This window comes from Talpa europaea, assembly GCF_964194135.1.
Source record: "Talpa europaea genome assembly, chromosome: 1".
NCBI lineage: Eukaryota > Metazoa > Chordata > Mammalia > Eulipotyphla > Talpidae > Talpa > Talpa europaea.
In genome coordinates, this window is record NC_140073.1 from 60,267,972 (window position 1) to 60,412,150 (window position 144,179).

Sequence of the window (144,179 nt, forward strand, 5' to 3'; positions counted from 1 at the left end):
GCAGAGTCCCAGAGGACACATGACCATGCCCAGCCCCTCCCCATCCTAGAGGGCCTGTCCCTGCTCCTTCAGCACAGCCCTGGTCTGGGGAGGCCCCACAGTGACAGGTGTGCAGGGAGCTGGGGTACGTGGGTCCCTATTTTCCTGCTCCCCAGGACTCGACACTGTCCTGGAACTGAATGATCTGGGCTCAGCATCTCCGTGAGGCAAGTCCTGATGCCTCCTCTGTCAGATCCATGCCCCTGTGGCCTCACTGCTGACTCCTGGTCCGTCTCCTCGTCTCTTCATCACCCTGCCCCTGACTCCCCACATCTGAGGACTCAGAGATCATGTTTTCCGCAGAGTCTCTTCTGGGTCACACCCACACGTCCCGCTTGCAGGATGGGCTCATCCACCCCCGAGTCCCTCCCTGGCCCCTCTGTCCCCCTCAGACTCATACTCATCTGTGTAGGGAGGAGGACATTCCAGAGCTGAGCCAGACTGCGCATGTGGTTGTCCCTGCTGGTCACAGGGACCCGGGTCTCCCTTGTGCAGCTTTGTTCCTCACCCCAGGCCTGTGGGTGAGTGGGTACATCTGGACACGGGGCAGCACTGCCCGCTGTCTTCCCCCTAATCTCATTCTCTCCACTCTATGTTGGGTGAAAGAGGAACAGGTCTGGTGAAGGCAGTATTTTTGGAATTTAGTAATATAAAATACTTGCAATATATTGCTGTGAATAATGCCAAATGATTTAATAAAAACAAGGAAATAAATCAGGATATGTGGTGGTCAATAATTTTGAGATCTGTTTAGTGATTTATATACAAAATTAAAATAACATAACATTTGACATATATCTCCTCCAGGCCCTGTTTAAATACTGTGACTTTTTTTTTTACAAAATCAGTGACAATCCTTGAGCCTTGGTGTTGGGGAAGAATCCCAAGTTCATGTCCATAAATAGTCACACGCCCTTCCCAGCCTCACGTTCATGTCAGAGCCATGAAACCATCAACATTCTGCTATAGGAGTTATTGATTTTCTACTTTACTCATACCTGTCATCATGTTTAGGAGAAAAGGCATAACATTCTGAATTTAACAATAAGTATTATTTTTTTTCATTTGCTCTGAAATTCATTTGATAAAATCTGTTGTCATTAATTTTGTTCTTTTGTTTAGTATCTAAAACACATGTGTGTGCTGATGCTAAAATCCCAGGTATGAAGCGAAACTTATCACATATCACATAAATCAAAATCTTCTAAGACGATCAAAATACTAAAAGTCAGTATCTTTGAGCATCTTAAATTACAAGAGAGTATGTTTTCTCTCACTGACTCATCCAGGGATATGATGACTTGGGCCCCATCAGCATTAGTTGCCATGATTTACAAAGTGAATAGTTTAACTACGTCACGTTCTCAAGTCTAAAATGAGGCTTGATCTGAAAACTGTCAAGTGTGAGTGGCTTCTGTGCAAAAGGCTGGGGGCAGATACCTGCAGTCTGGGGGGAAAGTGACCGCTGCCGTGTCCAGTCTCTCTACTGAGGTTGTCCCCATGGCAGGACAGAGGACGTCCGGGCCTCTCACTCCATGGTTGGGGTTCGTGGGGACGCCTCTGAGCACTCACAGGATGTTCCACCCCGTCCTGCGCCACCTCATGGACAGAGCAGGGCCTCAGGGATGGGCTATTTGAGCTCTGGAGCTTGTGTCTGTGTGTTGGACACTGTCCAGATTCCAGTCTCAGGGACTTTACTCCAGAGAGAATGTTTACTTGACTGTGTTAATTGGAGCGTCCTGCAGTGCGTCTCAGCGAGTAATTATTACACTCGTTGTGTAGATCTGATTTTGTGTCTGGCTCATGCCTCCATGGGAGTGAATGGAAAATCCTCATTTCCAGGTTCCATTCCCCACCTGTCGTGTCAGCTGTGGTGGGCACCATCAGCAATAACAGTGCCCTGAGTCCCTGTCTAGACAGCTGGACAGTCGCCCGTCACCCCCAGTGTGCCCTTCACGGAGAGGCCCTGGAGATGGATGTGAGGGGGATGTGAAAGGCCTGAGGCAGGATGGAAGGGACATGGAGAGAGGCAGGAGGGGAGTGGGGCAGAAAGACAATGGACGTCCAGCAGAAGTGAGAGACTACAGAGGTCACCAGCCCTTCGGGAATAGAAACTTTACTCATCTCTGAAATTGTGTATCCTGTGGTTCTTTTCCACCACAGCACCTGTCACGGCACTTACATTAGAATTGTCCTTTTGTTGGGATAATTTGCTTCTAAGATAACTTCAGGTTCTGCACATGGTGTCATATACTTAGGTTTGCTGCATGACTGTGGTGACTTCACACATCAGCAAACAGGAGTTTATCTGTTTGAGTTTACTCTTCTGTAGGGTGTGGGACAGTGACCTGCTTCATTCTGCAGCGTGTGTCTATCTGCTTTTCCCAGCACCATTTCCCCACTTTCCCTGCTCCAGTGCCTGCTCTGGCTCCTCTGTCGTAGAGTCACTGTCCTTCCTGATGAGGGTGGGTTCCTGGGCCCTCATTATATTCCAGTGGCCGGCCTGTCTATTTTTGTCCCAGTACCATGCTGCTCTAACTATTAGAGCTTCATTTTACAGTTTGAAGTCTGAAGGTGTGCTTCCTCCTTTCTTACTCATTTTCATCAAGACTGCTTTTGCTGTTTGTGGTCTTTTGTAGTTCCATATGCTTTTCTATAATATTTGCTTCATATGTGTGAAAATGCCATTGAAATTTTCATTTGGATTGCATGAATCTGTAAATTGCTTTGAGTCAGATGGATATTTTGTAATCCTGATTCGTCCTGTCCGTGAGGAGGTCATATCTTTCCATTTTTTTGTGTGTGTGTGTTTCCTATTTATTTTAAGGATGTCTTATAATTTTCTGTGTATCTTCACTTCCTGTTTTAGGGTTACTCCTAGGTAATTTTGTGATTTTATGTAAGATTGCCTTCTCAAATTCTTCTCTTCTGATTCCTTTTTTGCATATAAGAAGGCAATTGATGTTCATGTGTTGATTTTGTACTTTTGAAGTACACTGAAGTGGCTTATGTAATTTAATTTGTTTTTTCAGTGGAGTCTTTAGAGTTCACAATGTATATTGCCTTGGTGTCCACAACAATTTTCATTGTGCTTACATTTTTAAATTCATAGAACCTTAAGACATTTAATGCTTATTACTTAAATATTTTAATAATATTATACAAAGTTGGAAAAAATAGCCTCATAAATATGTATAATGGTCTTATTAAGGTTCTTAATACATATATTAAATTCTCATTATATCCCACCTGTGAACTATAACAGTATCAAGAATTGATATTAAGCAATTAATATATCGGCAAAAAAACTAAAAATACCAATCACTTAAAAGAACAGTATCAAGTTGTCATCCCAGATTTCAAATATCCAGATGTTGCCATTTTCTAACCTTTCCTGGCAGCCTCCATATTTACTTTGTGCCACATGGATCTCACCTAAGCATGGACAGCCTGAATAGCCTCTTTGCAAGGTGAACTGTTTGATAATGACTTAAATATCTGATATCCAGTTGGAACCACATTTTTATCATGAAATATTTTAGTGTGAAATTTTCAAATATTGGCCATCACAGATGGGAAAGCAAAGGTGGATGCAGTCAGCAGAGAGGAGCTGAGGCCAGACAGCAAGTGACAATAATGGGGCCACTTCACTTCCCAAATTGAAATCTCCTTCAATTCATTACATGTCTTTACAAGTATACTAAATGATAGTATCATTTCATTATTTCAACGTGTTCATAAAAAATGCAGACATTCCAGGTACGATTCCTCTTAATGACCTGCCTGGCCAGGGTATTGTCCTGCCATTCCCGTCCACTCTAGGGATGAAATAAATGGGGATAACACTCCTGTAAAGTGTGGTGTGAGGTCATGGATGGCATTCCTAACACATTTCTGGAAATATTAGATACAAGGCAGGCTACTAGCTATCATTTTATTTTGACCATTATAACTTGTTAAGTTCTCTTATTTGTATCTCAAAAATTCCTATCCATTGCATTTTTGAAAATTTGTTGTAATTATACTGCACATGAAATTAACTTTCTTATCTCTGGTGTCCACCGTGAGTGAGTATGATTATGGCAAATGAGGGCAGGCCCACACCAGAGCTTCCAGTTGGGTCTCTAACATATCATGCAGTATCCTTATCGACAAAGGTCTTGACTACTCAGATTCTAACTTCAGATCCTCAGGCATTATTTATGCTGTGAAGGCCTCACTCACTAAGTAAAGGGATCTTTGTCCTGCCCATGGCCCTGATCCCACCCGTGACCAATATATCAGTGACAATGAAGGGAAAGCCACCTTAGAGACTGGAGAGGCTGCCCCAGTGAGAGAAATTCTGCTGACCTGACATGAAACCCAACCATCACCTCTCTTGGCTGGGAACACAAAAATGGAGACCAGCAGAAAGTGTCTGGAGTTTGTGACCTCCATTGTACAGAGAATGAAAAAAGCACTAAAGTGTAAAAAAGAGGAACAATCAATGACAACAGAGTATACAAACAGCAGACTATATGAAGTCATCGCAAACGTAATTTAAAAATGAGCATATATTTTTAAATTATACAATAGAATTATATGTAATTAGAAAAATCTGAAGAGGAGTATAATTCAATAATTTAATATATGTGTCTCATTATGGAGTCATGGTCATCTTCTCTATTATATTTTGGTGAGTCTCCCCTTCTTCAGTGTCCACATAGCTGACTTCAAGGCTTGATTCCTCAGACTGTATATGATGGGATTAAAGGTGGGGGGCACCACCGTGTACAACATAGAAATGACCAGGTCAGACATGGATGGAGTATCTGAGGTTGGCTTCAGATAATCAAAGAGCCCAGTGGAGAAAAACAACACCACAACCAGCAGGTGGGGAAGGCACTTGGAGTAGATTTTGGCCTTACCTTCTGTGGATGGGATCTTCCTGACAGCAGAGAAGATGTGGACATAGGAAATGATGAAAATAAAAGCAGAGAGTCAACACCGCACTAATGAGAATGGGGACAAGTTTGTTCATTACAGTTTCTGATCAGGAAATAGCCAGTAACTGAGGGGTGTCACAGAAGAACTGGTGGACCACATTGGACCCACAGTATGACAGGAGAAGTTTCCAGCTGTGTTCATCACAGCATAGAGACCCTGCACCCAGCCAGGACACAGCTGTCAGCTGCTCACACTTGTCCCTGCTCATGATGACATCATAGTGCAGGAGGTGGCAGATGGCAGCATAGCGGTCAAGGCTCATCTCCGTGAGGAGGGTCATATCTCCACCTGCTGAGAGAATCAGCACAAAGATCTGGACGACACAGTCTGGGAAGGAGATGGAGCTGCTGTGCCTCAGAGAGTTGGCAATGGACTTGGAGACTATATTTGTGATGAGGCAGAGATCCAAGAAGGACAGACTCCTCAGGAAGAAGTACATGGGGGTGTGGAGTTGCCAGTCCAGGGTGGTGAAGAGGACGATGAGCCCATTCCCAGGTAGACCAGGGAGAAGAGCAGCAGGTGCAAGAAGCCCATGGTCCCCTGGAGAGGGAACCCCAGGAGCACAAATTCTGTCACGGTGGTGAGATTGCTCACCATTGGAGACATCATCTGTATAGAAGAGGAAAGAGAAACAAAATCTTAATTTTTCCAATATTGAAAATATTATGGGTTATCAATACAAAGTAATAACTCAGTTTATTTTCTACATAATTATTCCTTCCAGTTCTATGGACACTAATATCATCTATGTATGCTGTTTCATTCAACCCATTTGTTACCACCTCATGTGAAATGTCATTATTACATTCTCCACATAAGTCCTGAAAATTGGAGAAAACTGAAAATTTCAGCTGTCCTCTACAAAACTTGAAGAAATTAGAATCTCATACCTATCCAAAAAAAGTCAACAGACAATGCTCCCCTACAACATTTCCGCGACCCACTGCTCCCACCTCCTGCCCAGGCCCCAGCATCTGAGCCCAGCACACCTCCCAGAGGTTGTCCAGGGCACAGTCCCAGAGAACACAAGAACATGCCCAGCCCCTCCGACCCTGGGGATCCTGTCCCTGCAACTCTATCACAACCCTTGTCTGGGGAGGCCCCATAGTGACAGGTGTGCAGGGAGATGGGGTGTGCAGGTCCCTGTTTTCCTGCTCCCCAGGACCCGATGCTGTCCTGGAACTGAATGATCTGGGCTCAGTGTCCCCGTGTGGCATGTCCTGATGCCTCCTCTGTCAGATTGCTGCCCCCGTGGCCTCACTGCTGACTCCTGGTCCATCTCCTCATCTCCTCATCTCCCTGAACCTGACTCCCCACATCTGAGGACCAAGCGACCATGTTTCCTGCAATGTCTCCTGGGTCACACCCACTGGTCCCTCCTGCAGGATGGGCTCGTCCACCCCTGGCTCCCTCCCTGGCCCCAATGTCCCCCTCAGACTCATGCACATCTGTGTGGGCAGGAGATCGCTCCGGTCCTGAGCCAGACAGTCTGTGCATGTGGCTGTCCCTGCCGGCCCAGGGCCCCGGGTCCCCCGTGTGCAGGTTTGTTCCTCACCCCAGGCCCGAGCATTAGTGGGGACGTCTGGACATGGGGCAGCCCCGCCTACTCTCCTCCCCCTCCCCAATCTCATCCTCTCCCTGCTCTGTGGGGTGGTGGAGGGGCAGGCCCTGCGGTGGGCAGGATTTTTACAAGAATATAGTAATATAAAATAATTGCAACACACTGGTGGGAATAATTCCAGAAATTTAATAAAAGCAAGAAAATATATAAGGATTTGTGGAGGTAAAAAAATGTTGTACCTGGTTATTAATAATGTTGACATCTGTTGTGTGACTTTAAATACCTTTTAAAATGGATAAAATAACTTGACATATATCTCCTCCAGGCCCTGTTTAAATACTGTGACTTTGTTTCACAAAATCGCTAACAATCCCTGAGTGATGAAGTTGGGGAATAATCTCAAGTTCACGTCCAAAAATAGTCACACATCCCTGCCAGCTTCATGTTCGTGTCAGAGTCATGAAGCCGTCAACATGTTGCTGCAAAAATTATTGATTTTCAACTTGACTCATTTTTTTCATAATGTTAGGGGCAAAAAGGCATAATGTTGTGAATTTAACAACTAGTTATTTTTTTTTAATTTCTTCTGGAATTCCTTCATTTCAATCTAATCTCATTAATTGTTGTGATTTTATTCAGTACCCAAAACACACTGAGTGTGCTGATGCTAAAATCCCAGGTATGAAGTAATAATTGTCACATTTCCCATAAATCAAAACCTATGATCAATGTATTAAAAGTCAATATCTTTGAAAATCTTAAATTACAAGAGAATGTGTTTTCTCTCACTGAGTCTCACCCTAGGCTGACACGGCAGTGGAATATGAGAGACTTGGGCACCCTCAGCATTAGTTGTCATGATTTACAAATGAATAGTTTAACTGCTGGGCTTTCTCAAGTCTAAAATGATGCTTCACATCTAAAATATTTCAAGTGTGAGTGGATTCTCCCCTGCAAACGGCTGGGGGCAGATACCTGCAGTCTGGGGGGGATGTTCCCGCTGCCATGTTGAGTCTCTCTCCTGAGGTTGTTCCCATGGCGTGGACAGAGAGTTGTCCGGCCTCTCACTCCATGGTTGGGGCTCGTGGGGACTCATCTGAGCACTCACAGGATGTTCCACCACATCCTGCTGCTGCCTCATGGACAGAGCAGGGCCTCGGGGTTGGGCTATTTGAGCTCTGGAGCTGGTGTCTGCGTGTTGGACACTGTCCAGATTCCAGCCCTCAGGGACCAGCACTTTTTTTTTTTTTTCACTGTCTTAATTAGTGTCATCCTGTGGCACATCCAGTGAGTGTGTCAGTGGTACATTTGCTGGTGGTTTCCTCTCTGGGAAGGAATGTAATTCATCCTGTCCTCCTGGCCCCATCACCCCCTGACCCCGCAGGGACCGGAGTGGCCCCATGGTCAGGGCCAGGATGAGCCCGTCCACAGGGAGCAGCGGGAAAGTAATCACCACCCCGGGCTCCCTCCTGGGCCTGCTAGGTGGGGGGGTGAGGCACTGGCGGGGGCGGGAGGGGCAGGATGGGGGATAGGGCGAGCAGGACAATGGGCAGACACCCCAGTCCTGCCAAGATGGGGCAGAAGCCGGATCCCCCAAAGTGGGAGTTGTTGGCACTGAGCAACTCTCCCTGTCCTGGCGCTCCAGCCGGCCTCTCTAGTGGCCTGAGAGTCTGACTTGCTACTGACACTGCGTGGACATTGCCTCCACGTGGACAGTCCAGGCCCAGGTGCGCATGGGGTGGACAGGCCGGGCTGGGGTCCCCTGTGGAGCCGAGTGTGCAGGTGGCGGGGAGCGGGGGTCCAGGTCCACATGCGCCGCCCAGGTGTCCCCTAGGCTGCCCGAGCCTGGGCCAGCAGCTGGGGGATCTGTGGGCAGCCATGCGGAGGGGCCGACAGGGCTCTGGGACGCTGAGGAACGCGGTATGCGAGGAGCCTCCTCCAACGAGCGGCCTGTGGGAGGTCTCTCTCTGGCGTCAGGGGCAACCGGACAGTGGTCAACACGGAGCTGACCGCCCTGGGGTAGCTGCGCGGACCGTGAATCCGGTGAGCCGGCACAGGAGGGACACAAAGTTTCCTCCCCTGACATGAGTGACCCCTTCATGTGCGGTCCTGGCTGGGCCCACAGGGACGGGAGGACACACAGGACAAGTCCTGGAACCTCCCCAATGCGTGTTCACCTTTGGTTAAATGTGGATATTTGTGCCCAAATGGCTCTGAGAGATGGACTCGGCCCCGAGGACAGCATGGGCTGGGGGTCTGGGGCATCTGCTTAGAGCCCGGGGCTGGCCGAGGCTGGGGTGAGGGACATGCTCTGCCCAGCAGGGATGGTCCATGGCCACCGAGAGGAGGGCGTCTGGTGATTTTCCCAACTCTGGGGATCCCCGCAGGTGCCGTTTAGGGGGAAAGACGCTGCTGCTCTGTTCGCCTCCAATGCTCCCTCATGTCCCCCCTTTGGCCTGCTGTGGACACATGCCCACCGCAGGGGGATCCTGCCTCTGGGCCCTGTGACCCCTGATGCTCTGGACCCCGAGACCACCTGGGAGATGACACCCACTTCCTCCTGCTCTGCTTGCGTGGTAGTATCAGGCGGGGTCAGCGCTGGGCAGGGTGTCCTTTAGACCTCAGGGAGAAGGTCGTGGGGATCTGGAGGAGCTGGAGTGCTACCTGCGAGGGTTGTGGGATCCCGCATCCTCACTTAAACTCTTCTGGTTGAAACTCCTCAGCCCATGAAGAGAATGGTTAGTCCTTCCTGCTCACCCCAGCTGAGAAAAGCTTCTCAGCCCAGGAGCACATTCCCCACATTTAATCTCTCCGGACACAGACTCGAGTCTGTCCACCGTGTGGACCCCAGTGTCCAGCACAAGCTGAGGGAAGGGGACATGGTGGAAAGTGTGGGCTGAGTGTGAGGAGCTGAGGTGTTGTCATTGGCAGCTCTCAGAGATCCCAGGAAGCAGCAGGACAGAGTCAGCCCAGCTTATTAGATGTATAATGAATAATGACACAATCACGCCCTGGACTCCGCTAGTCCCGCAGGATGAGCCCATCCCCAGACATGAACAAACACATCCATGCGGGGGGTCAGGATGTGCCAGCGAAGCTCGGAGCAGGGTCTGGACCCTAAATCCACCCTGCCCGTGACTCTGTAGGCACTGGCGTGTCCTCCTTAGAGACTATCCACTTATGCCTTGTCCCATATCTGGACTGGGGTGCTGCACCCTGTTGTGGTGGGGACGCACATGTGTGGATGGACCCTCGCCCTTGTCAGGATTGTGGGGTGCACAAAAATAAACACAACAGCAACAAGTGTCTTAAAAATTATAAAACTTAATAAACGAAACATAGTTCTTCAAAAATGATTCACGTTAAAAAACCACAATCTCAAGGTGCTGTAACCAGATCAGAATGCCGTATAAATGAACATCAAGTACAGATCAGTCATAGACTCAGATTTGTTAGGAAATGTCATCTCTGGGAGATTCATGTCAAGTGTAATTTCTACTTGACCTTTGAGCAGAAACATGAATGTCTCTCAGAGGAAATTGCCCCATCAGGAATCGGGGAGGCGTGGGGCCCTCGCAGCTGTCTCCCCTCCCTCCACAGGGACAGGCGTCAGGGGAGACACACACAGGTTGTCGGAACAGAGCCCCAGGACTAGGTCCTGTGACCGTGTGCTCCTGAGGACAGACCCCTTACCACTGCTGGATTTCATGAAAATGTTGGTGATGTGTGAGTTCTAGAACATGCTTTCATATACCAGCCGTCATATTTAAAGAACAGAATTCATATCATGTATGTCACATAGATGGGAGTTTTGGTAATAATGGCTGCCTTATTTTAGGAAATAGAGATTTGAAGACTAGAACAATGTTAAAATTTGCAAAGGAAATATGTAATGAAAAGTCTTATTTTACTTTAAAATGGTGACTGGTAATAGTTGTAGGAAAATCTAAATAACTGATGGGTCTATAAATGTATATGGTGTCATTAATTAATGAGAACAGTGATACCTCACATGCTGGTGTACTGGCCTTTCATCAGTCTCCCCACCTCCGACTTCATGGCTTGGTTCCTCAGACTGTATATGATGGGACTAAAGGTGGGGCACCACCGTGTAGAACACAGAAATGACCAGGTCAGACATGGATGGAGTATCTGAGGTTGGCTTCAGATAATCAAAGAGCCCAGTGGAGAAAAACAACACCACAACCAGCAGGTGGGGAAGGCAGGTGGAGTAGACTTTGGCCTTACCTTCTGTGGATGGGATCTTCCTGACATCAGAGAAGATGTAGACATAGGAAATGACAATGAAAATAAAACAGCACATACCCAAGACCACACTAAAGAGAAAAGGGACAAGTTCGCTCATTAAATTTTCTGAGCAGGAAAAAGCCAGTAACTGGGGGACATCACAGAAGAACTGGTGGACCATGTAGGACCCACAGAAGGACAAGGATAAGGTGCCAGCAGTAAACATCACAGCATAGAGACCCCCACCCAGGCGGGACACAGCTGTCAGCTGCACACACCTGTCCCTGCTCATGATGACGATATAGTGCAGGGGGTGGCAGATGGCAGCGTAGCAGTCAAGGCTCATCACCGTGAGCAGGTGAAGCTCTGTAGGTGCTGACAGAATCACCATAAGGACGTGGAGGACACAACCCGGGAAGGAGATGGAGCTGCTATGCCTCAGAGAGTTGGCAATGAACTTGGAGACCGTGGTTGTACTGAGGCAGAGGTCCATGAAGGACAGACTCCTCAGGAAGAAGTACATGGGGGTGTGGAGGTGCCGGTCCAGTGTGGTGATGAGGACGAAGAGCCCGTTCCCCAGCCGGGCACAAAGGTTGACCAGGGAGAAGAGCAGCGGGTGCCAGAAGCCCATGGTTCCCTGGTTAGGGAACATCAGGAGGACGAATTCTGTCATGGTCGTGAGATTGGTCACCCCTGGAGACGTCATCTTTATAAAAAAAAAAAAGAGGAAGAAAACATTGTCATATCTTCTAATATTGGACACAAAATGGGTTATCAACAATACAATCACACAATCTATTCATATTTTATCTCATGTGAATGTGCTATTAATGTATTGTCCAAACATGTGCCCTTAAATTTGTGAAGAAATTAATTTTTAAATGACCATCATAAAACCCGAATATCAGGTCACTCAGTAAACTGAATTCACAGACCACCAGTGCCCAGTTATTCCCAGGCTCTCGGCTCCCCCTCCTGCCCAGGCCCCACTGTCTCCGCCCAGAACACCTCCCAGAGGTTGTCCGGGGCACAGTCCCAGAGCACACGTGACCATGCCCAGCCCCTACCCACACTGGAGAGCCTGTCCCTGGTGTGCAGGGAGCTGGGGTATATGGGTCCCTATTTTCCTGCTCCCCAGGACCCGACACTGTCCTGGAACTGAATGATCTGGGCTCAGCGTCCCCGTGTGGTATGTCTTGACACCTCGTCTGTGAGATTCCTGCCCCTGTGGCCTCACTACTGACCCCTTGTCCCATTCCCTCGTCTCCTCATCTCCCTGAACCTGACTCCCCACATCTGAGGACCCAGAGATCACGTTTCCCTCAGAGTCTCCTCCTGGGTCACACCCACACGTCCCTCCTGCATGTCGGGCTCATCCACCCCCAGGTCCCTCCTGGCTCCTCTCTCCCCCTCAGCCTCATGCGCATCTGTGCAAGGAGGAGGCTGCTCCAGGGCTGAGACAGACGGTCTGTGAGTGCGGCTGTCCCTGCCGGTCCCAGGGACCCGGGTCATCCGTGTGTGGGTTTGTTTCTCTCCCCAGGCCCGTGCCTGAGTGGGGACGTGTGGACATGGGGTAGCCCTGCCTTATCCCCTCCTCCCCAATCTCATCCTCGTCTCTCTGTGGGCGTGATGGAGGGGCAGGCCCTGGTCAAGGCAGGATTTTTAGGAGAATATAGTAATATAAAATAATTGCAAGACATTGGTGGGAATAATTCCAGAAATTTAATGAAAACAAGAAAATAAGTCAGGGTACATTGTGGTGATAAATGTTGACATCTGTTGAGTGACCTTAGATACATAATAAAATGGATAAAATAACTTGGCATATCTCCCCCAGGCCCTATTAAATACTGTGACTCATTTTCCAATTACACTGACAATACCTGAGTGTGGAGTTGGGGAAAAATCCCAAGTTCACATCCATAAATAGATGTCTGCGCCACCATCATGTTAGTGCCAGAGCCTTTAAGATGTCAACAGTGTCGCTGACAAGTCATTGAATTTCTACCTGATTCATATCTGTCATCATGTTTAGGAGAAAAGGCATAACATTCTGAATCAAACACTAAGTGTAATTTCTAATTCCCTCTGGAATGTCTTCATCATCATCCAATTTTATTAATTGTTGTGATTTTATTCAGTGCCCAGAACACACTGAGTGTGCTAATGCTACATCCCAGGTGTGCAGCAGAAATCGTCACATCTCCCACAAATCAAAACCTATGCTCAATGTATTAAAAGTCAGTGTGTTTGAGCATTGTAAATTACAAGAGAATATGTTTTCTCTCACCAAGACTCACCCAGGCTGACAGGGCTGTGGAACATGACGACTTGAGCCCCATCAGCATTAGTTGTCACAATTTACAAAATGAATAGTTTGACTACAGCGCATTCTCAAGTCTAAAATGAAGCTTGAATCTGAGAACTCTCAAGTGTGAGTGGGTTCTCCCCTGCAAATGGCTGGGGGCAGATACCTGCAGTCTGGGGGGAAAGTTCCCGCTGCCTTGTGTTGTCTCTCTCTTGAGGTTGTCCCCATGGCGACGACAGAGGGTGTCCTGGCATCTCACTCCATGGTCCGGGCTCGTGGGGACGCCTCTGAGCACTCACAGGATGTTCCAAAGCGTTGTTCCATCTCATGGACAGAGCAGGGCCTCAGGGCTGGGCTATTTGAGCTCTGGAGCTGGTGTCCATGTGTTGGACACTGTCCAAGATCCAACCATCAGGTCACTGTCTTAATTGGTGTTGTCCTTTGGCACATTTAGTGCCCTGAGTATGTCAGAGGCAATTTCCTTAGTTTTTTCACCTGTGAGGAAAGGACCTGTCCCCCTTCAACCCCATCACCCCCCTGACCACAGGAGGGACCTAGGTGGCCCCGTCATCAGAGCCAGACGAGCCCGGCCACAGGGAGTAGGAAAGTCGCTGCCAAACCTATAAGCCCTCCGGGGCCTGGCAGGTTGGGGGAGGCACTGGCAGGGGCAGGAGGGACAGAGTGGGGGACAGGGTGAGCAGACACCCAGATTGGGATGAGACAGGGCAGAAGCTGGACCCCGATATGCGAGTTGTTGGTGCTGCAGCAGCTCTCCCTGTCCTGACGCTCCTGCCGGCCCCTCTAGTGCCTGAGAGTCTGACTTGCTGCTGACTTCCCGTGGATGTTGCCTTCATGTGGACAATCCTGCCTGGGTGTGTGGGGTGCACATGGCCAGACTGGGATCCCCTGGGGTGCCAAGAGTTGAGCAGTAGGGAGCTGGTGGGGTCTGGCTCCTCCTCAGGTGCCCAAGTCCAGGTCAGCAGCCCAGGGAACTTGTGCGCAGCCCTGTGGAGGGAGGTCAGGGCTCAGGGGTGCTGAGACACGCAGGGTGTGAGGAGCCTCCTCCAGACGAGTGACCTGCGGGAATCTTTCTCTGGCATCAGCGCCAAACTGACAGTGGTCAGCACAGAGCTCACTGTACCTGGGGGAGATACGCAGACTTTGAGGTCGGTTGGGAAGGCACACAGAGTGACCAAAGTCCGTTTCCTCCCCTGACGAGAGTGACCCCTTCATGTGGGGTCTGTGCTGGGCCAGCAGGACAGGAGGACACACAGGACAAACCCCAGAACTTCTCCTATGCTTGTCCCCCTTTGACTAAAATGTGGATATTTGTGCCGAAAGGGCTCTGTGAGGTGGATGCTGCCCTGTGGGCACGGGGTGGTGGTCAGAGGGTGTCCGCTTGGAGCCTGGTGATGGCCCAGGATGGGGTCCCTGAGGTCGGCTTCAGATAAGCAAAGCATCCAGTGGAGAGAAACAGCACCACAACCAGCAGGTGGGGAAGGCAGGTGGAGTAGACTTTGGTCATACCTTCTATGGATGGGATCTTCCTGGCAGCAGAGAAGATGTGGACATAGGAAATCATGATGAAAGTAAAGCATCAGGAATCCATCACCACACTAATGAGAATGGGGACAAGTTCATTCATTAAATATCCTGAGAAGGAAATAGCCAGTAACTGGGGGACGTCACAGAAGAACTGGTGGACCATGTTGGACCCACAGTAGGACAAGCACAAGCTTCCAGCTGTGTTTATCACAGCATAGAGACCCCCCACCCAACCAGGACACAGCTGTCAGCTGCACACATCTGTCCAGCTCATGATGACATCATAGTGCAGGGGGTGGCAGATGGCAGCATAGTGGTCAAGGCTCATCACCGTGAACAGGGTCAGCACTGTACCTGCTGACATAACCATCATGTAGACCTGAACGACACAGCTCTGGAACGAGATGGAGCTGCTGTGCCTCAGAGAGTGGCAATGGACTTGGGGACCGTAGCTGAGATGAGGCAGAGGTCCGTGAAGGACAGACTCCTCTGGATGAAGTACATGGGGGTGTGGAGGGTCCGGTCCAGGGTGGTGATGAGGACGATGAGCCCGTTCCCCAGCAGGGTGCACAGGTAGACCAGGGAGAAGAGCAGTGGGTGCAAGAAGCCCATGATCCACTTGGTGGAGAACCTCAGGAAAATGAATTCTGTCACGGCCGTGAGATTGGTCACCCCTGGAGACGTCATCTGTATTGAGAAAGGTGAAGGAAAGAAAATGTCAAAATTCCAACATAGAACATATTGTTATCATAATAGAGTAATGATTTAAACTATTTTCTACATAATTACTCCTTCTAGCTCCTATTGAGTCAAAAATCATCATCTGCATAAACTTCATTATTCAGCCCATTTATTTCCACTTCATGTGAATGTGCCATTATTCCATTTTTCACAGAAGACCTGAAAATTTGTGAAAACAGATAATTTCAATTATCCCCTACAAATCTTGCATAAATTAAAATCTCATATCTGTCAGCAAACCCGACTGACACCCCTGCCTACTGCCACAGTCCAGCTGCTCCCCCCTCCTGCCCAGGCCTCAAAGTCTCAGCCCAGCACACCTCCCAGAGGTTGTACACAGCACAGTCCCAGAGGACACGTGACTGTGCCCAGCCCCTCCCCATACTAGAGGGCCTGTCCCTGCTCCTCCAGCACAGCCCTGGTCTGGGGAGGCCCCACAGTGACAGGTGTGCGGGGAGATGGGGTGTGCAGGTCCCTGTTTTCCTGCCCCAGGACCCGACACTGTCCTGGAACTGAATGATCTGGGCTCAGCGTCCCCGTGCAGCGTGTACTGATGCCTCCTCTGTCAGATTCCTGCCCCTGTGGCCTCACTGCTGACTCCTGGTTCATCTCGTCTCCTCATCTCCCTGAACCTGACTCCCCCACATATGAGCACCCAGAGACCACGTTTCCCGCAGAGTCTCCTCCTGGGTCACACCCACACGACCCTCCTGGAGGAGGGCTCGTCCACCCCGGGTCCCTCCCCAGCCCCTCTGTCCCCTCAGACTCATGCACATCTGTGCAAGGAGGAGGCCGCTCTGGGGTTGAGCCAGACGTTCTGTGCGTGTGGCTGTCCCTGCCGATCCCAGGGACCCAGGTTCCCTTTGTGCAGGTTTGTTCCTCACCCCAGGCCCATGAGTGAGTGGGGATGTCTGGACACAGGGCAGCCCTGCCCACTCCCCTCCCCCTCCCCAATGTCACCCTCTCCTCCCTCTATGGGGTGACGGAGGGGCAGGCCCTGGGGAGGCAGGATTTTTAAGGTCACATAATAATGTAAAACAATTGCAACATGTGGGTGGAAATCTTCCCAATAATATAATAAAAAATAAGGAAATAAATTAGGATATGAGGTGATCCAAGTTGTCAACATCTTTCGAGTGATGAAACATACATGTATTGATGACAGAAGCTCTGACATTTTCTCTTCCTGTGCAGTATCAGTGATGACCCCTGAGTGGTGGTTTCGGGAAAAACAAAGTCCATGTCCGTAAAGAGTGCTGAGTCCACCCAACTTCTCTTAGTGCCAGAGCTTTGAAATGATCAACGATGTTGCTGAAACATTTGCAGAATTTATATTTGACTCTTAGGTCTGTCATAATATGTAGGCAAAAGGCACAACATTCTGATTTTTAACAATCAGTATTATATCAAATTTCCGCAAGAATTTCTTTTTTAAAAAATATTTTATTTTATATAATTCTTACATCATTTTTCATTTTTGCACAAAATATGCATTTTCATTTTGGTTATATTCCCCATACAATTACACCCCCCTTATTTTGACCCCAATCCCTCCTCTACCCCCGCCACCCCTACCCCGCCGGAGCATGTCTCTGGTTTATAGTTGCTTCTGATTATGATTTTTTACTTTGTATTAATTAGTCTTTTTCCTGGTCCCTTATTTAGGTTTTCGAAATCCCTGCTATGACTGAGACTGTCCGGTATTTTTCTTTTTCTTTCTGGCTTATTTCGCTTAGCATGATCCCTTCTAGCTCCATCCATGTTGATGCAAACTGCATGTGTTTATCTTTTTTGATTGCTGAGTAATATTCCATTGTGTATATGTACCACATCTTCTTGATCCAGTCATCTATTCTTGGGCATTTGGGTTGTTTCCATAGCTTAGCTATTGTAAATAGTGCTGCTATAAACATAGGGATGCAGGTGCCCCTTTGAATTAATGATTCTGTGTCCTCTGGGTAAATACCTAGGAGTGGAATTGCTGGATCATATGGAAGCTCCATCTTTAGCAGGTTGAGGAATCTCCGCACAGCTCTCCATAGTGGTTGGAACAGTTTGCACTCCCACCAGGAGTGCAGGACAGTTCTTTTTTCTCCACATCCCTGCCAACATTCCTTGTTGCTAGTTTTTTTTTTTTTTAATATGTGCCATTCTTACTGGTGTGAGATGGTATCTCATTTTTGCTTTGATTTGCATTTCGCTGATTACAGTGATATTGAACATTTTTTCATATGCCTGTTGGCCATTTGCATTTCCTCTTCAGAGAAGTTTCTTTTTAGCTCTTCTGCCCATTTTTTGACTGGATTATTTTCTTTGTTTTTATTGATCAGTCCTTTGTCATTAGTGTCGTGTGCAAAAAGTTTCTCCCAGTCTCGGGGGGTTTCTGTTTGTTTTGGTTACTGTCTCTTTTGCTGTGCAGAAGCTCTTTAATTTGATGTAGTCCCAGCTGTTTATCTTTGCTTTCACTATCACTGCTTTGGGTGATGGGTCTGTAAAGATATCTTTGAGGTGCATGTCATGTAGTGTTTTGCCTATATTTCCTTCTATGTATTTTATGGTTTCAGGTCTTATGTCTAGTTCTTTAATCCAATTTGAGTTGGTTTTTGTGCATGGTATGAGGTAGTAGTCAAGTTTCATTCTTTTGCATGTAGCAACCCAGTTTTCCCAGCACCATTTATTAAACAAACTTTCTTTGCTCCAGTACATATTCTTTGCACCTTGGTCAAAGATGAGTTGACCATAAATCTGTGGGTTTGTTTTTGGGTTTTCTGTTCAGTTCCATTGGTCTGTGTGTCTGTTCTGGTTCCAATACCATGCAGTTTTGATTATTATGGCTTTGTGGTACAGTTTGAAATCTGGGAGAGTGATGCCTCCATTCCCTTCTTTTTTTATTTCAGGAGAGCTTTGGCTATTAGAGGTTTTTGGTAATTCCATATGAATTTCATCAATAATTGTTCTATTTCTTTGAAGAATGACATTGAAGTTTTTATTGGAATAGCATTGAATCTGTATATTGCTTTTGGTAGGATGGCCATTTTAATAATGTTTATTCTTCTAATCCATGAGCAGGGGATGTCTTTCCATTTCTTTGTGTCTTCTTCTATTTCTTTTAACAGTGTTTTATATTTTTCTTTGTATAGGTCTTTTACCTCTTTTGTTAGGTTTATTCCCAAGTATTTTATTTTTTTTTTGTTTCAATAATAATAGGGATTTTTTTTTTATTTCTTCTTTTTCAAATTTATTGTTTGTGTATAGGAAGGTTACTGTTTTTTGTGTGTTGATTTTGTATCCTGCCACTTTACTGAACTGATTGATTATTTGAATTAGTTTTTCTGTGGCGTTTTTGGGGTTCTCTATGTATATTATCATATCATCTGCAAATAGTGATAGCTTAACTTTTTCCTTCCCTATTTGGATTCCTTGTATGTCTTTCTCTTGTCTTATTGCTCTGGCTAGGACTTCCAGTATTATGTTGAAAAGCAATGGTGAGAGTGGACATCCTTGTCTTTTCCAGATCTTAATAGGAATGCTTTCAGCTTTTTGCCATTAAAAATGATGCTGACTATGGGCTTGTCATATATGGCCTTTATGATGTCGAGGTATGTTCTTTGTACCCCAAGAATTTCAAGGTCTTTTATCATAAATAGGTGTTGTACTTTGTCGAAGGATTTCTCAGAATCTATGAATATTATCATATGTTTTTTATATTTCTTTTTGTTGATATGTTGGAATACATTGATTGATTTTTGGATGTTGAACCATCCCTGGGTCCCTGGAATAAATCCTACTTGGTCATGGTGAATTATCTTGTGGATACATTGTTGGATTCTGATAGCTAAAATTTTATTAAGGATTTTTACATCCATGTTCATTAGAGAGATTGGCCTGTAGTTTTCTTTTTTTGCGTTGCCCTTGTTCGGTTTTGGTATTAGTGTAATGTTGGCTTCATACAACGTGTTTGGTATTATATCTTCCTTCTTAATTTTTTGAAAGATTTTGTGAAGGTTAGGCACTAATTCCTTTCTGAATGTTTGGTAGAATTCATTTGTAAATCCATCAGGTCCTGGGCTTTTGTTTTTGGGGAGGTTTTTGATTACCATTTCAATTTCAATGCTTGTAATTGGTCTGTTTAGGTGTTCTATTACTTCCTTATCTAGCTTTGGGTGATTGTAGAGTTGTAGGAATTTGTCCATCTCCTCTAGATTGTTGAACTTGTTTCCATATAACTCTTCATAGTAGTTTCTGAATATTCTTTTGATTCCTGCTGTGTCCGTTGTGGTTTCTCCTCTTTCATTTGTGATTCTATTTGTGCTTTCTCCCGTTTTTCCTTTGTGAGCCTGGCTAGGGATTTGTCTATTTTATTTATTTTTTCAAAAAAACAGCTTTTGGTTTCTTTCATCTTTTGGATTTTTTTTTTTTTTTTTAGTTTCAATTTCATTTATTTCTGCTTTGGTTTTTATTATTTCTTTCCTTCTGCTGTTTTTGGGGTTTTGTTGTTCCTTTTCTAGTTCTTTGAGCTTTGAGATTAAGTTGTTTCTTTGAGCTCTTTCTTGTTTTGTGACATGAGCCTCTATTGCTATATATTTCCCTCTTATTACTGCTTTTGCTGTGTCCCATATGTTTAGGAAATTGGTGTCCTTCTTGTCATTCAACTCAAAGTATTTTTTAATTTCTTTTTTGATCTCCTCATTAGTTCACTGGTTTTCCAGTTGTGTGAGTTTCAATCTCCATGAGGTAGAAGAGTTCCTTGCCTTCTTTTTATGGTTTATTTCGAGTTTGATGCCTTCATGGTCAGAGAAGATGGTTGGTATGATTTTAATCTTGGTGTATCTGTGGATGTTTGTCTTGTGTCCCAGTATGTGATTGATCCTGGAGAATGATCTGTGTGTGCTTGAGAAAATTGTGTACTCAGATATTTTATTTTAGTGTTCTGTAGATGTCTGTTAAATCCAAGCGCTCTAGATACTTATTTAGAGCTTTAGTGTTCTTACATATTTTTTGTCTCATTGATCTATCCATTGTTGATTGTGGTGCACTGAAGTCTCCTACTACATATGTGTTTTCTCTGGTGTCTGTTTTTAGAGATGATAATGGTTGTCTGATATATTTGGTGCACCTTCGTTTGGTGAGTATACATTAATGCATGTCATTTCTTCTTGAAGTATTGTCCACTTGATGATAATGTAGTGAACATCGGGGGTCTCTTTTTACCTTTTACATATTGAAATCTGTTTTATCTGATATAAGTGTAGCTGTTCCTGCCTTCTTTTTTGGTCCATTTGCTTGTAAGATTGTTTTCTATCCTTTATCTTTGAGTCTATTTTTATCTTTTGTAGTGTAGTTAAATGTGTTTCCTGAGAGAGCAAAAGGTTGGGTTTTGTTTCTTAATCTAGCCTGTGACTCTATGTCTTTTTTTTTTTTTTATAGAGGCATGTTTTTATTTATTTATTTGTTTGTTTGTTTATACATGCACTGGGTACAGTCAGAAGCGCGGGAGGGTGAGAGAATTCACCAGAGCGGGAGGCAGAGCAGGCAGAAGGACCGAAGTACACTGCTGAGGGGAGCAGCGGGCGGCAGGAGAGGTCTGCGCGCCATGTGGGACCCTCCTCCAGTGGCCGGGGAGCAGCCGGGGATCGAACCGGCGCCGCAGAGGCCGCGGGCAGCTTCGCAAACCAGCACTCAACCGCTGCGCCACTGGGGAGGCCCGACTCTATGTCTTTTTATTGAAGAGTTTAGTCCGTTTTAATTTAGAGTTAATATTGATATGTTAGCATCAGTATTTGCCACTGTGTTTGTCTTTCCTCTGATTTTATTTATTTATTCCTTTAATAACTTTTTTTTGGGCCTTCTTTCATTGTTATTTATCCCTCTGTTGGTTCTGGCTTTAGGACTCCTCATAATATTTTTTGGAATGGGTGTTTAGTCGTAATGAAATTCCAGAGTTTCTGTTTGTCTGGGAAGGTCCTTATTCTTTCTTCATAGAGGAAGGAAAGGTTCAAGGGATAGAGTATTCTTGGTTGGCACTTGTTGTCTTGGAGTCTGTTGACTATGTCCCTCCACTCTCTCCTTGCCCGTAGTGTTTCTTTGTAGAAGTCTGATGTCGGTCTGATTGCTTTTCCTTTGAATGTTATCTGTTTCTTCCCTCTTGTCAGCTTCATTATTTTTTCCTTGTCTTGGATTCTTGGGAGCTTTACTATTACGTGTCTTGCTGTATTTTTCCTTTAGTCATGGAAGTTTGGTGTTCTTCTTGCTTCTTGTATGTGTATTTTTAGGTCCTTCACATTTGGGAAGTTCTCTTCAACTATTTCCTTGAATATTTTCTCTGTTTCTACGTCTCTCTCCTCTCCTTCTCGGATTCGTATAACTTTTATATTTCCTTTCCTCATGGAGCCAGATAGTTCCCGATGTTATTCTTCAGACTTTTTCCTTCGTATTTTTCTTTCCTTTTCTGTTTTGGTTCTTTTTATTTCTGTGTCTTTGAGAGTGCTTATCCATTCTTCCATTTCTTCTTTCATGCTTTTCCCAGAGTTCTTAGTGCCTCCATTAATTCTTTGATCTCCTGCATTTGTTTTACTTCCCTAATAGGGACTCAATTTTATTCTTCTGATCATTGATTATTTTTCCCATATAATTTTTGACTTCCTTCAGTTTTTTAATCATGGCAATTTTAAATTCTCTTTCTGGAAGGGTTAAAAGTTCTTCCAAGTCACTGTCGTTGCAATCTGGTGCGTGGTTTTCTTTCTGTGTTGTGTCTTTTTTCTGAGGAGTTGCTAGGTTGCATTTAGTTTTTCTTCTCCCTGCTGCCTGTCTTCGAATTTGCTGTATGCTTTGGGACACTGTATTGCTGGTACTGGCCGGCATCTTTTTGGTGTGCTCTTTCTGGGATTTCAGAAACTGGTGTTCCAAACAAGTCAAATACTATTATGCCAGAAGTCCAGTGAGGTAGTGGTACTTTGAGTATGTTAATGGTCCCTGTCACAAAATATCTCCTCCTTCTGTGTTTGTTTGGATCCAATGGTGTTTCTTGAAGTCCCACAGACTTCCCTGGAGGTGGGGCGGCTATATTGGAGTCTGGGCTCCAAATCGCTGGATCGCCCTCTGAGATCTAACTCCATGCCAGGGGGGGACCAGGCTTGTGGGGGCCTTCAGCTCACTTCTGGAACCTCAGGGAGTCTTCTGCCAGTTTCAAGCAGTCTTTATTGAAGGATGATCCCTGTTCGAAAATGGCGAGTTGGAGACCTACTTTCCTGCGCGTGCTGTCCGCACCAACTCTGGCTTCTTGGGGAGCCTTTTGCAGGTTTCAATCAGTCTTAATTGAAGGAAGGTCCATGTTCTAAAATGGTGAGTCAGAGATGCACTTTCCTGCATGCGCAGTCCACCCCAGCTTTGGCTGCCCACTCCCCCTCTGGGCTCTAACTGGTGGAGAGAAGGGACCTGTAGAAGGGGTTCTTCCCAGCTCACCTCTGGCTCCTCGGGATCTTCTCCAGGTTTCAAGCAGTCTTTATTGATGTGAGGTCCCTGTTCTAAAATGGCAAGTTGGAGATGCACTTTCCTGTGTGCACGGTCCACACCAGCTTTGGCTGCCCGCTCCCCTCTGGGTTTTGACTGACTGCTGGCCAAAAGGAGCCTGGCATGTCCCCTGCAATTTCTTCATCACTATCTATTTCCATTAGTTGTTGTGCTTTATACAGTGCCCAAAACATCTCAGTGTTCTGAATTCTCAAATGCCAGTTATGGAGCATTAATTGTCACATACATCAAAACCTTCTAATATATAAAGGTATGACAAGTCAATCTTCTGAACACTTTAAGTTCAAGGAGAGTATATTTCCTCTTGTTGAGACTCATCCAGCATGATAAGGCAGTGGTGCACTGAGAAACTTGTGCACCTTCAAAATTTATTAGTTTTCAGGATTTATAAAATAAGCATTTTAATTACTGTGTTTTCTTACATCTAAAATGAAGCTTGAAATCTAAAAACTTTCAAGTCTGAATGATTTCCATTCTGAAAATTGCCTAAGATCCAAATCCTTGCAAATTTGGGGGGAAAGTTCCAGCTGCCATGTCCATTTGTGTCCTGATGTTGTCCCCATGGTTCAAGAGAGGGTGTCCCAGCCTCTCCCTCCATGGTCGGGGCTTGTGGAGATGCCTCTGAGCACTCACAGGATGTTCATCCCATCTTGCTGCCACCTCATGGACAGAGCAGGACCTCAGGGCTGGGCTATTTGATCTCAGGAGTTGGTGTCCGCATGCTGGACACTGTCCAGATTCCAGCCCTCAGGGACCTTCTTCCAGGAGGAAAGTGCCGTGTTTAGTTGACTGTGTTAATTGGAGCATCCTGCAGTGTGTCTCAGCAAGTAATATCACACTCGGTGTGCAGATGTGATTTTGTGTGTGGCTGACGCCTCTATGGAATTGAATAGACAAATCCTTATTTCCAGGTTCCATTCCCCAGCTGTCGTGTCGGCCGTGGTGGGCACCATCAGTCATAACAGTGCCCTGAGTCCCTGTCTAGACAGCTGGACAGTCGCCTATCACTCCCCGTGTGCCCTTCCTGGAGCAACCCTGGAGATGAGCGTGAGGGGGATGAGGAAGGCCGGAGGCGGGAGGGAAGGGAAACCATGAGAGGCAGAAGGGAGCCAAGGGAAGGGGAGTGGGGCAGAAAGACAATGGACGTCCAGCACAAGTGAGTGACCAGGGGGGTCACCAGCCCTCCGGAAAGAGATACTAAACTCATCTCTGAAATTTTGTATCCCACAGTTCTTTTCCACCACAGCACCTGTCACGGCACTTACATTAGAATTGTCCTTTTGTTGGGATAATTTGCTTTCAATCTTTAGGAAATAGTATTTTAAGGTTTCTGCTCTTGGTGTCATACACTTTGGTTTGCTGCATGACTATGCTGACCTCACACATTGGGAAACAGGCATTTATCTGTTTGAGTTTACTCTTCTGTAGGGTGTGGGGCAGGACCTGACTTCACTCTGCTGATTGTGTCTGTCTGCTTTTCCCAGCACCATTTCCCCACTTTCGCTGCTCCAGTGCCTACTCTGGCTCCTCTGTTGTAGAGTCACTGTCCATCCTGATGAGGGTGGATTCCTGGGCCCTCATTATATTCCAGTGGTCTGTGTCTGTTTTTGTCCCAGTACCATGCTGCTTTAACTATTAGAGGTTTATTATGCAGTTTGAAATCTGAAGGTGTGCTTCCTCTTTTCTTACTCATTTTCGTTAACACTGTTTTGGCTGTTTGTGGTCTTTTGTAGTTCCATATGCCTTTCTGTATTGTTTATTTCATATGTTTGAAAATGCCATTGAAAATTTTGTTTGAATTCCATGAATCTGTAAATTGCTTTGAGTCAGATGGATATTGTGTAATCCCGATTCTTCCTGTCCATGAGGAGGGCATATCTTTCCCTTTTTTTGGGTTTCCTATTTATTTTAAGAATGTCTTACAATTTTCTTTGTATTTTTACTTTCTCTTTTAGGGTTACTCCTAGGTAATTTTGTGATTATATGTAAGATTCCCTTCTCAAATTCTTCTCTTCTGATTCATTTCTTGCATATAAGAACACAATTGATATTCATGTGTCGATTTTGTACTTTTCAAGTATACTGAAGTGGCTTATTTAATTTAATTTGTTTTTCAGTGGAGTCTTTAGAGTTCTCAATGTATATTACCTTGGTGTCCACAAAAATTTTCATTGTGCTTACATTTTTAAATTCATACAACCTTGAGACATTTAATGTTTTTTTTGTTAAATATTTTAATAATATTATACAATGTTGGCAGTGAATAGTCTCAAAAATGTGTATAATGCTCTGATTGAGGTTCTTATAAATTCTCATTATATCTCACAAGTGAACTATAACATTATCAAGAATTGATAATAAGAAATTAATTCATTGGCAGAAAAATTAAAAATACCAATCACTTAAAAGAACAGTATCAAGTTGTCATCCCAGATTTCAAATGTCCAGATGTTGCCATTTTCTAACCTTTCCTGGCAGCCGCCATATTTACTTTGTTCCACATGGATCTCACCTGAGCAAGGACAGCCTGAAGAGCCTCCTTACAGGCAAACTGTTTGATAAAGACTTAAATGTCTGATATCCAGTTGCAACTATTTTTTATCATGAAATATTTTGGTGTGAAATTTTCAAATATTGGCCATCACAGATGGGAAATCAAAGGTGGATGCAGTTAGCAGAGAGGAGCTGAGGCCAGACAGCAAGTGACAATCATGGGGGCATTTCACTTCCCAAATTGAAATCTCCTTCAATTCCTTACATGTCTTTACAAGTATACTAAATGATAGTATCATTTTATTGTACATAAATCTGATGAGTTTTTTCATTTCAACATACTTATAAAAAATGCAGACATTCTAGGTATGATCCCTCTTGGTAAACTTCCTGGCCAGGGCATTGTCCTGCCATTCCCACCCACTCTAGGTGATGAAATAAATGGGATAACACTCCTGTAAAGTGTGGTGTGAGTTCATGGATGGCATCCCTAACACATTTCTGGAAATAGTAGATACAAGGCGGGCTACTAGCTATCATTTTGTTTTGACCATCATAACTTGTTAAGTTCTCTTATTGTATCTCAAAAATTCCTATTCTGTGCATTTTGGAAATTTTTTTTTTGTAATTATACTGCACATGAACCAAACTTTTTTATTTCTGTTATCCACCGTTGGTGAGTGTGATTATGGCAAATGAGGGCAGCACCACACCAGTGTTTCCAGGAGGGTTTCCACCATGTCACATGTGGGTCCTTATTGACCAAGGTCTTGACTACTCAGATTCTAACTTTGGATCCTCAGGCCTTATTTATGCTGTGAAGGCCTCATTCAATAAGTAAAGGGATCTCTGTCCTGCCTTTGGCCCCTGATACCAACCGTGACCAAGAAAACATTAAAGGTGAAGCTGCCTTAGAGATTGGAGATGCTGCCCCCATGAGAGAACTTCTGCTCACGACTGAGATGAAATCCAACCATCGCCCCCTCTCGGCCGGGAGCACAGAAAAGGAGACCAGCAAAGGTGTCTGGAAGTTTAGTGACCTACATTGTACAGAGAATATAAAAAAGCACCTAAGTGTAACAAAGAGAACAATCAATGCCAATAGAGGTACGAGCAGCAGATTATATGAAGTCATTGTAAACATAGTTTAAGAATGAGTATATATTTTTAATTTGTTCAATTGAATTATATGTAATTAGACAAATATGAAAGGAGTATAATTCAATACTTTAAAATAAATGTCTTATAATAGAGTCATGAAGTCATCTCCCCTATTACATTTAGGTGCATCTCCCCTTCATCAGTCTCCCCACAACCGACTTCATGGCTTGGTTCCTCAGACTGTATATGACGGGATTAAAGGTGGGGGGCACCACCGTGTAGAACATAGAAATGACCAGGTCAGACATGGACGGAGTCCCAGAGGTCGGCTTCAGATAAGCAAAGAATCCAGTGAAGAGAAACAGCACCACAACCAGCAGGTGGGGAAGGCAGGTGGAATAGGACTTGGCCTTACATTCTGTGAATGGGATCTTCCTGACAGCAGAGAAGATGTGCACATAGGAAATGACGATGAAAATGAAAAAGCAGAAATCCAACATCACACTGATGGCAATAGGGACAGTTCATTCATAAAGTTTTCTGAGCAGGAAATAGTCAATAACTGGGGGATGTCACAGAAGAACTGTGGACCAAATATATAAATATTGCGTGTCCTTCTGCCCAGTCCAATGGACTGGTCCAATGGACCACATTGGACCCACAGTAGGACAAGGAGATGGTTCCAGCTGTGAGCATCACAGCACAGAGACCCCCTCACCCAGCCAGGACACAGCTGTCAGCTGCACACACCTGTCCCTGCTCATGATGATATCATAGTGCATGGGGTGGCAGATGGCAGCATAGTGGTCAAGGCTCATCACCACAAGGATGTGAAACTCTGCAGCATCTGAAATAACCATCAGAAAGACCTGGATGACACAGCCCAAGAAGGAGATGGAGCAGCTGTGCCTCAGATAGCTGGCAATGGACTTGGGGACCATGGCTGAGATGAGGCAGAGGTCCGTGAAGGACAGACTCCTCCAGAAGAAGTACATGGGGGTGTGGAGTTTCCGGTCCAGGGTGGTGATGAGGACAAAGAGCCCATTCCCCAGCAGGGTGCACAGGTAGACCAGGGAACAGAGCAGCAGGTGCAAGAAGCCCATGGTCCCTTGGGTGGGGAACCCCAGGAGGATGAATTCTCTCAGGGTTGTGAGATTCATCCCTCCTGGAACCATCAGTACATGAAAGTCCAGAGGAATAAAACTCCAGGACTGTCCGCCAGTGCTTGATCCCCAATGTCTCTCTGCACGGGGTCCAGCACTGTCCTTCCCCACTGACCTCTCTCTGTGCCCTGTCCAGTGGCTCCCCACAGGGATCTCAGCTCCTGCTCTGCTCAGCATTTCCATCTTGTGACATGCAGATGCCACCACTGTCCACGCCGCCCGTGGGAGATGCTGAAGAGCAGAGGGTTCAACTGACCTCAGCTACCTGAGCAATCTCCTCGTGTCTCACCACGTCCCGCACATGGGCACCCCTGAAACCCTGAGCCCTGCCCCTCCTCTGCTGTCCCCAGGCCCTAGTCAGCAGCTCTCAGCAGCAGGAAGCCCAACAAGCCTCAAGATGTGGACTGTCAAGGACACCCCAAATCTAGCCTGTGGGGTTCTTAGCACCCAGTCTCTGCAAAACACTGGCCAGTCACAACCCCAGGCGCACATTTTGGACCAAGTGGACCTGATGGCCCCAAGTCTGTTTCTAGTCGGTGCCTCCCTCACTCATCAGGGCAGTGGGTGTGGAGTCCCTGCCCTTTGTCGCCGTCTGACGACCCTCTGGCCCTCGCTGGTGCTTGTATGCGCTGAGAGGGTGACCTCCCGCTGCTGCCCTCCTGTTTATTGTCCTGCCCCTCATCTCACCTGAGGAGCTAAGGTGGTTTCTCCTGCAGCTACTTTTCATAGCACTCAGGCTCAGGCGCGGCCGCGGTCAAGGTGGGAGGGATGGTCCACCCTATGGCGACAGCCACACATTCAGGGCTCCCAAGCCAAGGACTCTCGTCTGGTCCCAGCCAACGCCCCAACAGACAGACCCGCCGCAGGTTCTGCAACTTTACCCTCCTGAGCCCTGGCCTGACGCATCTCACCTGCTGCTCAGGGGCCTCCCCGGGCCGCTGTCCTGTCCCCGTGGGCTTCTCGGCAGGCCAGGTAATGAGCCTCCCAGGTCAGGCGTGTCAGGGCCCAGGAGGCCCCGTGGGCAGGAACTGGTCCCCCCTCAGCCCCATTACCCCCCCCCGACCCCGAGGGGACGGGGTGGCCCCGGTGTCAGAGCCAGGATGAGCCCCGTTCACAGTGAGCAGGAAAGTGGCCGCCACCCCCGGGGCACCCCCTGGGCCTGGCAAGTGGGGACAGGGTGTGGAGGGGAGAGTGGATGGGGGGAGGGAAACCAAGAAATCACCCAGGAGATGTCAGTGCTCAGGGGTTCCAGCCCTGAGTGCAGCTGGTGAGAGCTCAGCTCTGTGGGTTCTGGAGGGCACTGCTCTTGTGGTTCATTGATGATCCTGGCACCTTATTCCCAAGTGAAACTCTGGCCCCTTGCCAGACCCATACTGCCCTGAGCTTGGGGCAGGCTCTTGGGTCCTTTACTCAGGGTAGGCGCGGTCAGGGCCAGCTCCGGTGGGCCTGACGCTGCCTGCCCTGAGCACTTCAGGGCATCTGGGCCTGGATGCAGGCGCCTCACTGCCCAGCTGAGATGTGGGTCCAGTCGCTGCATCTGGGCTCGGAGCCACCATGATGACAGAGAGTCATCATGGGCCTGCTCTCCTGTGGCTCATGCCAGGCTGGGTACAGCTGCACATCAGCCCCAGGGTTAGTGCCCCAGCCAAGCCACTATGCCCTGGGCTTGCACCTGTCAGGCAGGGCCCCTGGAACACTGAGACTAGGCAGAAGGACACTGAGGACTCAGGGAGGCTGAGGAGAATGTAATTACTCAAGGCCAGCTCTGAGGTCAGTTGGTGGCATGACTTTGGGGGACCCCCTCCTGCAGCAGGAGGCACAGAGCTTTGCCCTTCATCTTCTGCCAGATCTGCTTCTTCCTGTATCTGCCCATGGTGCTGACCCTGAGGTGCAGGTCACTGTCCTCCTGCACATGTCCGGGAGTCCACCTGCCCACAGCAGAGGCGTAGTCACTTTCTCTTCCTCCACCCCTCAGTGTGGAACGGACAGTGTCCCCCTCGCTGGGCACTCCTGGTGGGCATGGGTGCATCGTTCTCCCTGCCTCCTCCCGCAGTGTCCGATTCTTTTGAGTTCGTTTCCTGAGGTCACCGCCCACCACATCCTCTGTTGCGTCCTTGACCGAGCGACCGACCCTGAGAGTGGACACCATGGGGACCGCACTGGCCATCGGGGGTCGGTGACCTCTGGGGCTCACTCTCCAATCCCAGCTGAGGTTTGGTCTGAGGATGGTCACTGTGGCATCACCCTCCTGCCGGACACCTATCCCGGCCCTGGCGCGTCTGTATTTACTTTTCCCACGAGCCGCACGGGCTCTGAGTCATGGACATCAGCTGGCAATGCCAGGAACAAACACATCCATTCCTGTCGCGGTGCTGGAACAAGTCCCTCCACCCTAGCCGAGCGCGCCTCGGGCTCCAGGCACCAGAGACCTCCCCCTGGTCTCTGCCAAGTCACCGTCTCAGGACCCCAGGGCCAGGCCCGAGCCAGCAGCCATCCAGGGAGTGTGGCCGGGCCCAGTGCGCTCGGGATGAAGAAAATGTCAACGTTGTCTGTTTGAGTGTGAGCAAGTTTCTCCTTGATGGACGCGAGTGTGTGGGGAGATGCAGTTTAGGGTTCCACATTTCTGCATTTGAAATCATCTCCTTTATGCTTTTAAATACACCCCACGGTCTCTTTTCAACCACGATTTAACAAAACCTCTTCTATTTTGTCTCATTTGTTGTTTGTGTGACAGAGGAACGATCTGCCGGCTGCTCTGAGGAGACAGGGCCCACCTGGGTCTGTGCAGGCTGCACTGTGGGGCTGCGTGTAGGGACCTTCGCTTCCCTGACACACCGTAGGTGCCGCGGGGCTTGGTGTGTGGTGGGGCCCGGAGTCAGGGGTTGTGGGCAGCAGGGCGCACTGGCGATCGCGGCAGACCCGGGCCGGCACCCAGATGCCGGCATGGGCGTCGCCTCCGAGCTTGGAGCGGGGATGGGCAGCCTGCGGCCCCCAAGGCTCGCCTGTGACTCCCCGGGGCATCGTGATTCTGAGCACCACAAGGTCAGCGGTTTCTCAAGTCACCTTTGACCAGTGACCGTCCACACTGACTGACGGTGGCCCCAGATGCCTCACAGAGCCCAGCTCCCCAGGAGAGGTGTAGGGTAAAGAAAATGTCAGGCTTTTCTGCCCTTCCGCCATCAGGATAGATGATGGATCCTTGTCCTGAATGCATGCCTGATGGCGGGCACCTGGAATAGGGTGTGGGCATAGGTAGATGGGATTCAGCTGAGTTAAGACTGTGCTTTTAAGGGCGGTGTCACGGGGACGCCAGCAGCACCAATAGCAGCAGCAGCAGCAGCAGTAGAAGCCGAAGCAGAAGCCAAAAGAGAAGCTGAGAAGCAGCAGAACGAACGCTAGAGAGCCCAGATAGAGTGAAGACTTGCTGGGGGCTGGGAGGCCTGCCAGCCTCCCAGCCCCCCAGCCAGCACCCCTGCCTGCCATATACCTGGTGAACCCCAATAAAAGACCTGCAAAACTACTGAGGACTCTGACTCCTCCTTTACCCGGTCTGCATGGGATCAGAAAACCTGCACTGTGGCCAGTCCTGCCCTTACAATTGGCGTAAGTCGGCAAGATCCATGTAGATGGGTATTGGAGCCCTCCGAAGACCTGGAGGGACTAAGGAGAACAGACTTTGCCTGTGATGACGCTGGAGGCTCCATGGCAGCACAGAAGGTGGACAACGTCCACGAGCTGCAGGATGAGACCTGGCGTGAAGGAGACGTCCGAGAGGACCAGCCAACGACACCGGAAAGGGCCAGCCAATGACACCGGAAAGGACCAGCCAATGACCCCTGAGGCAGCAGGCCATTGCTGAAGCAGGGAGAGGCCCAATGGACTTGAACTGATGGACTGATGGACTTGGACTGGCAATCCCACCAGAAGGCACTTGCAGGTTGATATGTTTTGGGACCCTGGGGGTGGAACAGTTTTGTTTGTAAATCCCAGGAAATGGGAATCTGGGGGTGGCCAGTGGGCCTAGATGGCCAAAAGCAGCCTGTTATGCCCAGCAGCCAGGTGGAGGAGGAAAGCCAACTAAGAAGGCAAAAGCTGGTACTGATGCTAAGTTGAGAAGCCCTAAGCGGCTGTTAAGCAGCCTGGGTATGCTGAAGAACTGTGAGTCTCATAAAATCACCTGTGGGTGATGCCCTGCTCATTCTTGAGTGAGGGTGAGGAGCTGAGGAACCTGTCCTTGGGGGACGGGTGGGGAACGTGGCTTGGGGTGGAGCCCAAGCCGAATGCAGAGTTTGGATCCCCGACCCATGTGATTGTGCAGTGGGTTGGCTTGAGTGCAGGGGTCTGCGAGTCGCATGGGTGGCTGTGAAGGCCGAGTGTTGGAGTGACTGCAGACAGAAACCCTGAGGGTTGGCGATTACCCCCAACAGAATAAAATTGCCAATCCCAGAGCTAGTGCATCCTGGGGGTGGATGCTGTGTGTGCCTTGTAGCCGAGACTACAGCCAGAGAAGGCCAGGAAGCCTGACGGCTCCTGGTGTGATATAGTAGATGCCGTGAGTGATTCCCCTCCCTCATATGAGCAGTGCCTTCGGCAGCAGATTTGGTGGCTCATCTGCTGGTATCAATAATTGTCTTTTGCACTAGGTTGGTGCCCTGACTGGACTTATTTGTGTTCTGTTGTATTTTGTTATATTTATTTGATGTAGTTGCTTTTGTGGGCCATGGCTGCATTGTTTGTTTGCTTAGAAAATTGTATATATATGTATAGACTGTATGGCAGAAAACCCTGAGGGGGTGGACTGTAGGGTAAAGAAAATATCAGGCTTTTCTGCCCTTCCGCCATCAGGATGGATGATGGATCCTTGTCCTGAATGCATGCCTGATGGCGGGCACCGGGAATAGGGTGTGGGCATAGGTAGATGGGATTCAGCTGAGCTAAGACTGTGCTTTTTAAGGGCGGCGTCACGGGGGGACGCCAGCAGCAGCAGCAGCAGCAGAAGCCGAAGTCGAAAGAGAAGCCGAGAAGCAGCAGAACCAACTCCAGAGAGCCCAGATAGAGTGAAGACTTGCTGGGGGCTGGGAGGCCTGCCAGCCTCCCAGCCCCCCTGCCAGCACCCCTGCCTGCCATATACCTGGTGAACCCCAATAAAAGACCTGCAAAACTACTGAGGACTCTGACTCCTCCTTTACCCGGTTTGCATGGGATCAGAAAACCTGCACTGTGGCCAGTCCTGCCCTTACAAGAGGACACCCCCTTTCCTCCTGCTCAGTGGGAGGCCCGGGCGGCAGGCCAGGCAGGGTCAACTCCCTGGCAGGGTGTCCTGTAGGGGCTCAGGGAGAAGGGGGAAGGGGCTGGGGAGCTGCTCAAGGGTGTTGTGGGAACCCGGTGGTCACTGAGACTGTTGTCATGTCTCGGCCAACGAGGGAATGTCTGTCCTTCCCCCTACCCCACCCCTGTCCTGGCTGAGCAGCGTCCAGCTCCCAGCGCCCACAAGTGAGCTGCGGAAAAAAGACTCAGATGCTCTGTCTCCCCCGGACACCTCTAAGGTGAGACAGCAGGACAGCGAGTGGGATGGATGAAAAGGATCAATTTGCAAGTCAGACGCCACAAGAAATCACCTGACAGAACTAATTGAGGATCCTCAGATTCTGTCCAATATTAAAATCAAAAGAAGCATCAGGAATGCAGGAGATTTTGTCTCACAAACTTGCACCTGTGACTCTGTCAGGGATACTCAAGTGGCGGCAGGTGTGAGGCAGGTGGATGGGCTCAGGAGCGCGAAGTTTCAAGGTGAATAAAAAGTGTGAGAGGCTGCAGCCTCCTGAACTCCCCCAGGAAAATGTATCTGGGGGTCTGAGGCGTGTTGGATTGGGGTGTCTCTTTCTGTTCCTGGGTTTGTAGGCGTTGTATACTCTGGACACTCACCCTTGTCAGCTGTGTGATGTGCACAATTTTCTCCCAGTGCAGGGGATCATTTTGGGGATAGCTTTTCCGATGCACAGAAGCTCTCTAGGTGGGGGGGGGTGGCGGGCACTTTTTCCTACGTGCTCTTCTTCCCTGGTCCTTGGTGTTGTGTCCCCAAGCTCATCTCTGGGTGAATGTGCAGTGGGCAGCACCTGTGTGTTCCTTCTGGTATTTTAAGGGTTTGTCTAATACAAATTTTTAACCCATTCCAAGTTGTTCTAATAATAGGGAAAATAGAAATCTAAACTGCTGTCACTTATGAGAAGGGACCAATCAAGAGACTGTACTCACATAAAGGTGAGGGAGGGAGAGAAAAGGGCTCTCACCTCTGCTGGAAATTAGTTTGGCGACGTCTTCAGACACTAACAACAGGACAACCACAGGATGGAGCAAACCTCATCTGGCTATTTGTCTCAGATGTGCAGACTCTACAGTGCAGACCACGCACACCCGTGTTCCCAGCAGCACTATCCACCGTTGCCGGCCATGGCCCCAACCCAAGTGCCTGGGACAGAGGAGTGAAGAAAGAATGTGGATCCATACTCAGTGGAATACTACACAGCTATTAAAAATGTGAACTAGGGCCTCCCCGGTGGCGCAGCGGTAGAGCGCTGGGTTGCGAAGCTGCCCGCAGCCTCTGCGGCGCCGGTTCAATCCCTGGCTGCTCCCCGGCCACCGGAGGAGGGTCCCACATGGTGCGCAGACCTCTCCTGCCGCCCGCTGCTCCCCTCAGCAGTGTACTTCGGTCCTTCTGCCTGCTCTGCTCCCCGCTCTGGCTCTGGTGAATTCTCTCACCCTCCCGTGCCTCTGACTGTACCCAGTGCATGTATAAACAAAAAACAAAAACAAACAAGCAAACAAATAAAGAAAAACATGCCTCTAAAAAAAAATAAAAAAAAAATAAAAAAATAAAATAAAAATGTGAACTAGTGTCCTTAGTGACCAAAGTGGACCTTGAGGTGGGTATGCTAGCGAGATAAGTCAAAAAGTGAAAGATATTGACTGGTCTCACTCATGTATGGATTATAATATAAAAAGCCAACAATTAAAAAGTTATAGTGGCAAACAGCAAAAGGAAAAGTTGGACTAAGTGAAAAAAATGTGCTTTTTACCTGACAGAACAGGCTAGGAGATAGGAGTGTGGAAGGAGGGGGCTGAGCACTGCAGGGCATTTAGTAGATTCTGAGTGGACACTGGTGCATGTGGGGGAGTGAAATATGACCCACGGTGAAAACAGTAAAAAGTCTAAATGAATGTCCTCCTTGATAAGAACAAATAACAAAATAGCGTGATGTTGTGATGAAACACTCAGGGTAAAGATCCCTTCTCACAGACACTCACTGGATTTCTTCGAGGAAAAATAGAAAATACATCAACAGGAATCTGACCAGGGAATGATGTCATATCCCAAAGGGATGGGACTGTGATCTCATATATTTTTTAAAGGTTTATTTATTTATACAGGAACTGGGGTACAGTCAGAGCCATGGGAGGGTGAAAGAATTCACCACAGACAGAGTGGGGAGCAGAACAGGCAGACAGACTGAAGACACTGCTGAGGGGAGCAGCGAGAGAGACAGGAGAGGTCTGCTGCACCGTGTGGGTAGCTCCCTCGCTGGCCGGGGATCGAACTTGTGCTGAAGAGGCTGCGCACAGCTTCACAGCACAGTGTTCAACCCAATGCGCAACCAGGGAGGTCTTGTGCTATCATGCTATCACTGAAATGAATATTACTTTGAGTGATTTTCTAACTCAGGTTTCATTCTGAAATTTGAATGGACGAGTCATGTCTTGTGATTAACTACATTTTATTATCATAAATAGTTTCATGGACAAAATGTGCTCATCGGTTAGGAGAGTGACTTGCTCTTGGAGAGGAGGAACATCACCCCCAGCTCATGTTCTCACTGGTAGGAAAACAAGAAAGATAACCTCTGTGACTGCAGTGCAGATGTGTGGAATTATTTTAAAAAATTGCAAATATCACCATGCTTTAGTTTGCATAAAGTTTTACATAATAAAAAAATAACACAGTTCCCAAGTAGAAGAAAAGTGAACAAGTATAATCTACAAGAAGGTGGCGAAGACCTGGTAGAGGAAGGATCAAGATACAATCTGGAAAGATAAGGAAACCTAAAAATCAACACAATGACAAGTTACAAATTATAAACTTTTAAGTAGAAATGTAGTTCTTCAAAGATAATTCATATAACTTTACTTTTGAAAACACCAATCAAGGGAGTACAGTCACAATGACATCCAAACAGGCATCATAGAAATTAATATTCCATCAATTCCAGGTTTTACTCATAGATTCCTACTAACCAAGGAAGCGTCCATGCTTCCACCTCTGGCAGAGCCAAGTGTGGTTTCCCTTTGTCCTTTGATAGGAACAGGAACATCTCCTAGAGGAAGATGCCCTGTGAGGAATCGTGAGGGACAGGGGGACTCACTCTCTGTCTCCCCTGCCATTAACGAGGACAAAGCCCTCAGTGGAGACACACACAGGCTGTGGGAACCGAGCCCCAGGACTGGGGACCCGTGGCCATGTGGTCCTGAGGACAGACCCCTTTACCACTGCTTCATGTTATGTAAATGTTGGTGAATGTGAGTTCTAGAACATTCTTTCTACACCAAATACAAGTTTTTAACCACGAGATGGATTCAGTTTATGAACATCACACAGGGAGGGCTTGGGGGAAGGATTGCAGCAATTTAGGAAACAGGAGTATAGTGAGGATTATGAGAATATGAATTTCTGACGAGGAAATAATCCTAATGCAAAAAAACTATGGCTATAAATGATGACATATAACAGTTAGGAGGAAAAAGCTGAATTAATGAAGGATTATAATTGTAGATTGTGATATCTCACATCTTGGAGTACTGGCCATTTATCAGTCTCCCCACAGCCGACTTCATGGCTTGGTTCCTCAGACTGTATATGACGGGATTAAAGGTGGGGGGCACCACCGTGTAGAACATAGAAATGACCAGGTCAGACATGGACAGAGTATCTGAGGTCAGCTTCAGATAAGCAAAGAGCCCAGTGGAGAGAAACAGCACCACAACCAGCAGGTGGGGAAGGCAGGTGGAGTAGGCTTTGACCTTACCTTCTGTGGATGGGATCTTACTGACAGCAGAGAAGATGTGAGCATAGGGAATGATGATGAAAATGAAAGAGCAGACAGTCAACACCACACTAATGAGAATGGAGACAAGTTTGCTCATTACATTTTTTGAGCAGGAAATAGCCAATAACTGGGGGACATCACAGAAGAACTGGTGGACCACGTTGGACCCACAGTAGGACAAAGAGAAGGTTACAGCTGTGAGGATCACAACATGGAGACCCCCAGCCAGGACACAGCTGTCAACTGCACACACCTGTCCCTGCTCATGATGACGTCATAGTGCAGGGGTGGCAGATGGCAGCATAGCGGTCAAGGCTCATCACCATGAGCAGGGTCAGCTCTGCACCTGCTGACATAACCATCATGAAGACCTGGAGGATATAGCCCGGGAAGGAGATGGAGCTGCTGTACCTGAGAGAGTTGGCAATGGACTTGGGGACCGTGGCTGAGATGAGGCAGAGGTCCGTGAAGGACAGACCCCTCAGGAAAAAGTACATGGGGGTGTGGAGGTGCTAGTCCAGGGTGGTGATGAGAATGATGAGCCCGTTCCCCATCAGGGCACACAGGTAGACCAGGGAGAGGAGCAGCGGGTACAAGAATTCCATGGTTCCCTGGGTGGGGAACCCCAGGAGGATGAATTCTGTCATGGCTATGAGATTGGTCTCCCCTGGAGCCATCATCTGTGTAAAAGAGGCAGAGCAACAAAATTTTAATTCTTCCAATATTGAAAATATAATAGGTTATCAATACAAGATAACAACTGAATGTATTTCCTATATAATTATTCCTTCGAGTTCTATAGACACTAATATCATCTATGTATGCTGTTTTATCCAACCCATTTATTACCACCTCATGTGAATATGTCATTATTATATTCTCTACATAAGTCCTGAAAATTGGTGAAAACTGAAAATTTCAACTGTCCCTTACATAACTTGAACAATTAGAATCTCATATCTGTCAAAATAGTCAATAGACAAAGCTCCCCCACAACACACCGCAGGCCCGCTGCTCCCCCTCCTGCCCAGTCCCAAGCATCTCAGCCAAGCACACCTCCCAGAGGTTGTCCAGGGCACAGTCCCAGAAGACACATGACCATGCCCAGCCCCTCCCCACCCTAGAGAGCCTGTCTCTGCTTGTCCCACACAGCCCTGGTCTGGGGAGGCCCCACAGTGATGGGTGTGCAGGGAGATGGGGTGTGCGGGTCCCTGTTTCCCTGCTCCCCAGAATCCGACACTATCCTGGAACTGAATGATCTGGGCTTAGCATCCCCATGCGGCGTGTCCTGACGCCTCCTCTGTCAGATTCCTGCCCTTGTGGTCTCACTGCTGACTCCTGGTAAGGACTGTGTGGAGCCGGAGTGGAAGGGAGGAGGAAATGAAGAAAGAAAGAGGAGGGATGAGGAGGGAGAAATTCCGTAGAAGCAAGTGAGAACGGCCAAGGTCTGGGTCTCCTGGGATGTGAATTATGTCTCTTAGAAATGTTACGAGTTTTCCCTTCTAGAACCCATTTCTCTGCATTTGTTTGAGTTTTTATTTTGTGATTCTGCAACCTTGGTCTAATAGACAGTGTATGATTTAGGGGTACAGACTAACATCTCTCATATGGTCACCACAGCCCCCCAAGGCTACAGTCCCCCATCTGTCCACATACCACGCCCCCTACACTCCCCTCCCCGTTGGAAATAAAAAATCTCTGACTATGGAATTGAGGCTCCAGGAGCAGCTGGGAAGGAGGGAGAGTCCTGCGTGGATAAAATAACTTGACATATCTCCTCCAGGCCCTGTTTATATTGTGATTTTATGTTACAATATTGCTAACAGTCCCTGAGTGAGGGCGTTAGGGAAAATTCTTAAGTTCACGTCCATAAATATTCAGATGTCTCTGCCAGCCTCATGTTCGTTTCAGAGCCTTGAAGGAGTCAACATGTTGCTGTAAGAGTTACTGATTTTCTACTTGACTCATTTTTGTCATAATGTTTGGGACAAAAAGGCATAATGTTCTGAATTTAAAAAACTAGTTTTATTTTTTAATTTAATTTAATAGTTTAACACTTTCTCAAGTCTAAAAATGTAAATCATGACAACTAGTGCTGACGGTGCCCAAGTCATCATGTCCCACTGCCCCGTCAGCCTGGGGTGAGACTCAGTGAGAGAAAACATTCTCTTGTAATTTATGATGTTCAAAGATATTGACTTTTAATACATTGATCATAGGCTTTGGTTATGGGAGATGTGAAGATTATTGCTTCAGACCTGGGATGTAGCATCAGCACACTCAGTGTGTTTTGGGCACTGAATAAAATCAGTGGGATTAGACTGTAATGAAGAAATTCCAGGCAAAATTAAAAAATAAAACTAGTTTTTTAAATTCAGAACATTATGCCTTTTTGTCCCAAACATTATGACAAAATGAGTCAAGTAGAAAATCAGTAACTCTTACAGCAACATGTTGCATGGAAGATTTTGCTGTGGCCGGAATAGCCACCTCTTGCTTTCTTTTTTGCATATAAACTTTAAAATTGCATTTCCAATAAAAGTAGAAATCATTGCTTTACCCATCAATAAGGAAAGGTGAATTTATATATCTTCAAGCACAGAATCAGGGCATCTTTTGTTAGACTTTAAACTTTATTATTTATATTGACATTTTAGCAGAAATGGAAGAAAGTACCCCGATGTGAAAAAAAAAAAAAAAAAAGAGTATAATCAGAAATCTCCTGCGCCTGTGAGTGCCAGTCTCTGCCTCCTGGCCCCTTCACTCTCTCCATCTTAGGTTGAGGGTGAATAATAACATGTGTGTGTTTTTAATGAGACCTAATTAATATTACCTTTAATTTTGGATAGAAGAACGCTAAAGGGAACACACAGCAACTGTGAAAAGCATCATGCAATGATTTTTTCATAGGGAAAATGTACTTGTAAAACTTCAAGAGTGTTTGTATTCTCCATAACAAAAGTCAGCAGCCTTCCTCTTTGCAAGCCATCAGTCTAAAGAGGAAGAAATCAAGAACCATCCCCTCAAAGTCAATAAATTAATTGCCTTTGGGGATAAATAAATCTAACAAAGAGGTGAACGACTCAAACAAGAAAACTTCAAAACACTGAAAAGGAATATTGGAAAATAAAATCCAGTGGTTGAGTGCTGGGTTGTGAAGCTGCCCGCAGCCTCTGCAGCACAGGTTCGATCCCCGGCTGCTCCCCGGCCACGGGAGGAGGGTCCCACATGGCGCACATACCTCTCTTGCCGCCCCCTGCTCCCCTCAGCAGTGTGCTTTGGTCCTTCTGCCTGCTCTGCTCCCTGCTCTGGCTCTGGTGAATTCTCTCACCCTCCCGCGCTTCTGATTGTACCCAGTGCTTGTATAAATAAATGAAAATAAATAAATCTTAAAAAAAAAGAATTGAAGGGCATCCCCAGCATATAGATCAGTCAAATCAGTATTATCAAAAAGTCAGCCTACCAAAAACAAATTCCAGAGTCAGTGTCTTTCCAGTAGAAACCTCAATGGCATTCTTGAGAGAAATAGAACAAATATTGCTGAAATTCATATGGAATCACAAAAAAATCTGAAATAGCTAAAGCTCTCCTGACTAAAAGGGGGAGGAAGGGAAGCATTACTCTCCCAGTCTTCACACAAAGCCACAAAGCCATAATAATAAAAAACATTGTGGTGTGATGAAGCCTGTGGGAAAAGTCTCCTTCCCAACACACTCGGCGCATTTATTCAAAGGGCAAGTAGAAAACACATGGTCGGGATCTGACCCGGGAAGGGCGTGACAACCAGGCGGTGGGGACTGTGGTCCCGTCACCCCTGTGGTGCGGTGACACTCATGAGCAGCACTGAGCGGCTGCTCAGGCCACACTGGGGAGAATCTACACGTGAGCAACTCCCGGGCCATGTGACCGGGAACCTGGAATGGACTCGAGCTCGTAGCCACCGTGCCTTTTCATTTCGACTCCGCTTTCCTGGACTGACGATGGTAGAGCCACCGGGAGAATGTGGGACACAGCGTCCTGCCCCCGGAGAAAGGGCGTGAGGGGCAGAACATCACCCAGCTCAGTCCCCAGGGTTGGGGAAACACTGCGAGAACCTCGGCCGTGCAGGGCAGATGCCGCGGAGAGATGGAAGTCGACGACACTGCCGTGCTCTCCTCACAGGATGTTTAAATAAGGAACGACACAGTTCCCAGGACAGATGCACAGTGAACGCCAGAGTTCTCTGCAAGACAGTCAGGAAGCAGACCTGCCGCCGCACATCAAGGTGCGACCTGGAAACTGAGGGGAGCTGACCGTGAGCCGGAGGACAACCCATGGCTTCAAAGTCATAAATGTAAAAACCAGAAAGGTAGTTCTTAACAGCGATGCATTTTCCTAAGAGCTATTTTATTTTCAAAATACTCCATCAAGGCAGTGTAGAGACTCGATAAAAACAGGATGTGATAGAGATGAACACTCCCCTCAGCCACAGGCTTCAATTGTCAATTCTGATTCCTTAAGTATCCTCCTTCCACCCATCTCTGGCAGATTCAGGAGCAGATCTCCTTGTCTTTTGAACAGAAACATTAATGTGTCTTATAGGAAGATGCTCCTGTAGGAATTGTGGTGGGGGGGGACCCCACTCACCTGTCTCCGCTCCCCTCCACTGGAACAGGGCCCTCAGTAGAGACTCACAGTGCTGTAGGAACCAAGTGCCCAGAACTGGGGTCCCATGACGGTGTGCCCCCAAGGACAGAACCCCTTTACCACCACTTGGTTTCAGTAAATGTTGGTGATGTGTGAGTTCTAGAGCATTCTTTCTACACCAAATACATGTTTTTAACTGTGAGCTGGATTCAGTTTATGAACATCACACAGGGAGAGGTTTGGCAAAGGAATGCATTATTTTAGTAAACAAGAGCACATTGACAATATAAGAATATGAATTTGTGATGAAAGGAAAATACTAATAGGAGGCATCTTTATTTTGTAAATGATGAATGTAGAGTTAGTGGGAAACTGAATAAATGCGGGCAAATAATTGATGATGACTTATTTGTTGGAGAATTGGCCTTTTATCACTTTTCCCACAGCGCTCTTCAAGGCTTTATTCCTCAGACTGTATATGACGGGATGGAAGGTGGGGGGCACCACCGTGTAGAACTTAGAAATGACCAGATCAGATGTGGATGGAGTCACTGAGGTCAGCTTCAGATAAGCAAAGCATCCAGTGGAGAGAAACAGCACCACAACCAGCAGGTGGGGAAGGCACGTGGAGTAGACTTTGGCCTTACCTTCTGTGGATGGGATCTTCCTGACAGCAGAGAAGATGTGGACATAGGAAATGACAATGAAAATAAAACAGCAGATACTCAACACCACATTAACGAGAATGGGGACAGGTTCACTCATTAAATTTCCTGAGCAAGAAATAGTCAGTAGTTGTAGGACGTCACAGAAGAAGTGGTGGACCACGTTGGACCCAGAGTAGGACAAGGAGAAGGTTATAGCTTTGAGCATCACAGCATGGAGACCCCCACCCAGCCAGGACACAGCTGTCAGCTGCACACACATGCCCCTGCTCATGATGACTTCATAGTGCAGGGGTGGCAGATGGTAGCATAGTGGTCAAGGCTCATCACCGTGAGCAGGTAAAGCTCTGTAGCTCCTGAAATAATCACCATGAAGACCTGGAAGACACAGCCCGGGAACAAGATGGAGCTGCTGTACCTCAGAGAGTTGGCAATGGACTTGGGGACTGTGGCTGAGATGAGGGACACACCCCTAGGAAGAAGTACATGGGGGTGTGGAGATGCCTGTTCAGGGTGGTGATGAGGACGATGAGCCCGTTCCCCAGCAGGGCGCACAGGTAGACCAGGGAGAAGAGCAGCGGGTGCAAGAAGCCCATGGTCCCCTGGGTGAGGAACTGCAAAAGGACAAATTCTGTAACCGCTGTGAGATTGGTCACCCCTGGAGCTGTCATCTGTATTGAGAAAGGTGAAGGGAAGAAAATGTAAAAATCTTCCAAGATGGAATATATGGGTTATCATATTTGTAATAATTGAATCTATTTTCTACATAATTGTTTTGTCTAGCTCCTATTGAGTCAAAAATCATCATCTGCATAGACCTCATTATTCAGCCCATATATTTCCACGCATGTAAATGTGCCATTATTACATTTTCTAAATAAGTCCTGAAAATTGGTGAAAACTGAAATATTTCAGCTCTCCCCTACAAAATTTGAAAAACTGAAAATCTCATATCTCTCAACAAACCCAGCTAACAATCAGCTGACAACCCCAGCCACAGGGCTCCCAACTCCTGCCCAGCATCTCCGTCCAGCACACCTCCCAGAGGTTGTCCAGGGCACAGTCCCAGAGGACACATCACCTGCCCAGCCCCTCCCAACCCTAAAGAGCCTTTCCCTGATCCTCTAGCACAACCCTGGTCTGGGGAGATCCCACAGTGACAGGTGTGCAGGGAGATGGGGTGTGCGGGTCCCTGTTTTCCTGCTCCCCAGGACACGACACTCTCCTGGAACTGAATGATCTGGGCTCAGCATCCCCGTGTGGCGTGTCCTGACACTTCCTCTGTCAGATCCCTTCCCCTGTGGCCTCACTGCTGACTCCTGGTCCGTCCCCTCCTCTCCTCACCTCCTTGCCCTGACTCCCACCCATCTGAGGACTCAGAAACCACATTTCCCGCAGAATCTCCTCCTGGGTCACACCCACAGGTCCCTCCTGCATGATGGGTTCGTCTACCCCCGGGTCCCTTCCTGACCTCTCTGACCCCTCAGACTCATGCATATCTTTGCAGGGAGGAGGCCGTTCTCCGGGGCTGAGCCAGACGGTCTGTGCTTGTGGCTGTCCCTGCTGGTCCCAGGAACCCGGGTCCCCCGGGTGCAGGTTTGTTCCTTACCCCAGACCCATGCGTGAGTGGGGACGCCTGGACACGGGGCAGCCCTACCCTCTCTCCTCCCCCTCACCAATGTCATTCTCTCCCCGCTCTGTGGGGTGACGGAGGGGCAGGCCCTGGGGAGGCAGGATTTTTTTGAGAGTATAGTAATATAAAATAAGCGCAGCACAGTGGTGGAATCTTCCTAATAAATTTACAAAAACAGGAAAATAAATCAGAATATGAGGTGGCCCAAGATGTAGACATTTTGTGACTGATAAGAAACATCTCTGTCATGATGATGGAAGCTCTGACATATTCTCTTCCTGTGGCGTGTCAGTCATGAGCCCTGAGTGGTGGAGTTGGGAAAAACCCCAAGTCCGTGTCTGTGAAGAGACAGGAGTCCCCACCCATCTTCTCTCTAGTGCCAGAGCCTAAAACGGTGAACAATGTTGGGTAGAAGTGACATAATTTGTATTTGACTTTTAGGTCTGTCATAACATGTAGGCAAAAGGCATAACACTCTGATTTTTAACAATAAGTATTATATTAAATTTCCCCTAGAATTTGTTCATCACAATGTATTTCTATGAGTTGTTGTCTTTTATACAGTGCCTACAACAACTCAGGTTGCCGAATGCTCAAATGCCAGTTATGAAGCATTAATTGTCACGTACATCAAAACCTTCTAATCTATAAAGGTATGACAGGTCAATCTTTTGAACACTTGAAGTTCAAGGAGAGTATATTTCCTCTCATTGAGACTCATCCAGCATGATAAGACAGTGGGGCACTGAGAAACTTGTGTACCTTCAGAATTTATTAGTTTTCAGGATTTATAAAATGAGTATTTTAATTACTGTGCTTTCTCACATCTAAAATGAAGCTTGCATTCTAAAAACTTTCAAGTCTGAATTATTTCCATTCTGAAATCTGCCTAAGAACCAAATGCTTGCAAATTGCGGAGGAAAGTTCCGACTGCTGTGTCCATCTGTGTCCTTAGGTTGTCCCCGTGGAGTGGACAGAGGGCGTCCCAGCCTCCCATCCCGTGGTCGGGGCTTGTGGGGACACCTCTGAGCACTCACTGGATGTTCCACCCTGTCCTGTGCCACCTCATGGACAGAGCAGGGCCTCAGGGATGGGCTATTTGAGCTCTGGAGCTGGTGTCCGGGTGTTGGACACTGTCCAGATTCAAGCCCTCAGGGACCTTCCTCCAGAGAGAAAGTGCCGTGTTTAGTTGACTGTGTTAATTGGAGCATCCTGCAGTGTGTCTCAGCAAGTAATATCACACTCGGTGTGCAGATGTGATTTTGTGTGTGGCTGACGCCTCTGTGGAAGTGAATAGACAAATACTCATTTCCAGGTTCCATTCCCCACCTGTCGTATCAGCCGTGGTGGGCACCATTAGTCATAACAGTGCCCTGAGTCCCTGTCTAGACAGCTGGACCATCGCCTGTCACCTCCCACGTGACCTTCACAGAGAGGCCCTGGAGATGTGCGTGAGGGGGATGTGGGAAAGCCTGAGGCGGGAGGGAAGGGGCACGGAAAGAGGCAGGAGGGAGCCAAGGGAGGGGGAGAGGAGTGGAAAGACAATGGACGTCCAGCAGAAGTGAGTGACCATGGGGGTCACCAGCCCTTCAGAAGAAAAACTTTACTCGTCACTGAAATTGTGTATTCCTGCGGTTCTTTTCCACCACAGCACCTATCACTGCACTTACATTATAATTGTCAGTTTGTTTGGATAATTTGCTTTTAATCTTTAGGAAATAGTATTTTAGGGTTTCTGCTCATGGTGTCATATGCTTAGGTTTGCTGCATGACTATGCTGACCTCACACATTTGGAAACAGGCGTTTATCTGTTTGAGTCCATTCTTCTGTAGGGCATGGGGCAGTGACCTGGCTTCACTCTGCTGTGTGTGTCTGTCTGCTTTTCCCATCACCATTTCCCCACTATCCATGCTCCAGTGCCTGCTCTGGCTCCTCTGTTGTAGTGTCACTGTCCATCCTGATGAGGGTGGATTCCTGGGCCCTCATTATATTCCAGTGGCGGGCCTGTCTGTTTTTGTCCCAGTACCATGCTGCTTTAACTATTAGAGCTTTACTATATAGTTTTAAGTCTGAAAGTGTGTTTCTCCTTTCTTACACATTTTCGTCAAGACTGTTTTGGCTGTTTGTGGTCTGGCCTTTTGTAGTTCCATATGCTTTTCTGTAATGTTTGTTTCATATATCTGAGAATGCCATTGAAATTTTCATTTGGATTGCATGAATCTGTAAATTACTTTGAGTCAGATGGATATTTTGTAATCCTGATTCTTCCTGTCCATGAGGAGGGCATATCTGTCCCTTTCTGTGTGTTTCCAATTTATTTTAAGAATGTCTTACAATTTTCTTTGTATCTTCACTTTCTCTTTTAGGGTTACTCCTAGGTAATTTTGTGATTATATATAAGATTGCCTTCTCAAATTCTTCTCTTCTGATTTCTTTTTTGCACATAAGAAGGCAATTGATATTCATGTGTTGATTTTGTACTTTTAAAGTATACTGAAGAGATTTGTTTAATTTAATTTATTTTTTCAGTGGAGTCTTTAGAGTTCGCAATGTATATTACCTTGGTGTCCACAGCAATTTTCATTGTGCTTACATTTTTAAATTCATAGAATCTTGAAACATTTAATGTTTTTTACTTAAATATTTTAATGATATTATACAAAGTTGTCAATGAATAGTCTCATAAATGTGTACAATGCTCTGATTCGGGTTCTTAATACATATATTAAATACTCATATCCCACCAGTGGACTATAACAGTATCAAGAATTGATATTAAGAAATTAACTTATCAGCAGAAAAATCAAAAACACCAATCACTTAAAAGAACAGTATCAAGTTGTCATCCCAGATTTCAAATGTCCAGATGTTGCCATTTTCTTTTTTTTTTTTTTTTTAATAGAGGCATGCTTTATTTATTTATTTATTTGTTCGTTCGTTTTTGTTTATACATGCACTGGGTACAGTCAGAAGCACGGGAGGGCGAGAGAATTCACCAGAGCCAGAGCAGGGAGCAGAGCAGGCAGAAGGACCAAAGTACACTGCTGAGGGGAGCAGCGGGCGGCAGGAGAGGTCTGCGCGCCATGTGGGACCCTCCTCTGGTGGCCTGGGAGCAGCCGGGGATCGAACCGGCGCTGCAGAGGCTACAGGCAGCTTTGCAACCCAGCGCTCAACCGCTGAGCCACTGGGGAGGCCCTAGATGTTGCCATTTTCTAACCTTTCCTGGCAGCCTCCGTATTTACTTTGTGCCACATGGATCTCACCTGAACATGGACAGACTGAAGAGCCTCCTCGCAAGGTGAATTGTTTCATAACAATTTAAATGTCTGATATCCAGTTGGAACTAATTTTTATCATGAAATATTTTGGTGTGAAATTTTCAAATATTGGCTGTCATAGATGGGAAAGCAAAGGTGGATGCAGTCAACAGAGAGGAGCTGAAGCCAGACAGCAAGTGACAATCATGGGGGCATTTCACGTCCCAAATTGAAATCTCCTTCATTTCCTTACATATCTTTACAAGTATACTAAATGATAGTATCATTTCATTACACATAAATCTGATGAGTTTTTTTTTTTTTTTCATTTGAACGTGCTTGTGAAAAATGCAGACATTCTAGGTACGATTCCTCTTGATAACCTGCCCGGCCAGGGCATTTTCCTGCCTTTCCTGCCCAATCTAAGTGATGAAATAAATGGGGACAATACTCCTGTGAAGTGTGGTGTGAAGTCATGGAGGACATTCCTAACACATTTCTGGAAATATTAGATGCAAGGCAAGCTACTAGCTATCATTTTGTTTTGACCATCATAACTTGTTAAGTTCTTTTATTGTATCTCAAATTCCTGCCAAGTGCATTTTAGAAATTTTTTTATTTTTTGTAATTATACTGCACATGAACTTACCTTTCTTATTTCTGGTGTCCACCATTGGTGAGTGTGATTATGGCAAATGCGGGGTGGTGCCCACACCAGAGCTTCCAGGTTGTCTCCACCACATCACATGTATGTCCTTGTCTACAAAGTCTTGACTATTCAGATTCTAACTTCAGATCCTCAGGCCTTATTTATGCTGTGAAGGCCCCACCTACTAAGTAAAGGGATCTCTGTCTTGCCCTTGGCCACTGATCCCACCCGTGACCAAGAAAACATTAAAGGCAAAGCCGCCTTAGAAACTGGAGATGCTGCCCCTGTGAGATAATTTCTGCTCACAACTGAGAGAAACCCAACCATTACCCCTCTCAGCCGGGAGCACAGAAATAGAGAACAGCAAAGAGTGTCTGGAAGTTCAGTGACCTCCATTGTACAGAGAATATAGAGGCACCAAAGTGTAACAGAGGAACAATCAATGACAATAAAGTCTACAAGCAGCAGACTATATGAAGTCACCATAAATATAATTAAAAATGAGCATATATTTTTAAATTGTGCAATGGAATTATACGTAGTAAGAAAAATATGAGGAGGAATATGATTCAGTAATTTAAAATATGTGTCTCATAGTGGAGCCATGAAGTCATCTTCCCTATTACATTTAGGTGTGTCTCCCCTTCATCAGTCTCCCCACAGCTGACTTCATGGCTCGGTTCCTCAAACTGTATATGACGGGATTAAATGTGGGGGGCACCACCGTGTAGAACATAGAAATGAACAGGTCAGACATGGACGGGGTCCCTGAGGTTGGCTTTAGATAAGCAAAGACCCCAGCGGAGACAAACAACACCACAACAAGCAGGTGGGGAAGGCAGGTGGAGTAGGCCTTGGCCTTACCTTCTGTGGATGGGATCTTCATGACAGCGGAGAAGATGTGGACATAGGAAATGAGGATTAAAATGAAACAGCAGAAATCTAACACAACACCAATGAGAATGGGGACAAGTTCGTGTATTAAATTTCCTGAGCAGGAAATAGCCAATAACTGGGGGATGTCACAGAAGAACTGGTGGACAACGTTGTACCCACAGTAGGACAAGGAGAAGGTTCCAGCTGTGTTCATCACAGACATGACACACCCACCCAGCCAGGACACAGCTGTCAGCTGCACACACCTGTCCCTGCTCATGATGACGTCATAGTGCAAGGGGTGGCAGATGGCAGCATAGCGGTCAAGGCTCATCACTGTGAGCAGGTACATCTCTGTACCTACAGATATAATCATCACAAAGACCTGCAGGACACAGCCCGGGAAGGAGATGGAGCTGCTGTGCCTCAGAGAGTTGGCAATGGACTTGGGGACCGTGGCTGAGATGAGGCAGAGGTCTGTGAAGGACAGCCTCCTCAGGAAGAAGTACATGGGCGTGTGGAGGTGCCGGTCCAGGGTGGTGATAAGGACGATGAGCCCATTCCCCAGCAGGGCGCACAGGTAGATCAGGGAGAAGAGCATTGGGTGCAAGAAGCCCATGGTCCCCTGGGTGGGGAACCCCAGGAGGACGAATTCTGTCATGGCCGTGAGATTGGTCACCCCTGGAGTCATCTTCTGTGTAAAAGAGGAAAGAGAAACAAAACCTTAATTTTTCCAATTTTGAAAATAAAATGGGTTATGTATACAAAATAACTTAGTTCATTTTCTACATAATTCTTCCTTCTAGTTCTATGGATGCTAATATCATCTATGTCTGCTGTTTCATTCAACCCATTTATTACCACCTCATGTGAATATGTCATTATTACTTCTCCACATAAGTCCTGAAAATTAGTGAAAACTGAATATTTCAACTGCCCCTACAAAACTTGAACAATTAGAATCTCATATCTGTCAAAAAAGTCAATAGACAAAGCTCCCCCACAACCACCCAGGCCCTCTGCTCCCGCCTCCTGCCCAGTCCCCAGCGTCACAGCCCAGCACACCTCAAATAGGTTGTCCAGGGCATAGTTTCAGACACATGACCATGCCCAGCCCCTCCCCACCCTAGAGAGCCTGTCCCTGCTCCTCCAGCACAGCCCTGGTCCGGGGAGGCCCCACAGTGAATGGTGTGAAGGGAGATGGGGTGTGCGGTCCCTGTTTTCCTGCTCCCCAGGACCCGACACTGTCCTGGAACTGAATGATCTGGGCTCAGTGTCCCCGTGCAGCTTGCCCTGATGCCTCCTCTGTCCGATTCCTGCCCCTGTGGCCTCACTGCTGACTCCTGGTCCATCCCCTCATCCCCTCATCTCCCTGCACCTGACTCCCCACATCTGAGGACCCAGAGACCACAAATTTCCGCAGAGTCTCCTCCTGGGTCACACCCACACGTCCCTCCTGCATGATGGGCTCGTCCACCCTCGAGTCCCTCCCTGGCTCCTCTGTCCCCCTCAGACTCATGCACATCTGTGCAGGGAGGAGGCCACTCCGGAGTGAGCCAGACGGTCTGTGTGTGTGGCTGTCCCTGCCGGTCCCAGGGACCTGGGTACCCCGGGGTATGGGTTTGTTCCCCACCCCAGGCCCGTGCGTGAGTGGGGATGTCTGGACACGGGACAGCCCTGCCCTCTCTCCTCCCCCTCCCCAATCTCATCCTCGACTCCCTCTGTGTGGTTGATGGAGGGACAGGCCCAGGGGAGGGCAGGATTTTTAGGAGAATATAGTAATATAAAATAATTGCAACACATTGTTGAGAATATTTCCAAAAATTTAATAAAATCAAGAAAATAAATCATGGTACATTGTAGTGAAAAATGTTGACATCCGTCGAGAGACTTTAAATACATGTTTAAAATGGATAAAATAACTTGACATATCCTCCAGTCCCCATTTAAATACTATGATTTATTTTACAATTACACTGACAATACCTGAGTGTGGAGATGGGGAAAACTCCCAAGTTCACGTCCATAAATAGACAGATGTCTGCACCACCATCATGTTATTGCCAGAGCCTTTAAGACGTCAACAGTGTTGCTGACAAGTTAATTGAATTTCTACCTGACTCATATCTGTCATCACGTGTAGGAGAAAAGGCATAACATTCTGAATTGAACAATAAGTATGATTTTTAATTCCCTCTGGAATATCTTCATCACCATCCAATTCTATTAATTGCTGTGATTTTATTCAGTGCCCAGAACACACTGAGTGTGCTGATGCTCATCCCAGGTGTGCAGCAGAAATCATCACATCTCCCAAAAGTCACAATCTTCTAATATGCTCAGTGTATTAAAAGCCAATGTGTTTGAGCATCATAAATTACAAGAGAATATGTTTTCTCTCACCAAGTCTCACCCAGGCTGACAGGGCAGTGGGACATGACTACGTGGGCCCCGTCAACACTAGTTGTCATGATTTACAAAGTGAATAATTTACCTGCGGCACTTTCTCAAGTCTAAAATGAAGCTTGATCTGAAAACCCTCAAGTGTGAGTGGATTCTTCCCTGCAAATGGCTGGGGGCAGATACCTGCAGTCTGGGGAGAAAGTTCCCACTGCCGTGTTGAATGTGTGTCCTGAGGTTGTCTCCATGGCGCGGACAGAGGGCATCCTGGCCTCTCACTCCATGGTCGAGGCTCGTGGGGATGCCTCTGAGCACTCACAGGATGTTCCACCCCGTCCTGCTGCCGTCTCATGGAGAGAGCAGGGCCTCAGGGCTGGGCTATTTGAACTCTGGAGCTGGTGTCCGCGTGTTGGACACTGTCCAAGATCCATCCATCAAGTGACTTTACTCCAGAGGGACAAGCGCCCATTTTCAGCACATGGTCCTAATTAGTGTCGTCCTGTGGCACATCCCAGTGATAATTGGTGCTCTGAGTTTGTCAGGGGAAATTTTGCTGGTGGATTCCTCTGTGGGAAGGAATGTAACTTATCCTGTTCTCCAGGCCCCATTCCCTCCCCTGACCACCTCAGGGACCAGGATGGCCCCGTCATCAGAGCCAGGACAAGCCGCATCCACAGGGAGCAGGAATGTCGTCGCCACACCTGGTCCTGGCAGGTGGGGGGAGGCACTGGCAGGGTGGGTGCGGCAGAGTCAGGCACAGGGCAAGCAGGACAACTACAGACACCCCAGACCGGGCCGAGATGGGGCAGAAGCTGAACCCCAAAGTGCGAGTTGTTGGCACTGGAACAAGATCCCTGTCCTGATGATCCTGCCGGCCCCTCTAGTGCCTGAGTCTGACTTGCTGCTGACTTCGCCTGGACATCTCCTTCACGTGGACAATCCAGGCCCGGGTGCGGGCAGGGTGGACATGGCGGGGCTGGGGTCCCCTGGGGGTTGGAGGGGATCTGTGGCCAGCTCTGGAGGGGAGGACAGGGCTCAGGGGACACTGAGGAACCAGCATGCGAGGAGCCTCCTCCAGACAAATGACCGGCGGGGATCACTCTCTGGTGTGGGAGCCAACTGGACAGTGGTCATCGCAGAGCTGGCCATGCCTGGGGAAGCTGCACGACCGTGAGGTGGTCGCAGGATGGATATGAAGTGACTAAAGTCCGTTTCCTCTCCTGATGGGAAGTGACCCCTTCATATGCGTTCCCGGGGCACCCATGGGACTGGAGGACACACAGGACAAGTCCTGGAATGTCCCAGATGCACGTTCACCTTTGACTGAAATGTAGATATTTGTGTCCAAAGGGCTCTGTGAGGCGGACATGGTCCCGAGGACAGTGCGGGGCAGGTGGATGTTATGGGGCTTCTGCTAAGGGCCCGGGGATGGCCGAGGCTGGGGTGAGGGACATGCGCTGCCTAGCGGTGTCTGCCCATGGCCTCAGATGTGATGGCACTTGGCGCTTCTCCCAACTCCAGGGATCCCCGCGGCGGCTTTTAGGGGGACAGACACTGTGGCCCCGTCCGCCCACCAGTGCTCTCTCATGACACCCCCTCGTCCTCATAGTCGACACATGACTGCCTCTGGGGGATCCTGCCTCTGGGAACTGTGACCCCTAATGCTCTGGACCCCCCGAACTGCCCAAGAGACAACTCTGCCTTTCCCCTGTTCTGCCTGCGTGGTAGGGGCAGGCGGGGTCAGTGCCAGACAGGGTGTCTTTTTGGCCCAGGGAGAAGGTTGTGGGGGCTTGGAGGGGCTGGGTTGCTGCTCACGAGGGTTTTGGGGGATCCTGCATCCTCACTTAAACTCTTCTGGTTGAAACTCCTCAGTCCATGAAGAGAATGGTTAGTCCTTCCTGCTCACGCTGCTGAGAAAAGCTCCTCAGCCCAGGAGCACATTCCCCACATTTAAGTCTCTCCGGACACAGACTCGAGTCTGTCCACCGTGTGGACCCCAGTGTCCAGCACACGCTGAGGGAAGGGGACATGATGGAAAGTGTGGGCTGAGTGTGAGGAGCTGATGCGTTGTCATCGGCAGCTCTCAGAGGTCACAGGAAGCAGCAGGACAGAGTCAGCCCAGCTTATTAGAGTTAACGCTGAATAATGACACAATCACGCCCAGGACTCTGCTGGCCCCGCAGGATGAGCCCATCCCCGGACGCGAGTAAACACATCCCTGTGGCGGGGTCAGGACGTGCCAGCGAAGCTCGCAGCAGGGTCTGGAGCCTGAATCCACCTGCCAACGACTCTGCAGCCACCAGCGCATCCTCCTTAGAGACTGTCCCTCTAGGCCTTGGCCCGGGTCTCGACTGTGTGTTGCTCCCTGTTGTGGTGGGGACACACGTGTGTGGATGGACACTCGCCCTTGTCAGGAGTGTGGGGTGCACATGGCTTCTCCCCCCGCAGGGCCTGTGCTCACAGTGGTTTCTGAGGCCCAGGAGTGCTCTAGTGTGGTGGGGCCACTTGTTATTACCCTTGGGGTTTCCCTTCCCTTGAATTGTGGAGGCAGGAGGGTGTTCATGTAGGTGTTCCATGGAGTGTGAGTGGGGCACCACACACACAGAGGGGCAAAAATGGAACCCCAAAACAAGACAGCAAAGACATGACAAATGGCAATTATTAAAATGACACCACATCACCCCACTCGTGAGGTCAAATCCTCTTCTCAACAGACTCGAGAGGCTTCGCTCAAAGCCAAGACAGAAAGTGTGTAAAGGCTGTGACCCGAGAGTGATGGAGGCCAGGCGGGAGACACCTGCCATCAGGGTCCTTCATGGAAAGGTGAGTAACTTGGGAGACTTCCCCACACAGATTTTATTCTGAAATCTCCACATCAGTCATTAATGTGCATGTTATAAGAGAAAAATTTTCTGGACTGAGTCTGTTATGATCCGTCAGGCGTGTTTGGAGACACCGTGTCCTGTTTTTTATTTTTAATAATTTTTATATATTTTTACATCATTTTTCATTTTTTTGTACAATGTATGCTTTCTCATCTCAGGTATAGTCCCTGTGAGATTCCCAGCACCCACTCACCCATGACCATCACTGCCGTCTCCTGTGCCCTTCACACCTGTTTTGATCCTACACCTTTCTCCCCATTGAAGTGTGTCTCTGGTTTATAGTCACCTGTTGGTTTAGATTTTTACTTTATTATAATCACTTTTTTTTTCCTGTTCTCTTATTTGGATTCTCTACTTTCCTGCTATGAGTGAGACCATCTGGTATTTTTCTTTTTCTTTCTGGCTTATTTCGCTGAGCATGATCCCTTCCAGCTCCATCCGTGTTGCTGTGAATGCCATGAATTTATCTTTTTTGATTGCTGAGTAATATTCCATTGTGTGTATAGACCACATCTTCTTGATCCAGTCATCTATGAGCGGACATCCGATGTGGAGAAAAACGAACTCTCCTGCACTGCTAGTGGGAGTATGAACTGGTCCAACCACTATGGAGAGATGTTTGGAGATTCGTCAAACTGATAAAATGGAGATTCCATATGATCCAGCAATTCCACTCCTAGGGATCTACGCAAAGGACAAAAACATGTTAATTCAAAAGGACACCTGTACCACTCTGTTTATTGCAGCACTATTTACAATAGGTAGGCTACGGAAACAACCCATATTCAGATTGTTTAAGAAACTTCCACCCATCTCTGGGAGATTCATTTCAAGTGCAATTCCTACTGGACTTTTGAATAGAAGACTGAATTTCTCTTGGAGGATGTTGTCCCACTACGAATCGTGAGGGTTGGGAGGCCCCCACTTTCTGTCTCCCCTCCCCTCCACAAGGCGGGGTCCTCAATAGAGACACACACAGGGGCTGTGGGTACCGAATGCCCAGAACTGGGGTCCTGTGACCATGCACTCCCAAGGACAAACCCCCTTCACAACTGCTTGATTTCATGTAAACGTTGGAGATGAGTGAGTTCTAGAACATTCTTTCACATACCAGCCATAATATTTAAAAAACTAGGATTCATATATTGAATGTCACACAGAAATGAGTTTTGAAAAATGACTGCATTATTTTAGGAAATATATATTTTTAAAGATTTATTTATTTATGCAAGCACTGGGTACAGCCAGAAGCAAAGAATCTGGTGAAGAGAAACAGGACCACAACCAGCAGGTGGGGAAGGCAGGTGGAGTAGACTTTGGCCTTACGTTCTGTGGATGGGATCTTCCTGACAGCAGAGAAGATGTGGACATAGGAAATAATGATGAAAGTAAAACAGCAGGAATCCATCACCACACTAATGAGAATGGGGACAAGTTTGTTCATTAACTTTCCAGAGCAGGAAACAGCCAAAAGTTGTGGGATTTCACAGAAGAACTGGTAGATCATGTTGGACCCACAGTAGGACAAGAAGAAGGTTCCAGCTGTGTGCATCACAGCCAATATACCCCCACCCAGCCAGGACACAGCTGCACACACCTGTCCCTGCTCATGATGATGTCATAGTGCAGGGGGTGGCAGATTGCATCATAGCGGTAAAGGCTCATCACCGTGGTGAGGAGGGTCATCTCTGCACCTGCTGACATAACCAGCAAAAAGACCTGGAGGACACAGCCCGGGAACGAGATGGAGCTGCTGTTCCTCAGAGAGTTGACAATGGACTTGGGGACCGTGGCTGAGAGGAGGCAGAGATCCGTGAAGGACAGACTCCTCAGGAAGAAGTACATGGGGGTGTGGATGTGCCGGTCCAGGGTCGTGATGAGGACGTTGAGCCCGTTCCCCAGCAGGGCGCACAGGTAGACCAGGGAGAAGAGCACTGGGTGCAAGAAGCCCATGGTCCCCTGGGCTTGGGAACCCCAGGAGGATGAATTCTGTCACGATGGTGGGATTCATCCCCCCTGGTTCCATCACTGCATGAAAGTCTAGAGGAATAAAACGTCAGGATTGTCCACAATTGATGGACCCAGAGTGTCTCTCTGCAGGTGACCAGGGCTGTCCTTTCCCACTGACCGCTCTCTGCTCTCTGTCCAGCGTCTCCCCACAGGAATCTCAGTTCCTGCTCTGCTCGGCCTCTACAGCTTCAGTGACGCACAGATACCACCACTGTCCACGCCGCCTGTGGGAATAGCAGAAGTTAAGAAAGTTCAACTGACCTCAGCTCCCTGAGCAGTCTCCTCCCGTCTCACCACCTCTCGTGCATGGCACCCCTGAAACCCTGACTCTGGCCCCTTCACTGCCGTCCCCAGTCCCCAGTCAGCAAAAATCTCAACAGAGGGTCACCCCAGCCAGCCTCAGTAATATGAATGGCCTCAAATTAGCCTGTGGGGTCTCAGCTCCCAGTCTTCGCAAAACACTGGCCAGGGCAGCTCCAGGTGCACATTTTGGGACCAAGTGGACACTGAAGGCCCGAGACTGTTCCTGGTCGGTGCCCATGTCCCTCATCACAGCAGTGGGTGGTTGTCCCCACCCCATGTCACTGTGTGACTCTGAGTACCCCTTGCCCCTGAGTCGCATGCACTGAGAGGGTGACCTCCTTTTCTTGCCCTCCCAGTCTTTGTCCTGGCCCTCCCCTTACCCAAGGAGCTGAGGTGGATTCTCCTGCAGCTACTTCCCATGGTCATAGCCGCTGTCCCTGCTGCAGGAGAAGCTCGTCCACCCCCAGGTCCCTCCCCGGCCCCTCTGTCCCCCTCAGACTCATGCGCATCTGTGCAGGGAGGTGGCTGCTCAGGGGCTGAGCCAGACAGTCTGTGCATGTGGCTGTCCCTGCTGGTCCCAGGGACTCGGGTCCCCCATGTGCGGTTTTGGTCCTCACCCCAGGCCCACGCATATGTGGGACGTCTGTATATGGGGCAGCCCTGCCCACTCTGCTCCTCATCCCATTCCACTTAAAGCAGGAATTTTGGGAGAATATAGTAATATAAAATATTTGCAGCATATTGCTGGGAATAATGCCAAGAAATGTAATGAAAACAAGGAAATAAATCAGGATACGTGTTGGTCAAGAATTTTGACATCTGTTTAGTGATTTGTATACAAATTTAAAATGGTGAAATAATTTGTGACATAAATCTCTTCCTGACCCTGTTTATTTTTTTAATTTTTTTTTATAGAGGCATGTTTTCTTTCTTTATTTGTTTGTTTGTTTTGTTTATACATGCACTGGGTACAGTCAGAAGCGTGGGAGGGTGAGAGAATTCACCAGAGCCAGAGCGGGGAGCAGAACAGGCAGAAGGACCGAAGCACACTGCTGAGGGGAGCAGCGGGCGGCAGGAGAGGTCTGTGCACCATGCGGGACCCTCCTCCGGTGGCTGGGAAGCAGCCGGGGATCGAACCAGCGCTGCAGAGGCCACGGGCAGCTTCGCAACCCAGCGCTCAACCGCTGCGCAACCGGGGAGGCCCATGACCCTGTTTAAATACTGTGACTTTATTTTAGAAAATCACTAACAATCCCTGAGTGATGAAATTGGCAAAACATCCCAAGTTCAGGTCCATAAATAGTCACACGTCCCTGCCAGCCTCACGTTCATGTCAGAGCCATGAAGCATTCAACATGTTGCTGTAAGAGTTATTGATTTTCTACTTGATTCATATCTGTCATACTATTTAGAATGACAAGGCATAACATTCTGAGTTTCAAAAAATAATTATTTTTAATTTACTCATTTACTCTGGATTTTCTTTTTTTTTTAATTTTTATGCATGTAAGAGCTGGGGTGGAGGCCAGAGGTGCGGGGGTGAGAGGATTCACCAGACACAGACTGGGGAGCAGAACAAACAGATTGAGCAGTGGGGAGACAGGAGAGGTCTGCTGCACCTCCTCTGGATTTTCTTCATTACAATCTAATCCCATTAATTGCTGAGATTTTGTTCAGTGTGAAAACGTACTCAGTGTCCTGAATGCTAAAATTCCAGGTATGAAGCAAAAATCGTCACATTTCTAAATCAAAATCTTCTAATATGATCAATGTATTAAAAGTCAGTATCTTTGAGCATCTAAAATTAAGAGAATATGTTTTCTCTCATTGAGTCTCACCCCAGTCTCATATGGCAGTGAAACATTGAGCAACTTGTGCTCATTTAGAATTTATTAGTTTGTATTATTTCTATTTTATTTTTTATCATTGATTCTTATTTTAGTGAGGGTTCTTTTTTAATATTTTATATTATATAATTCTTACATCATTTTTCTTTTTTTTTTTTTAATAGAGGCATGTTTTTCTTTATTTGTTTGCTTGTTTTTGTTTTGTTTATACATGCACTGGGTACAGTCAGAAGCGCGGGAGGGTGAGAGAATTCACCAGAGCCAGAGCGGGGAGCAGAGCAGGCAGAAGGACTGAAGTACACTGCTGAGGGGAGCAGCGGGCGGCAGGAGAGGTCTGCGCACCATGTGGGACCCTCCTCCGGTGGCCGGGGAGCAGCCGGGGATTGAACCGGCGCCGCAGAGGCCGCGGGCAGCTTCGCAACCCAGCGCTCTACCGCTGCGCCACCGGGGAGGCCCTCATTTTTCATTTTTGCACAATGTATGCATTTTCATTTTGGTTATATCCCCCATACAATTGCACCCCCCCCTTATTTTGACCCTAGTCCTTCCTCTCCCCCCCTCCCCCCACAGTACATCTCTGGTTTATAGTTGCTTCTTGATTTTGATTTTTATTTTGTATTAGTTTTTTTTCCTGGTCCCTTATTTAGGTTGTCTAAATCCCTGCTATGAGTGAGACCATCTGGTATTTTTCTTTTTCTTTTTGACTTATTTTGCTGAGCATGATCCCTTCTAGCTCCATCCATGTTGCTGCAAACTGCATGTGTTTATCTTTTTTTGATTGCTGGGTAATATTCCGTTATGTATATGTACGGCATCTTCTTGATCCAGTCATCTATTTTTGGGCATTGGGTTGTTTCCATAGCTTAGCTATGGTAAACAGTGCTGCTATAAACATAGGGGTGCAGGTGCCCTTTGGAATTGATGTTCCTGTGTCCTTTGGGTAAATACCTAGGAGTGGAATTGCTGGATCATATGGAAGCTCTATGTTTAGTAGGTCAAGAAATCTCCACAAAGCGCTCCATAGTGGATGGACCAGTTTTCACTCCCACCAGCAGTGCAGGAGAGTTCCTTTTTCTTCACATCCTTGCCAACATAAGTTGTTGCTAGTTTTTTTTTTTTTTTAATATGTGCCATTCTCACTGGTGTAAGATGGTATCTCATTGTAGTTTTGATTTGCATTTCCCTGATTACAAGTGATGTTGAACATTTGTGTCTTCTTCTATTTCTTCTAACAGTGTTTTAACAGTGTTTTATAGTTTTCTTTGTATGGGTCCTTTACCTCTTTTGTTAGATTTATTTCCAAATATTTGATTTTTTTTGTTTCAATAATAAAAGGGATTTTTTTTTATTTCTTCTTTTTCAGATTTATCGTTTGTGTATAGGAAGGCTACTGATTTTTGCATGTTGATTTTGTATCCTATCATCACTTTACTAAACTGATTGATTAGTTGAATTAGTTTTTCTGTGGATTTTTTGGGGTTCTCTATGCATATTATCATATCATCTGCAAATAGTGATAGTTTAACTTCTTCTTTTCCTATTTGGATTCCTTGTATGTCTTTCTCTTGTCTTATTGCTTTGTCTAGGACTTTCAGTATTATATTGAAAAGCAGTGGTGAGAGTGGACATCCTTGTCTTGTTCCAGATCTTAATGGAAATGCTTTCAGCTTTTTGCCATTGAGAATGATACTGGCTGTTGGCTTGTCATATATGGCCTTTATGATGTTGAGGTATGTTCCTTGTAACCCAAGAATTTCAAGGGCTTTTATCATGAATGGGTGTTGTACTTTGTCGAAAGCTTCTCAGAATCTATGGATATTATCATCTGGTTTTTATATTTCTTCTTGTTGATGTGTTGGTTTACATTGATTTTCAGATGTTGAACCATCCTTGTGTCCCCGGAATGAGTCCTACTTGGTTGTGGTGAATTATCTTATGGATACATTGTTGGATTCTGATAGCTAAAATTTTATTGAGGATTTCTGCATCCGTGTTGATTAGAGAGATTGGCCTCTACTTTTCTTTTTTTGTGTGTTGTCCTTGCTCAGTTTTGGTATTAGTGTAATGTTGGCTTCATAGAACATGTTTGGCATTATCCCTTCCTTCTCAATTTTTTGGAAGAGTTTGTGAAGTATAGGCACTAATTATTTTCTGAATGTTTGATAGAACATTCAGGTCCTTTGCTTTTGTTTTTGGGAAGGTTTTTGATTACCATTTCAATTTTGTTGCTTGTAATTGGTCTGTTTAGGTGTTCTATTTCTTCTTTATCTAGCTTTGGGTGATTGTAGAGTTGTAGGAATTTGTCCATATCTTCTAGATTGTTGAACTTTGTATATAACTGTTCATAGTAGTTTCTGATTATTCTTTTGATTTCTGCTGTGTCTGTTGTGGGATTTCCCCTCTCTCATTTGTGATCCTATTTATTTGCGCTCACGACACTTTCTCAAGTCTAACAATGAAGCTTGTCATCTAAAATTTTTCAAATGTGAGTGGGTTCTCCACTGCAAATATCTGTAGTCTGGAAGGAAAATTCCCATCGCCATGTGTTGTGTCTCTCATGAGGTTGTCCCCAGGGCATGAACAGAGGGTGTCTCTTTCTGTTGTGTGCCTCTCGCCTCTTCCCCCATCCTACCTTCAGTGCAGTTTCTCTTTTTCTTTTGAGTAGAAACATGAAAGTCCCTTAGAGGAAGACGCCCCATTAAGAATAGGGAGGGGTAGGAGCCCCACTCAGCTGTCTCTCCCCTCCACAAGGACAGGACCCTCAGTGGACACACACAGACTGAGGGAACTGTTGCCCAGAACTGAGGTCCCTTGTTCATATGCTCCCCAGGAGAGACCCCCCCTTTACCACTGTTTCATTTCATGTAAATGCTGGTGATGTGTGAGCTCCAGCATACTCTTTCTATAGCATATACATGTTTTTAGTCCTGAGCTGGGTTCAGTTTATGAACATCACACAGGGAGGAGTTTGGCAAAGGATTGCAACATTTTTGGAAACTACAGCTTATGGAAGAATATGAGAAAAATTTCTGCCAAAGGATTAAAACCTAATGACAGGCATCATTGCATTATAATGATGGCATATCAAAGTTAGAGGGAGAATCTGTATGAATGACAGAGTGTATAATTGTACAATGTGATATCTCATGTAATGGAAAATTGACCCTTGATCAGTCTCCCCAAAGCCATCTTCATGGCTTGGTTCCTCAGACTGTATATGATGGGATTAAAGGTGGGGGGGCACCACCGTGTAAAACATAGAAATGACCACCAGGTCAGACATAGATAGTGTGTCAGAAATAGGCTTCAGATAAACAAAGAATCCAGTGGAGAGAAACAACACCACAACCAAAAGGTGGGGAAGGCAGGTAGAGTAGGCCTTGGACTTACCTTCTGTGGATGGGATCTTCCTGACAGCAGAGAAGATGTGGACATAGGAAATGATGATGAAAGTAAAACAGCACATATCTAAAGTCACACTAGTGAGAATGGGGACAATTTCACTCACTGAATTTCCTGAGCAGGAAATAGCCAATAACTGGGGGATGTCACAGAAGAACTGGTGGACCATGTTGGACCCACAGTAGGACAAAGAGAAGGTTCCAGCTGTGTGCATCACAGCCAATATACCCCCACCCAGCCAGGACACAGCTGTCATCTGAACACACCTGTCCCTGCTCATGATGATGTCATAGTGCAGGGGGTGGCAGATGGCAGCATAGTGGTCAAGGCTCATTGCTTTGAGTAGATAAAACTAACTCTGTAGTTGCTGAAATAACCATCACGAAGACCTGGACAACACAGCCCAGGAACGAGATGGAGCTGCTATGCGTCTGAGAGCTGGCAATGGACTTGGGGACCGTGGCTGAGAGGAGGCAGAGATCCGTGAAGGACAGACTCCTCAGGAAGAAGTACATGGGGGTGTGGAGGTACCGGTCCAGGGTCGTGATGATAACGATGAGCCCGTTCCCCAGCAGGGCATACAGGTAGACCGGGGAGAAGAGCAGCGGGTGCAAGAAGCCCATTGTTCCATGGGTGGGAAACCCCAGGAGGATGAATTCTGTCACGGCAGTTAGATTGGTCACTACTGGAGCCATTATCTTTGTAAAAGAGGAAGAGCAACAAAATCTTAATTCTTCTAATATTGAAAATATAATGTGTTATCAATACAAGATAATAATTGAATGTATTTTCTACATAATTATTTCTTCTAGTTCTATGGACACTAATATCATCTATGTATGCTGTTTTATTCAACCCACTTATTACCACACATGGGATATGTCATTATTACATTCTCCACATAATCCTGAAAATTGGTAAAAACTGAAAATTTCAACTGTCCCTACAAAATTTGAACAAATTAGTATCTCTTATCTGTCAAAAATCTCCACAGAGCTCCCATACTGCACTCCCCATTCCAGTCCCACTGCTCCCGCCTCCCGCCCTGGCCCCAGCATCTCAGCCCAGCACACCTCGCAGAAGTTGTCCAGTGTGCAGTTCCAGAGGAACCATAACCATGCCCAGCCCCCTCCCCACCCTAGAGAGCCTGTCCCTGATCCTCCAGCACAGCCCTGGTCTGGGGAGGCCCCACAGCGATAAGTGTATACTGGAAGATAGGGTGTGTGGGTCCCTGTTTTCCTGGCTCCAAGGACTGGACTCTTGACATGGGGTTGAGTGATGAGCACTCAGTGTCCCCGTGTGGCATGTCCTGATGCCTCCTCTGTCAGATTCCTGCCCCTGTGGCCTCACTGCTGACTCCTGGTCCATCCCCTGGTCTCCTCATCTCTCTGCCCCTGACGCCCCACATCTGAGGACTCAGAGACCACGTTTACCGCAGAGTCTCCTCTTGGGTCACACCCACCCATCCCTCCTGCAGGATGGGCTCTTCCACCCCCGGGTCTCTCCCCTGCCCCTCTGTCCCCCTCAGACTCAAGCACATCTGTCCAGGGAGGAGGCCGCTCCAGTGCTGAGCCAGACGGTCTGTGCGTGTGGCTGTCCCTGCCAGTCCCAGGGACCCGGGTCCCCTGGGTGCAGGTTTGTTCCTCACCCCAGACCCGTGCGTGAGTGGGGACGCCTGGACACGGGGCAGCCCTGCCCACTCTCATCCTCTCCCCAATATCATCCTCTCCTTCCTCTGTAGGGTGACGGAGGGACTGGCCCTGGTGAGGCAGGATTTTTAGGAGAATGTGGTTCTATATAATTATTGTACGAGAATAGAGGAACATTTTTGCTATTGTAATGGAAACAAGAAAATAAATTCAGAACCTGCTGTTTTGTGCCCTGTGTCAAAATCTTTTCAGTGACTTAAAATAACATATTGATAAAGTAGTATTTTTTATAGCTGCGTTGCTGTGTGGAGTCAGATGAAATATTCTCATCCAAAACAGACTGATTTCTACACGTGTCTATCACTTCAGTGTGAAGGGAAAAAAAGATCAATATCTATCACCTCAAAAGTTTATGAATTTCTATCTGACTCACGATTGTGTTACATTTTGGAGATGAGCATGTGTAGTTTTCCCTTTTAAACTAGTGTGAATTTTAACTTCCTCTTAAGATTCTTCCTCACTGCTTCCTAAATAGCTCTCTTACATATGAGTTATTGAACATGTAATGCACTTTCATCTCAACGTTCTCAATGTTGAAATATCATGGCTCTGAACAGTAATTGTCAGATATACCATAATTAAAATATTATATGACCACAAATTTATTAAAAACCATAAGCTGCAGAACTCCTTAAATTGAAGAAAAGTAAAAAAAAATATATATTTCCCTCTTTTTTTTTTTTTTAAAGAAGATTTATTTATTTATACAAGCACTGGGTACAGTCAGAAGCGCGGGAGGGTGAGAGAATTCACCAGAGCCAGAGCGGGGAGTAGAGCAGGAAGAAGGACTGAAGTACACTGCTGAGGGGAGCAGCGGGCAGCAGGAGAGGTCTGCGTGCCATGCGGGACCCTCCTCGGTGTCCAGGGAGCAGCCGGGGATCGAACCGGCGCTGCAGAGGCTGTGGGCAGCTTCGCAACCCAGCGCTCAACCGCTGTGCCACTGAGGAGGCCCTATTTTCCCTCTTTGAAATTCATCCCAGAAAATATGGCATCGTGAAATTGAACTGTGCAGTTTTAAATTTTAGCTTTCATTTATAAGATGAGTATTTTAACTACTGCTCTTTTGAAATGCAAAAAGCATTTTGAAATGATACTGTGTTGTAACACATGTTACCTCAAAAGAGAAAAAATAATGTTACCTTTGGCAGGACGAAAAAATAAGGTCAGTTGTTCATATTGAAATGCTAACACTTTGAAATGCAGTTAAATGAAACATATATCTATAAATATAGATATAGATATAAAGTGAATATAAAACATTAATTATAAGGGGGAACTTCTCCACCTTATTTGACCGACACGTCCAGTCTGGTGTGAGGCACCTGCGGGCCCAGAAGTTGTTTCCCACAAAACTCTCCCCTTCACAGAGACAGGAGAAAAGCAAACCTCTCTCGACGGCCCGGTCACCTGCTGCCCTCTGCTGTGCTGGCCTCTGACATCTGGGATCCAGGCCTCCAGCTCACTGACTCCGCAGACGAGCTGCAGGGCTCACTATCTCCATCCCCCGTTGACCCCCAGCCCTGACACCATCCCCGGCTCCCCTTCCTCAGGAGCCTTACCCGAGGGGCCGGGTGTCCCTTGCCTCCGTGGACTTCTCGGCAGCGTCCCCAGTAATGAGCCTCCTGAGTCAGCAGCACCATCAAGGGGTCCTAGGGGACTCCGTGAGCAGGACCTAGTCCCCCCATCAGGCCCCATCAGCGTCCTCTGACCGCCAAGGGGACCCGGGTGTAGCCCTCTCAGAGCCACAGATGAACCCCATCCACAGGGAGCTGGAAAGTCACCGTCATCCCCGTGCACCCTCCTGGGACCTGGCAGGTGCAGGGAAGGGAGTGGCAGGAGGAGGGATAGACACACAGGAAGGAAGGAGCATGAGGAGGAACACTGGGGAGAGACAGAAAGTGCTGTAGAAGCTGAGGACAGCAAGATGGAGCCGGCACCTCGGGACAAGGAATGTTCCTGTCATTGTAGAAACCCTTGTGCTCACCCCTGTGCCGCAGCCTCACCCTACCCGCACCTGAGCTGAGTTGTGCTGGGCGGGTGTGTCTCCCCTGTCAGCACATCCCGCGTGTGCCCGGGGTCGTCGTCGCTGGGCTGTTGATGGGTTGGTGTCACATCAGGGCCCACGTGCATCTGGAAGTGGCTTATTTGTGGTTCCTGCCTTGGGACATGCCCGGGAGCTGTCCAGACATTGGAGATATTTGTTTGCCTGGGTGGGGACAGGCCCTGAGGGTGGTGGCATGACCATCGGCCCCGTGTCCTGCGTGGTCACCAAAGGATGGCAGACGTTAAGAAAAGACCTTGTCAGGGTGGCTCCTGAACCCCAGTGACCCCTGAGCTGCAATGACCCCTGCAGCCCCAACTTCTGAACCCCAGTGACTTCTGCGCCCCCGTGACCCCAGAACCACAGTGGCACCTGAGCCCCAGTGACATCACAACCCCAGTGACCTATGCACCCCAATGACCCCTGAACCCCAGTGACCCATGGACTCCAGTGACCCCAGAACCCCAGCAACACCTGAGCCCCATGACCTCTGAACCTCTCCTTGGAGTGAGCACATGTGCATTGTGCATTAAGGCCACAGCTGAATATTAATGAATTTGTAAAATCTTGGGTTCTCTTGTAAAATAATTCTGCAAGTGTTATATGTGCTCATTTAATTTAAGAAATGATTTATTTAGTGGAGACTGTTACTGGAATGTTTTAACCCTCGTGAAATGAAACGTTATCTGAGTGCAAAACTAGTGATTTCATATGAGTTAAAATGCAAACTAAAGAATGACGTACATGGGAAAACAAAGAACTGGCAACAGGACTCTGAACCCACGCGAGGAGGGTGTGTTCATTTCTGGGCTGGAGAACCCTGTTGCAGCAGGCAGGGGAGGCAGAGGCTTCTCCATGGAGACAAGCCTACATGCAAAGGCTGGGGTCCCAGAGGACAGGCCTGAGGCCAGGCAGACTGTGGGGCGGTTTAGCGTGGGAGGGGACAAGCTGTTAGCAGTGGGAGCAGAGGAGCTAGGGAGGCTCAGAGGCAGGGAAGGTCGTGTGTCCAGCTTGTTCCCACTGGGCTACATCCTGCAACAGCAAAATTACCAAGACAATCAAAAGGCTGGAGTAGGTGGGGAAGGGGGAGAGAAACTGGGAGCAGAGAGAATCGTAATATTACGGGCCGCTCCTGTAATATTAGGATGTTGACTAAGACCAAGTGGGTTTGTCTAAACCCACAGAGCATGGCACCCCAAGAGGGCTCTGAGCATGAAATGTGCAGGGCACTAAGATTTGCCAGTGCATGGACTGCTTGATTCCTCTGAAAACTCTTGACTTTCAAAACTCTGACTTCTCTGACACCCAGACAGACAGACAGACAAACAGACACAGTGCCTGCAGCGCTCAGCTATTTCACCCTTCTGCTGCTCCCTTTGCCCTCAGTGACCATGTGACCTGATCCTCGGGACGGTGCCCCTTGCACCCGTGGGCTGCTCAGTGGCAGGCAGCTGCAGTAAATCTCGGCGAGTGGTTGATGTGCGGGGCCCTCCCAGCATCCAATCGCCACTGTGCTCTTCCTGTGGGCAGGTCTCCAGTGGCCCGTTTCCGATGCTTCATTCATCCTAGGTTGAGGCCAGACGCTCCCATGGCACCGCTTTGCAAAACTTACAGGGTCCTGTGTCAGAAGTGGGCTTTGAGGTCACCAAAGGCTGAGACCATGGGGTGGCACAGAATGGTGGGAGACTCAGAGGTGGCACAGCAGGAGGGCTTGGCCGGTGACAGGTGACCCTTCCCACCTTCCCAATGATGTTAGCTTTGGATTTGAAAATAAGGGGGTGCCTCCAGCTTCGTCCTTTCTCAGGATGGCCTTGACCAACCCAGGGTTTGTGCTTCTGTGACATTTTCAAATTATATATTCTGGATCTGTGAAAGGGATGTCAGAATTCTCACAGGGTGTGCCGTGAATTGACAGATGGCTCCTGGCCTTTTGACACTTTCTTCTTCCGATTCATAAACTTGGGATCTCTTTCCATGTGTGTGTATCTCCTTCAATTTTATTTGTTAGTATCTATAGTTTTTAGCATATAGATTTTCTAGCCTTTTGGTTAAACATTCCATCTAAATGGAATTGTTTTCTTTCTTTTTGGATTATTAGTATTAGAAACATAACTATTTTTTGTAAGTTGGCTTTGTATCCCATAACCTTCCTGTGTTTGTCAGTTCTAATTGTCATTTGTGGGGGTTTCTTGGGCTGCCTATATAAGGCTACTCTGTCTCCAAAGAGACACAATTTTAATTCTTCTTTTCTGATGATGGATTCCTTTTACTTCTTTTTCTTGCCTTATTGGTCTTCCACTAAGATACACCATGGGGAAATAACAGTCTCGTCAATAAGTGGAAAAACTGTAACCTCATCTTTTCACATTGTTGAATGGCTTTTCCTTCCCTCTCAGCCAAAAAATCGTCTATCTACTTATTTTTCTCAAAGATGTTCCTTATTACAAAAAGGCCATTTTCTTTGTCAGTCCTTATCCGGCTGTGATCGCGGCTCTATTTCCACAGGCCTCTGCAAGCAGGACACAGAATGGCTCCTCGCTCAGTCACAGCAATTTCAGATTGTTGTCCAGGATTATGCTGGATCGTTCTTTCTTCCACCCCACCTGATAAACGCATTCAATCCCCACAGCTTCTCCCTCGTCATTCCTTCAATGTCGTGGTCAGATCTCCCATCCCCAGGCTCTCCCAATCCTCTCAGACAGTACCTCTGCCCCAGGCCGCAGGGCCAGGGTCCGGTGTCCAGGCTGCTGCCCAAAGGCCGACTGCCTGCCCCGTACCTGCCCCTTCGGCCCCATGTGCTGAACTAGCAGCTGCTATTTTGGCTCTTTCTTCATTTCCTTCACCGTCACTTAATATCATTTCTGACACCTCATCTGTAACCTCCCAGTCCAAGACATCCCCTCTGCTCTTCTTAACACTGACATTGATAAATCCCCATTACGGGCTTTTATCTCTTTACAAACTTGGCTTCATCACCATGTTCATCCCCTTCTTATTGCTCACATTCGTGTCATTCCAGGCTTCCAGGCCCCTGTCTGGGGTGATGACAGGGTTGATGCAGCCCTAGGTGTGGAACGTGTTTGCAGAGGCTATACCTTGCCATTTCTTCTTTCACCAAGGAGCTCACCATCAAGCCAAGACATGGAACATCACCCTGCACAGGCCTGGGACATTGTTGGAGCTTGCTTGTTTGTCAACGCCCCGGCCCTACTTTTCCCTCGAGTGTTAACCCATGGATGCTCAAGCCACTGACTTACGGCAGGTGGATGTCACCCCCTTCCCTTCTTTCGGTCACTGATCTCATCTCCAGGCCACAGTAGATACCTTTTCAGGATTTCTATGGGCCACGGCTCAGTCTGCGAATGTTCCTCTCATATTATTCGTCATCTCTACTTGGCATTTGCAGTAATGGACCTGCCTCCCTATATTCAAGCTGATAATGGCCCAGCTTATACTTCTAAATCTCTTACTACCTTTTTAATCTCAGTGGGGCATTCAACACACTACCGGGATTCCTTATAACCCCACAGGTCAAGCTATTGTGGAACCAGCTAATGGAATATTCCTTGCAAAACAAAAGGGGGACTGCTCCTCCCTTCATCCTCAACTTTTGAAAGCTCTATTCCATTAAATCATCTACAGTATAGAGGAACAGATTGGAACCTAGTCACTCCAGTTATACTCCATTTCTCCACAACTAAGGAAAATAACCATAAACCTTTAGTGTTATACAAACAGTTGCCTAATGGTTAGACCCACCTCCTTTACTCTCCTAGGGAAGAAGGTATGCAGTGGTTATGTCTTCACAGGGTGTCCAGTGGATTCCCGCCTGGTGCATTAAACCCTACCATGAGTTGGCACAACCCCATGAATAATCTGATCCCCAAGATGCAGAAGCTGAAACTCACCTTTCCATTGATGGAGAACCAGTCTTCGAAAAGGAAACACAAAATTCCTGATTCTCCGGCCCTAATAGGGTAGACATCAAACACAACTTTGCTAAAGTTTCCACATGCCTTTCCTATTTGTTTTCTTATCTCCTCCTCTGCCCTTATGCTCACAGGATAATATTTCTATTCCAAAAGGTACTACAGTCACCTCGTGTATTGATTCTTCAGTTTTATCTAAACATTCAATTGTCTTTAGTAAACGACATATGCATTCAGGGATCCCAGGTAATCACACTCATCCATGGGACAGCGGCTCCCCTTTAAATCAATTAGTTCAGGCATTAGACTGAGTCTGTGTGCACCACTTTTAGGCACATTAATTGCTGGGATCATGTTCTTAGTCTCCTTGGCTGCTACTGCAGCAATGGCATCTACTGCATTGGCCAAATCATTACAAACTGCCAGTGAGGTACATCAATACTACTCAGGACTTGCTGGAACAGGCACACATTGACCAGCAGATTTGAACTAGATTAGATGCTCTTGAATCAGCAGTGCTATTGCTTGGTGAACACCAACAAGCCTTATGGACTCACTCTCCCCTGAGATGTGATTTCAGATTTACCCGGTTATGTGTCACCAATTATACTGCTAAAAATTTAACTTCATATTCCAGGGATATTCATGAAAAGGATTTGTTACGAGCTTTCAGCTCTTCACTGGCTTCCTCTGTTGATGATCTGCAAGAACAACTGTCAATCCAGTTGGACCAGTTTAAAAGGCAAACATCTCAAGAAAACATCGATGGCCTTTTGGTTTTTTGTCCCTTGCAAATCCAAAAACTGGCTGACCAGCCTATCCCTACAATCACTTATCCAATTGCTGCTCATTATTTTTCTTGCTGTTATCCTCTTTTGAATAGGATGCTCCTGCTATCACTGGATACAAGTCAGAACACAAGAACGAGCCATAAGGACGCTTTGCCTGGCCTATCGTCGACCTGGAAGTCCATCCTACTCCCCCTCCACTGGTCTTTCCTCTCTTTAAATAAAATAAAAAAGGGGGGCAAGTGGGTCTGCTAGCCTTAAGCACTCTGCTCAGCCGCTATTATGTTTACCTGCAGTTCTGCATTCCCATACAATGGTCAGAAATGTCCAGTCACAGTCATATGAGCCAAACCTTAGAAGGTGCTTTTCATATCAATCAAGAGCAGAAAGCCTGATCACCCTGGGAAGGGTATGCATCAAGAGGTATGACCGGGAATGCCCAGGAGGCTAAGGATGGTTGCATAAACTTACTCCTGCCTCATATATCATGAGGTATGACCAGGAATGCCCTGGGGGCCAAGGATCAATGTATGACAAGGGACCCCAAAAGCTGATCAGTGGATTGCCTTCTTCATGTGATTAGGACCATGGCTGCGGATGATAACACCTGCTCATCAAGCTGATAATGTGGTCAGTAGACTCGTGTCCCCCCAAACCCTAGATAACATTCCTGAGTTTCACCCATCCTTTTCTCCTTGTCCTCCTAATGCACGTAGCTGATGCTCTAAGATTATTCTATCAATAAAAATGGCCATGATCTTGCTCTCAGCAGCATCCTGCCTTGTGCAGACTGCTCCACGACTCCCGTGTCTTTATCAGGGTATTGTTGCACAACACAACATCCACAATCAATAGAATAAATTGGACTCTAATCTCAAATTGTACATAAAAGTCAGCTAAAATGAATTAAACACTGAACAAAAGAGGTGGAATTGAAACAATCCTAGAGGAAATACAGGAAAGCATTCTTTACATTGGTGCTGGGAGTGATCTTTGGAAAGTGTTACCAAAAGCACAATCCACAAGAACAAAAATAAACACTTCGGGCTACATGAAACTACAAATTTTCTGCATGGCAAAGGGAGCAGCATCAGCAGAATGTGAAGGCTTCCAGGGAGTGGGAAAAAAAAGTTTGTAAACCATATATTTGATAAATGATTAACATATAAGTATATAAAAATCTCGTACAACTCAACAGGGAAAAGCTAAAATCCCCACTCAGAAGTGACAAAGAATATTAACATATTTTTCTAAGCCTTCTGTTCACAGTGATACATTGCTTCCACTGGGTTTATTCTGTTGGTTAATATCAAGTTACTTTTCCCTTTACTTTCAAATCAGAAGCTTCTCACACTCCCTGTGCAACCCTAGTCTCTCAGTTCATAATTGGAGGTGGGATGTTGGCAGGGGCGTCTGCATCATGGGCAGAGCTGGTGTGCAGCTGAGCTTCCTTGGGAAGGGATGCAGAGGTTTTGAAAGTTCTTGAAAACTTGTTTTTTAAGGAGTCAGTTTTTTTCCAGAAAGGACCTCCACCCATTATTATACCAATTTATATAAAGCAGCTCACTTGAATTTTGTAAAAGATCTTGAGATGCAACCAGGATCTTCAAGATAGAGTCTCTTTTCAATGAAGATCTCTATTGTGGATAACCCGCCCCCTGCCACCATTTTGCAAAGCCAGGTGTCTCCAAGGCTGCTTTCTGCTGCCACCTTAGTCATTTCGAGAACTGTTTCCCTTAATTGCACTTGGTTTTCATTCCTCTTGGGGAACTTCCTAATTAGTACTTCCATCACATGGTCTCTTAATTGGCTTGTCTGGTCCATTTTTCCATTATTCTATGTTGGCACAAAGCATTCTTCAGGGACTCAGGCATTCCTGCCAGGTTACACGATAGGTAATTGTTCACAATCAGCCATTCTTTTTTTTATTTCTGTGGTAACAGCTGCAATCCCCCTTTTATTTTTTATTATATTCAGCTCCTGTCTTTTTACCCCTAGTCTCACTAAGGGCTTGCCTATCTTATCTTTCACAGAAAAGCTCTCATTTTTTGTGGATTTTTTTTTCTACTATCTATGTCATTTATGTGTTGCACTGACATGGGGGCTTGTGTATCTTTATTGTCCAATATGTGTGTATCTGTAGAGTGGAATTACCGGGTCATGTAACATTTATGATCTTAATTTTTAAAGAAGCCTCCACAGCTTTCCACATGAGGGCACTGATCTGTACCCTCACCAGCAGTGCCAGGCGCTCCCTTCCCCCCACATCCCCTGACTCCCAGCTGACTGTGGTTGCCTTGTGATTTGACTGTGTTTCCTGGGGATGGGTGATGCCAAGCACTTTCTGAAGGGCCTGTTGGCCATGACTGCTCAGATCTTCTGCCTGTTTTTAATCTGATTTTTGAGGCTTTGCTACTGGGTGTATGAGTTGTTAATGTTTTTAGAAATTATGTCTTATCAAATATGTAATTTGCAAAAGCCTGCCTCCATTTGATCAGTTACAATTTCCTTTTGTTGATGGATCGTACTTCTTTTATATAATGAAAATATTTCATGATTTTTAGCCATTTTATTAAAATCAGCAAAGAAACTATATTTGTGTTCAATATATTACTTTTTCTGAGATGTAATGATGCTCTTCAGTCCCTAAGAGTCCAGAAATGTTATTGCATCAAGAGATTTATCGTGCTAAATAGCCATGTCACCTAAATATACTTAATGAAAATGATATTTTGGTCACTTGGACGCAGTTTATATTCCTACACGCGGAGCCGCGTCGGCTGCGCCACAGCATGAATAAAAGGGGCGCTCGGCACAGCCCGGAGACACGGACTCAGGGAGCTCGGACGCGCCTCCCACCCCGGGTCCCCGACGGCCGGGGTGACGCTGCCCAGGGAGAGGCAATAAGACTCCCTGGGAGGCGTGAGGCAGGAGTGCAGGGGGCGCCCTGGTGGCCCCGACACCCTGGGGGCCCATGTCGGGCTGGCCTCTGCTCGCAGGGCGGAGCTTCATCCTCAGGGGACATTCTCCCCGGCTGTGCTGTGCCCTCCCGCGGGGCCTCCTGTCGGGGTGCAGGGGGCCCCCCTTGTGCGTCTGAGCCATCTGAGCGACCTCATGCACCCGGGGCTCCAGCCACGGTGTACACCAGGCGCAGGGCCCGCGAGCCTCACGGGCCTCCCTGAGCGGCCCAGGCCCTTCCTCGACGCGGACAGAGCCCGGGCGGGTCCAGCCGCTGCCCGCGCAGGTGGGGCCTGCGCGCTGCCTGTGGACAGCCCTGGAGGGCCCCGCTGGCCGCAGGCGCCCGCCGGGACGTGTCCTGCACCCGCGAGCCCAGGACACAGAGAGGGGAGAGGACATGACCACGCACTGGACGTGCGAGGAGCCGGGGCGGTGGCCGCGGGAGCCGGAGCCGAGGCCGCTGCCCGGAGCACATGCTGGGGCGGCGGGAGCCCCTGGCCGCCGGGAAGGAGGAGGAGGACGCCCAGGGATGAGCTCCCTGGCGCGCAGAGGCGCCCCTCGGGCTCCGGACACCTGGCCCCGCGCCCACCCAGACGCCAGTCCAGCCCCTCGCCGAGCGTGTCCCCGGCAATGCCCGGGGCTCCTCCCGCAGCTCCGGGGCGGCCGCCCTCGCAGGTGGTCCTTGTCCACGAGGCTGTGACCGCCCCGATGCCAGCTCGGACCCGCAGCCCCTCTCATGCTGGGAGGCCCCGCTCACCACGTGCAGGGCCTCTGGCCTCCCAGGCCCGGGCCCAGCGTCACCGCGGGGTCAGGACATCAGAGGGTCACTCCCCAGGGCCGGGAGGCTGCCTGTGGGGGAACTTCTGCGGACGCCGCGGTGGAGCCCGGCCGTCCCTACCCTCGGCCGGGCCCAGAGTGGACAATAGCAGACGAGGCCGAAGCTCAGTGACCTCCCTCCACAGAGACTATCAGCGAGCACCACAGAGTTCACAACAGCGACAGCTGAAGCAACAACTAAAACTGAGAGCATATGAAGTTACCTTAGCACGTATTTTAAAAATGAGCATGTATTTCAAATTATGCAATGGGATTATACATACTTATAAGGATATAAAGGGGTCTGGACCTCCCAGGTAGCAGAGCGGGTTGTATGCAGCGCTGTGAAGCTGTCCACAGTCTCCGTGGTGTGGGTTCGATTCCTGGCGTTTCAGGGAGATGCCCACATGGCGCGGAAGACCTCTCCTGTCTCCCCTCTGCTTCCCTCATCAGTGTCTTCTGTCTGTCTGTCTGTCTGTCTGTCGGTTCTGCTCCCAGCTCTGTCTCTGGTGAATCCTCTCACCCTCCTATGCTTCTGGCCTGTACCCCAGCTCTTGAATAAAAAAAAAAAAAATCTAAAAATAATATGAAGAGACACTAGTGAGAATGGGGACAACTTTTTCATTAAATTTCCTGAGCTGAAATAGCTAATAACTGGGGGACGTCACAGAAGAACTGGTGGACCACGTTGGACCCACAGTAGGACAAGCAGAAGGTTCCAGGTGTGTTTATCAGAGATGAAAGTCCCACCCAGCTAGGACACAGCTGTCAGCTGCACACACCTGTCTCTGCTCATGATGGCGTCATAGTGCAGGGGGTGGCAGATGGCAGCATAGCGGTGTAGGCTCATCACCGTGAGCAAGTGCATTTCTGCACCTGCTGACATAACCATCATGAAGACCTGGACGACACAGCCCGGGAATGAGATGGAGCTGCTGTGCATCAGAGAGTTGGCAATCGACTTGGGGACCGTGGCTGAGATGAGGCAGAGATCCGTGAAGGACAGACTCCTCAGGAAGAAGTACATGGGGGTGTGGAGATGCCGGTCCAGGGTGGTGATGAGGACAATGAGCCCGTTCCCCAGCAGGGCGCACAGGTAGACCAGGGAGAAGAGCAGCGGGAGCAAGAAGCCCATGGTCCCATGAGTGGGGAACCACAGGAGGTGAATTCTGTCACAGCCTTGAGATTCAGCATCCTGGCGACATCATCTGTATAAAAAAAAACATCATATCTTCCAATAGTGAACATAAATGGGTTATAAGCAAAGGATAAAGATTCTATGTATTTACCTGTTAATTACTCCTTCTAGGCCCTATGGCATCTAATATCATCTTCTGCGTGTGCTGCTATATTCAACATTTCATTTCCATCTCATTTGAGAGTGAGATTATTACACTGTCCTAACATGTCGCAGAAAATTGGTGAAGACTTGAAGATCTCAATCGACTCTGTAAACTTTAAGAATTATAATTTCAAATCTCTCCACAAACCCGACTGACAGCCCCTCCCCACTGCCCCAGTCAAGTTCCCCTGCCTCCTGCCCAGGCCCCAGCGTCTCAGCCCAGCACACCTCCCAGAAATTATCCAGGAGGGCACAGTCCCAAAGGACATGTGACCATGCCCAGCCCCTCCCCACCCTAGATAGCCCGTCCCTGCTGCTCCAGCACAGCCCTGGTCTGGAGAGGCCCTACAGTGACAAGTGTGCAGGGAGATGGGGTGTGCAGTTTCCTCTTTTCCTGCTTCCCAGGACCTGAAACTTTCATGGAACTGAATGACCTGGGCTCAGCGTCCCCATGCGGCATGTCCTGATGCCTCCTCTGTCAGATTCCTGCCCCTGTGGCCTCACTGATGACTCCTGGTCTGTCTCCTCATGTGCTCATCTCCCTGCACCTGACTCCCCCACATCTGAAGACTCAGAGACCATGTTTCCCGCAGAGTTTCCTCCTGGGTCACACCCACACGATCTCCTGCAGGATGGGCTCGCCAACCCCCCGGGTCCCTCCCCCCCGGCCCCTCTGTCCCCTCAGACTCATGCACATCTGTGCAAGGAGGAGGCCGCTCCGGGGCTGAGCCAGACAGTCTGTGCGTGTGGCTGTCCCTGCAGGTCCCAGGGACCCGGGTCCCCCTGGTGCGGGTTTGTTCCTCACCCCAGGCCCTGCGTGAGTGGGGATGTCTGGTCATGGGGCAGCGCTGCCCTCTCTCCTCCCCCTCCCCAACCTCCTCCTCTCCCCCCTCTGTGGGGTGTCGGAGGGGCAGGCCCTGGGGAGGGCAGGATTTTTACGGGAACATAGTAATGTAAAATAATTGCAACACATTGGTGGGAATAATTCCAAAACATTAATAAAAACAAGGAAATAAATCAAGATACCACTGAAGACATCATCTACATGATAAAAAATAAAGAGGAAGAAAACATTGTCAAAGCTACACTACTGGGCATCCCTGGTGAGGCAGTGGTTGAGCACTGGGCTTCCAAGCTGCCCGCAGCCTCTGCAGCGCAGGTTGGATCCCCGGCCACCAGCAAGGGTCCCACATGGCGCGCAGACCTCTCCTGCTGCCCGCTGCTCCCCTCAGCAGTGTACTTGGTCAGTCTGCCTGTTCTGTTCCCCACTCTGGATCTGGTGAATTCTCTCACCCTCCCGCGCTTCTGACTGTACCCAGTGCTTGTATAAATAAAAACACAAATTAATTAATTAATTAATTAATAAAAAAATTTTAAAAAGCTACAGTATTGACATAAAATGGGTTATAATTCAATCTATTTACCGGGTCTTTGTTCCTTCTAGGTCCTACGGAGTCTAATATCACTATGCAGTGTGATATGGCAGTGGGACATTGAGAAACGTGTGAATCTTCAAAATTTATTTGTTGTCATTTATTAAACAAATATTTCAATTACTGTTCTTACTCAAATCTTTTTTTTAAAGATTTATTAATTTATTTATACAAGAATCAGGGTACAGGCCAGATGCAGGGGAGGGTGAGAGGATTCAGCAGATTCAGATAGAGCAGGGAACAGAACAGGCAGACTGACAAAATACACTGCTGAGAGGAGCAGCGGGAGCCATGTGGGACCCTCGCCAGCAGGTCAGAATGGAACCAGAACTGCAGAAGCTGCGGACAGCTTCATAGCGCTGTGCACAACCTCCTGCGCCACCAGGGGAGGCCCTCTTACTCAAATACTAAATGAAGCTTGAAATCTAGTAACTTTCAAGTCTGAATGATTTCTATTCTGAAAACAGTTTAAGAACGGATTATCTGAGTTCTAGTGGAAAGTTCGTGGTACCCTGTGGAGTCTCTCTCTTGAAGTTGCCCCCATGGCATGGACAGCAGGCGTCCCTGCCTCTCACTCCATGATGGGTGCTTGTGGGGACGGCTCTGAGCACTCACAGGATGTTCCACCCCATCCTGCTGCTGACTCATGGAGCAAGGCCTCAGAGCTGGGCTCTTTGAGCTCTGGAGCTGGTTTCTGTGTGTTGAATACTGTCTAGATTCTAGCCCTCAGGGACCTTCATCCAGAGGGAAAGTGCCCTGTTTACTTAACTCTGTTAATTGGGTCATCCTGTAGTGCATCTCAGCGAGTAATTATCACACTCAGTGTGTAGATGTGATTTTGTCTCTGGCTCACACCTCTATGGAAGAGAATAGAAAAATCCTATTTTGGGTCTCCCCAGTGGTGCAGCGGGTTGACCACCGTGCTGTGAAGCTTTCTGCAGCCTCAGCAGTGCAGATTTGATCCCGGCCAGCCAGCAAGGGTCCCACATGGTGCCTCAGACCTCTCCTGTTGTGCCCACTGCTCCCCTCCACAGTGTATTTCTGTCGTCTGCCTGTTCTGCTCCCTACTTTGTCTTTGGCGAATCCTCTCACCTTCCTGCCTCTAGCCTGTACCCACCTCTTGTATAAAAATAAATATTAAAAAAAGGAAAATCCTTATTTCCAGGTTCCATTCACCACCTGTTGTGTCCGCCATGGTCGGCACCTTCAGTGATAACAGTTTTGTGAGTTCCTGTCTAGACAGCTGGACAGTCGCCCATCACCCCCCGTGTGCCCTTCATGGAGAGGCCCTGAGATGGGCGTGAGGGGGATGTGGAAATGCAGGAGGCAGGAGGGAAGGGAAATGGAGAGAGGCAGGAGGTAGCTAAGGGAGGGAGAGTGGGGCGGAAAGACAATGGGCGTCCAGCAGAAGTGAGTGACCATGGGGATCAACAGCCCTTCAGAATGAGAAGCTTTATTAGTCTCTAATAAAATTTTTCCATTTTCAGCACCTGTAACTCCTGAATTTAAGTTAGAACTGTCATTATGTTTGAATAATTTTATTTTTAACCTTAACAAAATGGAGTGGAAATAGGTATTACTGCACATGGTGTCATGTACTTAGGTTTGCTGCATGACTATTGTGACTTCACACACTTGGAAACAGGCATTTACCTGTTTGAATTTATTCTTCTGTAGGGTGTGGGGCAGTGACCTGGCTTCATTCTATTGCATGTGTCTGTGTGTTTTTCCCAGCACCATTTCCCCACTTCCCCTGTTCCAGTGCATACTCTGGCTCCTCTGTCACAGAGTCACTGTCCATCTCGATGAGGGTGGATTCCTGGGCCCTCATTATATTACAATGGTCTGAACGTCTGTTTTTGTCCCAGCATCATGCTGTTTTAAGTATTATATCTTTATTGTATGGACTGGAGTCTGGAAGTGTGCTGCCTCCACCATGCTTCCTCATTTTTGACAGGATGTTTTGATTGTTGCATATACATTTCAATAATATTTGTTTTATGTCTTAGGAGAATGCCATTGAAGTTCTTATTGGGATTACATTGAATCTGTAAATTTCTTTGGGTCATATGGGCATTTGGTATGTTGATTCTTCCAAGACAATGGCAGGGATTATCTTTCCATTTCTCTCTCTTTTCTATTTCTTTTAACAATGCCTTACCCTTTTCTTTGTATCTTCACCTCCTTAGTTAAGTTTACTCCATGGTACTTAATCTCGTGATTATAAGTAGGATTGTTTTCTTAACATCTCTTGTTCATTTTTTTGTATATAAGAAGGCAATTGATTTTGTGTGTTGCTTTTGTAAGCTTGCAACTACACTGAAGTGGCTTATTAATTTCTTTTTCAGTGGAATCTATAGTTTTCTTAGTGTATATTATGTTGTTCACACAGTTTTAATTGTGCTTAAATGTTTAAGTTAATACAACCTAGAGACAGCTAATGATTTATTAATTTGAAAATTTCAATTATGTTACCCAAAAGTGACAAAATGTAGGCAATGAATTATCTCAGTATATCTTTATAATAGTCTGACTCACCTTCTTCATTACATACATGTTTGGAATTCTCATTATATCCCATAGCCTTATTGTTATATCAAGTAACGTTTATTGACTAGTAAGCCATGACAGTATCAAGAATTACTATTAAGAGAGTTATTTATCAGTAGATAAATAAATGCCCATGATTTAAATAACAGTAGCAAATTGTCAACCTAGAAATTTGAATATTGAGATTTTAAGATGTTTTAACTATTCCTGACTGCTTCCAAATTGACATTGTGACCACATAGAACTCACCTGGGCTGAAGGCTCGGTCACCCTCAGAGGGTGAGAATGAGTTAAATATCTGATATCCAGTTGGAACTACATATTATCATGAAATGTTTTGGTATGAAATTTTCAAACATTGGACATCACAGATAGGAAAGCAGATGTCGATGCAGTCTGCAGAGAGGATTAAGGCCAGTCAGCCGGTCATACCCATGGGACATTACCCGTCTTCAAATTATTTATGTCTTTACATCTACACTAAATGATAGTGCTATTTAAGGTATGTAAATCTGATGAATTTCTTGTTTGAATAACTCCACACGGAAACACAAACACTCAGAGAACCCATAACAATGTGCCCAAAAAGGACATTGTCATCAAATTCCCAGGCATTCTTAGTAATTAAATAAATGTGGATACACACACATGTAAAGTGTGGTGTGATGTTGCGAGTGCCATTCCTCAACTATCTCTGGAAATATTAGAGCATGGTGCAGTCCGCTAGCTATCATTTTGCTTTCACCATTATAGCTTTCTATGTTCTCTTATTAGTTCTTAAAAAAACTCTACCCGATATATTTTACTAATTTTTTTAGAAATTATACTGCACATGAAATTAACAGCTTTCACAGCCACTGTATTATTTCTGGTGTCAGCACTGAGTTGAATGTTTTTACGGTAAATGCAGGCAGAACCCACACCAGAGCTTCCAGGAGGGTCTCCACCACATCAAGTGTGGTCCTTATTGACAGAAGGTTATGACTACTCATTCATTACAGATCCTCAGGCCTTATTTATTCTGTGAAGTCCTCACTCACCAAGTAAGGGGTCTCTGTCTTATCTGTGGCCCTGGCCCCACATGTGACTGAGAGGGTCAGTGACAGGAAAGGGGAAGCACCTTAGAGAATGGAGATGCTGCCCCATTGAGAGAACTTCTGCTGATGCCTGAGGTGAAACCCAACCATCGCCTCTCTTGGCCAGGAGCACAGAAATGGAGGACAGCAGAAAGATGCTGAAGTTCATTTACCCCAGTATGAACAGAATACAAAAGAATACCTAAGTGCTAAAAAGAGCATCAATTAAAGCAATGGGAATATATGAAGTCATCTTAAATATAATTTTAAATAAGTACATATATTTTAATTATACAATGGAATTACATGTAATTAAAAGAATAAAAAGGGCAGTATGACGCAAAAATTTAAAATAAGTGTCTCATAATGGAGTCATAAATTCATCTTCTCTATTACATTTTGGTCAGTCTCCCCTTCAACAGACTCCCCACAGCTGACTTCATGGCTTGGTTCCTCAGACTGTATATGATGGGATTAAAGGTGGGGGGCACCACCATCTAGAACATAGAAATGACCAGGTCAGACATGGACGGGGTCCCTGAGGTTGGCTTCAGATAAGCAAAACGTGAAGTGGAGAAAAACAGCACCACAACCAGAAGGTGGGGAAGGCATGTGGTGTAGATTTTGGCCTTTCCTTCTGTGGATGGAATCTTCCTGACAGCAGAGATGATGTGGACATAGGAAATGATAATGAAAGTAAAACAACCCAAATCCAATGTCACATTAATGAGAATGGGGACAAGTTTGCTTATTAGATTTCCTGAGCAGGAAATAGCCAATAACTGGGGAACATCACAGAAGAACTGGTGGACTACGTTGGACCAACAGTAGGACAAGGAGAAGGTGCCAGCTGTGAGCATCACAACATAGAGAACCCCACCCAGCCAGGACACAGCTGTCAGCTGCACACACCTGTCCCTGTTCATGATGTTATCATAGTGCAGGGGGTGGCAGATGGCAGCATAGCGGTCAAGGCTCATCACCATGAGGAGGCTCATCTTTGCACCTCCTGAAAGAATCAGCATAAAGACCTGGACAACACAGCCCTGGAATGAGATGGAGCTGCTGTGCCTCAGAGAGCTGGCAATGGACTTGGGGACCATGGCTGAGATGAGGCAGAGGTCCATGAAGGACAGACTCCTCAGGAAGAAGTACATGGGGGTGTGGAGGTGCTGGTCCAGGGTGGTGATGAAGACAACAAGCCTGTTTCCCAGCAGGGCGCACAGGTAGACCAGGGAGAAGAGCAGCGGGTGCAAGAAGCCCATGGTCCCCTGGGTGGGGAACTCCAGGAGGATGAATTCTGTCATGATGGTGAGATTCATCCCCCCTGGATACATCATCTGCGTGAAAGTCTGGAGGAATAAAATGCTGGGACCGTCAGCCAGTGCAGGACTCCCGGTATCTCTCTGCAGGTGATCAGCGCTGTCCTTCCCCTCTGATCTCTCTCTGTGCCCTGGCCAACATCCCCCCCGAGGGATCTCAGCTCCTGCTCTGCTTGTCCTCTCCAGCTTCAGTGACTAGGAGGTACCGCCACTTTCCACGCTGCCTGTGGGAGATGCTGAAGAGCAGAGAGTTCAACTGACCTCAGCTCCCTGAGCAGTGTCCTCCTGGCTCACCACGTCCTGTGCATGGGCACCCCTGAAACCTGAGCCTGGTCCCTCCTCTGCCGTCCCCAGGCCCCAGGTCAGTGCACCTCCCAGTAGCAGGACCCTCCAAGAAGACTCAGGTACATGAATGGTCAAGGACACTCCAAATCTAGCATGTGGATCTCAGCTGCCAAGTTCCAGCAAAATAAAGGCCAGTCGCAGTTCCAGGTGCTTATTTTGGGACCAAGTGGACACCGATGGCCCCAAGTCTGTTTCTGGTCGGCGCCCATGTCCCTCATCACAGCAGTATGTGGGGAGTCCAGCGCCTCCCTGTCCCTGTCTGACAACTGACTGACGCTCGCCCCTGCATGGTATGCCCTGAGAGAGGGACCTCCTACTCCGTCCCGGTCATTGTTCTGCTCCTTTGCTTACCTGAGGAACTAAGGTGGTTTCTCCTGCAGCTACTTCTTTGCATGGTCACATCCACACATCACTCCTGCAAAATGGACTTGTCCACCCCTGAGTCCTCCCCATCTCCTCTACCGCCCCCCATCTCCTCTGCCCCCCTCAGACTCATGCACATCTGTGCAGGAAGGAGGCCGCTCCGGGGCTAAGCCAGATGGTCTGTGTGTGTGGCTGTCCCTGCTGGTCCCAGGGCCCGGGTCCCCCGGGTGCAGGTTTTTCCTCACCCCAGGCCTGAGCGTGAGTGGGGACGCCTGGACACGGGGCAGCCCTGCCCACTCCCCTCCCCCTCCCCAACCTCATCCTCTCCTCCCTCTGTGGGGTGACGGAGGGACAGGTCCTGGGGAGGGCAGGATTTTTGCAATGTAGTAATATAAAATATTTGTAATACATTGGTGGAGATAATGCTAAATAATTTAATAAAAACAAGGAAATAAATCAAGAAATGTGGTGGTCAATAATACTGAGATCTGTTGAGTGATTTACATACAGAATTTTTTTTAAGATTTATCTATGTATTTATACAAGAACCAGGGTACAAGCCAGATGCGTGGGAGGGTGAGAGGATTCACAAGAGACAGAGCGTGGAGCAGAACAAGCAGACTGACAAAGTACACTGCTGAAGGGAGCAGCGGAGGTCTGCTGCGCCATGTGGGACCCTCCCCGGCCAGTCGGGATTTAATCTGCACTGGGGGGCTGCAGACAGCTTCACAGTGAGGAGCTCAACCATCTGTGCCAGCAGGAGAGGCCCAATTTATACACAAATTTAAAATGATAATGTAACTTTTGACATCTAACTCCTCCAGGCTCTGTTTAAATACTGTAACTTGTTTTACAAAATCACTAACAATCCCTGAGTGAGGGAGTTGGGGAAAAATCCCAAGTTCACGTCCATAAAGAATCACACATCCCTGCCAGCCTCATGCTAGCATCAGAGCCATGAAGTGGTCTACAATATTGCTGTAAGAATTATTGATTTTCTACTTGACTCATATCTGTAATAATAATGTGTAGGACAAATAGGCATAACATTCTGAATTTATCAATATTTATTATTTATTAATTTGTTCTGAAATCTTGGATACAATCTAATTCCATTAATTTTGTTGTTTTGTATAGTATCCAAAACACACTAATGTGCTGATGCTAAAATTCCAGGTATAAAGCAAAAATTATCATATATCCCATAAATCAAAATTTTCTAATATGATCTATATATTAAAAGTCAGTACCTTTGACCATCTTAAATTATTTATTTATTTGTTTTTTTAAAGATTTATTTATTTATACATACAAGCACTGGGTACAGTCAGAGGCGCGGGAGGGTGAGAGAATTCACCAGAGCCAGAGCGGGGAGCAGAACAGGCAGAAGGACCGAAGCACACTGCTGAGGGGAGCAGCGGGCGGCAGGAGAGGTCTGCGCGCCATGTGGGACCCTCCTCCGGTGGCCGGGTTGCAGCCGGGGATCAAACCGGTGCTGCAGAGGCTGCGGGCAGCTTCACAACCCAGCACTCAACTGCTGCGCCACCGGGGAGGCCCCCATCTTAAATTAAAAGATAATATATTTTCTCTCATTGAGTCTTGTCCCAGGCTGACACGGCAGTGGGACATGATGACTTGGGCACCTTCAGCATTAGTTGTCACAATTGGGAAAATGAATAGTTTAACTATGGTACTTTCTCAAGTCTACAATGAAGCTTGAATTTGAAAACTTTCAATTGTGAGTGGATTCTCCCCTGCAAATGGCTGGGGGCAGATATCTGCATTCTTGGTGGGAAGTTCCCAATGCTGAGTCAAGTCATTCTCCTTAGGTTGTGGACATGGTGTGGACAGAGGGCATCCCAGCCTCTCACTGCATGGTCGGGGCTCGTGGGGACGCCTCTGAGCACTCACAGGATGTTCCACCCCGTCCTGCTGCCGCCTCATGGACAGAACAGGGCCTCAGGGCTGGGATATTTGAGCTCTGGAGCTGGTGTCTGTGTGTTGGACACTGTCCAGATTCCAGTCCTCAGAGACCTTCCTCCAGAGGGAAAGTGCTGTGTTTACTTGACTGTGTTAATTGGACCATCCTGTAGTGTGTCTCAGCGAGTAATTATTACACTCAATGTATAGACGTGATTTTGTCTCTGACTCACACCTCTATGGAAGTAAATAGAAAAATCCTCATGTACAGGTTCCATTCCCCACCTGTCGTGCCCGCTGTGATTGGCACCATCAGTCATAACAGTGCCCTGAGTCCCTGTGCCAGAAAGCTGGACAGTCACCTGTCACCCACCAGGTGTTCTTCACGGAGAGGCCCTGGAGATGGGAGTGAGGGGGATGTGGGAAAGCCTGAGGTGGGAGGGATGGGATACGGAGAGAGGCAGGAGGGAGCCCAGGGAGGGGGAGTGGGGTGGAAAAACAATGGACGTCCAGCAGAAGTGAGTGACCATGAAGAGGGGGTCACCAGCCCTTTGGAAAGAGAAACTTTACTCATCTCTGAAATTGTGTATCCTGCGGTTCTTTTCCAACACAGCACCTGTCAATGCACTTGCATTAGAATTAACATTTTGTTTGGATAATTTCCTTTCAATCTTAAGGAAATAGTATTTTAGGGTTTCTGCACATGGTGTCATAGACTTAGTTTGCTGCATGACTATGGTGACTTCACACATTTGGAAACAGGTGTTTATCTGCTTGAGTTTACTCTTCTGTAGGGAGTGGGGCAGTGACCTGGTTTCATTCTGCTGCGTGTGTCTGTCTGCTTTTCCCAGCACCATTTGCCCACTTTTCTGTTCTAGTGAGAGCTCTGGCTCCTCTGTCACAGAGTCACTGTCCATCTCTATGAGGGTGGATTCCTGGGCCATCATTCTATTCCAGAGGTCTGTTGTCTGATTTTGTCCCAGCACCATGCTGCTTTATGTACTACAGCTTTATTGTATGGACTGGAGTCTGGAAGTGTGCTGCCTCCACCATGCTTCTTCATTTTTGTCAGGATGTTTTGGTTGTCGCATATACATTTCAGTAACATTTGTTTTATGTCTTTGGAGAATGCCATTGAAGTTCTTATTGGGATTGCATTGAATTTGTAAACTGTTTTGGGTCAGATGGGCATTTCTTAATGTTGATTCTTCCAAGCCAAGGGCAGGGAATACCTTTCCATTTCTCTGTCTTTTCTATTTCTTTAGACAATGCCTTACTCTTTTCTTTTGTATTCACATTCTTAGTTATGTTTATTCCATTGTACTAGTCTTGTGATTGTAAGTGGGATTGCTTTCTTCACTTCTCTTTTATTTATTTATTTTATTTATTTTATTTTATTATTTTTTTCTTGTTGTTGTTGGACCCTCACCGGCGGCCGGGGAATGAACCGATACTGCAGAGGCTGCGGGCAGCATTATAGCCCAGCGCTCAAATGCTGCGCCACCAGGGGAGGCCCCACTTCTCTTTTAGTTCAATTTTTTTATACATTTTATTTTTATATTCCCCATACAATTGCGATCCCCTTACTTTGACCCAATTCCTCCCCTCCCTGCCCCCCACCCCCCATAGAGTGTCTCTGGTTCATAGTTGTTTGTTGATTTTGATTTTTACCTTCTTATAGTTATTCTTTTTCCTGGTCCCTTATTTAAGTTTTCTAGATTCCTGCTATGAGTGAGACCATCCGGTATTTTTCTTTTTCTTTCTGGCTTATTTTGCTGAGCATGATCCCTTCCAGCGCCATCCATGTTGCTGCAAATTGCTTGTGTTTATCTTTTTTGAATGCTGAGTAATATTCCATGGTGTATATGTACCACATCTTCTTTATCCAGTCATCTATTTAATTTATGCATATAAGAAGGCAATTGATTTTCTTCATGTGTTGATTTTGTAAGCTTCCAATTACACTGAAGTGGCTTATTGTTTTAATCTGTTTTTTCAGTGGAATCTTTGTTTTTTTAGTGTATATTATGTTGTCCACAACAGTTTTAATTGTGCTTAAATGTTTAAATCCATACAAATAAGAGAAAGTTAATGTTTTAGTATTTTAAACATTTTAATTATGTTATAAAAAAGTGACAAAATGCAGACAGTTAATAGCCTCAGTATATGTTTATAATCGTCTGATTCAGCTTCTTCATTCAATACGTACATTGAATTCTCATTATTCCCATAACCTTATTCTGTTTATATCCCATAACTTCTATTGACCAGTAAACTATGAGAGTATCAAGAATTAATATTAAGAAAGTTATTTAGGGCCTCCCTTGTGGTGCAGCAGTTGAGCGCTGGGTTGCAAAGCTGCCCGCAGCCTCTGCAGCACCAGTTCGATCTCTGGCCACTGGGTGAGGGTCCCACATGGCGTGCAGAGCTCTCCTGCCGCCCGCTGCTCCCCTCAGCAGTGTAATTTAACAGTCTGCCTGTTTTGCTCCCTGCTCTGGCTCTGGTAAATTCTCTCATCCTCCTGCACTTCTGTTTGTACCCAGTGCTTGCATAAATAAATAAACAAATCTTTAAAAAAGGAAGTTATTTATCATCAGAAAAAAATGAAAATGCCAATGATTTAAAAGAAAAAGCAGCACATTGCTAACTCAAAACTTCAAAGATCGAGACGTTGCCACTTTTAACCTTTGCTGGCTGCCTCCAAACTGATATTGTGCCCACATGGACCTCGCCTGGGCTGAAGGCAAGGTCGGCCTGATTAGCATCCTCAGAGGGTGAATGTCTGAGAATGAGTTAAATGTTTGCTATCCAACGGGAACTACATTTTACCATGAAATATTTTGGTGTGAAATTTTCAAACATTGGATATCACAGACCTGACAGCAAAGGTGGATGCAATCAGCAGAGAGGAGCTGAGGCCAGACAGCAAGTGACAATCATGGGGGCATTTCACTTCCCAAATTTAAATCTCCTTCAAATTATTTACGTCTTTACATCTACACTAAATGATTGTGTTATTTATGATATGTAAATCTAATGAGTTTTCTCATTTGAACTACTCCACATGGAATCACAAACACTCTGAGATCCCCATAATAATGTGGCCAAAAATACATTGTCCTCAAATTCCCAGAAATTCTAGGTAATTAAATATATTGGGATAAACACACAAGGAATGTGCAGTGTGATGCTGTGAGTGCCATTCCTCAACTATCTCTGGAAATATTAGAATATTGTGCAGTCTACTAGCTATTATTTTTTTTTTTACCAGTATAGCCTCCTAAGTTCCTTTATTGTTTCTTGAAAAACCCTACCCACTGTATCTTAGTAAATTTTTAGTAATTATACTGCACATGAAATTAAAAGCTTTCACATCCACTGTGTTATTTCTGGTGTTCACCGTGCACTGAGTGTGTTTACAGTAAATGCCGGTGACATCCACAACAGAGCATCCAGGAGTGTCTCTACCCCATCATGTTTGGACCTTGTCCACAGAAGGTTGTGATCACTCAGTTTCCAAATTGGACCCTAAGTCCTTGCTTATGCTATTAAGGCCCCGCTCACCAAGGAAAGGGGCCTCTGTCCTCCCGGTGGCCCTGGTCCCACATGTGACCTCGAGGGTCAGTGTCATGAAAGGGAAAGCACCTTAGAGACTGGGGAGACTGCCCCAGTGAGAGAACTTCTGACGACTGAGGTGAAACCCAACCATGCCCTCTCTCTGCCGGGAGCAAAGAAATGGAGAACAGCAGAGGGATGCTGAAGTTCAGTGACCTCATTGCACAGAAAATATCCAAGTGCAACTAAGTGTTAAAAAAAAGAACAGTCATGGCCTCCCTTGGTAGCCCAGCAGTTGAGCGCTGGGCTGTAAAGCTGCTCTAAGCCTCTGCAGTGCCGGTTCTATCGCCGGCCACTGGCAAGGGTCCCATATGGTGCGCAGATCTCTCCTGCTGCCCGCTGCTCCCCTCAGCAGTGTATTTCATCAGTCTGCCTGTTCTGTTCCCCGCTCTGGCTCTGGCAAATTCTCTCACCCTCCCGTGCTTCTGACTATACCCAGTGCTGTATAAATAAATTAATTAAAAAAAAAGAGAGAGAGAAGAGAGCACATAATCAAAAAAAAAAAAAAAGAACGTCAATGGTAACAGAGCATATAAGCAACAGAATGTATGAAGTCATTGTAAATATATTTTAAAAATAAGCATATATTTGTAAATTGTACAATGGAATTATATGAAATTATAAGAAAATAAAGGGGACAATAATGTGCAAATTCAAAATAAGTGTCTCGTAATCGAGTCATGAACTCATCTTCTCTATTACATTTTGGTGAATCTCCCCTTCCTCAGTCTCCCCACAGCCGACTTCATAGCTTGGTTCCTCAGACTGTATATGAGGGGATTAAAGGTGGGGGGCACCATTGTGTAGAACATAGAAATGACCAGGTCAGACATGGACAGAGTCCCTGAGGTTGGCTTCAGGTAATCAAAGCTTCCCGTAGAGAGAAACAGCACCACAACCAGCAGGTGGGAAAGGCAGGTAGAGTAGACTTTAGCCTTACCTTCTGTGGAAGGAATCTTCCTGACAGCAGAGAAGATGTGGACATAGGAAATGATGATGAAAACAAAATAGCACATACCTAACACTACACTAATGAGAATGGGGACTAGTTCTGTCATTAGATTTCCTGAGCAGGAAATTGCCAATAACTGGGGGATGTCACAGAAGAACTGGTGGACACGTTGGACCCACAGTAGGACAAGCAGAAGGTTCCAGCTGTGTGCATCACAGAGATGACGCCCCCCCACCCAGCCAGCTGTCAGCTGCACACACCTGTCCCTGCTCATGATGATGTCATAGTGCAGGGGGTGACAGATGGCAGTGTTGCAGTTAAGGCTCATCACTGTGAGGAGGCTCATCACTGCACCTGCTGAAATAACCATCATGTAGACCTGGACAACACAGCCTGGGAATGAGATGGAGCTGCTGTGCCTCAGAGAGTTGGCAATGGACTTGGGGACTGTGGTTGTGATGAGGCAGAGGTCCGTGAAGGACAGACTCCTCAGGAAGAAGTACATGGGGGTGTGGAGGTGCCGGTCCAGGGTGGTGATGAGGACGATGATCCTGTTCCCCAGCAGGGCGCACAGGTAGACTAGGGAGAAGAGCACTGGGTGCAAGTAGCCCATGGTCCCCTGGGTGGGAAAGCCCAGGAAGAAAAATTCTGTCATGGCCGAGAGATTGGTCACCTCTGTAGCCATCACCTGTATTAAAAAAAAAAAATAGAGAGAGGAAGAAAACATTGTCAAATCTTCCAATATTGAATATAAAATGGGTTGTCAGAATAGGATAATGAGTCAATCTATTTACCAGGTAATTGCCTTTTCTAGGTCCCATGGAGTCTAGTATCCTCATCTGCATGTGCTGCTGTATTCAGCCTTTGTTTCCATCTCATGTGAACGGGACATTATCACACTGCCCAAATATGTCCCGAAAATTGGTGAAGGCTTGAAGATTTCAATTGACCTTGTAAACTTTAGGAATAGCCTGTTCCCTAATGAGCCTGTTCCCCAAAGAGCCCGTTTACCAATGAGCCCGTTCCTCAGCAAGGTGCATAGGTAGACCAGGGAGAAGAGCAGTGGGTACAAGAAGCCCATGGTCCCCTGGGCAGGGAACCCCAAGAGGAAGAATTCTGTCACGAATGTGAGATTCATCCCCCCTGCAACCATCATCTGTATAAAAAAAAAAAAAGAGAAAAAAAACATTGTCATATCTTCCAATATTGAGCACAAAATGGGTTATCAACACATAACAATCATGCAATCTATTTATGTTTTATTGTTATCTGAGCAAATTCATATTTTATCTCATGTGAATGTGCTATTGATGTATTGTCCATACATGTGTCCATAAATTGGTGAAGAAATGAAAATTTTAAATGACCATAATAAAACCTGAATATCAGGTCTCTTAGTGAACTGAATTGACAGACCTCCAGTGCCAAGTCATACCCAGGCCCGCGGCTCCCCCTCCTGCCCAGGACCCAGCATCTCAGCCCAGCATACCTCCCAGAGGTTGTCCAGGGCACAGTCCCAGAGGACACATGACCATGTCCAGCCCCAACCCACCCTAGAGAGCCTGTCCCTGCTCCAGCACAGCCCTGGTCTGGGGAGGCCCCACAGTGACAGGTGTACAGGGAGATGGGGTGTGCGGGTCCCTGTTTTCCTGCTCCCCAGGACCCAACACTGTCCTGGAACTGAATGATCTGCACTCAGCGTCTTTGTGCAGCATGTTCTGACACCTCCTCTGTCAGATTCCTGCCCCTGTGGCCTCACTGCTGACTCTTGGTCCATCTCCTCATATCCCTGCACCTGTCTCCCCACATCTGAGGACTCAGAGACCACGTTTCCTGCAGAGTCTCATCCTGGGTCACATCCACATATCACTCCTGCAGGATGGGCTCGTCCACCCCCGGGTCCCTCCCCGGCCCCTCTGACCCCTCAGACTCATGCACATCTGTGCAGGGAGGAGGCCGCTCCGGAGCTGAGCTAGATGGTCTGTGCTTGTGGCTGTTCCTGCCGGTCACAGGGACCTGGGTCCGCCGTGTGTGGGTTTCTTCCTCACCCCGGGCCCGTGCATGAGTGGGGACGTCTGGACATGGGGCAGCCCTGCCCACCCCCCTCCTTCCCCTTCCCAATCTCATCCTCTCCCCACTCTGTGGGGTGATGGAGGGACAGGCCCTGGTGAGGCAGGATTTTTTGGAGAATGTGGTTCTATATAATTATTGTACGAGACTAGAGGAAAATTTTTGGTATTTTAATGGAAACAAGAAAATAAATGCAGAACCTGCTGTTTTGTGCCCTGTGTCAAAATCTTTTAAGTGACTTAAAATAATATATATTGATAAAATAGTATTTTTTTATAGATGCGTTGCTGTGTGGCATCAGATGAAATATTATCATCCATAACAGACTGATTTCTTCACGTGTCTATCACTTCAGTGTGAAGGGAAAAAAAGATCAATATCTATCGCCTCAAAAGTTTATGAATTTCTATCTGACTCACGATTGTGTTACATTTTGGGGATGAACATGTATCGCTTTTCCTTTTAAACTGCTAGTGTGAATTTTAACTTCCTCTTAAGATTCTTCCTCACTGCTCCCTAAATAGCTCTCGCACGTGTGAGTTATTGAACATGTAATGCACTTTCATCTCAACATTCTCAATGCTGAAATATGGTTATGAACAGTAATTGTCAGATAGACCATAATTAAAATATTATATGATCACAGATATATTAAAAACCATAAGCTGAAGAACTTCTTTAATTGAAGAAGTGTAAAAAAAAATATTTTCCCCTCTTTCAAATTCATCCCAGAATACATGGCATTGTGAAATTGAGCTGTGTAGTTTTAAATATCCCCTTTCATTTATAAGATGAATAATTTAACTACTGTTATTCTGAAATACAAAATGCATTATGAAATGATACTGGATTGTAAAACATGTTACCTCAAAAGAGAAAAAAATACAGTTACCATTGGTAGGACAAAAAGTAAGGTCAGTTGTTCATATTGAAATGCTAACACTATGAAATGCAGTTCAATGAAATATATATTTATACCGAATATAAAACATTTAATTATAAGGGGAACTTCTCCACCTGATTTGACAGTCACTTCCAGTCTCGTGTGACGCACACATTGACCCAGAAGTTGCTTCCCACAAAACTCGCCCTCACAGAGACTGGAGGAAACGCAAACCTCTTTCGAAGGCCCGGTCACCCGCTGCCCTCTGCTGTGCTGGCCTCTGACGTCCGGAATCCAGGCCTCCGGCTCACTGACTCCAAGACGGGCCGCAGGGCTCGCTGTCTCCGTCTCCACGCCCCCCCAGGCCCTGACGTGACCACAGTCTCCTCAGGGACCTCCCTGGGCCGCTGTTCTGTCCTGGGGCTGTCTTGCCTGGGTAATGAGCCTCCCTGGTCAGGGGGCATCCAGGGCCCGGGAGGCTCCGCGGGCAGGAGCCTCAGCCCATCAGCCCATCAGCGCCCTGACCCCGCGGGTACCGGGGTGGCCCCATCGTCAGAGGCAGGACAAGCCCGTCCACAGGGAGCAGGGCGCCCTCCTGGGCCTGGTGAGGCGGGTAGGGGGGGAGCTGGGGAGGGGCGGGGGGGTCGGATGAGTGCAGGGGGAGGGGAGGGAGGGGATGGGAGGAGAGGGAGGGAAACCAAGAAATTCCGCAGGAGATAGAAGGAGAAAAAACCTGGATCTTCTTTGTTCGTGTCTCTCAAAATTATTTTATTCAAAAATGCCATTCATTCTCAGCACCTGTAACTGTCATTGTATTTGAACTGTTGTCGTGTGTGAGTGAAGCTTGTGTTTATCTTCCACCGTGGGTCAGTCAGAGGTGGTGCTGTCCAGCAAGTCCGTTGGATGGTCTGTGACTCGGCTCTGACACAGCAGAGTAGAGGACCCTCTCCTGGCTGTGAGTTCCCCCTGCGCGCTCAAGGCCCCCACCAGTCAGGCACAGACAATGGGGGTGCTGGCAGAGGACACGGGGGATGGACAGTCCTGCGCCCCACGTGCTGTCCAGCCCGTGTCTGCAGCGTCCACCAGGCCAAGCCCATAGCTGCCCAGCGAGATGGGGCTGCCCTGGGGGAGGAGAAGCCGGAGGCCTGGGGTAGGCGGGGTTGGGGACCCATCCTGGCTTGGGGTGCATGTGGACGCTGCTCCTGAGGCCCCGGGACATCCCCAACTCCTGGACCACCCCGAGGGCCTGTCCACTCCCTTCTGAGCCTGCCTGCCTTGAGGTCATATGCCAACCAGCAGTTCCTGAGGGGCATGCACCTGCAGCTGTGTGAGCCTGGGGTCAGCCTGGCCCCACTAGGCCAGCACTGGATGCAGCATCCACCCCAGCCCTTGCCCACTGTGGGTGGCAGGAAGCTCCGCTGTGTCTGTGAACTGAGGCTGGACTCACCCACCCGCATCCCAGACCTGCCTGGGCCTTTCTCTCCTTTCCCTAAAACCCCAACCGGCGGCACCAGAGTCCCCAGGACTACCTCACCGGGGGACACGCTGGGTCTGAAGCCTTCGGAGAAGCTTGAGCTCTGGTGGCCATCACTCCTCCAGGCCTGATGATGCCTTTCTGGGATTTGGGCAAAGAACAGTTAGTGCTTGGCCTGAACAGCACACCCAAGACAACTGCCCCCTGGCCTGGGTGGACTCAGCTGCCCATGGGACGGTCAGCACCCCCCTGCAGGGCCCTGGGTTTATGGGTAACAAGGTCAGTGTCCTCGGCCCAGCAGAGAGTTCCCAACAGATGAGGAAACTGAGGGGTCCCATGGAACGGCCCTGAGACCTGGCAAATGGGGATCCCATGATAGTCACTAGCAGTGCCCAGCCCACCTATGGCTTCAAGGGCTGATTTTGAATTTCAAGGATACAGGGTGTTCCCTCTGACACCTGTGTGGGCTCAACCTGACAGACCTGAGGACCCACGACAGGAAAACCCAAGTTCAGAGACTAAACCTGCCTCAACTTCCGCCTCCACAGACACTGGTCTCTGGCCCGGATCTCCTGCAGGAGGATAATAAGTAAATCCACTTTTTCTACTTACACCACAATCGCCAGTGAGGCCTCCTGCAGCCTCCCCGGTACCCCTCACCATTCAGTCAACCGTGTTATGAGATAATTTAAAATAAGAGTGTCGTAATGGAGTCACAATCTCAACTTTCCTGTTACTCCTTGGTGAGTCTCCCCTTCATCAGTCTCCCCACAGCTGTATTCATGGCTTGGTTCATCAGACTAAATATGAGGGGATTAAAGGTGGGGGGCACCACCATGTAGAACATAGAAATGAACAGGTCAGAGATGAACTGGGTCCCTGAGGTCGGCTTCAGATAAGCAAAGCATCCAGTGGAGAGAAACAGCACCACAACCAGCAGGTGGGGAAGGCAGGTAGATTAGGCCTTGTCCTTACCTTCTGTGGAAGGAAACTTCCTGACAGCAGAGAAAATATGGACATAGGAAATGATGTTGAAAGTAAAAGAACAGATACTCAACACCACACTAATGAGAATGGGGACAAGTTTGTTGATTAAATTTCCTGAGCAGGAAATAGCCAATAACTGGGGGATGTCACAGAACTAGTGGACCACGTTGGACCCACAGAAGGACAAAGAGAAGGTTCCAACTGTGTGCATCACAGAGATGATGCAGCCACCCAGCACGGACACAGCTGTCAGCTGCACACACCTGTCCCTGCTCATGACGACGTGACAGTGCAGAGGGTGGCAGATGGCAGCATAGCAGTCAAGATTCATCACTGTGAGCAGGGTCATCTCTGCATCTGCTGAAATAATCATCATGAAGACCTGGACGACACAGCCCAGGAACGAGATGGAGCTGCTGTGCCTCAGAGAGTTGGCAATGGACTTGGGGACTGTGGTTGTGATGAGGCAGAGGTCCATGAAGGACAGACTCCTCAGGAATAAGTACATGGGGGTGTGGAGGTGCCAGTCCAGGGTCGTGATGACAACGATGAGCCAGTTCCCCAGCAGGGCACACAGGTAGACTAGGGAGAAGAGCAGTGGGTGAGAGAAGCCCATGGTCCCCTGGGTGGTGAACCCCAGGTAGAAAAATTCTGTCATGGCCGAGAGATTGGTCACTGCTGGAGCCATCTTCTGTATAAAAAAAAAAAAAAAAAAGAGAGAGGAAGAAAATGTTGTCAAATCTTCCAATATTGACAATAAAATGGGTTGTCAGCATAGGCTAATGATTCTATTTACCAGGCAATTGCTTCTCCTAGGTCCCATGGAGTCTAGTATCCTCATCTGCGTGTGCTTCTGTATTCAGCCTTTGCTTCTGTCTCATGTGAACGGGGCATTATCACACGGTCCAAACATGTCCCGGAAATTGGTGAAGGCTTGAAGATTCCAAATGACCTTGTAAACTTTAGGAATTATATTCTCAAATCTTTCAACAAACCCAACTAAGAGCCCCTCCCCATCACCCCAGTTCCGCTGCTCCTGCCTCCTGCCCAGGCCCCAGCGTCTCAGCCCAGCACACCTCCCAGAGGTTGCCCAGGGCACAGTCCCAGAGGACACGGGACCATGTCCAGCCCCTCCCCACCCTAGAGAGCCTGTCCCTGCTCCTCCAGCACATCCCTGGTCTGTGAGGCCCCACAGTGACAGGTGTGCAGGGAGATGGGGTGTGCGGGTCCCTGTTTTCCTGCTTCCTAGGACCCGACACTGTCCTGGAACTGAATGATCTGGGCTCAGCGTCCCCGTGCAGCGTGTCCTGACGCCTCCTCTGTCATATTCCTGCCCCTGTGGCCTCACTGCTGACTCCTGGTCCGTCTCCTTGTCTCCTCATCTCCCTGCCCCTGACTCCCCCACATCTGAGGACTCAGAGACCACATTTCCTGCAGAGTCTCCTCCTGGGTCACACTCACACATCACTCCTGCAGGATTGGCTTGTCCACCCCGGGGACCCTCCCTGGCCCCTATGTTCCCCCCATCAGATCTCGTGCACATCTGTGCAGGGAGGAGGCCGCTCCGGTGCTGAGCCAGACAGTCTGTGCATGTGGCTATCCCTGCTGGTCCCATGGACCCGGATCCCCGGGGTGTAGGTTTGTTCCTCACCCCAGGCCCGTTCGTGGGTAGGGACATCTAGACACGGGGCAGCCCTGCCACTCTCCTCCTCCCTCCCAAATCTCATCCTGTCCTTCCTCTGTGGGGTGAGGGAGGGGTTGGCTCTGGTGAGAACAGGAGTTTTAGGAGAATGTGGTGTTATATAATTATTGTACGATACCATAGGTACAATTTTTGATACTTTAATGAAAATAAAAGAATAAGTGTACGACCTGCTGTAGCCTGTGAGAAAAGCTTCTCAGTGCTAAGCTACGTATTTATATTGATAAAATTAGATTTTATGCAGGTCTGTTGCTGTGCAGTTAACCAATGAGAAGTTCACACCCATAAAGGATGGATTTCCACTTGTCTGTCGCTTTAGTGTGAAAGAAAAGGAGACCAATATGTATATCTCAAAAAGCTTATGAATTTCTCTCATTTGTGTCATAATCTTTTAGGGATGAACATGTGTAGCTTTCCCTTTTTTTAAAAAAAAAACTGCTGTTACTTTAAATTTCCTCTTGAGATTTTCTTCACTGCTTCCTAAATACAACCGTTATATGTGATTTCATGTAACATTTATACACTTTCAACTCAGAGCGCTAAATGCTGAAATATCATAGTTTTGATACAATTATCAAATATACCACAAATCAAAATGTTCTAAAGTGATAAATGCATGAAAGATCACAATCTGTGGAACACCTGAAAATAAAAGATGTATTTTCTCTTTAAACTCATCGCAGAACTGGGCTTCTGGAACAGAACTATTTATCTACAGTAGAATTTATTAGTTTCCATTTATAAGATGATAGTTTAATGATTGGTCTGCTGAAACAAAAATGCCTTTTGAAATCATTATAGAAAAATAATAGTCACTTTTGGATACATAAAAAAACTAACGTGAATATTTCAATAGTGATATTGAACATGTTGATGAATGAAATGTCAGCTGAATAAAAATGAAAAATGTAATTAAGCCAACTTTTTCTCAAAATTATTTGATGGACAAACCCAGTCTGGTGTGAGGCACCCGCGAGCCCAGAAGCTGCTTCCCGCAAAACTCTCGCCCTGGCAGAGACAGGAGGAAAGCAAACCTCTCCCGCTGGCCGGCCCCCGCTGCCCTCTGCTGCGCTGGCCCTGATGTCCGGGGTCCAGGCCGCCGGCCCGCTGACTCCGCAGACGGGCTGCAGGGTGCGCTGCCTCCGTCCCCCGCTGGCCCCAGGTCCCGACACCGTCCCAGGCTCCCCTTCCTCAGGGGCCTCGCCCGAGGGGCCCGGGGGTCCCTCATCCCGGTGGATTCTCGGTGGCGGCGTCCCCGGTAATGGGCCTCCCGAGTCAGCGGCGCCGTTAGGGGGTCCTCGGGGACTCCGCGAGCAGGACCTGGTCCCCCTCAGAGCCACTGACGAGCCCCGTCCACAGGGAACTGGAAAGTCACCGCCGCCCCGTGGCAGGCGGGGGGCGGGGCGGAGGAGGGAAACTAACAGAGGCGGGAAGGACAAGGGAGGACAGAGCAGAAGCCGGAAGAGGAGGGAGGAGGAAATAGAAAACCATCACAGCGGAGAGAAAGCGGGAAAATGCATCTTGGGCTCGGAGGCCGACCTCCCGCACGCACGGGGACGGGGCAGCACGCCCCGCGCACGGCCTCCCTCCGGGCCTCTCGGCTGCGGTGCCCGCGCGGGCCAGCGCCCCACCGCCCCGCGCACGCAGGGCCTGCCTCGGGGCCGCGCCGGGACCCTGGCCCAGGTCTGCGGGAGCCGCGGGGCGACGCCGGCGGCAGGCGAGTCTTGGGCGGCAGGCGGGTCTTGGGCGGCAGGCGGGTCTTGGGCGGCAGGCGGGTCTTGGAGCCGGCAGGCCAGGCCCCTGGCGCCCTTCCAGACCATGGAGAGAGAGGGCGGGGCCCGCCGCTCGCCAAACCCTTCAGTTCCCCTCCTCCTCAGACACCGGCGGCCGCGCCATTTTCTTTCTTCTTCGGAGAAAGACGGGAACCCGTCCTCCTGCTCTTCCTGGCGTCGCTGGTTACCTTCCTGAGCGCCGGCCCACCCTGGCTTATATCCGCCCAGGCTGCCCCGCCCACAAGTCTTATTGGATCATTTTTCACTCCTGTGGCTGATTGGCCCATTTACCCACAGCCCTTACCGCCTGATTGGTCTATTCCACCACCCAGGAAGTGCACCTCACATGAAAGGGCTGTGAGCAGCCACTGCCGCGACTCACCTGTGATGAGAGGCGGTCCTGGTAATGAAAGTCTGACTGGACCATTGAGCACCAATCAGCTCATGGCATTCACCTGATTGGTCCATTCCACCACCAGGAAGTGCACTTTATATAAACAGGCTCTGTGGAGCAAGTGCCAGGACTGACTGGTGGTGAGAGGCTGGGCCCTGGTAACAAAAGTCTGATTGGACCATTGAGCACCAATCAGCTCATAGCTCACACCTTATTTGGACACTCCCGACCCAGGAAGTACATGAAAGGTCTCTGAGGAGCAACTGCCACAACCAGCTTGTGGAGGAGCTGCGGGGAGAAGACGCTCCTGCTAGGCCACACCCGCCGCGGAGGTGGGGGTCCACCGACTGCTGCACCACAAGGGACCCCAGGAGCTGAGCAGTAGAGGCCTTGATATGTTGGCCGTCACGGCCGGGATCTGGGATTTGACGTCATCTCAGTGCTGAGTGGCCCCCCCTGTGAGAGGCCCGCGGTGGACGCCCGACCCCTGAGACCAAGACCGCAGCTAACAGCGTGTTTCTCCTCTCGCAGCCTTCCCCGGGGCTCCCGGCCCCACAACCGCTCTGTGCGCTGCTTCCAGGAACAAGGGGCCGGGCCTGGCTCCTCAGCAGCGTCTGTGCAGCCGGCTCCACGCTCCCGTTCCTCAGTGTGTTGTCACAACACCCTGGGCTCTCCTCGGAGCCAGAGGCACTCCCCGGAGAGGACACCCCCTTTTCTCCTGCTCAGCAGGGGGGTGCAGCTGCAGGGGCCACGGCCAGGTCATCGCCTCTGGGTAGAGTCTTTATGGGCTCAGGGGACAGTCATGAAGCAAGGGACAGCTGTGGTGCTGCTCGAGGTGGTCTTGGTGGACACGGTGCCATCATTGCAAGTATTGCATGCACAAGTTAATAATACTTGTTTTTTAAGATTTATTTATTTATTTATTTATTTATACAAGCACTGGGTACAGTCAGAAGCACAGGAGGGTGAGAGGATTCACCAGATCCAGAGAGGAGAGCAGAACAGACAGACTGATGAAGTACACTGCTGAAGGGAGCAGCAGGCATGGCAGGAGAGGTCTGCGTGCCATGTGGGACCCTCACCCAGTGGCCGGGGATTGAACTGGTGCTGCAGAGGCTGTGGGCAACTTCGCAGCCCAGCACCCGACAGCTGCACCACCAGGGGAGGCCCGATGATACCTATGTTTAAGAGATTTTTTCGTCAGCCAGGAGAGTTTGGAGACACAGTGACTGGCTCCCAGAGTAAACACTGGAGAGGGGGACCATCACCCCCAGCTCATGTTCTCAGCGTGGAGACACAGCCCTGAGGCCTCGGGATTTATAGCACTGAAGCTGCTGGAGATTAAAAAATTTAACATTGCTGTGCTTTATTTTTATGAATATACTTCACATAACATAAAAACTAACATAGTTCCAATGTAGAAAAAAAGGACTTAAATATTACCTACAGGAAAATTGACAAGAAGTCCAGGTATGAGACATCAAAGTACAATTTTGAAAGCTAAGGGGACCTAAATATACACATATAAAAACCAATATCTCAGAGCTAAACACTTTCACTGTACATATGTAGTTTCAATAAGAATTCACGTATAGGGGCCTCCCCGGTGGCGCAGTGGTTGAGCGCTGGGTTGCAAAGCTGCCCGCGGCCTCTGCAGCAACAGTTCGATCCCCGGCTGCTCCCCAGCCACCAGAGGAGGGTCCCACATGGCGCGCAGACCTCTCCTGCCGCCCGCTGCTCCCCTCAGCAGTGTACTTCGGTCCTTCTGCCTGCTCTGCTCCCCGCTCTGGCGCTGGTGAATTTTCTCACCCTCCCGTGCTTCTGACTGTGTGTACCCAGTGCATGTATAAACAAAAAAAACAAACAAAAATAAATAAATAAACATGTCTCTATTAAAAAAAAAAGAATTCACGTATATTTTGTTTCCATTATAGTACATCAAAGAGAGTAGTCCTGTTAGAAACAAATCAGACATCTGGGATTAATATTCACATCAATTGTCACTTTCAATCACAGATTCCTTTTCCCCAAGAATGCTTCAATCCTTCCATCTCTGGCAGATTCAGGAGTAGATTCTCCTTGTCCTTTGAACAGAAATATGAATTTGTCTTAGAGGGAGGTGACCCATTGCATTCGTGAGAGGTGAGGGATCCACTCCACTGTGAACCCCTTCCCTCCAGTAGGCCGGGGGCCCCTCAGTGGAGACACACTCAGGCTGGAGGTACTGAGAGCCCAAAAATGCAATGTGGTGACCCATAAGCTTCTATGGGGCAATCCCTTTTTACCGCTGCTTCATTTTACATAAATGTTGGTAAAGTGTGAGTTCTAGAACATTCATTCTACACCAAATAAATACATAGTTAAACAATGAGTGAGAATTCAGTTTACGAACATCACACAGTTAGAGGTTTGGCAAATGTTTACAGTATTTTAGGAAACTACAGTTTATGGAAGGATATGAGAATATAAATTTCTGGAAAAGGAAAATTTCTATGCAAGAGTCTATACTTTATAAATGAGGGAATGCAAGAGAGGAAAAACAGAATGAGTGAGGAGTTATATTTCAGATTGTGATATCACACTTGTTGGTGTATTGGCCATTTATCAGTCTCCCCACATCCATTTTCAAGGCTTGGTTCCTCAGACTGTATATGACGGGATTAAAGGTGGGGAGCACCATCGTATAGAACATAGAAATGACCAAGTTAGACATGGACAGAGTCTCTGAGGTCAGCTTCAGATAAGCAAAGCATCCAGTGGAGAGAAACAGCATCACAACCAGCAGGTGGGGAAAGCAGGTGGAGTAGACTTTTGCCTTACCTTCTGTGGATGGGATCTTCCTGACAGTAGGGAAGATGTGAACATAGGAAATGGTGATGAAAATGAAATAGCAGATACTCAACACTGCACTAATGAGAATGGGTGCAAGTTTGTTCATTATATTTCCTGAGAAGGAAATAGCCAATAAATTGGGGCCATCACAGAAGAATTGGTGGACCATGTTGGACCCACAGTAGGACAAGGAGAAGGTTCCAGCCATGTTTATCACAGCCAATATACCCCCACCCAGCCAGGACACAGCTGTCAGCTGCACACACCTGTCCCTGCTCATGATGACATCATAGTGCAAGGGTGGCAGATGGCAGCATAGCGCTCAAGGCTCATCAACGTGAGTAGGGTAATTTCTGTATCTGCTAACATAAACATCATGAAGACCTGGAGGACACAGCCTGGGAATGAGATGGAGCTGCTGTGCATCAGAGGGCTGGCAATGGACTTGGGGACCATGGCTGAGAGGAGGCAGAGGTCGTGAATGACAGACTCCTCAGGAAGAAGTACATGGGGGTGTGAAGGTGCCGGTGCAGGGTCATGATAAGGATGATGAGACCGTTCCCCCACAGGGCACACAGGTAGACCAGGGAGAAGAGCAGTGGGTGCAAGAAGCCCATGGTCCCATGGGTGGGGAACCCCAGGATGATGAATTCTGTCACAACAGTGATATTGGTCACCACTGGAGACATCATCTGATTAAAAGGAGGAAAAATAAAGCCTTGATTCTTCCCATGTTAAAAATATAATGCATTATCAATATAAGATAATAATTCAATCTCTTTTCTACATAATTATTACTTTGAGGTACTATGGAGTCTAACACAATCATCTGTATATACTGTTTTCATCTGACTCATTTACTTCAATGCAATGTGAATGTGTCATTTTTACACTGTCCAAACATGTCCCCAACAATTGGTAAAGAATGAAACAAAAAATGAACAAATTAGAATCTCCTCTCTTTCAACAAAAGCTAACTTATAAAGCTCCCACCCCCTCTCCCCACTTCCAATGCTTCCCCTCCTGCCCAGGCCCCAGCATCTCAACCCAGCACACCTTCCAGAGGTTGTCCAGGGCACAGTCCCAGAAGACACGTGACCATGCCCAGCCCCTCCCCACCCTAGAGAGCCTGTCCCTGCTCCTCCAGCACAGCCCTCGTCTGGGGAGGCCCCACAGTGACGGGTGTGCAGGGAGATGGTGTGTGAGGGTCCCTGTTTTTCTGCTTCCCAGGACCCAACAATATCATGGAACTGAATGATCTGAGCTCCACATCCCCGTGTGGCGTGTCCTGATGCCTCCTCTGTCTGTGAGTGTGGCTGTCCCTGATGGTCACAGGGATCAGGGTCCCCAGGGTGCAGGTTTGTTCATCACCCCAGGCGGGTGCGTGAGTGGAGACATCTGGACACGGGGCAGCCCTGCCCACTCTCCCTCCCCCTCCCCACTCTCATGCTCACCTCCCTCCCTGAGGATGACTGTCCTGGTGACAGTAGATTTTAATGGAGAATGTAGGAAGTAATTTGATAGAAATACATTAGTAGAAATAATTACAAATAGTCTTATAAACACAAAAAGATAAGATTACCAGATGGTCTAATTTGTAGACATCTTTTGAGAGATTCAAACCACATATTGTAACAACGAAGTAAGTTTTGATATATATTCTTCCATTATTAACTACTGTGACTTTATTTTACAAATCTCTAATAGTCCCAGATCTGTGGAACAGGGAAAATCCCAAGTTCATTTCCATAAATAGTCAGATGTCCATGCCAGCCTCTCTTTTGTGTCATAACCATGAAATAGTCAAAACTATTGTTATCAAAGTTGTTGAATTTCTCCTTTCATATCTGTCATAGGAACAAAAGGAACTGGGAACTAGGATCAAAAGCAAATATATTGAAATTTAGCAATAAGGATTTTGAAATGTCATCTAAGTTACAAAATAATCATTAATTATTGTGATTTCATATAATATTACATACTCACTGAGATGAACACTGAAATCAGTATGAAATATTATTGTCACACTAATCATAAAAATCTACCCATATGATGAGTGTATTAAAATGGCATAATTTGTGGAAGACCCTCAGATAACTATGTTTTCCCTCATTGAGTCTCACCCCAGGCTGACACGGCAGTGGACACAAGCGACTTGGGCACCTTCAGCATTAGTTGTCATGACTTAGAAAATGAATGGTTTACCTCGGTGCTTGAATCTGAAAACTTTCAAATGTGAATGGATTCTCCCCTGCAAACAGCTGGGGGCAGATACCTGCAGTCTGGGAGAAAATTCCAGCTGTTGTGTCCTGTCTCTCTCCTGAGGTGGTGCCCATGGCACGGACAGAGTGTGTCCAGGCCTCTCACTCCATGGTTGGGGCTCCTGGGGACACCTCTGAGCACTCACAAGATGTTCTACCCCATCCTGCTCCACCTCATGTACAGAGCAGGGACTCAGGCCTGGGCTATTTGAGCTCTGGAGCTGGTGTCCGCGTGTTGGACACTGTCCAGATTCCAGCCCTCAGGGACCTTCCTCCAGAGGGACAAGTGCCCCTTTTCAGTTTACTGTCTTAATTGGCATCGTCCTGTCACACATGCCAATGAGCAATTAGTGCCCTGATTGTGTCAGAAGGTATTTTGTGTGCCGTTTGACCCTGTATGAAAGGCTTGTATTAATCTTCATCAAAGGTCTCTTTAATCATCACTAACTGGCCTTGGGGGACCCAGGTGTGGCCCCCTCGTCAAAGCCATGATGAGCACATCCAGGGGGCACTGAAAAGTCACCGTCACCCACATGTGCCCTTCATGGGGGGACCTGGGATGTGGGTGGGGGATGGGGGTGAGGAAGGGAAATACAGGTTGGAAGGAAAAAAGCAGGAAGGGAGAGGCGGGGGAGAGGGGAAGGGAGGTTGGGGGGAAATTCAGCAGAATGAACGACAGAGGGAAGAAACTGGACTCTCTGAGAGGGAATAGTTCGTGTCCTCACGTGTTGCTGCGTGTGTGTTTGGTCACATACCCATGGCTGCTCCACCTCATGCCTGCCAGTCTGGTGGGGTGTGATGGCTGCTGCTTGAGGCAGGTTCTCCATGGTCTTCACGCGGGCATGGGCCATGGGGGTGGCCATGGTCGCTGGTGGTTGTGCATGGTGTGTAGTTCCTGGGTGGCCGTCATGCCTGCTGTGTCCTCAGCTCCGTGGGAAGAGGCCTTTTGTGTGTGGCCTGGACTATGAGATGCTTGGGAATGTTAGTAACTCAGTGAGCAGATCATGCTGCAGTGCTGACCTGAGGGGCTGCTTGTGGCGTGTGCATGTGATGGTCTCTGAGTCCTGCCACACCAGAGAGCCACCGTCACCCACCTCCACGTGACCGTCCCACGGAGGTGCGTATGGCCGAGAGTGAGAGGCTGGGCTGAGACTCTTCCTACGCAATGTCCTCCACCATTTCCAGGCCATTTAAGTAAATCTCCTCAGTGATGTTGAGGTAAGAAGAGTTACTGCGACTATTTTCAGTAGTTGGGCAGGAACACTCATCTCCAGTGAAGTGAGAAATGCCCACGTTACCATCCGTCCCTGAAAGGCTAATTTATCTTCCAACATGAGCTCCAGGAGCCTGGTTTGGGCCCCGTTTTGCCGCCATCGCAGGCAGTGTGGGTGGTGGTTGGTTCTCACACATGAAGATGCTTTTGTGGCCTTGGTAGAGTTTTCAGGCCTGTAACGCTGACCCAGGGGCTGGCTGGCTCTCCCGCAGTGTTTCTCTGGCCTCTCCCACCCTCTGGGTCTCAGACGACGCTGCCCTCACCTCTCCGTGTCCCTTGGCACATGGTCCCAGTCACACAGGCACCTGCCCGTGTTCTGGCCACGGGGCCACATCACAGACACATGGGCAAAACAGCAGGTCTAGGCACAGAGGATAATGGCGGGGAAAAGGAGGTATACTCTGACTTTCAGCTCATGTACCCACAACCCACCCTCAGGGATTTCTCCCTGGACAGTCTACTCGTCCTTGTTCAGCATGAAGTGGGCAGAGGTGCTTTCCAGAGTCAGCGTGCTGCGCGCAGGGGCCCAGGTCCTGCACATGACCTGGGACGATCTTCCCCAACTTGGGGGGACAGAGCTTCACCTTCAGCTTCTGTCCCATTTGGTCCTTCTGGACAGGCCAATGTCTGAGCCCACAGACTGGTCAACGAGGTTCTCGAGGGGAGAGCAGCGACCTGAAGAACAGGGGTACACCACGGAGGGAGACACGTGCACTCTTCGTTCAGCTATCGCAGGTCTCGTTTACTTTCGGTTTCGGCGGGGCTTTATAGCTGGGGACCGGAAGCGGAAGAAGCAGGCCAAAGCCGTCATGCGCACTGGGCCAAAAGAGCCTAATCCTGGAAGGGCACATGCCCTTATTTGGTGCGCCGGAGGTCGTCATGCGCACTGGGCCAAAAGAAGCACAGCCAATCACGGAAGGGGGAAGTATCCTGATGCCACGAGGTAAGGCACCAACAGGCCAAGTCCTTCCAGGTCCAAGAGCCACCTGCCCACCAACTGGCTTTTCTACAAGACCTTGGCAGTGGGCAGCCTGGCTGTGCCCCACTCACTGTATGGGCTCCTGCCCAAGGGCCATGGACACTCCCTGGAGGCTCTGCAGCCTGAGGCGCCCTGGGAGAGGACATTTCCTCTGCTGCTGCTCAGAGGGGTGCAGGCCAGCAGGGAGAGGGCTGAGCCAGTGCCTCCAGGTAGGGTTCAGTTTAGGTTCCCCGCAGGGAGAAGATGGTGGGGACCAGGGTGGTGGGCGCACGGGCTGCTGCTCTGTGGGACCTGGTAGAACCTGTGTCTTCACTGAAAATGTTGTGGTTGTAACTTAATAAAAAGTGTAATTACTCATTTCTGTTAAACTTGCATGGGGATGTTTCTTTGACATTAAGAACACATGTCCCATATCTATGTCCTCTTAGGAAACAAACAGATCATTTGGACTTCAGAGTAAATGTAAAGTCTGTGCATTTAAGATGAAAACGATGCAAAAAGTGTGGGCTGAGATTGATGTGTTGAAGCATCATCATCGGCAGCTCTCAGGAATTACAGGAAGCAGCAGGACAGAGCCCACCCAGCTTATTAGAATTAAGGCTGAATAATGACACAATCACGCCCTAGACTCTGCTGTCCCCACAGGATGAGCCCATCCTGGGACATAACAAACATCAGTGCAGCATGGTCAGGACGCAACAGCGAAGCTCGGAGCAGGGTCTGGAGCCTGAATCGAACCTGCCGGTGACTCTGCAGGCACCTGCACGTCCTCCTTAGAGACTGACCTCTTAGGCCTTGGCCCTTGTCTGGACGGGGGTGATTCTCCCTGTAGTGGTGGGGACACACTTGTGTGGATGGACACTTGCCTTTGTCAGGAGTGTGGTGTGCACATAGCTTCTCCTCGTGCATGTGCCTGTGTAGGGGGTGGTGTCTCTGAGGCTCAAATGCTCTCTAGAGTGTGGGGCCACTTGTCCATGTGCCTTGGTGCCCTTCTCCATAGAGTGTGTCCTCACAACACTCTGGGTGGGTGTCAGGGGTGTCAGACCACGTGCAGCTGTGGTCAAGCAGCACCATCCACCATGACCGGTCCTGGCCCAACCCAAGTGCCGGGCACAGGGAAGTTAAAAAAATAATTGTGTGTCCACACTCAGTGAGTACCACACAGCTAATAAGGGAGGAAATTATGTATTTTTTTACACAAAATGGAAGGATCCTGAGGTGATTTTCTTAAGTGATATGGGCCAGAGAGTGAGAGACAGATGTGGATGGTCTCACTCATCTGTGGAACAGAAACACAGAGAAGCTCCATCACCAAATGCAGCAAAAGCAGATGTTGGGCTTAGTGAAAAAATGTGCTGTTACTTGAGGGAACAGAGAGAAGCAAGAGGACAGGCATAGAAGAAGAGGAGGTGCTAACAAGTTGTTGTGGACTGTGGGGAACACTGTGCCCACAGAGTGGGGAATTAACCCCTAAATTAAAGCAATCAAAACCCGTGAATAAGCATTGCTTGGATGGTGGCGAGCTGTAAATTCACATAACCTCACAGGACGTCACTGATGAAATCAACTCTTTGGCTCAACAGAGATTTAGAAGTTTGGTCCAAAGGAAAATAGAAAATATTAAAGAAATCTGACCAGGGCTGATGTAAGTGTCCCGGGGAATAGAAATCTTTGCTCAAAGACATTTGTTGAAATGACAATAATTTGAGAAATTTTCTAACACATTTTTATTGTGAAATTTCAATTGACTCAAGCCCTGTGGTTTACAAACATTTTTAAAGAAAAGTTCTCATGGGCTTAGTATGTTCTGATCAATAGGAAGTGCAGGGGAAGACACTGTGACCTGCTCCCTGAGAAATGTTTGAGGGAAGAACATCACCTGTAGCTTATGTTCTCAGGGTGGGTAAGCAGTCTTGAGACCCCAGGGACTACCACACAGAAGCTGCTGGAGAATAAAAATTTCCAAATAGTGTCATGCTGACCTTTAAATGGCATTCTTTACATGACATAAAAAAAAAAATAGCAGTTTCCAAGGTAGAAGGGAAGGGAAGGAAATGTCATCTACCCCAGAGTCGAAAGAAGTCCTGGTGTGAGACTCAAATACAACTGGGGAAACTAAGGGAACCTGAAAGCAAACACATGGACGAATGCACAAAAAAAACGTACATTTTGAATTTAGAAATGTAGTTCCTCAGTAAAATTCATACACTTTTTACTTTTGTGATAGTCCATCAAACAGTGTAGTCCTGTTAGATCAAATCAGACATCATAGTAATGAATATTCACATCAGTTGTGGGGTTCAGCGTGGACTCTGATTCCCCAAGGATGCTTCCATCCTCACATCCTCACATCCCCGGCAATTCAGGAGGAGATCTCCTTGTGTTTTGAACAGAAACATGAATGTCTCTTAGAGGAAGACGGTTCTTTAGGAATTGTGAGGGTTGGGGGACCCCACTCTACTCTCTCCCCTCCCCTCCACAAGGACGGGACCCACAGTGGAGACAGACACGGGCTATGGAACCGAGTACCCAGGATTGACATCCCGTGACCTGAGAGATCCTGAGGACAGAGACCCCCTCTTTACCACTGCTTCGTTTTACATACATGTTGGTCACGTGTGAGTTCTAGAATATTCTTTATGCACAAAATGCATTGTTTTAACAGTGAGCTGGATATAGTTTATGAACATGACACAGGTTGAGGTTGGGTAAAGGATTGCGTATTGGGAGAAACTATAGCTTATGGAAGAATATGAGATAATGTATTTCTGTAAAAGGAGAAATCCTAATGCAAAAGTCGATACATTGTAAGTGATGACATGCTAGGGTTAGAGGGGAAAAACAGTAAATGAGTGGTTGTAACTGTAGTCTCTAATATCTTATTTCTTGGCCTATTGGCCATTTATCAGTCTCCCCACAGCCAACTTCATGGATTGGTTCCTTAAACTGTATATGATGGGATTAAATGTGGGGGGCACCATCGTGTAGAACATAGAAATGACCAGGTCAGACATGGATGGAGTCCCTGAGGTTGGCTTCAGATAAACAAAACATGCAGTGGAGAGAAACAGCACCAAAACCAGCAGGTGGGGAAGGCATGTGGAGTAGACTTTGGCCTTACCTTCTGTGGATGGGCTCTTCCTGACAGCAGAGAAGATGTGGACATAGGAAATGACAATGAAAATAAAGTAGCAGATATTCAATACTACACTAAAGATAATAGGGACAAATTCGCTCATTAGATTTTCTGAGCAGGAAATAGCCAATAACTGGGGGACATCACAGAAGAACTGGTGGACCACGTTGGAACCACAGAAAGACAAGGAGAAGGTAACAGCTGTGTTTATCAAAGAGGTGATGCCCCCAACCAGCCAAGACACAGCTGTCAGCTGCACACACCTGTCCCTGCTCATGATGACATCATAGTGCAGGGGGTGGCAGATGGCAGCATAGCGCTCAAGGCTCATCACCATGGGCAGTTGTGTCTCTGTACCTGCTGACATAACCATCATGAAGACCTGGATGACACAGCCCGGGAGCAAGATGTAGCTGCTGTGCATCAGAGAGTTGGCAATGGACTTGGGGACCGTGGCTGAGAGGAGGCAGAGTTCCGTGAAGGACAGACTCCTCAAGAAGAAGTACATGGGAGTGTGGAGGTGCCGGTCCAGGGTCGTGATGAGGATGATGAGCCCATTTCCCAGCAGGGAGCACATGTAGACCAGGGAGAAAAACAGTGGGTGAAAGAAGCCCATGGCACCATGGGTGGAAAACCCCAGCAGGACGAATTCTGTCACAAAGGTGAGATTGTTCACTACTGGAGCCAACATCTGTAAAAAACAAAAAAGGATACAGGGAAAAATCAAATCTTTCCATATTGAAAATAAAATGGTTTATAAGCATGAGATAATTCATTCTATTTACCAGGTATTTACTCATCTCGTTTTGGTGGAGCCCATATATTCACCTGTGTATATTGCTCTATTCAACCTTTTTTTTTTTTTTTTGACCATCTAATGTGTTATTTCATTTTGTAAAACTTGTCTCTGAATTTGGTAAAGAGGAAAAATGTCAAGTCTCCCTTATAAATTTGAACAAATTAGAATCTCATATGTGTCAACAAATCCGAGTGACAGGCCTCCCTATTTTTCCCCAGTCTCACTCTCCCACCTCCTGCCCAGGCCCCAGCGTCTCAGGCCAGCACACTTCCCAAATTGTCCAGGGCACATTCCCAGAGGACACATGACCATGCCCAGCCCCTCCCCACCCTAGAGAGCCTGTCCCTGCTCCTCAGCACAGCCCTGGTCTGGGGATACCCCACAGTGTCAGGTGTGCAGGAAGATAGGGTGTGCAGGTCCCTGAAGTTTCCTGCTCCCCAGGACTTTGCACTGTCTTGGAACTGAATGATCTGGGCTCAGCATCCCCATGTGGATGTCCTGACGCCTCCTCTGTCAGATTCATGCTCCTGTGACCTCACTGCTAACTCCTGGTCCGTCTTCTCATCTCCTCATCTCCCTATCCCTCACTCCCCTACACCTGAGGCCTCAGAGACCACATTCCCTCTAGAGTCTCCTCCTGGGTCACACCCACAAGTCCCTCCTGCAGGAGGGGCTTGTCCACCCCCGGTCCTTCCCCAGCTCATCTGTCCCTCCTCAGACTCATGCACATCTGTGCAGGGAGGAGACCGCTCCGGAGGTGAGCCAGAATGTCTGTGGGTGTGTCTGTCCCTGCTGGTCACAGGGACCTGGGTTTCCCGAGTGCAATTTTTTCATCACCCCAGGCTGTTCATGAGTGGGGATTCCTGGACACGGAGCAGCCCTGCCCTCTCTCCTCCTCCCTCCCCAATCTCATGCTCTCCCCCCTCTGTGGGGTGACCGAGGGGCAGTCCCTGGGGAGGGCAGGGATTTTAAGAAGAATGTGGGGTTATACTTGTGGATATACATCAGTCGATATACAATTCAAAATAATTTAATATAAAGAATAAATAAATTAGATCAGAAGGTGGTCTAGATGTACAAATCTTTTCATTGACTTAAATAAATATAATTATAAATTTTGATATATACTTCTACCTGGTCTTAGTGGAATACTTTTCTTCATTTTACAATAGCACTAACCATCGCTGCATGATGGAATTGGGAGAAAATCCAAGTTCATGTCCATAAATAGTAGACGTCCATACCAGCCTCACTTTAGTGCAGTCATGATTGAGCTCTGGAGCTGGTGTCTATGTGTTGGACACTGTCCAGATTCCAGCTCTCAGAGACCTTCCTCCAGAGGGAAAGTGCATTGTGTTGTTGTTGACTGTTGTAATTGGCGTCATCCTGTAGCACATTCAATGATAATTAGTGCACTGAGTGTGCCAGAGGCAGTTCTATTAGTTTTGACCCCTGTAAGGACTGGACTGTGGTTCCTTCTCCTCAGGCTCCATCTGCCTCCACTGACCGGCCCCTGGGATCCCGCCGCAGTCCCATCATTAAAGCTAGTGGGGGGTCTGCATGGTGGGTGGGGCCTGGGCCAACTCAGGGCTCATGGGGGCCATGACCCATGATGACCTCCCCACACTCGAGGGGACAGAGCTTCAATCTCAGCTTCTAGCAGGTGTCCCTGAGGAGAGGCCCTCCTTCCAGCCCGGGAGCCCCACCTTTCCTCTACCTGGAGTGGGGCACTGGCTCTCCCAGCTGCCTTGGAGGATGCCACACTGCAGGGAGAAGGAGAAGGGATGCCCTGCACTCTCTGGAGCCCGACCCTCTGGGGAGAGGACACCCCCCATGCTCCTGCTCAGCGGAGGGTACCACTGTGGGGATATGACCAGGAGCCAACTCCTGGCTGAGTGTCCATTTCGGGGACCACAGAGAAAGTTGTGGGGCCCCCAGTGGGTCAACTGGGCTGCTGCTCCCAGGAATCGAGAGGTAACTTGTGTCATCACTGAAAATGTTGTGTTCATGACTTGTAAAAGTATAGTTAGTCCTTCCTGCTCTCCCCAGCTGAGAAAAGCTGCTCAGCACCAGGAGCACATTTGCCACATTTAAGTCTCTCCGGGTAAAGATTTGAGTCTGTCCACCATGTGGACCCCGGTGTCCTGCACACCCTGAGGGGAAGGTGACATCATGGAAAGTGTGGGCTGAGTGTGATGAACTGAAGCGTCGTCAGCAGCAGCTCTCAGAGATCATAGGCAGCAGCAGGACAGAGTCAGCCCAGCTTATGAGAAGTGAACACTGAATAATGACACAATCACACCCTAGACTCCTCTGGCCCCACAGGATGAGCCCATCCCGGGATGTGAAAAAACACATTCGTGTGGCGGGGTCTGGATTTGCCAGCAAACCTCGGAGCAGGGTCTGGAGCCTGAATCCCCCCTGCCGGTGACTCTGCAGGCACCGATGCATAGTCCTTAGAGACTGTCCTCATAGACCTTGGCCCTTGTATGGACTGGAGTGTTGCTCCCTGTTGTGGTACACTTGTGTGGATGGACACTTGCCCTTGTCAAGAGTGTGGGGTGCACATGGCTTCTCCCCATGCAGGGCCTGTGCTCACAGTGGTTTCTGAGTCACAGGGTCACTGTAGTGTGGTGGGGCCCACTTACTTATTACCCTTGGGTTTCCCTGTATTTGGACTTGTGGAAGCAAGAGGGTGTTTACGTGGGTGTTCCTCTGGAGTGTGGGGAGCACCACACACACAGCGGGGCTGAAATGGAGCCCCAAAATAGGACATCAAAGACATGACAAATGGCAATTATTAACATGACCCCATATCACCCCACTTGTGAGGTCAAATCCTCTTCTCAACAGAGTTTAGAGGCTTCGTTCAAAGGAAAGACAGAAAATGTGTAAAGGCCATGACCTGAGAGTCATGAAGTCCCGGGAGGAGACACCTACCATCAGGGTCTTTCATTGGAAAGATGAATAACTTGAGAGATTTCCCCACACAGATTTTATTCTGACATTCTCAATGGACTCAGTTTGGTGGTTAACATATATTTTATAGTAGAAATATTTCTGGACTGAGTATGTTATGATCCGTTAGGAGCATTTGGAGACAGTGCAGAGAGGACACTTGAGGGAGGTACATCAACCCAGCTCATGGTCTCAGGGTGGGTAAACAGCCATGAGGCCCAGTGTTTGCAGCACAGAAGCTGCCAGAGAATAACAATTCATAAATATTGCTGTGTACTACTTTATATAAAGCTTTACATATATAAAAATGTAACATAGTTCCTAAAGTAGAAAAATAGAGTTAAGTGTTATCTAAAAGAATGTCAAGAATAAGACCTAGTAGAGGAATCAAGATACAATTTGTCAAACTGAGGGAAGATGAAAAGGAATACAGCAACGAAGGTCTGAACATTGAATTTTGAAGTAGAAATGCACTTACTAAAAAATTATTCATCTGGGCCTCCCCTGGTGGCACAGCAGTTGAGCCCTGGGCTGCAAAGCTGCCCTCAGCCTCTACAGCACTCATCTGATCCCCGGCTGCCTGGCGAGGGTCCCACATGGCACGCAGACCTCTCCTGCCACCCACTGCTCCCCTCAGCAGAGTATTTCGTCAGTCTGTCTGTTCTGCTCCCCGCTCTGGCGCTGGTGAATTTTCTCACCTTCCCGTGCTTCTGACTGTACCCAGTGCTTGTATAAATAAATAAATAATTCTTTAAAAAATAATTCATCTACTTTAAATAAAAACACTACATCACAGGAGCACAACGGTGATAGGATCAAGCCAGAAGTCACAGAAAGTAACATTCATGTCCATGACAGATTTCAGCCCCAGACTCCGATTCCCTGGTCATCCATCCAACTCCCACCTCGGGAGGGTTTATGTCAACTGCAGTTGCAACAAGACCTGTCAGCAGAAACAGGAATATCTCTTAGAGGAAGACTCCCCATCAGAAATTGGGAGGGGTGGGTCCACATTCAGCTGTCTCCCCTCCCCTACTCAAGGACGGGCCCCCTTGGAGACACACACAGGCTGTGGGAACTGAGGGCCCAGGACTGTGGTCGCATGACCCGTGCTCCCAGAAGAAAACAACTTGCATCTTGTCATTGTAAGCAACTGTTGGTGACCTCTGAGTTCTGACTTCTTTCTGAGTCAGAAATGTGTGACCTCTTGAAACAGCATCACATTTTTTTAACATGGCCTAGCATTCATGTTATGAGATTTACTTGGGGAAGGGTTTTATAAAAGACTGTATTAACTTACAGAACTACCTCTAAGGAAGAATATGAGGATATAAATTTCTTTTTTTTTCTTTTTTTTAAAGATTTATTTATTTATTTATTAAGGATTTATTTGTTTATTTGTTTATTTATTTATTTATTTATTTATTTATGCAAGCACTGGGTACAGTCAGAAGCACGGGAGGGTGAGAGAATTCACCAGGGCCAGAGCAGGGAGCAGAGCAGCCATATGGACCAAAGTACACTGTTGAGGGGAGCAGCGGGCGGCAGGAGAGTTCTGCCCGCCATGTGGGACCCTCCTCTGGTGGCCGGGGAGCAGCCGGAGATAGAACCGGCGCTGCAGAGGCTGCAGGCAGCTTCACAACCCAGCACTCACCACTGTGCCACCAGGGAGGGCCTGTAAATTTCTTATTTTATGTTATTTTATATAATTCTTTCATCATTTTTCATTTTTGTACAATGTATGCATTTTCCCATACATACATCCAGAAACCCCATATGGGCTTATATTCCCCATACAATTCCAACCCCCCTTTTTTGGCCCTAATCCCTCTTCCCCCCTACCCCCATAGTGTGTCACTGGTTTACAGTTGCTTATTGCTTGCTGATTTTTACTTTATTATAATTAGTCTTTGCCTGGTCCCTTATTTAGGTTTTCTAGATTCCTGCTACGAGTGAGACCATCCAGTATTTTTCTTTTTCTTTCTGGCTTATTTTGCTGAACATTATTTTTTCCAGCTCCATCCATTTGGCTGTAAATGACATGAGTTTATTTTTTTTGATTGCTGAGTAATATTCCATTGTGTATATGTACCACATCTTCTTGATCCAGTCATCTATTTTTGGCATTTGGGTTGTCTCCATAGCTTAGCTATTGTAAATAGTGCTGCTATAAACATAGGGGTGCAGGTACTTTGGAATTAATGTCTCTGTGTCCTTTGGGGAAATACCTAGGACTGGAATTCTGGATTATATGGAAGCTCTATATTTAGCAGATTGAGAAATCTCCACACAGCTTTCCATAGTGGCTGGGCCATTTTGCACTCCCACCAGCAATGCAAGAGAGTTCCTTTTTCTCTACATCCTTGTCATAATTTGTTGTTGCTAGTTTATTAAATATGTGCCATTCTCACTGTAGTAAGATGGTATCTCATGGTAGTTTTGATTTGCATTTCCCTGATTACAAGTGATGTTGAACATTTTTTCATATGCCTGGTGGCCATTTGCATTTCCTCTTTGGAGAATTTCCTTTTTAGCTCTTCTGCACAATTTTTTTACTGGATTATTTACTTTGTTTTTAGTGAGTCTCATGAGGTCTTTGTAGATTTTTGTGATCAGTCCTTTATCAAAATATTCTGCAAAGTCCTAATAATCAAAACTGTGCGGTCATGGAACAGGAACAGACACATGGACCAATGGAACTGAGAATATAAATTTCTGACAAAGAAATAACCTTAAGAAAAAAGCCTATTTGGAAATGAGGATGTGCAAGAGCTAGAGGAAAAACCTGGGTAAAATAAGGGGTTGTAATTGAGATTGTGACATATCACTTGATGGATTATTGGCCCTTTACCACACTCCCCACAGCCAACTTCATGGCTTGGTTCCTCAGACTGTATATGATGGGATTAAAGGTGAAGGGCACCACCGTGTAGAACATAGAAATGACCAGGTCAGACATGGATGGGGTCCCAGAGAACGGCTTCAGTAAATAAAGCATCCAGTGAAGAGAAATAGCACCACAACCAACAGGTGGGGAAGGCATGTGGAGTAGACTTTGGACTGACCTTCTGTGGATGGAATCTTCCTGACAGCAAAGAAGATGTGGACATGATGATGTCATAGTGCCGGGGTGGCAGATGGCAGCATAGTGGTCAAGGCTCATCACTGTTACAAGAGTAATCTCTGCATCTACTGAAATAACCAGCATATAGACCTGGATGACACAGTCCAGAACGAGATTGAGCTGCTATGCCTCAGAGTGTTAGCAATGGACTTGGGGACCGTGGCTGAGAGGAGGCAGAGGTTCATGAAGGACAGACTCCTCAGGAAGAAGTACATGGGGGTGTGGAGGTGCTGGTCCAGGGTCGTGTCGTAATGAGGACGTTGAGACCATTCCCCAGCAGGGAGCACAGGTAGACCAGGGAGAAGAGCAGTGGGTGCAAGAAGCCCATGGTCCCCTGGGTGGGGAACCCCAGGAGGATGAATTCTGTCATGACAGTGAGATTGGTCATTACTGGAGACATCATCTGTATAAAAGGGAGGAAAAAAATGAAGCCTCAATTCTTCCAATGTTGGAAATATAATGCATTATCAATATAAGATAATAATGCAATGCAATCTCTTTTCTACACAATTATTACTTTGAGGTACTATAGAGTCTAACAGAATCATCTGTGTATACTGTTTCATCCGACCCATTTATTTCCATGTAATGTGAATGTGCCATTATTACACTGTCCAAACATGTCCCCAACAACTGGTGAAAAATGAAATTCAACTCACCACTACAAAACATGAAGAAATTAAAATCCCCTCTGTTTCAATAAACCTAACTTACAAAGTTCCCACCCTCACCTCCCCACTTCCACTGCTCCCGCTCCTGCCCAGGCCCCAGCATCTCAGCCCAGCACACCTCTGAATGGTTGTCCAGTCCGGTGGACAGGTGACCATGCCCAGCCCCCTTCTCCACCCTAGAGAGCCTGTCCCTGCTGCTCCCGCAAAGCCCTGGACTGGCGAGGCCCCAGAGTGACAGGTGTGCAGGGGGATGGGGTGTGGGGGTCCCAGTTTTCCTGGCTCCAAAGACTGGACTTTCAACATGGAGTAGAATGATCTGCGCTCAGCGTCCCTGTGCCATGGGGATCCCAGATTGGGCCATGTGATGAGCCAGGTCCAAAGGGAGCTGGAAAGTCACTGTCACCCACTGTGTGCCCTTCCTTGGGAGACTTGAGAAATGGGCGTGAGGGGGATGGAGAAATGTGGAGGCAGGAAGAAGGAGGGGAGGAGCAAAACCACAAAAAATGTGAATTATTCATGTTACTAAATATTTTTATTTAAATGTCATTTTATTCTCAGCACCTATAAATGCAATACAACCTGAATCCTTGATTTAACTAAATTTATTGTTTTTTTTACAATTCGGGTGAGTCCTGAGGGGGTGCTGTCTTTGGCATGTCCACTTCCTGGTCTGTGTCTTGGGCTCTGAAACAGCAGGGGGGGACCCTCTCCCAGGGGTGTCTCCCCCGTGTGCTCACACCCACCGGGGAAGGGTGCACAATGGGCTATTTGGGGAGGGAGACAGGCCAGTCCTGGGCCACATGCACTGTCCTGCCTCATGCCCAGTGTCTGCCAGGCCCAGCCTACAGCTGCTTCAGCAAGGTGGTGCCAGCCACAGGGGGAGGCTGAGCTGGACACCCTGGGGTGGGGAGGGGAGGGAGACCCAGCCCGTGGCTGTGCTGGCCTCACAGGCGCCGCTCCAAGGCTCCGCTGCAGCCCGGCTCCTGACCCTCAAAGACTCCAGCCCCGTTGAGGACCCGCCCGCCCTGAAGGCCGCTGGAGAAACCCGTGTTTCCAGACACGAGAGGCCACACTCTGCCCTGTGTGCGCCAGCGGGGGTCAGCCTGGGCCCCGTTCAGTCAGCTCAGGCTTCAGCACCTGCCCCAGAGCCCGCGGCCACCTGCCCCGCCGGCCAGCGGCTGCCTGTGCCGGGCGCCACGTGTCTCGCCCCGGCGGTGCCCCCAGAAGCGTGAGCTGCACTAGGTGCACGGGCAGCACTGGCCAGTAGTGTGGTCACCACCGGTCACCGCGAGGCCGGGCAGCTCGGGCCAGGGGTCACTCATGCGAGGTCCCCCCTGGCCCCCAGAGGCGGTATCAGAGCCAGAGTGTCCACAGCTCTGGGGAGTCCGGACAGCACCCACACTCTGAGGCGCGGGCCGGGACTCGGGCCGCCTCGGCCAGCGGGGACGCAGGATGGACCCGAGGCCGCGTCTGGACGGGCTTTGGCTTCTCTGCCCGCCCCTGCGGCGGCCGGGGTGCTTCCTCCGTGTCCCCTTCCAGGACCCAGGGTGCTCAGTACCCCCTCTCCGCAGAGGCCGCCCTGTCCCTCCCTCATGGGCTCATGAGCAGCTCCCTCCTCAGGCCGCGTCATCCCCCTCCCTGACTCCTCCCTTCAGCTGCTCAGGTTGATCCCTCTCAGGCTGCCCCACCCACAGTCTAATTGGACCATGTTTCAACCCTGCGTCTGATTGGGCCAGGGCCGGTCAGCCCTGGTGCCCGATTGGTCAACTCACCGACCCGGAAGTACAGATCTCCATAAAAGGTCCCTGAGGGCCCGCACCTCAAGCAGCAAATGGTGGAGACACAGGAGGGAGGTCACGCCCCACCCCCCCACGCAGGCGGCTCTGGAAGTTGGGGTGTCAAGGGTGGTGGACGCCCCCCCTGACGAGCTGGGTCCAGCCCAGACCCGCCCCCACCTGGGCACAGCTCAGAGCCTGGACCTACCTCAGCCAGTCACGCTGCCCAGAAACCGGGCCCCGCCCCTCTCTCCCTGGGGGAGTGTCCACGGTTCCCCCCCATCTCCTCGGGAAGGGTCCACGCCCCGCCCCTCTCTCCCCCAGATGAGTGTCCACGCCCCCCCTCCTCGGGGGAGTGTCCACTGGTGCCGCCCTCGGCCTCCACCCTGGTCCCGGTGACCAGGTCCTGTGACCCGACCCCACGACCGGGACCAGGGACCCCCACGTCCACACCGAGACTGTTGTAGTGTCTCAGCCAGTGAAGAGAATGTTGGTCCTTTGGCTCCTCCCCCCGGCTGAACAGCGTCCAGCCCCGCGGCGCCCACGTGTAAATCTCAGAAAAGAGACTCAGGTGCTCTGTCTCCCTGGACGCCCTGGGGGGAAGACAGTGCGACAGCCAGTGGCATGGATGAAAATGATCAATTTGAACACAGTCAGACGTGGAGGAAATGACATGACAGGATTAATTCAGGATACCTAGATTATATTCAATAATAAAATCAAAAAGAAGCATCAGGAATGCAGGAGATTTTATGCAGCCCCAGCTGGCACCTGTGACTCTGTCCAGGCATGTTCATGTCCTGCAGGTGTGAGTCAGGTGGACGCGCTCAGGAGCGGGGTGGTTTCAACCTGAATAAAAAGTGTGAGGCGGCTGCGGGCTCCTGAACTCTCAGGAAAATGTCTCTGGGGGTCTGAGGCCATGTTGGATTGACGTGTCTCTTTCTGTTGTTGGGTTTGTAGGTTTTGTGTATTTTGGACACTTGGCCCTTGTCAGGTGTGTGATGTGCACAATCATCTCCCAGTGCAGGGGCCAATTCTGGGGGATGGCTTCTTTTGAGGCACAGAAGCTCTCTAGTGTAGTGGGGCCCACTTGTTCCTACGTGTTCTTCTTCCCTGGTCCTTGGTGTTGTGGCCCCATGTTCATCTGAGGGGTGAGTGTGCAGTGGGCAGCCCCTGTGAGTTCTTTCTGGTATTTTAAGGTTTCATCGATTGCAGATTTTTAATCCATTCTAAATTATTCTAATAAGAAGAAAAATAGAATTCCAAACTGTAATGCATTGTCACCTGTGAACAGGGTTCAATCCAGAGACTGCACACAATAGGGGATGAGGAAAGGAGAGAAAGGGCCTCTCCCCTCTGCTGGGAATTGCCTTGGAGATGTTGTCAGACAATGAAAATGGAATAACCACAGATGGAGCAACCCCTGCCGGGTATTTGTCCCAGATGTGCAGACTCAGCAACCCCACACTACGCACACCTGTGTTCACAGCAGCACCTTCTACTGTTGCTGGCCATGGCCCTAACCCAAGTGCCATGGACAGAGGAGAATATAAATAATGATGGTTCACACACAATGGAATACCACATAGCTATTAAAATGGTGAACTAGTGTCCTAGGGACCAAAGGTGGACCTTGAGGAGGGTATGCTAGTGAGATAAGTGAAAAAGTGAAAGATATCGGCTGGTCTCACCCATCTGTGGATTATAATATGAAAAGTAAATAACTAAGAAAATACAGTGGCAAACAGCAAAAGGAAATGTTGGACTGAGTGCAAAAATTTGCTTATTACCAGAGGAAACCAAGGAGGAGATAGGAGAGTGGAAGGAGGGTCTGGGCACTACAGGGCATTTAGTAGATTCTGAGTGGACACTCATGCATGTGGGGGAGTGAAAAGTTACCCACGGTGAAAACAGTGTAGATTGTAAATGAGCGTCCTCCTTTATAAGAACAAATAACAAATTAACATGACATTTCAATGAAACACTCATGGTAAAGATCCCTTCTCAACAGACACTTACTGGATTTGTTCAAAGGAGAAATAGAAAATACATTAACAGAAATCTGACTAGGGATTGAGGTCATATCCCAAGGGATAGCAATTGTGACCTCATACTGTTACTGAAATGAATATTACATTGAGTGATTTTCTTTTTTTTCTCAGTTTATTTTTTTAAAGATTTATTTATTATGCATATAAGAACTGTGATACAGGCTAGAGGTGTGGAGGATGAGAGGATTCACCAGAGACAGAGTGGAGAAGAAAACAGGCAGATCTACTGAAATACACTGCTGAGGGAGAGGTCTGCTGTGCCTTATGGGTCACCTCCCTGCCTGGTGATCCAACTTATGCTGCAGTGACTGCGGACAGCTTCATAGGTTTCATCTTAACCCCTTGTGACACCTGGGAGACCCAGTAATGTTCACTTGAAATAGTTCACAACTCTATCTCAAATAAAAGAAAAAAAGAACTAAAAGCAAAGATAGAACACTGGCACGCCCCAACCTCTAGATGACTAAAAAGCTACTCGACAAGAAAATGTGCTAATGCCCAAATAACATGCAAATACATCCCCCCAGAAATGAATAAGCTCAGAAGTGAATCCCTGTAACACATTCTACTGAGTTTTCACAAAGAAGCAAAGCAATAAGTGAAAAGACTGCCCAATAAATGTTGGAGGGAGAATTTAGAGTTACACAATCCAGACACAGACAATACATTCTTCAGAAAATTGAACTTAGCATGGAGTATTGACCTGAATGGAAAAGACAAAAGTAACATATCAGGAAGGTGCAGGAGGAGAAACTCCAAAGGACAATGGCACAGGGCAGGCATCTAGACCTGGCGCAGGACATCAGGCGTGAGAGCCACCAGATGATATGGAAGTCAGAAGATTCAAAATGTCTCTAGAGAGAAACTACCAAACAATTAGAGAAGAAGTCACAGACTGGGAGAAAATATTCACCAGAAACCCCTCAGACAAAAGACCCTTATACAAAGTATACAAGGGACTGATAACACGCAACAGTGAGTGAGCCATTAGCCCCTGAAAAGAGTTTTGTGGGGGCCTCCAAGGTGGCACAAGGGGTTAAGATGCAACCTATGAAGCTGTCCGCATGAGTTCAGTCCCTGGCCAGGGAGCTACACACATGGCACAGCAGACCTCTCCTGACTCACCCACTGCTCCCCGCAGCAGTGTATTTCTTTCAATCTGCCTGTTCTGCTCCCCACTCTGTCTCTGGTGAAGCCTCTCACCCCCCACAACTGTAGGCTCTACCGCAGTTCCTGTATGCATCAATAAATAAATATTAAAAAAAAAGAGTTTTGTGATCTCAACAGGTTTATCATCACTGAAATCAGACACATGTCAAATTAACACTTGAAAATTTGCTCCACTTATATGTCATTAAGAAAATGCAAATTAAAACAAGGATGACAAGTCACTGCAGGCCTTGAACGGTCACCCAGACATGGTGACAAACGGCCCATGAGGACCAGAGCGATGAACTCACACACAACACCCACAAGGGCACTGGAAGCACCAGCTCTCACAAGGCGTGTTAGCAGCTCCTCCAACCTGACATGGCCGGGGAGGCCAGTCTGACTAGACACAAGAGAAATTAAATCACTAATTATTACTAAGTAAATGGAGTGATGCAACTGTATGTATTGTGTGATGTCAATGCTACAACATTCGGGAAAAGCCACCAGAACACACATGGAGGGTCAGTGTTGGCCAGCAGATGAGGCAGGGCACAAACAGCAGTGCCAGAGGGGGTGGGCGAGTGAAAGGTACTGAGTGATATCAGCATAATGAATGTGCCACTGCATGATTGTTCCCAGCATAGAAGGTAAAAACCCAGATGAGAAGCCCTGATGTAGGTGAGGGGCGTGGATGAGGATGGCAGGTCTCTGAGCCTGTGTGGGTGAGGGAAGGAGCACCTTGAGGTTACGTGCTGTGGGTGAGGGCAGCCATTGGCAGGCTTAGAGGCTTGAGGGAAATTCCCTGTACCCTCCTGCCAAATTCATAAATTTTAAAATGGTCTAAAAACTAAAGCCTGAAAATAACGTTTGAGGTAAATATTATGAAATGTATTTTTTAAGGTGTATTTATTGATGAATACAAGCACTGGGTACAGTCAGATGCATGGGAGGGTGAGAGGATCCACCAGAGCAAGAGCAGGGAGCAGAACAGGCAGAAGGACCGAAGCACACTGCTGAGGGGTGAGCGGGCGGCAGGAGAGTTCTGCACGCCATGTGGGACTATCACCCAGCGGCCGGGGATCAAACCAGTGCTGCAGAGGCTGCGGGCAGCTTCACAACCCAGCACTCAACCGCTGCGCCACCGGGGAGGCCCAATATTCTGAAATATTACTAAGTAATTACAAGTGGAATCTAATACTGAAAGAGCAGTAGGCAGAGGCATCACTCCTTAGTCAGTCTCCCCTTCATCAGTCTCCCCACAGCCGTCTTCATGGCTTGGTTCCTCAGACTGTATATGATGGGATTAAAGGTGGGGGGTACCACCGTGTAGAACATAGAAAAGACCAGGTCAGAGATGGATGGGGTCCCTGAAGTTGGCTTCAAATAAGCAAAGCATGCAGTGAAGACAAACAGCACCACAACCAGCAGGTGGGGAAGGCATGTGGAGTAGGCCTTGGCCTTACCTTCTGTGGATGGGATCTTCCTGACAGCAGAGAAGATGTGCACATAGGAAATGATGATGGATATGAAATAGCAGATACCCATCACTGCATTAATGAAAATGGGGACAAGTTTTCTCATCAGATTTCCTGAGCAGGAAATAGCCAATAATTGGGGGATGTCACAGAAGAACTGGTGGACAACGTTGGACCCACAGTAGGACAAGGAGAAGGTTCCAGCTGTATTTATCAAAGAGATGGCACTCCCACCCAGCCAGGACACAGCTGTCAGCTGCACACACCTGTCCCTGTTCATGATGATGTCATAGTGCAGGGGGTGGCAGATGGCAGCATAGCGGTCAAGGCTCATCACTGTGAGCAGGTGAAGCTCTGTAGCTGCTGAAATAACCATCATGAAGACCTGGATGACACAGCCCGGGAACGAGATGGAGCTGCTGTGCATCAGAGAGTTGGCAATGGACTTGGGGACCGTGGCTGAGATGAGGCAGAGGTCCGTGAAGGACAGACCCCTCAGGAAGAAGTACATGGGGGTGTGGAGGTGCCGGTCCAGGGTCGTGATGATGACAATGAGCCCATTCCCCAGCAGGGCGCACAGGTAGACCAGGGAGAAGAGCATTGGGTGTAAGAAGCCCATGGTCCCCTGGGTGGGGAACCCCAGGAGGACGAATTCTGTCACACCTGTGAGATTTGGAACAACTGGAGACATCATCTGCATGAAAATGTGGAAGAAATCAGCCTTATCCAGTCTCCCCAGACTGAGCATAATTGAGTGCCTCACGATAATCACAGCAGCTGTTCACCATCCACACTCCTGGTCCTCCCGAGTCTCATCCCCAGTCATTCTCTGAATAGCTTCGTCCTCTCAACAAACACATTTTTGGGCTTCCCCTGGTGGTGCAGGCGATTGAGCACCACACTCTGAAGCTGTCTGCAGCCTCTGCAGCACTGGTTTGATCCTGGCCGACCTGCAAGAATCCCACATGGTGCTGCCAACCTTTCCTGACTTGCCCGCTGCTCCCTCAGCAGTGTTTTTCAGTCAGTCTCCCCGTTCTGTTCCCCACTCTGTCTCTGGTGAATCTTCTCACCCTCCCGCACATCTGGCATGGTTCTTGTATAAATAAATAAATCTTTAAAAAAAAAATGCATTTTCACTCTGAATGTGCTCTGTTACACTGTCCAAGCTTTTCATATGAAACACACCAAAGATTTGAAATTTCAGCTTACAATAGTAACAAGACCTAGAAATACCCTCACATATTTTCCAATAAATCGAACGACTAGAGGACCAGGCCTGCCTGTGTCTGTCCCTTCCTCCCGGGCTGTGCCAAGCCAGCCCATGGCCCGCCGTCCGGGAATCCAATGTCAATAAGCACCGGTGAGCAGCGCCCTGTGCCAGAATCTGCTCTACCTGCCCCACACAACACATCCCTGCCTGCTCTCTGCAAAAACCCCACCAGATGGGTTTAAAGCTCTGAGCTTTTACTAGGAGATTAAGGAGACACTGACCTGGTTGTGCTTATCTCATTCACAGAATCAATATTCACCACAACATGAAAGGTCTCAAGTCATCAGACATTGCCTCAACACTCTTGAATTTCCATCTAACTCAGTCATGTCATTAATATACTAGGGCAGCTATAGAACCAGATGATTGTTATATGTACTCAGTAATGGGGCAAAACTATTAAAATCACAATCAGATCTACAACTTCATTTAAAGAGAGAAAAAACTATTTTCTTCACTGAAACTGCTCTCGACAGTTGGTATTGAAATCTGCAAAATTTCTGGGCCTCCTTGGTGGTGCAAGGGGTTAAGCACAGCACCGTGAAGCTGTCCACAGCCACTGCAGCATGAGTTTGATCCCCAGCCAGGAAGCTAACCCCCATGGCGCAGTAGACCTCTCCTGTCTCCCCGCTGCTCCCCTTAGAGTGTATTGCAGTCAGTCTGCCTGTTCTGTTCCCCACCTCCTCTGTCTCTGGTGGATCCTCTTACCCCCACACCTCTGGCCTGTACCATAGTTCTTTTGTGCATAAATAAATCTAAAAAGAAAAAAGAAAACTGCACAATTTTTGCAATAGGCAATAAAAATACCTCTTTAGATATTACTACTTTTATTGTGAACTATTTCTACTTTGTTCTCAAATCTAGAATTTTTAAAACCTATGGATTTATTTATTTATTTGTTTGTTTGTTTATTTATTTATTTATACAAGCACTGGGTACAGTCAGAAGCATGGGAGGGTGAGAGAGTTCACCAGAGTCAGAGCAGGGAGCAGAACAGGCAGAAGGACAGAGGACACTGCTGAGGGGAGCAGTAGGCATCGCAGGAGAGGTTTGTGTGCGCCATGTGGGACCCTCGCCGGGGCTGGGGATTGAACTGGCATTGCAGAGACTGTGGACAGCTTTACAGCCCAGTGCTCAACCACTGTGCCATGAGGGGAGGCTCTAAAACCTATGTTTTTTTTTTAAATTTTAATGTTTTCATCGCTGAGGTAACATTGCTTGATAGGGTGAATATGACCTACAGGGTAGCCCCCCAACCGTGGCATCTCCATACCCATCACCCCAGCACCATAGTCCTCACCTGGCCTCATCTGCTGCCCAGTCCCTTGTGCCTGTGGTCCTGCCCAGCACCTCTGTTACTGGGTCAGCTCCGTGTTTGGCTCCGGGCCGCCCCGGAGGGCCTCTGGGTCTCTTCCAACTCTGGCTTCCGTGACTTAGCACCGTCCTCTTAACCCAAGTGACTTTCCCCGGACACTGCACCAGCACAACTCCCGCAGCCTGTGGAGGAAAGTTGTCTTTTAAATTTTGCTTCCTGTGAAGCCAGCAAGTGGCGTGCACAGAGGAGATGTCAGATCCCAGCCGTGAAGCTGTGACACCGGCTCTGAGGCCTCAGAAAACTCAGGACAGACACGAGTCTGACTCCAGGGCAGGGGCCTGAGGAGCTTTGACCTTCCTGCTGGTCCTCCGGGTGCTCTCCGTCCTCGATCCCGACCCAGGCTCATCCCTGGGGAGGAGGGCTGTGCTCTCTCCCCACTCATCTGCTTAATTGGCCTCAACCTAAAATAACTGCCACTGAGCAATTAGGGCACTGAGTGTATCAGAGGTGATTTCCTTAGTTTCTACCCAGTGAGGAAAGGACCTGGTTCCCCCTCAGGTCCCATGCCCTCCCCTGACCACCACGTGGAACAGGGTTGGCACTGTTGTCAGAGCCACGGATGAGCCACATCCACAGGGAGCTGGAAAATCACCGTCACCCACTGTGCACCCTTCATGGGGGAAGTAGGAGGTGGGGAAGGGTGATGGGGCAGTGGTGGAGGCAGGAGAGGGAGGGAGGGAGGAAAATCAGGAAGAAATTCCCCAAGAGCGAGAAGGAGAAAAACCTGGATCTTCTGACATGAGAATGATTTTGTGTCTCTCAGAATTTGTTTATTTAAAAATGCCATTTATTTTCAGCACCTATAAATCTGTCACTACATTTGAACTGTTGTGTTTGTGACAGAGGTTTGTGTTTATCTCCCAATGTGGGTCAGTCCCGAGGCAGCGCTATCCGGCGTGTCCATGTGCTCGTCTGTGTGTCGGCCTCTGACACAGCAGAGTGGGGGTCCCTCTACCGGGTGTGGCTCTCCCTGCATGCTCACAGACTTTCCAGCTCTCTGTGAGCGCTACAGACAACAGGGGGTATTGGTAAAGGAGACACAGGACAGTCCCAGGGCCCACCTATTGTCCTGCCAGTCTCTGCAGAATCCGCCAGGCCATGCCAACAACTGCCCAGCAAAATGGTGCTGCCATGAGGGAAGCGGAGCAGAGCCCCAAGGTGGGCATGGTTGGGGGGGCCCATCCCAGCTTGGGGGTGCTCGTGGTGCTGCTCCCTAGGCCCTGCCAGAGCCCCTGCCCCTGGGCCCTCCGACAGCCTCACCACCCTCTTCTGGACCCGCCTGTCCTGAGGCCACACACGAACATTAGTTTCCCGACTGCGCATGTGCCCACAGCCACGGGTCCCTGGGGTTGGCCTGGGCCACGATCCGACCAGCACAGGATGCAGCGTCCACCCCAGCCCAGGATCCAGGAAGTTGACATAAAAGGGCGGTGGCTGCGCTCTGAGGCGCCTCAGCCAGAGCCAGCTCTGGGTCGCAGGTGATCCCGTCCTGCAGCTCCGGCTCCGCTGGGCCTTCGGGTTTGGGCAGGAGCCTCCCCTGATGCTGCACAGTCTCCGGCCCTGGCCCAACGGCGCCCAGGCCCAGCTCAGAGCCTGGACCTGCCTTAGCGAGTCCCACTGCCCGGGGGAGTGTCCTGCCCGGTGGTCGCCGAAGTCAGATCAGGGAATGCCAAGGAGAGAACGGGCACCCCTATCCAAGTGCCGTGCGCAGAGGAGTGAATAAATAAAGTGGGTCCACACGCAATGAAATACTACACAGCTATTCAAAAGGTGAACTAGTGCCCTTAGGGCCCAAAGGTGGAGCTTGAGGTGAGTATGCTAGTGAGATAAGTCAAAAAATGAAAGACACTGGCTGTTCTCAACCACCTGTGGAATATAATATAAAAAGTCAATAACTACAAAAATATAGTAGCAAGTAGCAAAAGGAAATGTAAGTGCAATAATTTGCTCATTAGCAGAGGGAACAGGGGAGGAGAGTAGGAGTGTGGACAGAGGGGCCGGGCACTGCAGGGTATTTAGTAGATCCTGAGTGGACGCTTGTGCATGGGGGGAGTGAAGAGTGACCTGCGGTGAAAACAGTGAAAAGTGAAAATGAGTGTCCTCCTTCATAAGAACAAATAACAAATTAACGTGACGTTGTGATGAAACACTCCTGGTAAAGATCCCTTCTCAACAGACACTCACTGCATTTGTTCAAAGGAGAAATAGAAAATTAACAGGAATCTGACCAGGGAATGAGGTCATATCCCAAGGGGATGGAGACTGTGATCTCATACTGTCACTGAAATGACTATTGCTTTGATTTTCTAACTCATGTTTCATTCTGAATTTGAATAGACAAGTCAGGTGTTGTGATTAACTACATTTTATTATTATAAAAATAGTTTCATGGTGGGACCTCCCCAGTTTAGTTTGCATAATGTTTTACATAAAAAAAGTAACATAGTTCACAAGTAGAAGAAAAGTGAACTTAAGTGTAATCTACGAGAAGACCTGCTATAGGATCAAGAACAATCTGGAAAACTAAGGGAACCTAAACACAACAACAAATTAAAACTTAAAAAATTTAAGTAAAAATGTAGTTCTTCAAAAATAATTTGTATAACTTTACTTTTGATATTACCTCATCAAGGGAGTGAAGTCACATTAGCATCAAAACAGGCATCATAGAAATTAATATTCCATCAATTCCAGGTTTCAATCATTGATTCCACTTAACCAAGGAAGCTTCCATCCTTCCACCTCTGGCAGAGTCAAGTGTGGTTTCTCTTGTCCCTTGAGCAGGAACATGAATTTCATTTAGAGGAAGACACCCCATTAGCAAACAAGAATGGGGAGAACCCACACACTGTGCGCCCCTCCCCTAACAAGGACAGGTGCCCTCAGTGGTCAGTATCTCAGCGAGCAGATTATGCCACGGTGTTACTAGAGGGGGTGTGTGATGGTCTCTGTGTCCTGCCACACTCACCTCCTCATGACCATCCCACAGCGGTACGTGTGGCCGAGAGTGAGAGGCTGGGCTGAGACTCTTCCTACGCAACGTCCTCCACCATTTACAGGCCGTTTAAATCTCTCAATGATGTTGTGGAGATGGAAGAGTTACTGAGAGTATTTTCTGTAGTTGGGCACGAACATTAAAATGTCTTCTCCAGTGAAGTGAGAAATGCCCACGTTACCATCCATCGCTGAAAAGGCTAATTTATCTTAACATTTTGCAGCCATCCCAGTGCGGCAGGACATGGTCGGTTCTCACACATGAAAAGATACTTTTGTGGCCTTGGTAGAGTTTTCAGGACTTTAATGCTGACCGAGGGGCTGACCAGCTCTCTTGCAGCATTTCTCTGGCCTCTCCCACCCACTGGGTCTTAGAGAGATGCTGCTCTCATCCCCTGTGTCCCTTGGCTTCAGGTCCCCATTAACATGTGTGTGTCAGTGTTCTGGGCCCCGGTGTCCACATTGCAGACACAAGTGCAAGACCCAGAGCTGGGACCCGTTTCGGGGATAGAGTTTCTCAGGCTCAAAAGCTCTCCAGTGTGTGCGTCCACTTGTCCATGTGCCCTTGGTGCCCTTCTCCTTGGGGTGTGTCCTCACAACACTTTGGGGTGGGAGTTGTGGCAGAACATGTGCACCTGTGGTCACAGGAGCACCATCCATGGTGACCTGTCCTGGCCCCAACCCAAGTGCCGGCCACAGGGCAGTGAATACATAGTGTGGATCCACGCTCAGTGGGTACCACACAGCTGTGAAAGGATGAAATTGTGTCATTTTCAACAGCATGGCTGGATCCTGAGGTGATTTTCTGAAGTGAAATGAGCCAGAGAGTGAGAGACAGACGTGGATGGTCTCACTCATCTGTGGAAGAGAAATACAGAGAAGCTCCATCACCAAATGCAGCAAAAGCAGATGTCGGGCTTAGTGAAAAAAATGTGCTGTTGCTTGAGGGAACAGAGAGAAGCAAGGGGATGCACATGGAAGAAGAGGAGGCACTCTTGGGGTGCTGTTTGGACTGTGGGGGACACTGTGCCCACAGAGTGGGACATTAACCCCAAAACTAAAGCAACCAAAACCTGTGAATAAAGCATATCTTGGATGGTGGCGAGTTATAAACACACATAACCTCACGGGACGTCACTGTGAAATCCACTCTCTGGCTCAACAGAGATTTAAAAGTTTGGTCCACAGGAAAATAGAAAATATTTAAGAAATCTGACCAGGGCATGATGTAAGTATCCCGGGGAATAGAAATCTTTACTCAAAGACATTCGTTGATATGACAATAATTTGAGAGATTTTCCAACACATTTTTATTCTGAAATTTCAATTGACTGAAGTCCTGTGGTTTACAAACATTTTTAAAGACAAGATCTCATGGACTCAGCATGTTATCAACAGTAGCAAGGCAGGGGACACTGTGACCTGCTCCCTGAGAATAGGCTTGAGGGAGAAACATCACCCCCAGCTCATGATCTCATGGGACATAAGGGGTAATGAGACCCCGGGGTCTACAGCACAGAAGCTGCTGGAGAATAATTGACATATAATGTGCTGCTGACCTTTACATGGCATTCTTTACATGACATAATAAATAGCAGGTTCCAAAGTAGAAGGGAAGGGAACTAAATGTCTTCTTCCCCGAGTCGAAAGAAGTCCTGGTGTGAGACTCAAAATACAGCTGGGAAAACTAAGGGAACCTGGAAGTAAACACACGGACAAATGTATAAAAAACATACATTTTGAAAGTAGAAATGCAGTTCCTCAGTAAAATTCATACACTTTTTACTTTTGTGATAGTCCATCAAACAGTGTAGTCCTGTTAGATCAAATCAGACATCATAGAAATGAATATTCACATCAGTTGTGGGATTCAGCGTGGACTCTGATTCCCCAAGGATGCTTCCAGCTGCACAACCCCAGCAGATTCAGGAGTTGACCTCCTTGTCTTTTGAACAGAAACATGAATGTTTCTTAGAGGAAGACGCTCCTTTAGGAATTGTGAAGATTGCCCCCCCCAAATGTCTCCCCTCCCCTCCACAAGGAACGGTCCCTCAGTGGGGACAGACATGGGCTGTGGGAACCAAGTGCCCAAGACTGGGTTCTTATAACCCATGTGCTCCAGAGCACAGACCACCCACCCCCTTTACCACTGCTTCGTTTTATGTGAATGTTGGTCATGTGTGAGTTCTAAAACATTCTGCACCAAATGCAATGTTGTAACAGTGAGCTGGATATGGTATTAACATCACACAGGTAGAGGTTGGGCAAAGGAATGCGTTTTTGGGGAAACTATAGCTTATGGAAGAATATGAGAAAATACATTTCTGTCAAAGGAGAAATCCTAATGCAAGAAGTTGATACATTGTAAGAGATGACCTGTAAGAGTTAGAGGGGAAAAACAATACATAACGGGTTATAATTGTAGATTGTGATATCTCACATCTTGGTGTACTGGCCTTTTATCAGACTCCCCAAGGCCGACTTCAAGGCTTGGTTCCTCAGACTGTATATGAGGGGATTAAAGGTGGGGGGCACCACCGTGTAGAACATAGAAATGATCAGGTCAGACATGGACGGAATCCCTGAGGCTGGCTTCAGATAAGCAAAGCATGCAGTGAGGAGAAACAGCACCACAACCAGCAGGTGGGGAAGGCAGGTGGAGTAGACTTTGACCTTACCTTCTGTGGATGGGATCTTCCTGACAGCAGAGAAGTTGTGAACATAGGAAATGATGATGAAAATGAAGCAGCAGATACCCAATATTTCACTAATGAGAATGGGGACAAGTTTGTTCATTATATTTTCTGAGCAGGAAATAGCCATTAACTGGGAGACATCACAGAAGAACTGGTGGACCACATTGTACCCACAGTAGGACAAAGAGAAGGTTCCAGCTGTGAGTATAACAGCATGGAGACCCCCACCCAGCCAAGACACAGCTGTCAGCTGCACACACCTGTCCCTGCTCATGATGATGTCATAGTGCAGGGGTGGCAGATGGCAGCATAGAGGTCAAGGCTCATCACCATGAGCAGAGTCATCTCTGCACATGCTGAAATAACCATCATGAAGATGTGGATGACATAGCCTGGGAGCGAGATGGAGCTGCTGTGCCTCAGAGAGCTGGCAATGGACTTGGGGACCGTAGATGAGATGAGGCAGAGATCTGTGAAGGACAGACTCCTCAGGAAGAATTACATGGGGGTGTGGAGGTGCCGGTCCAGGGTCGTGATGAGGACGATGAGCCCGTTCCCCAGCAGGGCACAAAAGTAGACCAGGGAGAAGAACAGTGGGTGCAAGAAGCCCATGGTCCCCTGGGTGGGGAACGCCAGCAGGAGGATTTCTGTCACGGCCTTGAGATTTGTCACCTCTGGAGCCATCATCTGTATTAAGAAAGGAAAAGGGAAGAAGATGTCATATCTTTCAACCTGAAATTTATGGGTTATCATAATGGGATAATAATTCAATTTATCTTCTTCATAATTAGTCCTAGGTTCTATTGAGTCTAATATCATCATCTGCATATACTTTGTTATTCAACCCATTTCCACCTCAGGGGATTGTGCCATTATATCATTCTCTGAACTTGTTAATGAAATTGATGAAAAACTGATATTACAACTGAATTCTACAAAAATTGTACAAATTAGAACTCATGTGTCAACAAACTTAACTCACAGCCCCTCCCTACAGCTGCAGTCCTGCTTCTCCCGCCTGCTGCCCAGGCCCCAGCATTTCAGCCCAGCACACCTCCCAGAGGTTGTCCAGGGCACAGTCCCAGAGGACACGTGACCATGCCCAGCCCCTCCCCACCCTTGAGAGCCTGTCCCTGCTGCTCCAGCACAGCCCTGGTCTGGGTAGGCCCCACAGTGACAGGTGAGCAGGGAGATGGGGTGTGTGGGTCCCTGTTTTCCTGTTCCCAGGAGCCGACACTGTCCTGGAACTGCATGATCTGGGCTCAGCATCCCCATGCAGCGTGTCCTGATGCCTCTGTCATATTCCTGCCCCTGTGGCCTTACTGCTGACTCCTGGTCCGTCTCCTCATCTCCCTGCATCTGACTCCCCACATCTGAGGACCCAGGACCATGTTTCCCACAGAGTCTCCTCCTAGGTTACACCCACATGTCCCTCCTGCAAGATGGGCTCGTCCACCCCCCGGGTCCCTCCCCGGGCTATCTGTCCCCCTCAGACTCATGCACATTTGTGCAGGGAGGAGGCCGCTCCGGCGCTGAGCCAGAAGGTCTGTGCGTGTGGCTGTCCCTGCTGGTCCCAGGGCCCCAGGTCCCCCGTGTGCAGGTATGTTCCTCACCACAGGCCTGTGCGTGAGTCGGGACATCTGGACACGGGGCAGCCCTGGACTCCCTCCCCCACCCAATCTCATCCTCTCCTCCCTCTGTGGGGTGACTTTTTCAAAAACTGTTACTTCTTCATTTTATAATATCACTAACAATCCTGGAGTCATGGGATAGAAGTAAAACCTCAAATTCATGCCCATAAATAGTCAGATGTCCCTGCCACCCTCACTTTAGTGTCAGAGCCATGAACTGTCAACAATGTTGCTGCAAAAAGTTATTAAAATTCTACTTAATTCATATGTCATAATATTAGGGACAAGAAGGCATGACATTCTGATTTTTAACAAGTGTTTTTAATTTCATCTTGAGTTTAGACGTCATCACAATAATTGCATCAATTGTTTTGATTGTATTTGATACTGAAAACACACTGATACATTGTGCTGAGTGTCCAAAGCACAGTGATGATGTGTGAATTGTTTATATAATAAATCATTATCTACTAGTATGATGACCCTATTAAAAGTCATAATATTAGGAACAGTTAAAAAATTATTTTCTCCCATTGAAATTCATCCCAGGATAACGTGGTATTATGAAATCCAGCCACTTGTTCATCTTTACAATGTATTAGTCTCATTATTTATAAAAGAAGTATTTTAACCGCTATGCTCACTCCAATGTAAAATGAAGCTTGAAATCTAAAAATAAATCTGAGTGATTTCTCCCCTGCAAACAGCTGGGGGCTGATACCTGCAGTCTGTAAGGGGGAAGTTCCTACTGCCCTGTCCTGTCTCTCCTGATGTTGTCCCCATGGCATGGACAGAGAGTGTCCCAGCCTCTCACTCCATGGTCAGTGCTCATGGGGACGCCTCTGAGCACTCACAGGATGTTCCACCCCGTCCTGCTGCCACCTCATTGACAGAGCAGGGACTCAGGGCTGGGCTCTTTGAGCTCTGGAGCTGGTGTCCACATGTTGGACACTGTCCAGATTTCAGCACTCAGGGACCTTCCTCCAGAGGGACAAGTGCCCTTTTTAAATGTCACTGTCTTAACTGGTGTCCTGTAGCACATTCAGTGATCATTAGCACACTGAGTGTGTCAGAGGCAGTTTGTGTGTCATTTGACACTGAGGAAAGGCTTGTAATTGATCTTCCTCAAAGGTTTCTTTCATCATCACTGACCGGCCTCAGGGAACCTGCCCACTCTCCTCCCCCTCCCCAACTTCATCCTCACCTCCCTCCCTGAAGATGACTGTCCTGGTTACAGTAGGTTTTAATGGAGAATGTAGGAAATAAATTGATAGAAATACATTAGTAGAAATAATTCCAAATAGTTTAATAAAAGCAAAAAATAAGAATACCACGTGGTCTAATTTGTAGACATCTTTTGAGAGATTCAAAGCACATATTGTAACAATGATGTAAGTTTTGATATATATTCTTCCATAATTAACTACTGTGACTTTATTTCACAAATCTCTAACAGCCTTAGATCTGTGGAACAGGGGAAAATCCCAAGATCATTTCATAAATAGTTAGATGTCCATGCCAGCCTCTCCTTAATGTCAGAGTGATGAAATTGTCAAAAATATTGTTATCAAAGTTGTTGTATTCCTACTTTCATATTTGTTATAATACTAGGAACAATAACAATTATATTGAAATTTAGCAATAAGGATTCAGAAATTTCAGCTAGTTACAAAATAATCATTAATTATTGTGATTTCATACAATACTTAATACATACTCACTGAGATGACCACTAAAATCAGTATGTAATATTATTGTCGTGCTAATCATAAAAATCTTCCCATATGATGAGTGTATTAAAGTGGCATAATTAGTGGAATATCCTCAAATAAATGTTTTCTCTCATGAAGAAAACAGTGACCATCCCACTGTGGTGTCTGCGGCCAAGAGTGAGAGGCTGGGCCAAGACTCTTCTTACGCAACGTCCTCCACCATTTCCAGGCTGTTTAAATCTCTCAGTGATGTTGCGGTGATGGAAGATTTAATGCTTTTTTTTGTAGTTGGGCAGGAACATTGAAATGGCTTCTCCAGTGAAGTGAGAAATGCCCGCGTTACCATCTATCCCTGAAAGGCTAATTTATCTTCCAACACGGGCTCCGGGAGCCTGGTTTAGGCCTGGTTTTGCAGCCATCATAGGCCACGCGGGTTGTGGTCGGTTCTCACACATGAAGATACTTTTGTGGCCTTGGTAGAGTTTTCAGGCCTGTAATGCTGACCCAGGGGCTGACTGGCTCTCCCGCAGCATTTCTCTGGCGTCTCCCGCCTTCTGGGTCTCAGCCAATGCTCACTTCACCTCTCTGTGTCCCTTGGCACAGGGTCCCAGTCACACAGGCGCCTGCCCGTGTTCTGGCCCTGGGGCCACATCACAGACACATGGGCAAGACAGCAGATCTAGGCACAGGGATAATGGCGGGGAGAGGGAGGTTTAGTCTGACTTTCACCTCATGTACCCACAACCCACCCTCAGGGATTTCTCCCTGGACAGTCTACACGTTCTTGTTCAGCATGAATTGGGCAGAAGTGCTTTCCAGAGTCAGCGTGCTGTGACCAGGGGCCCAGGACCCGCACATTATATTCCCCAACTTGGGGGGACAGAGCTTCGTCCTCACCTTCAGTCCCATTTGGTCCTTCTGCACAGGCCAAGTCCTTCCAGGTCCAGGAGCCACCTGCCCACTGACTGACTTTTCCACAAGCCCCTGGCTGAGGGCAGCCTGGCTTTGCCCCGCTCACTGTGTGAGCTCCTGCCCAAGGGCCGTGGACACTCCCTGGAGGCTCTGCAGCCTGAGGCGCCCTGGGAGAGGACATCTCCTCTGCTGCTACTCAGAGGGGTACAGGCCGGCAGGGACAGGGCCGAGCCACACAGGTGGGGCCGAGCCACACAGCCTCCAGGTGGGGTTCAGTTTAGGTTCCCCGCAGAGAGAAGATGGTGGGGACCAGGGTGGTGGGCGCACGGGCTGCTGCTCTGTGGGACCTGGTGGAATCAGTGTGCTCGCTGAAAATGTTGTGGTCGTAACTTAATAAAAAGTGTAATTACTCATTTCTGTTAAGCTTGCATGGGGATGTTTCTTTGATATTAGGAACATGTGTCCCATATTTATGTCATCTTAGGAATCAAACAGAGCATTTGGACTTCAGAGGAAATGTAAAATCTGTGTGTATAAGATGAAAATGATGGAAAAAAGTGTGGCCTGAGTGTGATGGGTTGAAGCATCATCATCGGCAGCTCTCAGAGATCACAGAGAAGCAGCAGGACAGAGTCTGCCCAGCTTATTAGATGTTAATGCTGAATAATGACACAATCACGCCATAGACTCTGCTGGCTCCTCAGGATGAGCCCATCCAGGGACGTGAACAAACACATCCGTGCAGCGGGATTAGGGCATGCCAGTGAAGCTCGGAGCAGGGGTCTGGAACTTGAATCCACCCTGCTGGTTACTCTGCAGGCACCCGTGCATAGTCCTTAGAGACTGTACTCCTAGGTCTTGGCCCATGTCTTAACTGGGATGTTGCTCCCTCTTGTGGTGGGGATGCACTTGTGTGGATGGACACTTGCCCTTGTCAGGAGTGTGGCATGCACGTTGCTTCTCCCTGCGCAGGGCCTGTGCTCACAGCAGTTTCTGAGTCACAGGATCTCTCTAGTGTGGTGGGGCCCGCTTGTTTATTACCCTTGGGTTTCCCCGTCCTTGAATTTTGGAAGTGGGGGTGCTCACATGGGTGTTCCCCTGCAGTGTGAGGGGGACACCACACACACAGAGGGGCAGAAATGGAACCCCAAAATAAGACAGCAGAGACATGACAAATGGCAATTATTAATATGACCCCACGTCACCGCACTCATGAGGTCAAATACTCTTCTCAACAGAGTTTAGAGGCTTCATTCAAAGCCAAGACAGGAAGAGTGTAAAGGTTGTGACCCGAGAGTTTTGAACTCCCAGGGAGGAGACACCTGCCATCAGGGTCTTTCACTGGAAAGATGAGTAACTTGAGAGATTTTCCAACACAGATTTTATTCTAAAATCACCATGGACTCAGTCTGGCAGTTAACATACACTTTAAAAGAAAGTTAAAAAGCATTCTTAAATGTTAAAAAAAAACACATTTTTTTTAAAAAAGAAGTATTGTCTACACTGAGTCTGTTATGATCTGTCAGGAGCATGGGAGACACTGTGTCCTGCTGCAGAGCGGACGCTTGAGGGAGGAACATCACCCCAGCTCATGTTCTCAGGGTGGGTAAACAGCTTTGAGGTCCCGGCGTTTACAGCAGAGAAGCTGAGTAAGAATAAAAATTTACAAATACTGCTGTGCTTTACTTTATAAAATGTAAAAAGTGGCATAATTGCAATCGTAATAGAATGTGGAGAGGAAGACCTGGTACAGGACATTAACGAACAACCTGGAAAATTATGGGAACCCTTAAAAATAAATACAACAACAAGTGTCTTAAAAAGTATAAAATTTAAAAGATGAAACATAGTTCTTCAAAAATAATTCACATTAACAATGCCACACTTTCAAAGTGCTGTAATCAAATCAGAATGCCCTATAAATGAATATGAGGTATAGGTCCAATCATAGATTCAGATTGTTTTGGAAACTTCCATCCATCTCTGGGAGATTCAGTTCAAGTGTAATTTCTACCTGAGCTTTGAACAGAGACATGAATGTCTCTTAGAGAAAGTTGCCCCATCAGGAATCACAAGGGCTGGGGGCCCCACTCAGTTGTTACCCCTGCCCTCCGCAAGGACGGGCCTCAGTGGAGACTCACATAGGCTGTGGGAACCGAGCCCCAGGACTGGGGTCCCGTGACCATGTGCTCTGAGGACAAACCCCTTGCCACTGCTGGATTTCATGAAAATGTTGGTGATGTGTCAGTTTAAGAACATGCTTTAATATACCAGCCATAATATTTAAAAAACTAGAATTCACATTATGTTTGTCACACGGATGGGTGTTTTGGAAATTGATGCTTTATTTTAGGAAATAGAAATTTGAAGAATAGAACAATGTTAAACTTTGTCAAAGGAAATCTGTAATGAAATGTCTTATTTTACTTGAAAATGGTGACTGGTAATTGTTAAAGGGAAAATCTAAATAACTCCTGGGTTCACAAATATAGATAGTATAAGTAATTAATGAAAAAAAATGATAGCTCACATGCTGGTGTACTGGCCCTTCATCAGTCTCCACATAGCCGACTTCATGGCTTGGTTCCTCAGACTGTATATGACAGGATTTAAGGTGGGGGGCACCATCGTGTAGAACATAGAAATGAGAAGGTCAGACATGGAAGGGGAATCTGAGGTTGGCTTCAGATAATCAAAGCATCCAGTAGAGACAAAAAGCACCACAACCAGCAGGTGGGGAAGGCACGTGGAGTAGGCCTTGGCCTTACCTTCTGTGGATGGGATCTTCATGACAGTAGAGAAGATGTGGACATAGGAAATGATGATAAAAATGAAACAGCAGATACTCCAGACCACACTAATGAGAATGGGGACAAGTTTTTTCATTACATTTTCTGAGCAGGAAATAGCCAGTAACTGGGGAACTTCGCAGAAGAACTGATGTACCATGTTGGACCCACAGTAGGACAAAGAGAAGGTTCCAGCCGTGTTTATCACAGCCAATATACCCCCACCCAGCCAGGACACAGCTGTCAGCTGCACACACCTGTCCCTGCTCATGATGGCATCATAGTGCAGGGGGTGGCATATGGCAGCATAGCGGTCAAGGCTCATCACCGTGAGCAGGTATAGTTCTGTAGCTGCTGAAACAACCATCATGAAGACCTGGAGGACACAGCCCGGGAATGAGATGGAGCTGCTGTGCCTCAGAGAGTCGGCAATGGACTTGGGGACCGTGGTTGAGATGAGGCAGAGGTCCGTAAAGGACAGACTCCTCAGGAAGAAGTACATGGGGGTGTGGAGGTGCCGGTCCAGGGTGGTGATGAGGATGATGAGCCCGTTCCCCAGCAGGGCGCACAGGTAGACCAGGGAAAAGAGCAGCGGGTGCAGGAAGCCCATGGCCCCCTGGGTGGGGAACCCCAGGAGGACGAATTCTGTCACGGCCGTGAGATTCATCCTGGTATCATCGTCTGTATAAATAAAAAATAGGAAGAAAACATTGTCATATCTTCCAATATTGAACACAAAATGTGTTATCAACACATAACAATCATGCTATCTTTATCGTTATGTGAGCAAATTCATATTTTATCTCATGTGAATGTGCTATTGATGTATTGTCCAAACGTGTCCATAAATCGGTAAAGAAATGAAAATTTAAAATGACCATGATAAAACCTGAATATCAGGTCTCTCAGCAAACAGAATTGAGAGACCACCAGTGCCAAGTCATACCCAGGCCTGTGGCTCCCCCTCCTGCCCAGGCCCCATTTGCCCAGGCACACCTCCCAGAGGTTGTCCAGGGCACAGTCCCTGTGGACATGTGACCATGCCCAGCCCCTCCCCACCCTAGGGAGCCTGTCCCTGCTCCTCCAGCACAGCCCTGGTCTGGGGAGGCCACACAGTGACGGGTGTGAAGGGAGATGGGGTGTGCGGGTCCCTTTTTTTCTGTTCCCCAGGACCCGACACTGTCCTGGAACTGAATGATCTGGGCTCAGCGTCCCCGTGTGGTGTGTCCTGATGCCTCCTCTGTCAGATTCCTGCTCCTGTGGCCTCACTGTTGACTCCTGGTCCATCTCCTCATCTCCTCATCTCCCTGCACCTGACTCCCCCACATTTGAGGATTCAGATATCACGTTTCCCATTTCCCGCAGAGTCTCCTCCTGGGTCACACCCACTCATCCCTCCTGCAGGATGGGCTCATCTACCCCCGGGTCCCTCCCAGGCCCCTCTGACCCCTCAGACTCATGCACATCTGTGCAGGGAGGAGGCTGCTCTGGGGCTGAGCCAGACAGTCTGTGGCTGTCCGTGTCAGTCCCAGGGACCCGGGTCCCCCGGGTACAGGTTTGTTCCTCACCCCAGGCCCGTGCTTGAGTGGGGACATCTGGACACGGGGCAGCCCTGCCCTCTCTCCTCCCCCCAATCTCACCCTCTCCTCCTTTGTGGGGTGACGGAGGGGCAGGCCCTGGGGAGGCAGGATTTTTAAGGAGAATGTGGGGAATTACCTTGTGGATATGCATCAGTGTATATTCAATTCAAATTAATTTAATAAAAACTAGAAGATAAATTAAAATACAAGGTGGTCATACATGTAGATTTCTCATGAATAATTTAATGTACTATTTGTGGGCCTCCCCGGTGGCCAGCGGTTGAGCGCTGGGCTGCGAAGCTTCCCGCAGCCTCTGCAGCGCAGGTTCGATCCCCGGCTGCTCCCCGGCCACTGGAGGAGGGTCCCACATGGCGCGCAGACCTCTCCTGCCGCCCGCTGCTCCCCTCAGCAGAGTACTTCAGTCCTTCTGCCTGCTCTGCTCCCTGCTCTGACTCTGGTGAATTATCTCACCCTCCCGCGCTTCGGACTGTATCCAGTGCTTGTATAAATAAATAAAAATAAATCTTAAAAAAATAAGCAAATATTGTACAAAAATGAACAATGATGTGAAATATATATAAATAATTAAAAATACTATTTGTAATGATGAAGTATTTTTTGATACATCTCTCTCCCCACATTGTTAAAATACTGTGTTTTTTCATTTTAATATGGCTAACAATCCCTGAGTGATGGAGTTGGGGAAAAATCCCAATTTCATGTCCATTAGTAGCAGACATCCATGCCACCCTCCCTTTAGTGTTAGAGCCATGAAGTGGTGATCATGCTGCTGTAAAAAATTTTTGAATTTCCACTTGTCTCTTATATCTGTTGCAATATTTCAGAACAAAAATGGCTTAACATTCTGATTTTTAACTATAAGAATTTTGTATTTCATTTTGAGTTTTTAATCCCAATTTAATTGCATCAATTGTTTTGATTTTACTTGATACTTAACACACACTGACACTGAGCTGAGTGCCCAAATCATAGTGAAGTTATATGCAGGTAAATTAAAATCTACTAATATGATGATGCTATTAAAATTCATAGTATTCATATTTTTCATTTAAAAAAAGTTATTTTCTGTCATTGAATCTCACCCCAGGATGATAGGGCAGTGTGTCATTGAGGAACTTGTGCAACTTTAGAAGTAATAGTTTTCATTATTTATGAAATGAATATTTTGAATGATGTGCTTTCTCTAATCTAAAATGAAGCTTGAAATCTAAAAAAATTCAAGTCTGAATGATTTCTGTTCTGAAAACTCTTTACGAACAGAATACCTGCAGTCTGTGGGGGGGTTTCCAGCTGTTGTGTTGAGACTCTCTCCTGAGGTTGTCCCCATAGTGTGGACAGAGGGTATCCCGGCCTCTCACTCCATGGTCGGGGCTTGTGTGGATGCCTCTGAGCACTCACAGGATGTTCCACGCTCGTCGGGGGCTGCCTCATGGACAGAGCAGGCCCTCCGGGCTGGGCTATTTGACCTCTGGAGTTGGCATCTGTGTGTTGGACACTGTCCAGATTCCAGCCCTCAGGGACCTTCCTCCAGAGGGACAAGTGCCCCTTTTCCATTCACTGTGTTAATTGTGTCATCCAGGTGTCATCCAGTAGCACGTTCAGTGAGCAATTAGTGCACTGAGTGGATCAGAGGCAATTTTGTTAGTTTTTACACCTGTGAAGACAGGTCAGTTTTTACTCCATTCCAGTTTCCATCACCCTCTACTGACCAGCCACAGGGAACCTGGGTGTGGCCCTTTCCTTAAAAGCCACATGATGAGCTATGTCCAAAGGGAACTGGAAAGTCACTGTCACCCACTGCGCACCCTTCATGGAGACCTGGCACGGGGGGAGGGTGTTGGGGCAGGGGTGGAGTCAGGGGGCAATGGGTGGGAGGTAGGGAGGGGGACAGACAAGGAGAAACTCAACAGATGTGAAGTGAAATGGGAAGGAACCCAGATCTTCTGAAATGTGTGTCTTCGCATCACTTAAATATTATTTTTATGATTTGTTCCATTCTCAGTACCTGTAACTCTGCATTTCAGTTTGCACAGTTATTATTGTTAAGTAATTGTGCCTATATGTTGATAAATGAGATGGGATCAGGTTATTGTGCATGGCATTTTTACTGGGGTATTTTTTAAAGATTTATTTATTTATTTATATAAACACTGGATACAATCAGAAGTGCGGGAGGGTGAGAGGATTCACCAGAACCGGAGCGGGGAACAGAACAGACAGACCAACAAAATACACTGCTGAAGTGAGCAGTGGGCACAGCAGGAGAGGTCTGTTGCGCCATGTGGGACCCACGCCAGTGACCGGGGATCGAACCTGTGCTGCAGAGGCTGCGGGCAGCTTCTCAGCCCAGTGCTCAACTGCTGTGCCACCAGAGGACGCTCTTTACTGGGGTCTTGATCTCATGAATAGAGTGGCATTTTTTATTGGAAACTTCTTGGAAAAGAACTTTTTTTATTTATGGATTTAAATAGTGTAATATGGTTAGAAGCAGGCTAATAAAAAAATAAAGATATATTTAATTTAGCTAGATTCAACATTAGCTAGATTCAAGGTGGCTGTGTGTGCCTGTGTGCATGTGTGCGTGGGTGTGCATTTGTGCCTGTGTGTGTGCACATGGATGTGTGGGTGTGCACACATGTATGGTGTTTGCACTTTCCTTGTTGGGAGGTTGGACCACGGGTGATAAGTGACCTTTATGGTTCCGTCGAATCGCGTGGTGTGCATGGTGTTATCCGCTGAACATCCCAGCGTCGTTAACACGCATATGAGTTGGGTTCTTGTGGGCTTGAAGTAGTTCTTACTATATTTCAACATGACACAGATGTTACAATAGCATTTATGACGAATTTCGAATTAACCTCATTTTCCATCAACTACTGAAGATTATTTCAATACCCTTTCAACACACAGTAAAGGGGATGCATTAGTAAAGGCAAAACTTGATTAAGTTCTAAAGAACAAAAGACCTGTGCACTGTGGGTTGTGCTGGACCCAGAGTGGCCTGGCCTGGGGAGCGGTGCCCCCCATCCCATTCAGTTCGTGCTCCCAGCTCCGGGGGACTTTCGTCTTTGGTCCAGTGTCTCTGTAGATCTTATGCCTGTTTTTATTTGAATTGTTTGTTTTTTTTGTTGACTCTTTGTTTGAGTGTTTCTATTTCTTGGTTATTAGGCCCTTGGGGACTGTTGCTTTGCAAATAGCTCCCCCCATTCAGTAAGTTGACTTTTTCTTTTGGATGTTGGATGTGGAGGAACTCTTCCTCTGATATAATTCTGGCTTTTGCTTTTGTTTCCTTTGCTGGTGGCTTTGAATCCACACAGACATCTCTGAAGATGAAGTCAAAGAGTTTATTGTCTATGTTTTCTTCCCTGTATTTTATTGTTTTATATCTTACATTAAAATAATAAGTGCATTTATTAACTTTTGTATATAGTGCGAGATAATGGTCTAGTTTCATTCTTTTGCATGTGATTGTCCAGTATCCCCAACACCATTTATTGAAGAGACCCCATTAGTCGTTGCTGCAAGAGTTGTGTGTATATATATATATATATGTGCCTTGCTCCATTGATCCATGAATTGTTTCCTCCCAACAACATGCTCGGTTGATTATTATCACTTTGTAGAATAGTTTGAATCAGGGAGCCGAAGACCTCCATTTTGCTTATATTGCTCGGTTGCATTGCTAGTCAAGATCTTTTGTGCTTCCTACAAATGTTAGGATTTTTTTTTGTTCTAGTTCTGTGAAGAATGCCATTGTGATTTTGATAGGCACCATAAGAATTTGTACTTTGCTTTATGGATAGACCATTTTAAAAATGTTAATTTTTCTGATCCATGAGAAAAGTATGTTTTCCTATTTCTTTGTCTTTTTTGACTTATTTCATTGCTGTCATAGATCTTATCCTAGGTATTTTATTCTTGTTAATGTCATTGTAATGGGCTTGTCTTTATTTCTCAGGTAGATTTTGTCTGTGTACAGAAACACAACTGAAATTTGTATAGTGATTGTGTAGCGTGCAACTTTGCAATATTTATTTATTATTTTCAGTTTGTTGCTTGAGTCATCAGGGCGTGTACATATGCCTCCATGACACCTGCGCAGAGGGGCCACTTTACTCTGGTCTGGATACCTGTTATGTCTCATACCTGCCTGACCCCTCTGCCAGGACCTGCAGCACCAGGTTGAACAGCACAGGTGAGAGAGGCCACTCAGTCTCCTTCCTGACCATAGAAGAGGAGCTTTAAGTTTTGGTTTTTTTTGTTTTGTTTTTTGCCACCAACTGTGATGCTAGGTATGGATCGTCATTTATGATTTATTTATTGTTAGTACTTGTTTCTTATACCCATTTTATTTAAATTTCTTTTCTGATCAAATGGATGCTGTGTCTTGCCGACATTTCCTTCTGAATCTATTCAGTTAATTGTATGATATCCCCTTCATTTATATTACACTGATTGATTTGACCTCAGAACCTATACAAAAATTAACTGCAAATGGATCACTGGCCTAATGTAAAGCACTATAACATAAACATAGCACTTGACACAACCTGAAGTCCAGGTAACCTTCATTGCAGTAATTCTCTGTAGATGCATTTCCAAAGACATGAAGCATGAAAAGGAAAAATAATACCCTGGAGTTCAGGAAAATTAAAAACTTCCCTGAGGAGGAAAATATCAAGAGAGGAGAAAAAAGCCACACTTCGTGAGAATATACCTACCAAAGATGCACTTGACAAAAGACCTTTATACAAAATAAGCAAATGCTGGTAAGACTCAACAAGAACAGAGATGGTTCCATCAGAGGGGCTGGCAAGCTCACTAGACACTCCGCAGAGCAGGCATCTGCCAAGCAGGTTGCTGAAAGTCCTTTTCGCTCATCCATCACCAAGAGCCACAGAGGGC

At 47.7% G+C, this 144,179-nt stretch overlaps 2 protein-coding genes across 2 annotated transcripts; both read right to left on the reverse strand.

Moving 5' to 3' along the window:
- Positions 1 to 29,486: 29,486 nt before the first annotated feature.
- On the reverse strand, positions 29,487 to 103,764 carry LOC311182603 (olfactory receptor 14A16-like; the record flags this gene model as incomplete). The annotated part of the gene is made up of 3 exons (XM_084251496.1): positions 29,487 to 29,847; positions 48,457 to 49,214; positions 103,657 to 103,764. 3 exons carry the CDS (start codon positions 103,762 to 103,764, stop codon positions 29,487 to 29,489), a joined length of 1,227 nt encoding a protein of 408 aa, XP_084107622.1.
- Positions 103,765 to 137,410: 33,646 nt separating this feature from the next.
- Positions 137,411 to 138,340, reverse strand: LOC311182674 (olfactory receptor 14A16-like; the record flags this gene model as incomplete). Its single annotated transcript, XM_084251646.1, has 1 exon — positions 137,411 to 138,340. One exon carries the CDS (start codon positions 138,338 to 138,340, stop codon positions 137,411 to 137,413), a length of 930 nt encoding a protein of 309 aa, XP_084107772.1.
- Between the last annotated feature and the right edge of the window lie 5,839 nt (positions 138,341 to 144,179).